Source organism: Nelumbo nucifera, chromosome 3 (genome assembly GCF_055504915.1).
Source record: "Nelumbo nucifera cultivar China Antique chromosome 3, China Antique-T2T, whole genome shotgun sequence".
Lineage (NCBI taxonomy): Eukaryota > Viridiplantae > Streptophyta > Magnoliopsida > Proteales > Nelumbonaceae > Nelumbo > Nelumbo nucifera.
In genome coordinates this window covers 9,011,596-9,133,006 of record NC_142651.1, presented here as the reverse complement: position 1 = coordinate 9,133,006, position 121,411 = coordinate 9,011,596, and the positions used below count along the sequence as shown (strand labels likewise).

Below are 121,411 nucleotides of genomic sequence, written 5' to 3'. Positions count from 1 at the left end.
TTAGTTCAAAAGATTCAAACTTAAAAAAATTACAATGGTATTATTAAAAAATAAATTAAAAATTAAATTTATAATATAAAATATTTTAGACTAAGAAATTAATATGGGAATTTTCCCACTTTTTGTATTAAAAAATTATATTTAAAATATAAAATACTAATGTATATATATATGGTCAAGTCGGTTTGGTTTCGGTCAATTTATAAATGTCCAAACCAAAACTAACCCAACTTGGTTGGGTTGGGAAATTGTTGAACTAAAGATCGGAAATACTAAAAAATGGACCAATTCGGGTCGAATTGGATCGGCTTGATTGGCTTCATTGGTTTGATGAACAATCCTACTTGAAATTAATTATTATTATTTTTGTATTGTAAAAAATTATTAAAATAGTATATAAATTATAAATAATTATTATTTATTTAAAATATTAAAATATAAAACAATTGTATAATTTTATGTATTTTTTATTATTTATCTTTTGCTTAACAAAGCCTGTACATCACACAGGTTAGCATTAAATACAAATGGATCTAGCATTAGTGTGATGGTTTGCAATAGTGAAGGTGCGGTATTGGGCTTCACTTACCAAGTCCTTTAAGCAATGGCTCATTTAAATTTTGAAAGATTCAGGTTACTGATCACTTGATATTTAGGCCTCATTCCATTTTTGATAAGCAATTTATCCAGGCATTTTACCTGTGTAACATTGGCTTATTTTTTATTACCATTTTTGCCCTCATCTCAACCATCTAATCATATTCTGTTTGTAGAGGTATTTTACTTCTCACTAATTTTAGCTTCTTTCACTCCCGGTAGGAAATTAACTAAACCATTGGAAGAAGGGTAAGTCTCTAGGGTAAATGACAAACAAAGTGAAAGTTTATTTACCATGGGACCCATACAGTTCTTCAAACCAACATGAGAAAGTTCTATGGACCAACTCCCTCTATCCACCCACCAGAATTGCACCCCTAAAGGGTGTAATATACATGCAAGAAGATATTGCCAATGTATAGTGGATTCCATGCTGTCAACAGCATATCCGGGCTCTTATTTTGGGTTGGTTATAGGTTGGATGTTTTAAATGTGGGGAATTAACGGATCATTAACCCATTGTTAATGAACTTAGATATTCATGGATTGGGCGTGCGGATTGGGTCCATGATAACCACTTAAGAGAGAGAGAGATTATTAGGAAGTTGACTGGTAGAAGAATAGATAAACAGTTGGATGAAATCACTTTTAGTTGTGGGTTGTAGTATTTCATCCATCAAGACAAAGTATGGTCATGTTTAATTTGTGTCATTGTGTGATGTGAGTTTTGTTCAAAGACATTTCTGCTTATGAGACTCAATTAGTCCTCACAAAATTTATATTCACACCATCCTCACACTCTTTTTTCAGTTATGCATTAGAAATATCTTCGTACTTATATTTCATATAGATATTCCCAATGCACAGCACAGCAGGGCCTGTAATGGCGGTGTGACGACCAAATCAGAAATCTCTGCTTAATTTTTATATGCACTGGGAATATCTTACATCGATCGCTTGCATTAATTTTTAATCGGTTAAAACCATGCAAAAGGTATGCAAAAGGTGAAACTTTGGCAAGTCTTGATTGGACATTTGAGATTTTGGGTTTCACGTGAGGATACCAACTTTTAAACCTTCCAACCAAAATCAGTTAAAACCAAGTTTTTTTGCTGATAAGGCGATTTCAATAGCACATGAAAAATAATAACATTCACGTTGTATTATACACTCTAACTCTCTTAGTTACGGGTGTGAACGGATTAAATTCAAATCAAAGTAAGTAATATCTAAATTTGAAACTGATTAGAAAATTTGATATTTAAATTCGATTGGATATTTGATGGATATTAAGAATTAATGTTTGAATTCGAATTCGATTGCATATTTGAATATTTGATTCGATTTGAATTCAATCAGTTAATTATTTTAAATAATTAATAAATATTTTATATATAAAGTATATAAATATATAAATTATTTATATAATTTAATTATTATGTATATATAACTTATATAAAATATTTTATATATTATATATAAGAATTAAATAGTTGATCGAATTTAAATATTTATCAAATCGAATCAGGACATATCCAAATTCAATTTAATTATATTGAATCTTGAATTCGAAATTGGATTTTCGAGTACCATTGACACCCTTACTCTCAGGGGTGTGTAAGAGAGAAATCTTTATTTATATATATTTTTTATAAAACAAAAAATATAATATATAACTATTTATCGAAATTTTCCCTTAGAAAATTTGACATCTATTCATCTTTGATTGAGCCCCAGTCTGCCGATTGATATGCTACATGTTTACTCATGATTGATTACATAACATAGCTTATTAGGCATAGTACTGTGGCGAGCACAGTGGAGAATGATCAAAGTTTGACTAGGATGAAAAAAACATAAAAGTGAAATGTATATACTCTTTTTCTTGTTAGGAGAGAGAAAAGAACTTTGTGAGAAAATATGAGAAAAAAGCAAAATTTGGAAAAACAGATAAGAAGAGTAATATTTACAAATAAATCTAGCCAAACAGTACAGTATTTGCAAGGCATCTATTTGGAAAAGTATCCGGTATGCATGAAATTTTATAAATTTATTCATGGGCAAATTGCTGTCCCCTGAAGTTTGGTAATTGCAACCACCTTATCTGAACTTTCTAACATAGTTGAAAGTAGACTACTTTTGTTAAAATCATTCAAAAATAATCATGAAAATGTCCAAAATACCCATAGAGTTACTTTTGACCAAAATGTTTATTTTCCAATTTTTTTTCATATGAATTGCTAGCCCAAACCCTTCCAATCTTTCTGAAATTAATTTATTTTCCAAATATTCCTTTCATATCAATCACTGAAAGGTAAACCTGCAACTTTAAATTCTCTTGTTTTTTGTTGTTTATAAAGTTTGTATTATTGTTTTCTATAAAAACTAGCCTTAATAGTAACTGCATGGGTATTTTCAACATTTTTGTGCCTCTTATCAGAGGATTCTAACAAAGGGGGTCTACTTGCAACTGTGTCATAAAGTTCTGAGGAATTGATTGCAATTACCAAACTTCATGGGAGGTTTCAGCAATGATCAAAAACTTCAAAAGAGGTTTCAGCAATTTACCCTGATGAAGCAAATCTCTTAGGCCCCGTTCGCTTTTTGGTAAGTTACTTACCCGGGTAAATGCAATTACTTGGGTAAGTTTTTCTTAGGAAACATTTACCCGGGTAAGTGCATTTACCCATGTTCATTTATTTCCCAAGTAAATAAGGTAATGACCATTTTAGCCATAAAAATCCATTATTAAAATGACATTTTTACCCCATTCAAGTGTTGGCAACTTTCCCCACAAACAGGAAACTTATTTACTTACCTAGGAGATGGATATCACTTACCCGAATAAGTGATACCCAGGAAAATAAACTTTCCCTGATTCTCACATAAATATAAATATAAAGAAAGAACATGAGATTCTTGGTCAATAGAAATCAAAATCCCATTAACCAACTCCCCTCTCAAAATCTAAAAAAACAATGCCCATCTCAAAATCCTATAACCATATATATTATAATGCTGAAAAGACTGATTAAATGCAGAAGAAGAGAAAATCGTTGCATGATGCGTGCATATGGGTATGTTGGAGAGTTCGGTAGCTCTATACCTCGAACTAATACCAACATTCATTCAGTCCCCTTTTTATATCTTGAAAATATCTAACATTGTTTAGTGATTGCACTTCCAACCCATTGTTGCATGATGCGTGCATGTGGTTGTGTTGGAGAGTTCGGTAGCTCTATACCAATTCAGTCCCCTTTTATATCTTGAAAATATATAAAAGATAAGCAATCTTATCTTTTTCTTAATATAGCCAAAAGATAAGATTCATGCATATATATATCCTTTAGATATTTGCATGTGTGGGAAGAACATAATTGCATGAGTGCATTTACTAAACATGTTCTATCAAGGCTTCTAATATTGAATATTTTCTTGATTTTGGTTTTCCCAACCCAAAGTTTTGCAACATATTAAAAACATCAATAAAAGTAATATTTAAAAAAATTTAAAAATAGGTTAACTTTTTAAAAATAATATCAATAAAGGGCAAAAACATTGTTCATCATCTTCTTTTTGCCATTTGTTCACCAACACCGTTGTCCATTGCTGCCTTTGCCTCCGACAACGTTGCCGGAGGTGGCCAGAGGCAGAGGTGGCGGCGGCAGTGTTGGTGGTCATTCCTCTGCCCAGTGCCACCGCCGCCGCCACCTCCAGCAACGTTGTCGGAGGTGAAGGCGGAGATGGGCGGAGGCGGTGGCGGGCGATAGCGGACGGCAATGCTGGTGAACAAATGGCAAGAAGAAGATGATGAACAATGTTTTTGCCCTTTATTGATATTATTTTTAAAAAGTTAACCTATTTTTGATTTTTTTTAAATATTACTTTTATTGATATTAAACCCCAAAAGTTGCCCTTATATGCTATTACCCCTTTTTTATTTTACAATTACCCAACATTAAAGGGCAATTTTGGTATAAGCTTTTGTTGTGTCCAACATGGATTAAGAGTCTCATGTTGGCAACAACCACATAAGCTTCCGATGGCATGGCAGGGGTTTTTATAATTTGAAATGTAGAGCCAATTGTCAGAGTTTTGTTGGTTTCTGGACCAACTTATAGCCTAATTTTAAATATACAACCAACTCTGACTATAATTTTTCCTAATTTAAAACTAATTCAAAAGCTAATCTATTTTCTTATCTAGATGGTGGGTCAATGATCCAACTTTTCAAAAAAGCCCATGATGTTATAATTGAATAATAAATTTGCAAAAAAAAAGATAGAACACAAAAAATAAAAGTATACAGAATTTTGTTGAAAACATTTCTAATGTTATATATTCGTCATATTAAATGGAAATAATTGTTAAAATAAAAGCTATTTTTATTTATGGTAGAAATAGAATACAAAATTTAAAGAAAATATTTTCACGTGCAACACATGTCCTAGTTACTAGTATGCACAAAAGAAACAATCTAAAGAAAAAAAGAAACAGAATAGGATTGTAATGTTCTCCACAAACTCCCAAACTTTAAAAGGACAAGTGGAAAAAAAAAACGCTTTTAAAAGCGTCTAATTTGGTTTTCTTTATGTAGAAGTAAACTAAACCAGTAAGCTTATGCAATCTTGGCAACCATCAAAGATATACATTATCATAGTAAGATATATTTTAAACCATTTCCCATCAACCTCATAAAGACCCGGTAAGTAATTCTTAAAGCGTGGCGGTCTGTCTATTAAAGCTGTTTTCCGTTTGATATCAATAAAAAGGTTGTTTATATAGGTGGTGTTTGGTAGTCTTTTTGGTGGGAAATTCAAAAGACAAAAAAAAAGATCTTTTCTTGTTTGGTACGCGTAGACTGAAAGACCCAAAGATGAGCGCGTGAAAAGATAATAACAAAAATAAGAAAGTTTCAAATAAAGTTTCCATGCTGAAAATACCCTTCCCAGCTGTTATTAAGAGCCTGGTCTTGCCAATATGTCAAATAGACTATGATGCTTCCCAAACAGTATTGGTCTTTAAAGATGAGATATTAAAAGTTGGATGTGTCTTCTCATCCACTGGGCTGTTGAAAGATCTGCCTATAAAGATTTGCCAAACACCACTTTAGATACTTCCATAATATCATGTATTTACTAAGGGAAAAATTCCAAATTAGTACCATGTGCTTTGGGCCTAGTGTCACTTTGGTCCCTAAATTTTAAAATGCGTCAATTTAGGCCTCGTTTGATAACACTTTTCAGAGGTCTGGTGTCTGAAAAACTTGTTTTCTAGGCACCAAATAAGGCCTAAATTGATCTGAAATTGAGGTGTCTGAAAATCGATTTGAAATTTTAAGTTAATAGCTTGGCACTTATGTGTTTAGACGTAATTGAGAGGTGCGTAAAAGACATAAATGCCCTAAAAAAATTTTAATATTACATGTTTTTGCCTTTCATGTAACTTGAATCGAACCCTCACTGTGACCTACAAAACTCCACCACCACCACTGCCGCTGCACTCTCTCTGTCTCTTTCTCATGTATTCCTGCCACCACCGCTGCAACTTGCAGCGGCAATGGTTCCTTCTCTCTTGCTCTTGCTCTCTCTCTCTCTCTCTCCCTCCTATCTTCTCGCCACCACCACCGCCGTTGCAACTGTTCGTTGTCTCTCTCTTGCTCTCTCTCTCCCTCCTATCTTCTCGCCACCGCCGCTGCAACGACGGTTTGGTGAGTAGAAATAATAATAATATTATTAATTATTAATTATTTTAATATTTTTATTAAACATTTTATTCTTTTTATTAATTATTAATATTTAATAATCAATTTTTATTAAACATTACTAATTATTAATTATTTTTATTAAATAGTAATTTTTAATTATTTCATTAATTTTTAAAAAATATTTTATTTTTATTTGTGTAAATTATTAATTATGAATTATTTTAAGATTTTTATAGTCATTAATTTTTTTAATTGTTTCATTTATTAATTATTAATTTTTTATTTTTTATTTGTATTGTTTCAATGTTATTTTGAGGTTGAAAATTATTTTTTATGAGATAATGCAAATTAAACTCAACCTTTACAAATAGTATTGATGAAGGATGATTTGATCCAACCTATGAAACGACGACACGTGGACGCTGACTCAGCGTAAGCAACAACTCAACATTGTGTTCCGGTACGGCTAAGTGATAGGCTCATAAAGCAGCCCGCTACGCGATGGCAAGGTAAAGGAGAGGCTCGCTACAACGCGAGCTCCAGGTTCCCCGAGCTACCAATAAGGGAATACTCCAAGAATATTTCAGCTCGCGAGCTAGGGAAACCAACTCGCTCTAGCACCTGGGCAGAAGACAACCCCAAAGACCAACCTTGATGAGGGTCACCTCGAAGTACCCCAAAGAACTTGCTACAAAGTAGCTCGCGCCAAGGATAGCTCGCTACGAGGTAACTTGCGACTGAGTGATGCGACGCTCTCAGGAAGCTTCCATCTGACAAGACCGTACCGAACAGACTGCGCTACGTCTCTCGAATGGCGGCGCAGTCCTTGTTCTTTCGACAGTCTGTACCCACGTCTCTCGACAGATGGAGGCGTGCCTGCCCCTTTGGGACGTGTCACTCAACCAAGCGGATAGTACATTGTAACGATCACCTGCGCAGACCTGGCAGGTAACGGCTGCGGCAGGAGCCTAGTGGCGGTTATGCCCAATCTCGCAAGAATGCTCCTATAAAAGCCCCCAGGGCAGAGGATAAAGTCTCTCTGGAGACCTCCAACCTCTCGAATATAGTGATAAGCGCGACCTCCACTCTTAGCTTTCATTTGCCCTCTTTACTTCCATACACAGTACTAACTTAAGCATCGGAGTATTCCCACCGGGCAAACCCCCGAGAATCCTTCCTTTCATCTTCTCAGGTGCCGCTCGTTGCCAGCAAGGAGCCTGTCAGCCGCCAGCTAGGAGTGCTCGGATTGCGCCACATCATTTGGCGCTGTCTGTGGGAATCACTTCAAAAAGCCTTTCCCTCCAAACTCTATCAGTTCCTTCTTCTTCCTTGAAACAATCCAACACTCATGGCTTCTTCTAGCAACGTCGGACGAAGCACGGAAATGGATAACTCCAGGGAACAGCCCCAGTCTCCTACTGTTTGTATCGGACAGTTCACCGTCCCCCTCTCAGTGGACGGAATCCCCAGCTTGAACGTGCCTCTCACAATGGCATCTATCATCGCCCCACTCCCCGCTACAGTCGGAACGATGTTCACCGAACCCTCAGTCGTGCCCCCAACGGCCAGCCCGAACCAACTGGAGGATCTAATGCAGTGCATGAAGGCCATGCAGGCCCAAATGCAACAGTTCCAACAACTTCAGCTCTATCAACAGCACATGCTGCACCAGGTCTCCCAGTACCAGTATCAGCAGCAGTTCCCCCAGCTGCCCCAACCCCAGCTTCAACAGCCTCAACTCCAGCCTCAGCACCTGGCCTCGCAGCAAGCCAAATCTCGCCGCCAGAGCGAGCACTCCGGCCGAGGAGAGGCCCCCCAAAATCTCTCGAAAAACCAGGCCTCCCCCCACGGCAAACGGGAGAGACCGGCTACCCCGATCTCGCCGCGGGTGGACAGGTCGGGAGGGCCCCGGCCCGACAGGTCAACGTCGCCTCGACAGTCGAAGTTCGGAACCCCGATCCTTGAAAACCGGTTCGAGATCCTGGCAACAAATTCTAGGTAGGTCCCCTCTGTCCCTAGCCATCACCAGCAGACCGGGCTACCCGCGGCCCAAACCATTCTAGACAGCGCAGAGGTGAGCAGCACGAACGCCAACCTCACCAAGAAGCAGAGACGCCGCCACCGAGCTCGTCGATCTGTCACCCACGATTTGCCCAAGCCCATGGGCAAAGAACGGGTAGGCTTGGCCGAAGCTAAGGCTCCCCTCCTCTCAATTTCGTCCCCCCTGTCTTCCGAACTCTTGGCAGTCCCGATGCCCAAGGATTTCAAGCTTCCCCCTCTTGACAAGTATGACGGGTCATTCGACCCGAATGATCATGTAGATGCCTTTCAGTCACAGATGCACCTGGCGCGAGCTAGTGAGTCATGCATGTGTGTGGCCTTCTCCACTACTTTCAGGGGAGCAGCCCGCACGTGGTACCGGAACTTGGCACCCGGGTCGATAAGAAGTTGGGTGCACTTCGCACAAGCCTTCACGTCCCACTTTGTCACCAGCAAGCGGTGCCCACGGACTGAAGAAAGCATCTTCAACGTAGCCCAAAGAGAGGGAGAGTCCATCTGAAGTTATATCAAGCGGTTCAACGACGCTTGTATGCAGATACCACGCCTGGACCCCGCCGTACGCCTAGCAGCGGCCAAGAAGGGCGTAAAGCACAAAGAGTTCAAGTGGCACATGGTCGTCAACTAACCCGTGACCATAACCGAGTTTCTAAAGCTCGCGGATAAGTTCATAGCCATTGAAGAGGAGATCAACCAGAAGGGTGAGGGCGCACCCAAAAAAAGAAAGAGAGAAGGGGAACCTTCCAGTCAAGAGGACACCCGAAGAAAAAAGGAGATAGTTCGGGGAGCAAAGTCGGGTCGGTTGTTCCGAGCTCCCGCACCAGACCGAGCTGACTACACCCCACTAAATGCAAAGCGGGCCAAAATCCCGATGGCAATCAAGGACGCCCCGTACGTGAAGTGGCCGCCCTGTCTGAGGGGGAATCCCAGTGAAAGAAATAAGTCTGTATTGCAGTTTTCATAAAGACCACGGGCACAGCACCGAGAGTTGTAAAAACCTCCGCGACGAGATAGAAGAGCTCATCCGTCGCGGATATTTGAGAAACTTTGTACAAAATAATAATAATAATAACAATAGTAATAGAACATGTCGGCAAGGGGAGCACAACAAAGATGCTCCCGAGTACAACAGCAGGCCGGCCGAACAACCGTAGAGGCAGCCTCCAAAGGAGAGGCCAGTTCGCGGAACCATCCACATGATAGTGGGAGGTTCAATCGTTGCAGGGTGCACCTTAGCGGCAGCTCGGACATCGGTTCGCGAGGTCACCCGGGAGGAGCAGAACCCCCCAAAGCAGCCAAGAACGGAAGAGCCAATTTTCTTCACAGAAGACGATGCGCGAGGGGTCCATTACCTCCACAACGATGCGCTTGTAATAAAGTTGAGAATCAACGACTTCGAGGTTAGGCGCATACTCATCGACTCGGGCAGCTCGGCCGACATACTCTTCAAAGCCGCGTTTGACCAGCTCCAGTTGCAGAAATCGGCACATGACCTTTGGTAGGCTTCAGCGGAGAGGAGGTCCGGCCCCTTGGGAAAATAACAATACCTGTAGAGATCGGCACATGACCTTGTGTAGTTAGATTCGAACACAACTTTCTAGTGGTCGCGACCCCCTCTCCCTACAATGCCATAATAGGTTGACCGATCACCCATGTCCTATGGGCGGTGGTCTCCACTTACCACTTGGCTATGAAGTTCCCAACAGACTTCGGTGTGGGAGTAGCGCGGGGCAACCAGCTCGAGTCCCGCAAGTGCTACGTTGCCGCCCTAAAAGGGAAAACCAAGGTGGCCGATGACCTCGAACTAGAACGACCCACGGAGCAAGGCGAAGAGCGAGCCGCGCCCACGGAAGAAATAATCGCGGTCCCGACCTCAACAGCAGACCCAGCTCGGACGCTTCAGATCGGCGCTTTCGTCCAGGAGCCCCTACGATCCGAACTGGTAAGTTTTTTACTTCAAAATTTAGATATTTTTGCATGGTCCATGACAGAAATGTCCGGTATAGACCCCAAACTCATAACTCACAAGCTGAACATTGATCCTGTAGTTAGGCCCGTTAGACAGAAGAAGCGCAACCTAGCCCCGGAACGGTGGAAAGCGGTCGATGAGGAAGTCGAGAAGCTCCTCGCAGCGGACTTCATAAGAGAAGTCCAATACCCGAGCTGGGTAGCCAACCCCGTCCTGGTAAAGAAGGCCAACGGCAAGTGGCGCATGTGCGTCGACTACACCGACCTGAACCGGGCTTGCCCAAAAGACTGCTTCCCGCTCCCCAGAATCGACCGTTTGGTGGACGCGAACTCAGGGCATGAGTTGGTAAGTTTCTTGGATGCCTACTCGGGCTATAACCAGATCAAGATGGACCCGGCGGACGAAGAAAAGACTGCCTTCATCACTGAATTCGGTCTGTATTGTTACAAGGTTATGCCCTTCAGGTTGAAAAACACAGGGGCAACCTTTCAAAGGCTTGTAAATAAATTGTTTGCGCCGTTAATCGGCAGAAAAGTAGAATGCTATGTAGATGATATGGTCGTCAAAACCCAATTCTCACATGAATTAATACAAGACTTGCATTCTGTTTTTGGAATTTTGCGTAAGTTCAATATGAAATTGAATCCAAACAAGTGTGTATTCGGTGTAACCTCGGGTAAGTTCCTAGGATACATTGTTAACCGGCGAGGCATTGAAGCCAACCCGGATAAGGTTAAGGCCATCTTAGACATGAAACCGCCCCGGAAGCCGAAGGAGGTTCAGAGGTTGAATGGCCGCATAGCCGCTCTAAGCCGTTTCATGTCTAAATCGGCAGACCGCTGTTTGTCGTTCTTTAAGGCAATAAAGAGCAAAGGGTTCAAATGGACCCAAGATTGCCAGCTCGCGTTCGACGAGCTCAAGGAATACCTTACTAGCGTGTCGACCCTAACCCGGCCCGACGAGGGCGACATTTTAGAACTCTACCTCTCGGCAAGCGATGAGGTGGTCAGTTCGGTACTAATAAAGGAAATAGATCGGGTCCAACGACCCATCTATTATGTTAATAAAGTATTGCAGGGAGCAGAAACGAGATACCTAGAGATGGAAAAGCTGGCATACGCATTGATAATTGCAGCTTGGAAGCTCCACCCGTACTTCCAAGCTCATACTGTTATCGTTCTTACCGACAAACCTCTGAGGCAAGTATTGCTTAAGCCCGAGGTCTCCGGTCGGTTGACGAAGTGGGCCATTGAGCTCAGTGAATACGACCTCCAGTACAAGCCGCGAACTACCATGAAGGCCCAAGCCTTAGCAGATTTCATAGTCGAATGCACATTCAGCTCCGAAGTTCCCAGGCCGGTTAAGCACGAGGCTCCCACCTCAGGTGAGCCTGAAGCTCCCAAGTCGGTCAAGTCCGAACCCCATGAAGTAGTAGCCAGTGTGGCACCTCTCCTAGCTCGGCCAGTCGCGAGCTGGGATGAGGAGCCCTGGATCCTTCACGTAGATGGCTCCTCGAACCAACAGGGCAGTGGTGCCGGAATAGTTCTGCACGGCCCGAGCGGCATGAAACTGGAATACGTGCTACGCTTTGAGTTCGAGGCGTCTAACAATGAAACAGAATATGAGGCGTTGATAGCCGGACTAGCCTTAGCCAGAGAAGTAAAAGCCAAGCACATCGTTATCTGCAGCGACTCCCAGCTCGTGGTCAACCAGGTCATGGGCGAGTATGAACCTCGCGAGCCGACCATGGTCGCCTATTTAGCCAAAGTCAGAGAGGCCCTGCTCAACTTCCAGTCACACTTCATCAAACAGATCCCTAGGTTGGAGAACGCCGAGGCCGATGCCTTGTCCAAGTTAGCCAGCACTAGCGACATCACCATGAGAACCGTGTACATAGAGGACCTGTCTTGGCCTAGCATTCTCGGGGGGGCAGAGGAGGTTGCTTCCGTCGTTCAAGCAGAGCCGAGCTGAATTGACCCACTCATGAGCTTCTTGTTACACGGGACCCTCCCTGCAGAGCGCAATGCAGCCAAAAGGGTGCAACGTCAAGCAGCTAAATACGTCATGATAGACGAGCGGCTATACAGGAGATCCTACACACTCCCCTACCTGCGTTGCCTGCGACCTTCCAAAGCCGAACTTGTACTCCGCAACACCCATGAGGGTCTGTGTGGCGGACACTTGGGGGGCAGGGCCCTCGCCTAGAAAGCGCTTCAACAATGGTACTATTGGCCAACGATGAAGGCAGATGCCATCGAACTCGTTAGAAAATGTGATAAATGCCAGAGACATGCCAATGTTCACCAACAACCCACTGCCGACCTCAAATACCTCACCAGTCCGTGGTCCTTTGCACAGTGGAGCATTGATCTACTCGGACCATTCCCACCAGCAACGGGTGGAAGGAAGTTCTTAGTGGTAGCAATGTACTATTTTACCAAGTGGGTATAAGCCGAACCCCTCGTACCAATAATAGCCCGAAATGTCCAAAACTTCTTTTGGAAGAACATCGTATGCCGCTTCGGATTACCTCGAGTATTGATCTCCGACAACGACAAACAGTTCGAGGACATCAAATTTCAAGACTGGTGCCGAGACATGGGGATCCAACAGAACTTTACTTTAGTCGCGCACCCTCAGGTAAACGGCCAGGCAGAAGTTACGAACAGAGCCATCCTCCGCGGACTAAAGGCACGGCTGGATCGAACTAAAGGATTGTGGGCAGATGAACTACCCAGTGTCCTATGGGCCTATCGGACCACGGAGAAAACTGCCACAGGAGAAACACCCTTCAATCTCACCTACGGCACCGAAGCAGTGATCCCCGCAGAGATCGATGTACCTATGTTGCGCCTAGAAGCATACAGTGATCAAACAAACAAGGATGAGCTACGCACCAACCTCGACCTACTCGACGAAGTAAGGGATCTCGCATACATTAGGACCGCAGCCTACCAACAGAGAGTAGCTCGGTACTACAACGCCAGGGTCAAGAAGCGGAACCTCCGCGTTGGCGACCTGGCCCTTCGTAAAGTTATGGTACCTGAACCCGGCACTGTCAAACTCGGGTCCAATTGAGAAGGTCCTTACCGAGTAAAACGAGTGCTCGGGGAAGGAACATACGAGCTCGAGACCCTCGAAGGGAAACAAGTACCTCGAGCATGGAATATTGTCAATTTGAGGCAATATTATCTGTAAGAAGCGAGTAGGCCATGAGCTACTCCCAAAGCCTAAGGGCCAGAATACCGAGCTAACATGACCTCGGCGCAAGAAGACCCCAATCGCCACTTCGGCTTGGGAGAATCCAAGAGCGGACTACGGGTCCCTCTCGAAGCCTAAGGGCCACAATACCGAGCTAACATGACCTCGGCGCAAGAAGACCCCAATCGCCACTTCGACTTGGGAGAATCCAAGAGCGGACTATGGGTCCCTCCCTAAGCCTAAGGGCCAACACACCGAGCTAACAAAGATCCCGGCGTGAAGAAAGACAGCTACCTCAATAGCGAAGGCAAAGTATGAAATATTAAAGGCGTAAGCAGCTCGGGTTTAAACCCCACGAAGCATAGCTCGTCTCGATACGTCGGTCGACCTAAGGGATAACCAACCAATGCTTAGCTCGGGCGTATGTAACCAATAGGGAGAACGCCTACCGAAGAGCTCTACTTTGGGTAGGTAATTTCAATAACCCAAATGATGAAATCGCTTTAGCAAAATAAAAGGAGTTCATCATACTCAAAAGAGGGGAGAGACTTTCATTGTCAAAAAAAAAACAAACAAACAAAAACAACAACAAACAAATGCGGTAAAGGAAAATAACAAATGCAGCAACCGAGCTAAACTGATCGGGAAAGGTTTGATCATCATGGGGCACAACCGCCCAACCGAAAAAAACTGGTGAAAGACCGGGTTTAGGGCACCCGGAAACCACAGAAGCCCAGAGAAACGCCACCTCAAGGATCCGCCTCCTCATCCTCCGGAGAGTCAAGCTCCTCTTCATCCGCTTGGTCTGCTGTCTCGGGGGACAGGCCCTTCATCAATAGCCCGAGGAGTGGGGGGCAATTGATGAAGGATGATTTGACCCGACCTATGAAACGGTGACACGTGGACGTTGACTCAGCGTAAGCGACAGCTCAACATTGTGTTCCGGTACGACTAAGTGATAGGCTCATAAAGCAGCCCGCTACGCGGTGGCAAGGTAAAGGAGAGGCTCGCTACAACGCAAGCTCCAGGTTCCCCGAGCTACCAATAAGGGAATACTCCAAGAATATTTCAGCTCGCGAGCTACGGAAACCAACTCGCTCTAGCACCTGGGCAGAAGACTGCCCCAAAGACCAACTTTGATGAGGGTCACCTCGAAGTACCCCAAAGAACTTGCTACAAAGTAGCTCGCGCCAAGGATAGCTCGCTACGAGGTAACTTGCGACTGAGTGATGCGACGCTCTCAGGAAGCTTCCATCTGACAAGACCGTACCGAACAGACTGCGCTACGTCTCTCGACTGGCGGCGCAGTCCTCGTTCTTTCGACAGTCTGTACCCACGTCTCTCGACAGATGGAGGCGTGCCTGCCCCTTTGGGACGTGTCACTCAACCAAGCGAATAGTACATTGTGACGATCACCTGCGCAGACCTGGCAGGTAACGGCTGCGGCAGGAGCCCAGTGGCGGTTATGCCCGATCTCGCAAGAACGCTCCTATAAAAGCCCCTAGGGTAGAGGAGAAAGTCTCTCTGGAGACCTCCAACCTCTCGAATATAGTGATAAGCGCGACCTCCACTCTTAGCTTTCATTTGCCCTCTTTACTTCCATACACAGTACTAACTTAAGCATCGGAGTATTCCCACCGGGCAAACCCCCAGGAATCTTTCCTTTCATCTTCTCAGGTGCCGCTCGTTGCCTGCAAGAGGAGTGCCCAGATCTTGCCACATCAAGTATATTCTAGGGGTAAAATAGTAAAATTAGTAAATTTTAGATGGTAAAGGATTGAATGAATTCAAAGCCTCTAAAAAATAGAAAAGCATCTATGCATCTTTTGAGATTTCAGACATTTTTAATATCTTTTTAACTTTTGTATCTGAATTTTCAGATTTTATCAAAGGCCATAATCCATCAGTTATCTAAACACGTGATGACATATGCCACTTAAGAAGATGAAACAAAACCAGAGAAGACAGAGGAGAACCAATGGAGCTCTTATCAATCGAGAAAGAGCTTCACTGATGTCTCTTACGAGGGGGTTAAGTCGCAAGAACTTCTTGCCATCACCCACATCTGCCCCAACCTCATCCACTTCTCACCAGCCGCTTGCATCTTCGGTCCCAGGTATATTTCGTCGGGGACAAAGCCTTGTCGGCTCTTGCATCTCACTGTTGTCCCTACCTCACCCTCCTCCACCTCGTTGATCCATCCTCCCTTTCCGATGCCTGTCCCCACCCAGATGATGATGGATTCACCACAAAAAATGCGAGCATCAGTCCAGTACGGCTTCTTTAGGTTTGCATCCCTTCCCTTGTTTGAAAAACTGACCCTTGACATTTGCTGCAATGTCATGCATGTGAGGCCTGCGTTGGAGGTACTGAATTCGAACTTGGCTAGCTAGCATGCTCCGAAAATGCTGTGTGACACGATGTGTCAGGTAGGCACGTTAGGCCTGGGTTGGCACCATCCACAGCCTACACCTGGGGTCAAAGATGGAAACTGTGAGAATGTGGGTGAAGTTGGGACAGGTGTGGGTAATGGCAATCGAAGGGACATGGTGCCAATCCGGGAAGGAAGAAGTAGATGGCCGAGAATTATTAGGTGGGAATAAGTGGTAACAGAATGATTATGGGGATAATCCGTCTATATTCCTCCCGGAGTTCAGGTTTCTAATCACCTTCCACCAATGATTTGTATTTGCACACGGTTTCCAAATAAATATAAAAAAAAATATGAAAAAAACAGGTCCAATGCAGATTTCTTATTTTTATTGTAGAGTAATAAACATTCAAAATGTCAATAATCCATATTTTATATACACCAATGCCGCCCGTGAAATGGCATCAATCCAACCTAATACCAACCTTAACGGTACTTTGAGTCTACAAAATCTGATCTTGGGCTGAACCATCATTCTCCAAGAAAAATAAGACTTTTATGTAGTTTTACATTGTTTTAAATTAACAATAAATAAATAAATAAAATGATCATCACACAAGCAATACTCTTCACATGGTTTTGAATGATCTGTTTTATGCTTATTGGGTCTATGGCAACGACCATAGCGAAATGGTTGCATCAGATTCAGCCTCAAACTGGTTAATGAGGGGAGCGATGATGAATTGATACATTTCATGGAATGGAGTACGTGTTATTCACATCCCAGAGACGATCCATGGTGTGCCATCTTCCTCCTTCCTAGAAGGTGGAAGCAGGGGAAAATCTTTTCTCTTCACCCACGCCTGCCCCAACCGAAGGCAAAGACTTTCCCCTGCATTCTCACTACGCGTTATACATCACAAAGATGACCCATGGTGCCAATCCAGGAACCATCGTGCTCTTGAAGGAACAGATGGTTCATAAAGAAAATTAGATGATATCTGATGGGCATTTGTGTTTTTTAACAATGGTCTGAACGGTTGGTTAACAACATGGACTAAATTGGCATATTTTGGAAATTTAGGTACTAAATTAACATGTTTTAAAGTTTGGGAACCAAAATAACACTATACTCAAAGCACATGGTACTAATATGGAATTTTCCCTTTACTAAACTCTATAAGGTTCAACTATGATACTAGAAAAACTTACAATCAATTAGTATGATACTAGAAAAACTTACAACCATGCCCATTCGATATTTTCACTCATTTTAAAGGGTCACATGACCATTCCCAAGTAGTTGTCAATTAAGTAAAGGGGTTGTAAACTATAGGAAGTGTCAATAGCAATGGCAGATCTCGGACCTTTGATAAATGGGGCACACCTCTGGCCGCACCTTTTAGGCATTTTAAAATCATGAAAAAAAAATGTTATTTATGATGTCAAATTTTATTTGAATGGGAGCAATTATAAAAAGATTAAATTTCTTTATATGTATATAAAACATTTTCAAATTTCAGTGGGGGCAATTGCCCACATTGTCTTCTACATAAATCCCCGTTGGGAGTGTTTCAGTAAAACACATTATAGAGTAGGTTTTAGTGAATACATAAAACTATAGGGAGTTTCTCGGTAAATGACTATAAAGTTGACTCAAAATTATTCACGTTGCATGGTTCAGTAGTTCAACCATCAATATATTTCTAGAAAATTCTGGGCTAAATGTTAAACAAAACTAGTTATGTGATTTTCTTGGATTAAGCGGTTCACTAGGTTAATAGAATTTTCAAACCATGAATGACCCTACAAAAATAGAGAATCAAAACGTTGATAACTATTTAAAAAAAAAAAAAACGTTGAGAAACATTTTTAAACGTAGTTTTTAAACACGAATTGGTGATCGAATCGGTCAGGGATCCGGTTACCGGTTCGAACGATCAGACCATTTGACTCGAACGATCGGCCCGTTCTGACAAAAAAAATTAAATAATTGGAAAACGGTCAAAACCGTTTGAACGGTTCGAATAGTTAACTAATCGGTTCAGCGGTTTGCTGACCATAATCAATGGTTTTGGGGGAAAAGCGGTTTTGGAGGAAAACGAAACCGGTCAAGTGACTGGTTCCTAGTTTTTCCGGTCCGATCCAATTTTGAAAACAATATTTTTAAACCAATTAGGCAATGTTTTAAAAAAGGGTAATTTTTTTAAACTATCCTCATGGTTTAGCTAATTGATTAACCCTTATTGTTTGAAAATTGACTAACACTACCCTTACTGTTTCTGACAATTGGCTGGCTCTTCCCTTACCGTTAACGTTCATTAATGCTCCATCACAATCTATGCACATGTGACCCCACGTGACCTATACAATTTTTTTAAAACCCAATATTACCCTCATACCTCCCCCTCTGCCTCTATCATCCCCACCCACTCTCTCTCTCTTCTAAGACCTCCCCCTCTGCCTCTATCTCTCTCCGGTCTCTCTCTCCATTCTCAAACCTCCCCTTCTGTCTCTCGTCTATCTCCCTTCTCTCTTCCTCTATTTCTCTCTTACTCTCAGATTAGTACTAATTCAAAATACGTCTTTTCATTTCTTGTTAATCTTTGGTTATTTGTCGTGTTCAGATCTGTCGCTACAACAATGAGTTGCTAGTTGCAACAGTGGGTGGTGATGATGAAACAGTAAAAAGAGAGAGGATACGGAGGAGAGAAGGAGAAGAAAAAAAAAGTGTGAGAGAATAACAGAGATCGAAGAGAAAAGTGTTGTCGCTGCTTCGGGTGCCGCCCCTCTGTTTTCGTTCGAAGAGGGATCATCGCCGCCGCTGGAGCGAGAAGGGGGTGCCGCTAGTTCGTTGCTGTGTGCAGTTGCGTCTTCACTCTTCAGTGTTTGAAGAGGGGTGTTGTTGGTTCGCCGCCCCTTTGTTTTCGTTCAAAGAGGGGTCATCGCCGCCGCCGGAGCGAGAAGGGGGTGCCGCTGGTTCGCCGTTGTGTGCAGATGCGTCTTCACTTTTCAGTGTTCGAAGAAGGGTGTCGTTGGTTCGCCGCCTCTCTGTCTCTTTCTTCCCTGTCTTTTTTCCCACCCCTTCCCTCATTTATTTTTGCATTTTTAGATCATTGTTCACCATCGTCTTCAAACTCCCAAACTCGAGCTAGACGTCACAGCGACGACAAACCATAGATTCTGCAGAATCCGATGTTATGAAAGGGTTTTTTAGGTGCAAAAATTACAGGGATGTAAGTGCTGAAATCACTGAGTTCAGTTCAGTGTTTCTTTTCCTTTTTTTCTGTTTTATTTTGAAAATTTGAAGAAGAATAAAGATAAAATAATTTTTTTTGCCTTTATGTTCACAAGGGAAGAGTTAGTCAATTGTTAAAAATAATAAGGGTAGTGTTAGTCAATTTTCAAATAGTAATGATACATTTAGTCAATTAGTTAAATCATAAGGGTAGTTTAAGAAATTTACCCTTTAAAAAATGACTCGGAATTAGAGCCATTCTAGCCACCGATTTTATGGGTCGATAGTTTGACCATTCGGTTTGATTATTTGAACGGATGACCTATTTTGACAAAAAAAAATAAAAAATAATTAAACTAAAAAAGGGGTAAAAAACCATTGAATGGGTTGAACGAGTCAACAAATTGTTGACCAATTCAACGGTTTTGCCCAGAAACCGGGTTTAAGGTAAAATTAAACCAGTTGTCTGAATAGTTCATGAGCCGAATGATCCCATCCAAGTCAACGATGATTCAAAAACCAAGCAATTAGGTGACTATTTTCTGGTTTTATGGTTTTCCCTAATAAATAATTGAGTTGGACGAGTTCTTTCTGTTCTGAACCTATTCAGACCCAAGTCCATTAATATATAAATGTTTCCTAGTTTTCTCGTAAGTTTTGTTATATTTATGTCCAGTTAAATTTCATAAAGATGATTTTGGTTCTAAAACATATCTTATTAACACATAAATAATTACTATTTTCCGTCATTTTTATTAAGGTCTATGCACAGGAAGAACTTTAAAGCTCACCCATGAATTCTAAAATTTTGGTAAATATTGGTTATCATGATTATCATATTAGTTGATTGGTCGTAAAATTTTTCGCTGTTATTTCTCGTATAATAGTTGAAACCAAAGTATAATAAGGTCTAATCCCTGGCCGGCCTATAATCGCCCCTCGTCTTTTTGGGTAATCAGTCCATTGTCTTGGGCTGTGTCAAAATTTACTCACTTTCTATTATTTCTTAGTTCCAATCAAAGAATCAAACCAAACAAGAGAACATTCGGGATTTCCCATTCATTTTGTATCCGCCCAGCACATTTCTTTTATGAATTGAGGGATGTACAGCCATAATTCACGATAGGTAGAGAGTAGATAGGAAAAGTGAGTAGAAAATCTGGATTCACAAGAGAACGAGCATCAAATTTATTGGTTCATTCATAAAAATAAATCCAGCAGTAAGTAGGAAGTTAGACCATGAGTGATTGGAAACCAGATCTACAACCAACAAGCCTCCCAACAATGTTCCATGAAGATATTCCCGATATGCAGCTGTAGTGGCTTGATAGGAGCAGATCGGAACGTCAATCGTTCTATCCTTGGTTCCTTACTGGTTAGGACTTACAACTGAAATTTTTTACAAAGGGTAAAATACAAAAACCTCTCCTAAAGTTTCTGACAATCATAAAAATCTCTCATATAGTTTCATTTTAACAAATACCTCCCCTGAACTTTTAAGAAACTCAACAAAAACCTCCTTTTTATCATTGTCCCAAATAGAAAACATTAGATTGATGCACTAGTTTTTTCTAAATACCTGTTTTACCCTTTTATAAATTATTTTACATACAAAATTACTGAAATAATCCCATTTTAACTCAATAAAAACCTCTTTTAACAATCATTTCAGCAATTTTACATACAAAATTACTGAAATATATTTTTTGTAGAGTTAAAATGGGATTATTCCAGTAATTTTGTATGTAAAATAATTTATAAAAGGGTAAAATGAATATTTGTAAAAAACTGGTGCATCAATTTAAAATTTTTTTGTCCTAGGCAATGACAGAGAGGGAGGTTTTTGTTGAATTTCTCAAAAGTTTAGGGGAGGTATTTATTAAAATAAAACTGTAAGGGAGACTTCAGGAGAGGTTTTTATATTTTACATTTTTACCCTTTTATAAATTACAACAAAATTGTGCGGGAATTTTCTTACAGAGCATGTATATAGATAGAGTTATACACTCTCTAGTCCCTACCCCTGTAAGAAAAGAAAAACTGATGGAGATTACTTGTTCTCAAAGGCTCTGCCAAATTGTGAGTTATAATCTCCAAGGAAAAAAATTGAAGAATAAGAGAAAAGACCAGATCGTTCTAAGGTTTCTAAACTGTTTCCTTTCCTTTTCAGTTGATCTGTTCAGCGGTTCAAAGATGCCGGATCTCTGATCAACTATGCAGACTATCAGTTGTTCTTAAACGCTGTCCCGATTCCGATCCTCCTGTCATTCGAGTTTCAAGTAATGATCTCGTTTCCTGGGGTTTATTCGATTTTACGTCTTTTTTTTTTTTCAATTTCAATCCGCTTCCACTTTTTTGAATTCTGAGCAAAATATATATATATATATATATATATATATATATAAAAGCTTGTTTCTCCATGAAAATCAACGTCTATGAATTCTTTAAGTTCCTTAGTTCACTTAGTTCATGAAGTTGGTATAAATGCCACCGAGACAAGGAAGACTTTGAGAGGGTTTAAGTAATCGCACATTTTATTAGTGGTGCGTGCCACCAATACCAAAAAAAAAAAGTAACCGCACTTTTTGGAAGAGTTCTGCAATGCAATTATTGAGAAGGTTTACAAAAAGAAATATGGTGAAATAGAAGAGAGAGTAATTTCTTCGAGTACAGTAGACGAAGAAGGTGGTAATGTGCGTGTAGTTTGTAGATCACTAATTGGTGTAAGATAAGAGAAACACTTACAAAAATGAGAAAATCTTACAGAGCATAACTATAATGCCGCTGGTTTCTTTACCAGTTTCAGATACTGGAATTGGCAGCTGCTTGCAAGAGTTTCAGGGCCTGATTTACAGAAGGAATCACGCTTCAGCTGAGAAATGGGGTATGTTAGAAATGATTCGGTATGGAGATTGTTAATCACTATCAAGTATGTTTTTATCTGATACCACTTGTTCACCTAGAGATTGAAATCACTTTCTCTTAATCAACGTTGATCTCAATGCACTGTACCATCTGATGATCACAAGGATAGTGAGTAGTAACTGCAAGTGAGGGTTGCTCATATGCTAATTAGTCGTTTTTATAACTAACACATGAACATTCTATGGAATTTGGGCGCACTTTATGAACTATTGCACAATAGCGTAATGGAATCTTTTATCTTATTGGTGTTAACCAAGATAATTGAATAAGCGAAATATCTATGGCATTTGATGTGGCCCAAAAAGAACTATTGGATTATGTAAAATCTAAAACATGACAGTTTGTTAAACACCCTCTCTTCCTTGCTTGAGAGTGATCAAGTTCATTGTGTTTATAAATTGTAAGTTTTACGGATAAAGTTTACATAACAGTGTGAAAACAAATAAGTCATGAAAAACAGGTAATGATCAAGTTTTGTTTTGTGATGGATGTTTCTGTATGCTCGTAATTGGTTGGTGCAGAATGATGGGTGTGTCCAGTAGATTATCATAATTCATTTCCATTGTATGATTTATCCATTTATATGGAAATACCGGCCTTAATTATATTAACAGTATAACATCCATTGATATTTATGATACTTGTCATCGTATGTTAAAATTGATTTTTGAGCTAGTACCCTGTCCATGAGATTACTAACTGATTCAATGTTACGAGCATGCCATACCATATTCAATTGTGAAGAATATTCATGATAGTTGTATTAAACAAAAGTAGTTTTGATCTGTAGAGACATCTTCAAGAGGTAAGATGGGGATTATCTGTAGTTCCTTTCATTTACTTCGGAAAGAAATTTACCTAAAGGAGCATTGCTAAGCTTAATTCTTGTTTTGTCATGCAGATGGAATGCTTTTCATAACCACTACAAGTAAGTTATTTTCTTTAATGTGAATATTATTTTTATCTAGTATGCAGTTATAGCATACAATTATATCAATTAGCACAGAAAGTGCCACAAACAAGAGGCAGCAGGTCCACTATGTGCTATATGGTGCTAAAGTGAACAGCTATTTAAGCCTAGTCAGATTGGTTACAAAATTAGTCCTAAACTTGTTTGTGATGGTGACCAGAAGTTTAGAATTAACCAAACCAAAGTCAATAGCTGAAGACCAAACTAGTGGCTGTTTCAATCCATTTTAATGAAAAAGGAAGAAAAAAGGTTGTCTGAAAAGTTATAGACATCTTAGTGACAGGAGTTTCTGTTTCTCAATCCATCTTCAGTTTTCACCACCATTATCTGGTTACTTTCAGGCATTAGTGACAATGAGATATTTCATTACCATTTAAATTTCAAGGAAAGTGCTGCTGCAAGAAGGCTGACAAGGTTACCTTCAACAACGAAGAATGGTTTGAAATTTAGGTGTGCATTTTGCAATAAACCTTTCGAAATTTAGGCTGCCTTATCTCCAACTTGTCACAGAGCTCCTTTTTCTTTTTCTTTTTCTTTTTCTTTTTCTTTATCTTTTTTTTTTTTTTTCTCTTTTTGTTCTTTAGTGGGACTGAAGTATCTCTGTCCACTTGGGAATGCATTGATGACTTGGTAGAAGGGATTACTTGCTTCTTCCAAAAGGTTTGGCATGCTGCACCCCTGATGTTATCTGAGAAATCACTGTGTAAATAAAACAACAATGGCTACCATGTGCACACAAACCTCCCATCTAATTAGGCAATTCCATGACTAGTTTAGATATTTGACATATCAATAGTGATGCGTGGATTGCCTGTACCAAAAAGGTGTCAAATCCTGACCTCAACAGGTTCTGGTGCAATGCTTCTGATTTCTTTGTTTCTTTTATTTTTTATTTTCTGAATGACTTGATCCAATTATCCAATAACCATAATACATTGTGTGTTTTATTGTATTTTTCTCATGGTGGCAAGCGCAATATTTTTACGTTTGAAAAAGCAGAAAAAAAATCCATTTAGCTTTTCATGTCTGCAAAAAGTTATTTTGAACCAAAAACCTGGTGATCAGCCAAACACCAAAATGGCACTTTTTCAAAAATAAATCCCATTTCAAAAAGTGGCTTTTTCAAATGCCCATTAGGCCAAAAAGAACTCCCAAATGTAGCCTTGGTAAAATTAATTTGATGCGCCATTCATATCTCCAAATATAGTATTACATTATAAAAGGCTATCTAATTATGCTTCTAATCCTATAAATTCTATTTTTAGATTTGTTTAACCCAAAGAATTATTATCCTTGTTAGGTTATGTCACATGCAAATGTATTTCTCTCTTTGAAAGGCTAATAAATGCCATTCTCTTTTTAAATTATTTTTCTACTCACTCCACTTGGCTCATATTGTCGTTTTTGCAGATGCTCATCTTAAAAGTTCCTGTAAGTTTACTACTACTCTTGGTGTAACTAATAGTTGTTCATGCATATATACATTTATAATACATTCCGAAGGAAACTTTCTAACTAAGATGTGGGAAAATGCTTTATACCTGTCTTGGAAATGGACATACATGGATGATGCTATTTTGAATATGAATAACATTATTTTGGAAAGGAATGCTAGTATCAAAGGCCTTGTCTGTCAAGTAGATGTCAAATCACAAGAGGAGAGACATAATAAACAGGGGTTTTAGTGCAAATACAGTAAGCAGAGTGTTATGTCCTGTGCTTCTGTGATTTGAGAGGCCCATGACGATCAAGCCTGTAAGCTTGCACCATCTGTCTTGGAAGAAAAGTTGTGATTCTTGTTTTAAAACAATTTTTTGATTGTTCCTGTATGAATGCAACTTCATACTCCTTGAAAACAGTTCCAATCAGGATGACAATTAGAAAGGGCTAGTTGAGGGCAACGTTTGACAAAGGCATTTTTTTCTTCTTAATAAAGACTTTGCAATTTCTTATTGATGCTAATGAGTTTGGAAAAGTTTTGGGCTTAACCTGAAGCCATTGAAACCAGAATTGCGAACCTTGACTCTGAGATGATAACTATGTGTTTCTGGAGAAGACTGTTGCCAAGTGGTCTGGTGCATAGCAAGCACATCAACATCCATAACATGGCATGTGGACATGGACCTAAAATAGTTTATATTGTATAACATATAGGAAAAATTAATAACATTAAAAGGAAAGCTGAAAATATCAATGTTTTGTGCATTGTTGAATGTGTCTTTTCTCGTGATAGTTTATCTAAGAGAACATAGTTTTGGTGTTTCTCTCTCAAATTTAGCTTGAAGAGACACTAGCATGTAAAAAGTGTGCCACAAATTTAGCTGATATAGTATGGAACTAATAATTAGGAATTAATATATTAAACGGACGCTTCTAAATACATGGTTCCTCATTTTAACTAGTATAGTATTTTATTCTATACTTTTATTAGCTCCAAAAGAACTTGTTTGTTTTATCAACAAAAGGTATAACTGATATTATTTAACAATTATTCTTGTCTTGCACTAGTATATTTTAACAACTCCTACTATATGGCTCTCTTTGATTTGATAGAAAATAATAGAGAAACAGAAAGTTGTGGAAATGTTCATAACAAATTTTGTGAAATTCCTTAAGAGCTTCCCCTCAACTTTCTGTTTCTCACTTATTTTCTATCAAACCAAATATAGTCTAAGGTATTTTGTAAAAATTCGAAATTTCATTGAGTTTGGTATGATATTATAGATACTGGAAAAGAAAATTTAGAAAACTAAAACTCTAAAAGTAAATACATGAGATTAGCATACCAGATGATATTGTCATTATCTCAATCTATCTCCTGATTATTTGATAACTGAATAAACATATCCTCATTTTTCTGTACCTAAAGAGTGTATAAAGGATGCTAAAAATCTTTCTAGTATTTAATTCTGAAAAAGTATTGTGAAACAGTTGGCTTTTGATTGCTTATAATTTGAATTATCCTTTTCATTCCTATACCATACTAAAAGTTCCAGCACATGATTTTTCTGCACATGGAATTATTTTAGGTTTAATTCCATTTCTTATTAGTTTTGGGTCAAACTACAACTGATACATAATAAATTCACCATATTTTATCTTTCCAGAAAGTTGCAGTTGAATTGGTGGTGGAACGAATGACTGGATCAAGAGAGAATTTTCTTTTGGCAAAGGATGACAACCTTTTACCTTGTCCTATGTCAAATATTGAATGTCTGGCTTTAGGCTTCCAAGATTATGTTCTTAAGCATGGAAATATGTTTGATAAACAATGCCCAGCTTGCTTGTCAAGAAGGTATATTTCTGAGTTTTAGATCACTATTCTAGCTTGCTCTCTCTCTCTCTCTCTCTCACTTCCAAGAATCTCTGGTCCATTGGATGACCATTCACCTCTCCAGACACAAAGTCTAGAAATAGCAATTTTGTCAACTGTGTTGAACTCTTAAAATTTGAACCACAAACATTAAACCGTCCAACTTTTTGGGAGCTATCTGTTTAATGCCATTCTCTTTTTGGATCCTTACTAATAGCATTAGTGTAGTGCATTTGCAATCCTTTTTGTGGTTCTTAATAATTTTTGTCAATATGGTTATCAGTTACATTTGGAATCTTGTTATTATCATGCTTGGATATGTATCTGTTAGTTTCAAAAAGTTGTATACAGTATTACCTATTGTTCACTTAGATCTACAGTATTAAGCTAAAACTTCTTTGATCAGAGAACATTTGAAGGTTGGAAGTGGAGTGGCATGCAGCTCTGACAGTCTTGCAAGTACAGGGCAGTTGATGGAAGCTGTGGTTATATTTAGGGAATTACCTGATGCATCAAGTCTTTCCTGCTTGAGGGAATGCAGTACAACAAAGGTTAATTTTGTGCTGCTGGAATTTCTTTTATTGTATTTTGGTCTGTTTACATATTTATGATTTAATTCATCCTTGATGTCTTCTTTTATCTAGCACAGAATTCTCGAAACATTATTATTAAAAGGTAAAGTACCATTTAGTAGATCAAAGTGATTTGCACCCCCCCCCCCCCAAAAAAAAAAAAAAAGAAAAGTGCACACACAATTTTGAGTGATTTAGCAAAGCCACTAGCCAAATTTAGGCTATTCTTTCTTTATTTAAACAAAGTATATCAAGAGATGAAAATCAAATAGGTTTACTGTTATTATTTTACATAGGCAACCCACAGCACAGGGACAATGATAATGGTGATGAAGATGATGATAAATATAAAAATAAATTAAAGTGGCTAAATTGGATGAGGTATAATTGAAGGCACCAACTTAATTGGATATATGTCAGAAATAGACAAAAAGACAAAGAATCAGCAACAGTTCAGTGGAGAAGGTAGATCCTCTATTTTCTTGACTTCAAACACAAAAATTGGATATGCAAATTGATGCAGGAGCTGAAGAGTCAAAATTGGAATTTTATGAAATTTTATGTATTTCTATATTTTATGGACAGTAGGGGTGTTTTTGTCATTTGAAATTTTCTGCAGGGTCCAATGGTAGGGTTTAATTTGTCTAGTTATAGTTTGTTTATGTTTAAAATTTCAGAGTCATTGCATAAGTAGGCTTAGATTTATTGAGTCTTCTTTGTATTGAAATAGGGTATGACAACTTAGTTTGAGTCCTACTAGGATTATTGAGTCTAACAGTTTGACTCCTAAGACTATTATGAGTCTAACAGTTTAACTCCTAGGATTATCATGAGTTTAGAGTCTATAAATATGCATGGAAGTTTTACACAAAAGGCAATGAATTTTAGTGAGTTTTCTTCAGCTTATGCTAACTATGGTGAGTGATTCTAGGCACCCTGTGAGTGATTCCAGGTATTTTCTCTCTTATTTCTACACCTATTTTCTCTCTTATTCCTTCAAGAAGCCATTACAGCCATCAACAAACATAAAATTCTGATCAACAAACATTCAACATTCTCTAAGGACTAGAACTGAGCTGGTCCTACATCACAAATAGAAGCTTGTTAAGTTACATCTTACATGCAGGTAAGAGTTATTTCCAGCTCTCTCTCTCTCTTACTCTTTAAAGATGTGAACTTCCTTATCTTTTTTCCCTCTTTTTCTTCTCTATTTCAGATCTGAATATTTTTCTCTCATAATTACCAGGTACACCTCAGTAAGACTTTTATCCTAACCATTCTGCATAAGTGATACTTGTCCAAACTGAGCATATGTATATTTAAGCCCCAATAAAGTCCAAAAATTGGGTGGATCTACTTGGAAATGCACCATCTAAAGCAATATTAGTATAAATTATTGGACAATCAGACTTTGCAGAAGCAGGTACTTAGTAGAAGCAGCTTATGAATGGGATAAATCCCCCAACTTAACTAGTGTAATGACAGTTTCTTTGTACTGGACAAGCAGTATCCAAAATTTTTGCATGAAACAATGTAACCAAATTGCATCAGAAATGTGTTTTATCCATACCCTGAGATAGGAAAAGTGCACAGAGCAGTATTGGGCTGTTCGCATCCATGTTAATAAATTTTAATTGCTGTTTTTGATAAAAAATGTTGAAAGGCATGAAAAGGAAAACAGGAAGAAAATAAGAAGTATTCATTGAAACACGAAGTTTGTAGCTCAGGTCTACTCATTTTTAATTTATAAAAGGAGAATCAGAAATAGTTCTGGCTATGGGGCAAATCAGGATCCTTCACAACCAATTCTTCTTCAAGCAGCTTGACAATCATGGAGATAGAAACTCGCCTCTTTAACCAGGAGAGGAGTGGAGTTGGACCTAGAAATCATGGAGATAGAAATTCGCCTCTGTATCCATGGCAATCTGTCCAATCAACTGTGGATGAGGTTCCTTTGGTTGGAACTTTTGGAATGAAGGAATGCTTCCCAGCTATGCTGAAGCTTTCTTCGATGGCACTTGGAAGGATTGAACAGAAGAGGAAAAGCCATATGGGAGATATTTGGAACATTTTGGGGGAGGGAGAGGGAGAAATGCTCACAGTTTTTAGAACAAGAACTGCCCAATTGAAGTGAGAAAGGGAAGCAGTGGGGAAGAAATGCTTTCAATTTTTAGAACAATTTGTAGTTTAGGTGATAGAAAGGAAGGCAGTGAGCATTCTATGCTCTTGGCTATCAGTTCATCAATGTTTTTTAATGGGAATACCATAAGATTGATTTTTTGACAATTAAAGCCTCTTCAATTGTGATTCCTGATATATATACTTCTAGTATTTCTGTGCAATCCCTTTCTACAGTGCCTTGGTGTACATGGGTGTTGATCTTTCTATAATCACTTTTTCCATGTGATAAGGAAATTCAATATTTTCCTGATTCAAGAAAAATAAAAAATAATTGTCAAGTTAAAAAACATGCCTGAGTATGACCACTAACAAATATAGGAATATCTTAATATCTTTTCTTAAATTCAACTTACTAAGAGGATCTAAAACTTAATGTTCTTCTAGAGTAGGGTACTTGACAATAAAGTTTCAACTAATCTTGCAGAAACAATGTTGTGAAAATGCATCAGAAATGTGTTTTTATTAATTCTGAATATAAATTCTTTATCATAACTATCAAAAAATATATAAATTCTTTATCATTCCAATAATTTCCCTCTTTTAACACATTTCATTCTTAATGATTTTTAAAGAAAAAGAGGGGAAAAATCTGGGTAAGATGGAATATGGTATGTATGGTATGGTTGCTTAGGTGGCCATCAGTAAAGTTCTGAGAATCAGGTTTGATGATTATTTTGTTGTTGGGGGGGGGCTAGTACGAGTTTTAGTAGGTTAGCTCTACTTGAACACATCTTATCTACTCAGAGGGAGTAAGAATGATTGTAATTTGTTTGTCATTATGTTTAATTCCATGCATGTACTCAGATTCTGGATACAATTGATTCCTTGTTTAATTTATGTGGTCAATTTGGATTACCTGATGGGGGAAATATTTTTGTCCAGGTTATATATTTTCAAGACTTCTTGCCAAGTGTGATCCCTCAGTCACCTTTAAATGCTTTGAGAAGTATTGACTGGGAAAATTATGGTTTGACCATAAAAACATATGTTGTGGGGGAAAGCGGCCATGCAGTGATAGAATGGGAGAATTTACCACCATCTACCCATATTGACATTGTACTTCACTGTTACCATAAGAAATATCCTTCTTTACAATGAAAACATCACTAATGTTGTATCTTTTCTCAACAACTACCATAAGATGTTCTGAGTTTGCACTCGTGTGAAAATGAGCTCAGCCATTCCTTGACATTTCTCTAAGGTCAAAATACCACGAACATGGCAAAAGACTCAAGTTGACAGAAATCTTGCCAAGAAAGCAGTAAAGCTCGCCTTGGATAATTTGAAGGAAAGATATAAAGGAACTCTCCTTAGTGCACATGCCGTCAAGGTAAATCTCATTTGGAGGTACCCATTGAAGTATCAGTTATGTAACTTTCCTCTTTGGTTTGCCCTTACCAGCCTCTGAATGAAAATTGAACTTCAATCGCAGTGCTCAAAGCCACTGTTGATTTCTGAATTGAATGCCTATCCTGAATACAAACAAAAAAGGACAGGGTGTTGATGATGATCATTTTTTTTTTGAATATGAAAGAGATCTAATCAATCTACCATTGAGGCTCTTACTGTGCAGATGACAATCAAGTAATATTAATCTCTTACAGGCAACACACTATATACCTTTTGACACATTGTTTTTTGCAATTTGTCAAAAGTTGATTTGGAGGTCTACATTGTTTTGTCCATATTGTAATCAAGTTGTTGCATTTTTTTAATGCAATATTTCTTTTGTCCATGTTCTTAGGATTTTGACAACTTAACCAGTTTATGGATAACCAATTTGTTGAGGTTAGTCAATGTATAAGAAAACTATGGACTGAGAATGAAATGCAAGATGTTGAAAAGGGGTTCATCTCTATATCTACTGTAGAAAAGAATGGTAAAAGTATACTATTGATCAAATCATTGAAATCAAAAGTAGATATACAAAGATTAAGTTCCACTAGTACATATAAATAATGAGGTTACTTGAAAGTTGCAACTTGCATTAGTCTGACATTTTTCATGTTTATACAACAAGAAAATCATTTTAGCATTTGTGGTGTGGGCATTAGAAGTTCCTAAAACTATGTTTCTTTTTTTTCCGTTTTTTTTTTCGGGGATTGACATAGAGTTTCACTTGATTGACCTTTATCTGCAGATTTGCAGTTATGCCCTGGATCTTGCAAGAACAATATCCAATCTGATATTATTATCCAATGATAAGGAGTTTCAAGGAGAATGTCTATCTCTTCTTGGATTGCAGCCTCAACAGATGGGCGAAGGAAAGGAAGTTGAGGATTGCATTCAGGAAAAGATTATTGCTGTTATAGAAATTAATGATAGAAAGTCACGGAAAAGCAGAAATGCTCCAGATTTCCTTTTTGAAGCAGAGAACATTCATGAACCAGAGGATGAAGAGTTTCAAGGCGAGGAAGGTGTGAGTATCTTGGATCTATAATCAAATCTTTGCTCATAATTCATTTCTTTTACAAAAGTAAGCCTTATACAATAATACCAAATTGACATTCCAAAGCCCATTATGAAGACCTCCTTGCACTTACACATCCCCAGTTACAAGGTGTTTTTTTTCTCCATTTCCAACGATAGATGCTATTTTATGCATCAGAAGTAGAGCAAATTCAATCAATCTCGAAGATCTTCATATAAATGAAGTACACCAAAGCCACATGCCCTTTCAATTCCATAAAGGGTGCGTTTGGTATCTGAGAAAGCTGTTTCCCGTTGGGAAGTTCCTTGTCATTCTATGAAATCGTTGAAGGGCTTTCCTACAACTTTCCTTTTGTCAATAATTTTCTTAGAAACCAAAAGCAGCCTGAATTACTTTTATGCGGTTATAAATGGTAGTGTTAAACTCTCATTTTTTTTCAGATTCTTAGTCTCGTTGATTTATCTCTTTTATATATGAAATCATGTTAATTACTCTTATCCTGGAGATGTCTCAGCTTCCTGGTTATGTCTTTATATCGGACGTGGAATTTGCGTTACCGTCCACGTTCTGATGGCATGCTTTTTCCCCCCTGGATTTTCATGTTAAGCATGTCACAACCATCGAATACTGAGTCCACATAATAATAATAAAAAAAAAAGGTAGAGGTTGAATTGGCAACAAAGAAGCTTTGTATTTTTCTGTTTGTCACTTCTAACTGCGTTTTGTGGATGAAAACATGGAGATACCGTAGCCGAATTTGCTTTATTCTCGTCACACTTGATACAAAAAACCTGCTCTATGGAGACAAGGTAAAAAAAAAAAAAAGAAAAAAAAAATTAAGAATATATTGGTTCTTTTGTTGAATATAATAATTTTGGAAGGCGATATAATTCTTTTTTTTTTTTACGTGTAACCAAATGAAGCCTTATTGTTAATGTGATAATTAATATAGGATTGGAACTTTCTAAGAAACTTTGGGAGAGTATGAGACGGTATTTCAAGGTATTGGTTCGTTACTAGAAGATTCGGAACCCGAATCTCTTTCATGTAATTGTTAATCTTATCATATTTGGCCTTCCAACGTTTTGTCCTTTACTTGCTTTTCAATGAATAAGATTAATTCCACCATCTGGGAGATGCAAATTAATTTAAAAAAAAAAAAAAAACAAATAGAAAAGAAATAGATTCCAAAGATTAATCCATCAGTGATAGTGAAAATTGCATACGTATATGTCGTTAAAAAGGACTTTTTATTACTTAATTTTAATATAAAATTAAATATATCATGCAGTCACTGTAACGGAGATTGGTGGAATATCACTTTTATTGCACCGACTCTAATGTGTTGGGAGTTGGGACTCATGAGGTCTTAAACTGACTTTTGATTTTTTGGATACAAAAGCGGAAGGTTATAAGCTGAATTTTTTACCAGTGAGTAAGATACTTAAATTCGGACGGACTGGATGCTCGAACAGGTGGTCCAATGAGCATTTTTTTATATTTTTTTATTATGATATTTGACAACGTGATAGTCTTGAACTTCTGGTTTCCCACGAACTACTGAAAATATAAAAGGAAAAAGGACGCTGCTGAGTATAAGTCGGGTTGGTTTTGAGGTCAGACGAAGCCCATTTTGGATATAGGCTGGGCCTGAGCTGGAATTTAGCCCATTAAGTATTGTTGAGTTTGGGTGGCGGGAGGCTGATGTGAAACAACAAATGAACAAAGCAAATTTATAGTGGTTATAAATCATATTCATATAGCATGTATTTTTTGTGTAGAGATGGCATGCTGTAATTAAAAACGCCGTTGGGTTTGTAGGGGCCGCCAGCCCAGCCCAAGTTGCAGCCCTTGTACTTGACTTAATATGTGCAGTTAGATTGGTTTCCGGGCTGATCAAGAGAATGAATGATCTGGATTGTCATTCTGCATGCCCGCTCGTTTGTTGTTTGCCAGTTTCTGGTATGTGATCAGGATTCCATTTGCGAAGGCCAATCGTCCAAGAGAATGGGATTGATCAGACTATTTTGACCATCGAGGCAGATCTGTTTTCAGGAGTGAATAACTGGGAAAAGACAAGGACGACACACATGTACAAATAAAACGAAATGCTAACAATTAACAAACGTATTTAGTGAAGAGAACATTAATTCCAATCCATATAAAAAAGGAAAAGAAAAACTAAAAGCAAATTGCCTGCTACACAATATATTACTTGAAAAGTTTGAAAAGGAAGAGAGTCTATGTAAGGGTGTGTCATCAAACTGAAACATAAAGATGTAGGATTAACACCGTTGCTCAAGCTGCAGAGGGTGCAGGGATATAGGCCATCTCGGGTTCGGGCATGGTAGCCATGAGGGATGCTCTGGAGAAGGTGTCTCCCTTGGGAACGGCGTCGTCCGACTTGAAATCCAGTGACTCATCGTTGTACATATCCCACCATTTAGCCACTAACATCTTAATATCCTCTCTGTCCATGTTTGCTTCTTTTCCGGTATACCTCCATGGCTTGGATCCCTATTTTCACAACACTCAACAGAATTATTATACAAATAGAATGGAATTAATCAAGTAGAATTTAGCCCATTAAGCTTTAGAATTAAAATTTGGAGAACGAGGAAATGTAGTGCTCTGATGGGTGCTCACCGCTGCACAGTAGTGGACCACCTTGACTTTGTCGAGGTCAACGTTCTCTGGGTGGCGCCAGAGCATGGCCAGGACCAGATTGTACACCAGAGGAATAGGCTTGTAAATGTGTTGGAAGAACATGTTGAGGAAATCCTGACATGAAAAAACAAAATGTTAATTAATCAAGTAGACTGATTGATTGAACGAATGAATGAATGAGAGACGTTCCATTTCATTACTCTGGTACTCACTTGCTCAGCAAACGGCGTTGGAGGTGTGATCTGCAGAGTCTCAAGAAGGGTTTCATAGGTCAAAGGAGAAGGCTCGAATACGAACATCCCAGCGTTGAAGTAGAGAGGAGGTGGAGAGCCCATCTCAGCGGGCCATGTCACCTTGTCGGGGCACTGTTGGCAGTATCCAATGGAGTACTGGGGTGAGTGACTCCATGTCTTCTCGCAAAAACAGTCCATCACAGCGTAGAAGAAGCCGTCTGGTCTGTCAAACAGGTGGTCTATGTTGTCATACACCTGAATATCTGCATCCAGATATACCATCTTGCTGTACTCCTCAAACTGCATTTTTAAACAATTAATTTACCACTTCATATTTAATCACTCACCCCAAACAAAATCATAGTGAATGAGTGATTTAATTTACGTTTTCAACATACATCCCATATACGTAGCTTGGAGTAGTTGATGACATAGTAAGCCATGGCGAACTGGATTTGGTTCTCAGGCGGGTAGATGGGCTCGATCTCACGGACAATGCAACCTTGAGACCTCAAGATCTGACGGTGTTCTTCGGGGACATCTGGCAAGATGGCCACCACCAGCGGGTACGCACTCTTCACCTTGCGAAGACCCTTGGCCAATCCAACAACTCCCTTGACGTAGTCCCCGTTACCGGCCAGGAACGTCACGTAGGCCCTCTTTGAGTAGGCCCTACTGTTAAGGGTCGCAACCTTCCCACCGGTGCCTCTGAAGGTGTCGACTGGCACTTCTGGGGCCATAATTCACAGTTCAACGCCGGTGAAGTGATCGATCGATCGATCAATCCCAGGGAATGCTAGGTATAGGCTGGTGGGTAGCTAGTTAGGGAGGGAGGAGGAGTTTTGGGAGAGTAAATCGGCAACGCTGAGGATGCGAACCTACTCGCCGTTTCTTCCTGAGCTCTAACCATGGCATCCCCGATGCTCCTTAAATAAACGTTAAATGAAGGCTAAATGCATGCGAAATGAAACCCAAATGAAGTTCATCAGTCTCTTTCATATTGAGTTTTTATATATTTAGCTACGGGGAGGGGGTGGCATATTGGGTTGATGCAACGAATGAATGTCGTTTAACTGACCATCGATCTAGCCTTATCATGAGAATAGATGGACGAGATTTGATGCAGTAGTCGTCGTCGTGGTGGTGATCTTGTGTTGTTGTCGAGGACGTCATTGTAGAAATTTTTGCTTATTTATTTTTCTATTTCGGCCCTTTTCCCTGTGTACACTTGTATATACAAAGCTATGGGAAGAAGGGAGGCGTCAAAATGGGCATCACTTTCTATGAGGGAAAGGCTAAGAAGCAACGTAGCATCTCGCATCCATAAGTGGGACCAATCGGCTGATGTGGCGCTTTATGGTAATACTAAAATAATAAACCTGACCAATCGGCTCATTGTGTATAGACGTATGTCGACGACGACGATGACTACTACTAGTAGTTCGAGTCGGCTTGCACTCATTTGGCTTTAATTCAAATTTTCAAATAAAATATTAACCCACTAATCAAATAATTTGGTTCCTCAGAAAATATGACTCCGTAATCGTACTTAGGCGTGCAACTCGGGCGGGGTGGGTAGGGTTAGGGTTGAAGGTAAACCAGGCTCAACCCCAAAGGTGAAAATCTTGGGCTTGGGTCTGATTTAACAAGTCCAAGGTTCTCCTATAGAGCATATAGTATTGTATTGTATTGTATTGTATTGTATTGAGAAGGTTTTGGTACATTTATTTAAAGGTGCTTTTAGGAACTTATTTATTTTCTTTATTAAATAATATAAAAATATTTATAAAAATTAAAATTAAGAATAAAATAAAAATGCATTATATAAAGCACCTACACAAAGGTAGGGTTTAGATTTGGGCTGGGCCAGATCAGGTTAATTGGGCTTGGTGGGTTGGTTGAGTTTGAAAGAATTTATATATATTTGTATAGTGTAATTATCTTTTATTGCACTTTATGACCCAATTTAAGACTATAATTAATAAAAAAATATGTATTAATGTTATTTACAAATATATATATATATAAGTATTACATATATAATTAGAAAAAAAGATATTTCTATATAAATATAATACACATATATATTCTTTTAGCAGATTCAGATTCGGCCAGATTGGGTCAAACTTGAGCTATCTGAGGCTTCAACTCAAGTCCAATCTAAATTTACTTTGGATTTTAAGTTTTTTAGTTCAATATCCCATAACCCAAAAACTCAAACCCAACCCATACATAACAGATGATGCTCTAGAAGAGGATTTTTTTTTTTTCCCATTTGCTCTCTCACTCTCTGTTGAAGTTGTATATATCATGCTTGGAAAATGAAATCAAAAATACAAACTGTGAAAAACCTTCAAGCAGCAGGTTGAGGCCATGCAGCTGGAAGATAGAAAGATAGGGCGAAAGATTCTCCATTTATATCAAAAGAAGACAACATCAAAGCGGTGCAATTAATAGTGACATTAACAAATTTACAAGCATGCCACCTGTTATTTTAGGCGTGTCTATGCCTTTCACGTGCGACTATTAATGGATTACTTTACTTGCCTTGAAGACCTTTCCTTTCATCCCTTTGTTTTAGTACCGATGAGAAGAGAAGAGAGAAGATTTCAGTGAAAGTCGCCGGAACTTCAGTTCGCTGTGAGTGTGACCAACGTAGAAAGGACCAAAGGATCACAGTAGGTGAGATAGTGCTTTGTTTGTCTATTTATTTTTTTTGTAGGGGAGCGAATGAAATACATTTTTATTTTTTTTTATTTGATTAGTTTTACCCTTATCGTTTTTAAAGTATTCTTAAATTTTCTGATAATTGACTATCCTCACCATTACCGCTTTAATCTGTGCACATGTAACATCATGTGAAATATAAATTTTATTTAAAACCTAACATTACCCTTTTGTGGGTAAGAAGGCTGAGTATACTGTGTTCCACGACAGACTATGTCATCATCTTCTTCATTCGAAAAACTATGTTGTGTTCTAAGACACATGAAACCAACATTTTAAAAAACGATGCGGAAATAGAACTGTTTTGATCATCGATTTCTGGGTTGATGGTTTAACCGTCCGATTTGAATGGACGGTCTATTCTGACAAATAAATTAAAAATAAAAAGAAAAAAAAACAGTAAAAAATTATTGAACGGGTTGACGATTCGACCACCAAGGTCAACGAATTATTAACTTTTTTAATGATTTTTAATCAAAACTGGATTTGAAATAAAACAGAACCGATCACCTAAACAATTCATAGGCCAAATGTTCTAACCATCCCGATCAATGACAATTTGCATGAAACACCCACTGAAGAAGTTCCCGTATTGATCTTCTTCAGTCCCGAATTGAGCCTTATCTTCCACATAAAATCTGCTGACCCTGGGAACACCACCTCTGTTATAACCCTTTTTTTCGTAGGTTCACTTCAATTATTCAAACTCAAACCCGACTTGCTCTTCATCTTCCTTCTATCTTCCATCATGTTTTGACATCTGGAATTCTCTCCTATTTTGCAACAATTTATACCGCTGCCATTGTAGATCTGGCTCGAATCCTAACTTTTTGTTTGCAATCAAACTCTTGATCAACACAAACCACACAGACTCTGAATCTTATAGACACCTACAATGTCGTCTGTGGCTCCAGCTCGCCGCCTCAGCCTCCCATGCTAGCAAATGTTTCAGATGTGATCAATATTTCTGCAAAAAATAAAGATCATATAATTCTCTGAATATTCTCACTAAATTTGGTAAAAGAAAATCCAATTTGCAGATACATATACTGTTCGTTTCATATAAGTCGAGATTTCAGGTTTTGGAATCTCTTCTCATGAACTTGTATAAACTAAAAAGTGAAGCTGGAGCTCCCCACGTGTGGCCTCCATTCTTCTGCTATGTTTCAAGATTTAACTTATTTTTTAACACCAAAAAAGTTGATGAAATTCTCAAAAAACCCAAGTGACCTAACGAAGGAAAGTAGGAAACAGTCTCAACAATTAAGAAAGATTGTGTATTTGAAGGTGGTTAGTTAGGGTCCGGATATAGTAAGCATGTTAGGTAAGCACAATGAGTGGACACGTAATAGCTATATGTCCTAGTTAACGTGCCTTTCATTCAGATATTTTTGTTCCATTAGAAATTATCTATTATTTTATTATCTTTGTTAAAATAATTAAAAATAAAAACAATGAAAAAAAAAACGTAAATGAGTCTCAACTCTCAACACATTTAGGTTTTCATTTTTCATTATTTTTTATTTTTAATTATTTTGATAAAAATAATAAAATAATAGATAATAACACATTAACTAGGACATGTATCATACAACTATTATGTGCTCACTTATTATGCTTACCTAATATGCCTACGACATCCACCGTGCCTACGACATCCACCGCAATGTTGTGGCGGATAAGACAATCGATTCCCATGAGTCCATGACCTCCAAAGTCCTTGAGGGGACTGTCTTATCCACACCTACCTGTTCCACACTTACACTGCTTGAACGAACTGTCGACCTAGACCCAGTTTAATAAAACAAGATTTTTTAAAATTATAATAAAATAATAATGACCTAGATATAGTTTCACAAGCGAGCATGAATATTCTTAGGGAAGTAGCTCTGTAGCTGATAATCGCCAATTGACTTATCGTTCTTGTTTTATAGGCTCACATGAGTCTTTGAAAGGGGGTATTCCTGTTATTTCTGTACGAGTCTTTCCCCTTCAGACCAAGATTGATCGAGCAAATTAGTTCTTCTTCATCTTTACGGTTTTTGAAGATTTTCGTCAGTTGGGTTTTATTTTAAAAATTTGAAGAATAGTAAAGAGCAAATTCAATATTTTGTTTTTTTCTGTTAGTACTTAATGCGATGATAATTGTCAAAAACCTTGAGGATACTTTAAGACAACATATAAATAATAAGGCTATGTTTAGTTTGAAGGAAAAAGTAGGGAAAAGAAATGAAATGAAGGGAAACCTTTACAAATCTTGTATAAATTTCCCTGCATTTCCCTTCATTTCCCTATTCTTTCCTTTAAACCAAACATAACATAAGGGTAGAGTTAGTCAATTTTCTAAATCTTAGGGGTACTTTAAGAAATCTCCCATTTCTTTTTAGTGTGAAACAAAACAGTCGATGGCAATAAAACATTACGTCTTTTTTGACAAAAATAAACAAACGATAGAAACAAAGACTCCCCAAAGACTAACTCGGCTACACGTCTACATGTTACAACGCGGACTGCACTTCCATCCGCGTTGTAACACGTAGATGGTTTAAGTGACGTACAAAAAAAGTAAAAGACAATAATGTTAACTTCCGTTATTTATTTTCTCTACATTTTTTTAACTTAAAAAATAAAACAAAAGCTTTAAGTTTATTCATGGATTTTGAACTGTTGTTGACTTGGACAGTAAGACCATTCAGCCTGAGAACCATCTAGACAACCGGTTATGTTTTACCTCAAACCCAGTTCCTAGCCAAAAATCCTTGAATCGGTCAACGACCTGTTGACCAAGGCGGTTGAACCGTCAACCTGTTCAACGATTTTTTGTCATTTTTTATTTTAATTATTTAATTATTTTTTTTAATTTTTATGTCAAAACAGGCCATTCGTTCGAATCGGACAATCGAACCATCAACTCGAAAACTGATGGCCAAAACTGTTTCGCTTTCGGGACATTTTTTAATTGTTAACCCTTTCTCATTTTCATATGAGGGAATGACCATTTCCCTCCTCCCTTGGGAATGAAACCCATCCTAATTGATTCCAATTCCTATCTAAACTAATCAAACCATAGGAATAGACCATTCCAAAACCAATTCAATCTATGAACCAAATGGTCCCCAAGTTTCTTCATGTGAATACAGTTGAGCCCACTTATATTTCTACATGTCTAAGTTTGAGGTTATGAAAGGTTATGAATGAATTACAAGGTTACATATAATTGGTGTAATAACTTTTTTTAATTTAGCTTTACATTGAGTAATACGGTCTGTACCGTATGAGTTTATTACAGTACACACTATTTCATTTGTATTTCTACAAGTTTAAGCTTAACGAGCCTAAGATTTAAGTTATAAGTAGATTACAAAATTATATCAAATTGGTGTAATAACGTATCACCTTTTGTCAAAATGGCTTTATATTAATTAATACAGTATAAGTTTCTTTATTAGGATACATAATAATCCACTTGTACTTTTGTCAAGTTAGACCAATTCATCAACAACAAAGCTTGGCAGCTAAGCTTAAAATATTTCTTTTATTTTTTTTGGGTTGAAAAAATGTTGAGAAAATAAACAATGAATTTCGTACGTCATTTAAAACCACCTACGTGTTACAACGCAGATGGAAGTATAACTCACGTTGTAACATGTAGGTATGTAGCCCATCCAAGCCTAGATTTTCTATTCACTTTCTATTCATCGTGAATTGCAGCTATACATCTCTCAATTTATAAAAGATATCTAATTCACGGTGGGTAGAGAATAAGTAGGAAAAGTGAGTAGGAAATCTCAAGTGAGCCCATCCAGTCACAAACAAGAGCTGGAGTTCAACCTGAACCAGAGGAGGCCGCTACTTGCCAGCAGAGAAGAGGTGCACAAGCAGACCAGACTATCCCGAACCACAGTTGATTAAATGGCACGAAGACTTCTGTCTAGGGGTGATTATGGGCCAGGCCAAGCTTTGCACTTATGATAAGGACAATAGCTTAGGCCTGGGCCCGGCCTGGCCCGGGGTTTCAGGCCTGAAAAATAAGCCCTAGCCCAAGTCTATATGGGCCTGAGCCGTGCCAGGCCTAATTCCGAACCAATATCACTCATATATAAAATATTACGTCTATATATTTAATGACATAACATGCATATAAACTTATTTTATACATTATATAATATAAAATATTACATATAATATAAATTGTACATGTCATATTATAATATTTATATACAAAATATATAATATAATAAGTATACATGTATATACAAAATGTGTAAGTTTAAATATATACTGATCGGGCCGGACTTAAAATATTAAACCCAAGCCAAGTCCTAAAATTTGCGAGCCTAATGTGGGCTTGGGCCCGAGCCGGGCCTGAACATAAAACTCAGGCCCAAGCCCAGAATTTCCGAACCGGATTTGTGTGATTCAGGCCGGGTCGGACTGAAATGATCACCCCTACTTCCGTCTTGATACTCCGAGGAGGAAGTGATTTGCAAGTTATGGCGATACTATAGGTCTGTTGACTTTACGAAATGGCACCGTCATTACGAAGGAAGAGCTCAGAAATTAATTGATGTGTCTCAACTATTCATGATCACTCTCTCAAGACAACAGTTGCACAGGCGAAGAATGTTAGAAAATATTAATCATGAAGAATCTATCTTAGCAGCAGGTGCATGCCATTTGAGGGTATTGGGTTGGCTGTCGTTAAATATTCTCGAAATTTACTTCACATACATGATGGGGAAGATGTATATCATCCACAGGTTGCCATGAAAACAAGTCTGTTGTGCTATAGAACCGTCCCAAGATAGAGTCAGATGTGATTATGTGAATGTAATTCAATTACTTGTTAAATTGCTTGAAAGATCCAATTATGTTGTTCAGTGGGTCAACAAATTGAGAGTTTGGGTTGATGGAACAAACTCATAAAAAGAAAACAAAAAGATCCTCACACGCTTCTGTCTCATATATTGCGTCTTCTTCTAGTGTCAAGGTGATTTCGAGTATTGAAAAACTCAAGCAAGTAATAAAAATTTCAATACCTACTTGGACGAGAAATCAAAGGCACAGCTACTGCACTGTTTTGTAAGCTAAAATTCTGGCATTAGACGATATTTTCCGAGCCTAAGCATAACCCAGTTGAGTTGACTCCTCCCTAACCGGCCGGCAATTTCTTCTATGGCCTCTCTTTTACTTTACATTCAAAGGAGTCCAACACTTAAAACAAAGAGAGCAATATATCTGATGAAGCACAATCTGGCCAATCTTAGCTGTCAATGATCTTGTGTCTGAACTGAGTAACAGGGACCTGAAATGGAAGGAGAAGAGAAGCTCCGGGGAGAACCCGGCGTAAAGGCTCCGAAGCTCAAGTTAGAATACTTCAAAGGCAAGATAAACCAGATAGCGCAAAGTTAGCATACCTCGTTCCTGGTGGGTAGGAGCCTTTTATAACCACCTCGCGCACTCACTTCCAGGCTTCCGTCAGATCGGGTATGATTACTTCTGAACTCCTGCCAGTTCGGATGTCATTTCCTCTGGCCGGACAGAACCGCCACTGTTCCTTTTGTCGGAGCCGTCTCTGCGGCTGGTGACGACGGTTGCAGGTGGCGGTGGCAGGAAGCCATTTGAAGTGCGGCTGTCAGGCGTCAGATCCCAAATCAGTCAGGTGCATCGCCCTTAGATACGGACGTCCTTGGTGTCGGATACGTTTGGTCAGCCTGGTGTTTCGGAAGCGAAGTGTTGGAGTGGCGAGCGAGGTGTCTTGAGTTCGGTTTGGAGCGTCCCGAGCTGCCTTCGGCCAGCTCGGGTCAGCTTTGTGAGGCTTGGGGCCCAGTACAGTTCGTGCTCAGGGAACTCGGGTTCTCCGTAGGAAGCTCTGAGTTCTTAATAGGGAGCTCGGACTCTTGGTAGGGAGCTCGGGCTCTTGGCGGGGAGCTCGGACTCCTAGTAGGGAGCTCGGGTTCTTAAGCGAGCTCGGACCCCTAGTAGGGAGCTTGGGCTCTTAACAGGGAGCTCGGACTCCCAGTAGGGAGCTCGGGCTCCTGGCGGGGAGCTCGGGCCCTTGGTGGGGAGTTCGGGCTCCTAGTAGGGCGGTCTGGAGTTCAGGCTCAGTAGCGAGCTTGGACTTTGCTTTTGGCGCTTGCTTTGGGCGCTCTATTGTCCCGAGTTGCTTGTTTCTGCCACGTGTTGGGTAACTACGAGGTCGGGCCAAATTTCCCTTCATCAATTGCCCCCCACTCCCTGCGACAAGGGTCTCGTCTTGGCGCGGGGAGTTTGCAAGGTAGCAGGGGGGTTTTGGTCCGTGTTGCGCGCATGCTCTAATTTTATTTTCAAAAAAGGGCGCGCGTTTGGGAGTCGTGACAACAGTTGTTCGGGAGTTGCGCTGTAGACGCTTTTATTGCGAGGAGACGTGCGCCGACACCCTGTCAGTTTCGAGGTGCGTGCTGACACCCGTCCTCTGACAGGACGTGCGCAACGCTCTGTCAGTTTCGGAAAGACGTGCGCTGATTGGTCTCGAAAAACGTGCGGTTTAGTGCGGCTGTGGGCTGTTGGATTGGCTTCGATCTGGGCCGTCGCTTTCTGGACGCTGTTGATATAAATAGTGCGCGGGGGGGGGGGGGCCTCCTTGCTACTGTTGTACATCTTGAGCTCGCGTCCTAGGTTCCTTGCTTGTTCGAGCATTCGTGGTCTGCTGCAGTCTTCTTCCCGGGTGAGTGCTTTTGGAACCCCGTTCCGTTTCCCGATGTCTAGTTTGGAGGGTTCAGACTGTTCAAGCGGGTCCGATGTAGGTTCTACGAACCAGTTTGCGTCCCCCGGTAGTTCAAGTGAGCCTGACGTAGGTCCTGAGGAAGGGGTCGGGCCTATGGCCCGAGGTGCTTCGGGTAGGTCGGCGTCCACCTCCCGTCGTGGCCGGATTGTAGATCAGTTCGGCCCTTCGACTATGACGCCTGAGGAACTTCAAACCCTCGTAGAATACTACGACTTGCTCGGGGAGCACGGTTACTTCATCCCTACGGGCAGCTTCCCTTGGGAACACGGTCCTGATGAGATCGTGATTTTCCGGGAACAGCTCACCGCGGGGCTGCGACTGCCCTTTCACCCTCTCCTTGTCGAGGTCCTAAACCACTTCGGTGTGACGGTCGGCCAGCTTCACCCGAACTCTATTAGGAACTTAGTGGGGACGATCTCTTTATTTTGCGACGAGAACTTTCCTCTGGATCTGGAGATTTTCTCTTCCATCTTAATGCTGAAAAAGCAAGCGGGTCCCCTTCCTGGGCGTAGGCGGGCATACTACCTGTCCCCTCGCCCGGGCTTCAAGCTCTTACACGGACTCCCTAATAAGGTCCCGACGTGGAAGCGAGACTACTTCGGGGTGCGAAGTGTGCTGGGGTGGCCGTTTCAGACCGGCTGGGGGATGGCCGCTCCCGATTCCGGCATCACACTTAATAAGGAGACGGCGAAGGGCCTCCGGCAATGGGCGCGGCTTGGGCTGGATTGTCAATGGTATCTGACGGAGGCCAAGCTTATTGCTGCGGGCCTGAGTTCGGGTAGGTTCTTTCCCTAGTGATCCTGTCTTGCTCTTCTTTTACGTGTCTTGCTGATGCCGAACTCCTTTTCGCAGGTACGATGGACTTTCGAGGGACCCGAGGTGGGCACTTGTTCCAAGGCATGAAGAGGAGAAAACGGGTGGCTAAGCGAGCTCGCGTCGAGCCATCCCAGGGGGCGGAGCCCGAGGTGCTGGACTATCCGGCAGAGGAGCCCGAGATGGTTCCTCCTATGCAGGAGCCGGCGCGGGGGCTCCTTATGCCGAAACCACACACACGGGGGCTCCCGCCTACTCCGAGTCTGCCCATACGCGAGCTGGGCCGTCGGGCTCGGAGGTCCCGAGGGACTTCAGGAGCGTGCTGTCGCCTGTTCATGCTCTTCAACGGAGTAAGGAGGCGATGTTTCCCGAGGAAGTTGTGGCGTGGACCGAGCTCCCTCTGCACCAAGTGGCTTGCCGTGCTGTTACTCATGCCATGGTGGTAAGTGCTCCCTTCTTTAGAGTTCGGCCTTTATTCTTTTATTCGTTCCTTTGATCTCGTTTTTCTTTTGATAGGTGAACTCTTCCATTCACGCCTTGGCGAACCAGGTGGAGAGATGCTCGAGGCAGGCGCGAGCTGCCGAGGAGGCTGCTCGAACTGCCGAGGAGAATGCTCATGCTGCTGAGGAGAATGCTCGTGCTGCTGAGGCTACTGCTCGCCTTGTGCGGTCTAGGCAGGCGAGGTCTCAGAGGGATGCCGAGGCCATGGGAGTGGTGGTGAAGCGTATGGCAGAAATAAAGTTGGACCTGGAGCACCAGGTCGAGTATCTTCAAGAGGATATCCGGGAGAGGACTCAGATCTTCTCTCAAGGCATCGAAGACGCGAAGAAGAAAGCTGTCAGCGATTACATTGCTTCGCCGGATTTCGATGATCTGATGGTAGACTCCTACAGGAGGGGTTTCAAGCTAAGCCGGTGGATGATCCGGAATATGTACCCCGAGCTTGACACTAGCGCCATATCCACTTTGCGCATTACTCAAGAAATGGCTAATGCTGCGGATGCCGAACCGGACTCCGAGGGGGAGGCAGGTCCTTCGGGTGTTGTCGAAGCGGCTTCTGATAACGATGAAGTAGCCCCTGGCTTGTGAAATGAAATGTACACTTTTTTTTTTTGAATGTACACATCTATTCTGAAATGAAAAGGCTTTTTGTTCATGTACTGGTTGTGTCTTCGAGCTATATTTTTTGCCAAACTGACCACTTCGGTCCATCAGTTCGTTTTATGAAATGGCTTCGGCGTACTTGCCTTGGTGGCCTATAGGTAGTACCTTCTTAAGTTGACAACGTTCCGTGCTCGGGGTACTTGTTTTCCTTCTAGGGTTCCAAGCTCGTATGCTCCCCCACCGAGTGTTTTCATTACTCTGTAGGGTCCTTCACAGTTTGGTCCAAGTTTCCCTACGCCGGGTTCGGGCACCATGACCTTACGGAGAACCAGGTCGCCGACGCGGAAGTTCCTCTTCTTTACTCGCGCGTTGTAGTACCGAGCTACCTTTTGTTGGTAGGCCGCAGTTCGGATGTGCGCAAGATCTCTCACTTCGTCCAGTAGGTCGAGGTTGGTGCGTAACTCGCCCTCGTTTGTCCATTCGTCGTACGCTTCTAGTCGAAACGTAGGCACTTCGATTTCCGCCGGGATCACTGCTTCGGTGCCGTAGGTGAGGTTAAAGGGGGTCTCACCTATGGCGGTTTTTTCCGTGGTTCGGTGTGCCCATAGAACACTTGGTAGTTCGTCTGCCCACAAACCTTTGGCTCGGTCCAATCGCGCTTTCGGTCCGCGGAGGATGGCTCTATTCATTACTTCTGTTTGGCCATTTGCCTGCGGGTGTGCGACCGATGTGAAGTTCTGACTAATTCCCATACTTCGGCACCATTCTTGGAACTTGATCTCTTCGAACTGTTTGCTGTTGTCGGAGATCAGTACCCGAGGTAGCCCGAAGCGACGTACGATGTTCTTCCAAAAGAAGTTTTGTATGTTTCGGGCTGTAACTATTGCCAAGGGTTCGGCTTCTATCCACTTTGTGAAATAATCTACTACCACCACTAGGAATTTTCTCCCGCCTGTCGCTGGTGGGAATGGCCCCAGGAGGTCGATGCCCCATTGGGCGAAGGGCCATGGACTGGTGAGGTATTTGAGGTCGGCAGCGGGCTGATGGTGGATGCTGGCATGCTTCTAACACTTGTCGCATTTTCTGACGAGCTCGATTGCCTCTGTCTTCATCGTTGGCCAGTAGTATCCTTGTCGAAGTGCCTTTTGGGCGAGGGCTCTGCCCCCAGGTGTCCGCTGCACAAGCCTTCATGGATGTCGCGGAGTACCAGCTCGGCTTCGGCTGGGCGCAACCATCGCAGATAGGGGAAAGTGTAGGATCGTCGGTACAACCGTTCGTCTATCATGACGTATTTGGCTGCTTGGCGCTGCACCCTCTTGGCTGCGTTGCGGTCCGCGGGGAGGGTTCCGTCTAACAGGAAGTTCGCGAGTGGGTCGATCCAGCTCGGCTCTGCTTCGGTGACGGGAGCGACCTCTTCTGCCCCACCGAGAATGCTGGGCCGAGGCAAGTCCTCTACGTACACGGTTCTCCTGGCATTGTGGCTCGTGCCAGCCAGTCGGGAAAGGGTGTCGGCCTCAACGTTCTCTGACCTCGGGATTTGCTTGATGAAGTGCGACTGTAGTTGAGCAGAGCTTCCTTTACTTTTGCCAAGTACGCAATCATAGTGAGCTCGCGTGCTTCGTACTCGCTTGTAACTTGGTTGACTACGAGCTGGGAATCACTGCAGATAACCATGTGCTTTGCTCCGACCATGCGCGCTAGGTTTAGCCCGGCTATCAGTGCCTCGTACTCCGCCTCGTTGTTGGATGCCACGAACTCAAAGCGTAGTGCGTATTCCAGTTTTGTTCCGCTCGGGCCGCGTAGCACTATTCCAGCCCCGCTGCCTTGTTGGTTCGAGGAGCCATCTACGTGAAGGATCCAGGGCTCCTCATCCCAGTTCGTGCTTGGTCTAACCAGGAGGGAAGCCACGCTGGCTGCTACTTCATGGGGTTCGGACTCGTTTGGCTTGGGAGCTCCGAGTTCGCCCGAACTGGGAATCTCGGGCTCGACCGGCTCAGGGGCTTCGAGGCTAAACGTGCACTCTGCGATAAAATCTGCCAAGGCTTGGGCCTTAATGGTAGTTCTTGGCTTGTACTGGAGATCGTACTCGCTGAGTTCGATGGCCCACTTCGTCAGCCGGCCGGAAACCTCAGGTTTGAGTAAAACTTGTCTCAAAGGTTTGTCGGTCAGGACGATGACGGTGTGGGCCTGGAAGTACGGGCGTAGTTTCCGTGCTGCTACCACCAGAGCATACGCTAGCTTTTCTATCTGCGGGTACCTTGTCTCTGCTCCCTGCAAGATTTTACTAACATAATATATGGGTCGTTGGACCCGGTCTGCTTCCTTTACTAGTACCGAACTGACCACCTCGTCGCTAGCCGAGAGGTACAGTTCTAAAACTTCGCCTTCCTCGGGCAGAGCTAAGGTTGGCACACTGGCGAGGTAGCCTTTTAGCTCGTCAAACGCGAGCTGACAGTCTTGGGTTCATTCGAACCCTTTGCCTTTGATTGCTTTGAAGAAGGGTAGGCAGCGATCTGCCGACTTGGACATGAAGCGGCTTAGAGAGGCTATGCGGCCGTTTAGCCTCTGGACTTCTTTTATTTTCCGAGGTGGTCTCATATCTAGGATGGCTTTTATTTTGTCCAGGTTGGCCTCGATGCCGCATCGATTGACAACGTAGCCCAGGAATTTGCCCGAGGTGACGCCAAAGACCCATTTGTTGGGGTTCAGTTTCATGTTATACTGACGCAGGATTTGGAAGACGGAATCTAAGTCTTGTATTAATTCTTGTGAAAACTGTGTTTTGACGACCATGTCGTCTACATAGCACTCTATCTTCGTGCCGATCAGGGGCTGAAACAGCCTATTTACAAGTCTTTGGAAGGTCGCCCCGGCGTTTTTTAACCCGAAGGGCATGACCTTGTAACAGTATAGACTGAACTCGGTTATGAAGCTGGTTTTTTCTTCGTCGGATTGGTCCATCCGGATTTTGTTGTAGCCTGAGTAGGCATCCAGGAAGCTTAGCAATTCATGTCCCGAGGTCGCGTCCACTAGGCGGTCGATCCTAGGAAGGGGGAAGCAGTCTTTCGGGCAAGCTCGGTTCAGGTCGGTGTAGTCGACGCACATGCGCCACTTGCCGTTCGCCTTTTTCACCAGTACCGGGTTGGCCACCCAGCTCGGGTAATGGACTTCCCTTATGAAGTCTGCCGCGAGGATCTTCTCGACTTCCTCGTCGACCGCTTTCCTGCGCTCTGGGGCTAAGTTCCGTTTCTTCTGTCTAACGGGTCTGACTAAAGGGTCAGTATTAAGTTTGTGAGTTATAAGACCAGGGTCAATACCGGGCATATCGGCCGCGGACCATGCAAAAATATCTAAATTTTGGAGTAAAAAACTTACCAGTTCGGTCCGTAGGGGTTCTTTGACAGAAGTACCGATCTGGAGTGCGCGAGCTGGGTCCGTAGGCGAGGCCGGGATCGCGACTATTTCTTCTGTGGGCGAGGCTCGTTCTTCGCCTTGCTCCACGGGTCGCTCCAGGTCGAGGTCGCCGGCCGCCTTGTTCGGCAGGCCTGCCGCTAGTTTCGGGGGCGTCCTTTAAGTGCTCGCCTGGCTGATCTGCTTTATTGCTATTGTTGTTGTGATGTACAAAGTTTCTTAAATATCCGCGACGGATGAGCCCCTCTATCTCGTCTCGGAGGTTATTGCACTGCTCGGTATTGTGGCCATGGTCCCTATGGAAACTACAATACAAATTCTTGTTTCTTTCGTTCGGATTTCCCTTTAGGCGAGGTGGCCATTTCACGTAGGGGGCGTCCTTGATCGTCATTAGGATCTCGATCCGCCTCGTGTTCAGTGGCGTGTAATCCGTCCGAACTGGCAGGGGAGCTCGGAACGACTGATTCGGTTTTGGGTCCCGGGCCGGGTTTTTTCGGTCGGCCGAGCTAGAGGGCTCGCCGTCCCTCTTTCTTTTCTCGTTTCCGCCCTCGGTTCTTTGGTTGATTTCCTCCTCAGTCCTCATGAACTTGTCCGCGAGCTTGAGGAACTCGGCCACGGTCGTGGGCTGGTTAGCTACCATGTGTCACTTGAATTCCTTGTGCGTCACCCCTCTTTTTGCTGCGGCGAGCTGCACCGCGGGGTCTAACCGAGGTATCTGTAAGCATGCCTCATTGAATCGTTTGATGTAGCCTCGTATGGGTTCCCCTTCCCTTTAGACTATCCCGAAGATGCTTTCCTCTGCTCTGGGGCACCGTTTGCTGGTGACAAAGTGTGCAGTGAAGACCTGCACGAACTGAGCCCAACACTTTATCGATCTGGGGGCCAGGTTCCTGTACCAAGTGCGGGCTACCCCCTTGAGGGTGGTGGTGAAGGGCACGCACATGCATGATTCGCTGGCTCTGGCGATGTGCATTTGGGACTGGAAAGCGTCCACGTGGTCGTTGGGGTCGAAGGATCTGTCGTACTTGTCTAGGGGCGGGAGCTTGAAATCTCTGGGCAAGGGGACTGCCAGGAGTTCTGATGCGAGGGGGGAAGGAACTGAGAGAATCGGGGTAACTCCTACCTCGTCCGAGCTCGTCTCGCCTTTGCCTCTGAGCTCTGATAGGACGCGGGTGGCGGTTCGTCGACTTCGACGGCGCCTTCGCTGCTGAGTGGGCCTTGTACTGGCGCTGCTGGCCTCCGTGTTGCCGAGCGCGATGGGCCCGGAATGCTGGTAGTCCACTGCTGCCAGTGCGCCGAATCGGTTTTCCACCAGTGGGGACTCCGGTTTGGAGCCCCGAGGCGCCGATCTCGCGGGCGAGGTTCCCGATCCGCCTGCGAGCCGCGAGGCGGGGATGACTTTTCTTTCTCTCCAGCCTGGGGACGAGGCCTGGCTGTTTGGGGGATTCTGGGGCCTAGAGGCCTTTCCTTGGAGGCGCCCATCCTGCGGAGAGGCCTTGACTGGCTTCGGGGCAGGGTGGCAAGGTGGAAGTAGTGGTTGGTTCGGTGTCAGTTGGGGGAACTGTTGTTGATAGTGGTACTGGGAGAGGTTGTGCAACACTTGGTGCTGGTGAAGCTGGTGTTGCTGGAACTGTTGCATCTGGGCTTGCATTGCCCGCATGCATTGCATTAGGTCGTCCAACCGATTTTGGCTAGCTGCCAGGGGGACGGCGGTTGGTTCAGTGAAGGTAGCCTCGATGGGAAGAGGGAAGGGGATGTTTGCGGCCGGTAGGCTTGCAGGCGCCACTGCTTGTGGCGTAGTCAGATTGGGGATTCCATCCACCGAGAGGGGGATGGTGAACTGCCCAACACACACCACGGGAACTTGGGGCTGTTCCCCGGTGGTGTTTGTCTCTGTGCCGCATCCGGCGTTGCTGGATGAGGCCATGAGTTGAACTTTTTAAAGAAGAAGAAAAGGGTATGAAAGTTTTGGAGGGAGGCCTTTTGAAGCGTTCCCACAGACGGCGCCAATTGATGAAGCACAATCTGGCCGGTCTTAGCTGTCAATGATCTTGCCTCTGAACTGAGTAACAGGGATCTGAAACGGAAGGAGAAGAGAAGCTCCGGGGAGAACCCGGCGTAAAGGCTCCGAAGCTCAAGTTAGAATACTTCAAAGGCAAGATAAACCAGATAGCGCAAAGTTAGCATACCTCGTTCCTGGTGGGTAGGAGCCTTTTATAACCACCTCGCGCACTCACTTCCAGGCTTCCGTCAGATCGGGCATGATTACTTCTGAACTCCTGCCAGTTCGGATGTCATTTCCTCTGGCCGGAGAGAACCGCCACTGTTCCTTTTGTCGGAGCCGTCTCTGCGGCTGGTGACGACGGTTGCAGGTGGCGATGGCAGGAAGCCGTTTGAAGTGCGGCTGTCAGGCGTCAAATCCCAAATCAGTCAGGTGCATCGCCCTTAGATACGGACGTCCTTGGTGTCGGATATGTTTGGTCAGCCTGGTGTTTCGGAAGCGAAGTGTTGGAGTGGCGAGCGAGGTGTCTTGAGTTCGGTTTGGAGCGTCCCGAGCTGCCTTGGGCCAGCTCGGGTCAGCTTTGTGAGGCTTGGGGCCCAGTACAGTTCGTGCTCAGGGAACTCGGGTTCTCCATAGGAAGCTCCGAGTTCTTAATAGGGAGCTCGGACTCTTGGTAGGGAGCTCGGGCTCTTGGCGGGGAGCTCGGGCTCTTTTCGGGGAGCTCGGACTCCTAGTAGGGAGCTCGGGTTCTTAAGCGAGCTCGGACCCCTAGTAGGGAGCTCGAGCTCTTAACAGGGAGCTCGGACTCCCAGTAGGGAGCTCGGGCTCTTGGTAGGGAGCTCGGGCTCCTGGCGGGGAGCTCGGGCCCTTGGTGGGGAGCTTGGGCTCCTAGTAGGGCGGTCTGGAGTTCGGGCTCAGTAGCGAGCTTGGACTTTGCTTTTGGCACTTGCTTCAGGCACTCTATTGTCCCGAGTTGCTTGTTTCTACCACGTACTGGGTAACTGCGAGGTCGGGCCAAATTTCCCTTCATCAATATCCATCGACTTCAGAGTTCAGACGTTATCCAGCAGCTGCAAAAGCCGAGCCGCCGTTCTGAGCTCTCGAATTACAAGCACTTAATTAGCTTATTTCTGAGTACGTACATCTTCATAGTTGTAATTAATCGTAGATGTCGCCAATCATTCGTTCTTTTCGATTTCATCATGAACCGCGTATTCAGAGTTGACATCACAGTGAACCACTCAGTATTAACGGTGAGCATTTCAGTGCCAATTAGAGGTCGTCACGTTTAAGTTTCATTTTCATTATTTTACCAAAAGGAAAATGGGGTTATAGAGAAAAGGAATTCTGGGAGCTGTCGCGTCTCTCAATATGACCTTCAAAACAAATTTCAGGGGTTCGAGGTTAGAAATCAAGGAACCAGGTGACCACCATGCATGCACTACGGGCTCAGTAACATCCACATGTATACATGAGAGGCAGAAAAATTTAACGGTGCTATATATATACCAAAATATTATTCATTAAATCCCTAGTTAGTCCCTTCCCAGAAAATACCTACATGTACAGCAGTCAGCACCACCACCAGTTTGAGAGATCATGGGACTATCGACAGGAATGAATGTTACTGCCACACATACAATATTTGTATCATTTTCCAGTTGATTTCTCTCCACACATACCCTGGTTCTCAGGTTTCGTGGCTTCATTGATGCATCATGGTCGTTAATGCGTCATGGCTTCGTTTTGAACTCATTTCCACTCTTCTTTGGTCAAAGTCTGGAATCCATCTGGTCTAAATCCTCGTCTATTTGGTCAAACTCATTGATGCATTTATGGCCGTTAAATAGACTGTACTCTCTCCTAAGAAATCTGAAATTACAGCTAGCGGTGATAATGAGCCGAATTTTTTATGAGTTGTTCGAGCTTGGTTCTCGTGAAAAACTCGGTTCGGCTCGGTTTCAATCAGATTTATCGACCTCAAATCTAATTTACTAGCTCAATTATTAAACGAGCCGAACTCGAACCTACTAGAACTCGACTCGTGAGGCTTACAAGCCAACTCATATATATATATTAAAATTATAAAAAATAATATATATAATAAAAATTTTATAATTTTTAAATATCAAATAAAAAATATTTTTATATTTACTTTTTATAAAATATTTTTTCTCAAAATCGAGCTCGAATTTATAAATTTTTCATAAATAACGGTATTCCAAGCCACGCCTTGAAAATCAAGAAGGTGTGGTTTGGAGCAACACCGAATTTGGCGTTTTCTCAGATTGCAGCTCATTGCTGCCAATGAAGACGTGATGTGGCGGTGACATGGACTACTTCCTATAATGGGTACTAGTGCTGAAAACAGACATAAAGCACTGGTACCAAACAAAAAGCATCACCGTTGCTCTAAGAAACGTCTTACTTGACAGCAATGTTTCCAAACAGGGAAAACACACACACAATTTTCTCAGAAAACAATGCTTCCAACCCATACATCAGTAGCACCGTTTTTTTGTGCTTATATGCAACATCAATGCCAAACATATACTTGATCTCCAGACTCCAATCTCCCATTGCCACAAAGAAAAGGCATTATTTATACTAATCTATACTAGGAACCTTAATGCTACAAACATCAATCAAAATTACATCCTGTTATGTAGTGGATTCAACGGTGAAAAAAAAAATCTCTCTTTAAGTCTTCCAAAAGCATATTTGGAGACGAAAACCATTTTACTCACACATTAGATTACCATGTACATGTATGCCTGGATTTGACTTTTGAGGGTATCTTATAACAAATGCTTAGGCTGTGTTTGGTTGCAATGCAAATTTATTTGCATTACTACAAATGCATAGGAATGTAAAAGTAAAAAATCCAAATTCTTATTTAATTTTGTTTTGGATTTTACTTTATTCTGCTTCATGTATTAATTTACTTCATCTGTACTGAAATCAAACAAAATAAGCTAAATTTTGAAACAAAAATAGGTCAGAATAAAATTATAAACGAGCTCAAATCTAATTTACTAGCTCGATTATTAAACGAGCCGAACTCGAACCTACTAGAACTCGACTCGTGAGGCTTACAAGCCAACTCATATATATATATTAAAATTATAAAAAATAATATATATAATAAAAATTTTATAATTTTTAAATATCAAATAAAAAATATTTTTATATTTACTTTTTATAAAATATTTTTTCTCAAAATCGAGCTCGAATTTATAAATTTTTTACTCGAACCGAACTCAAACTCAAAGTTCTGGCTTGAACCGAACTCAAACTCAAACTCAAACTCGAGCCTCGTACAAATCCACCCCTAATTACGGCCATCTCCTAATATACTAGTAACACAGTAACCCCCCCCCCTTGTTTTTTTTTTGCGCTGAGTCTACATCTTTTGCCGTGGCGGTGTGGCAGATCGGTAGAACCCTTCCGTTTGCCGATAGTATGGTTGCATTGCGATGTGGTTTATTTTGATGTTATGGCCGTACGGGGCCTTTGGACATCTTTTATACCTTGAGATCCCTCTCTCATCGCGGTTATTTTGTATTTATTGTCTGGACAGGGTTTGGAGTCTTCGACGGAAGACCCTTGCAAACAATTGGTGTTGTGCATATCCTAGCTAGAAGATACGTCTGCATGTCTAATTCCTTAAGGTGCGTTTTCCTTTCGTTTTATTTCTCAACCAACCAGTTGGTCTCCTAGTTTAAACTCTCTCTCGTGTAATTGCAACTTCTCGCGAGTATCCTCTTTGATCTGGAAAAAAACAGAGCACAGCACTGCTGGGATACAGCTAAAAGGATTAGCTAAAGCAGTATATTCAAACCCAAGGCAAAAGCTTATAAGTATATCCAATCATCCATCCACCTATTACAACATTTATACCAAAAGTCCTACAGAAAAAAAAGATCTTCGATCTTAAGTCATTAGTACAACCACATGACCACTTTTCTCAGAATGAAAACAAAAACAAAGAACTAGATAATATTTACGCCTGAATCCAGAAAAGCCCTTCCATCGATCAGCAATCCTCTATTTCTTCAGGCCTGAAAATGAGAACGAGAAGTGGTTGGACAGAGCAGACAATTTTGGATTGAACAACCAACAACAGATAGAAACACAATGTCTCAAAAACCTAAGCCATATATTCTCAATTTGGTTGATAAGATGAACATTAACATCCCTAATGTGTCCTGAATTTAATCCTTTCCGTTTGGCTTTTCTGTTCATATTTTAACTAAAACCTCATGTTAACACAAGAAATGTGTTCAAACACTAACCTTGTTGGCAATGTTGTTGGAAAGCCACTCCAACCCCTCATAAAGGCCCTCACCAGAGGTTGCACAAGTGCTCTGGATGTACCTGAAAAAAGTATCACCAGAAAACATTAGATCCAACAATAGGATTTTCTTCTAATAAACTAAAAAGAGATTACAGTATTCAAGATAAATTACTGCAGGGAGAGGAGTAGAAAATTTACCAGTGGCGTTGACGGAGAGAGTGAAGACCAAGCTTATCAGTAATCTCCGCAGCATTCATTGCATTGGGAAGATCTTGTTTGTTAGCAAATACAAGCAAGACAGCATCTCGCAACTCATCCTGAAACAATATATACGAGTCAGTCCATTTTTCATGTCCTCTGCATCAATCTCTTTTGTCCTATGCAGCCAACATAAAGCAGAATTTTAAGAGCTACAAAGAATGTATCTAACAGAAACTGTGCAGCAAAAGAAAGATGTTTTGGGAAGAGAAACAGCAAACCAGAGGCAAATGGTAAATCTGGAAATTGGACTCAGAACTAAGTTGGTTTATAGTCATGGTAACAAAACAAACAATCCATCAAGATTATGATGTTAGCAATATGTGCTACTTGCCTAGGAAATACAAAGGACCGACTTTGGAATAGGCACAACATTGTTGCAGCATTTTTTTCAAATTCTACCAACTGCCAATTACATGTTACCAATCCTTGCACTAAAACCTTGGCCAAAATGCAACTTGTCAACAGCATGAACCATGCTGATGACTGGAAAAAAAATGCACAAGAAACTTTTTCTGATAGTATGTTCATTTCATGCTATTCATTTTGATTATTGTGCCACTAAACAATGCAATCTTTTGTGAAATGCAAAATTATATTGTATTTCAATTGATTGGCTTCTATGATATAGTTAAAATAAAAAAAAAATAATGAGAAACATCATTAAGAAATTCGATGAGATTGCATTTCACAAATATACAACAAAGAAGACCAGGTCAAGCAGACAAGGCCAACGAAACAATGTAACAAGATGCATTAATAAAACAGAAATAAGAAACTTTTACTGTTTCAGAGGCTAGACCATTTGCACTTAATAATTTGAGAAAAACATCTATAAAGAAAACAACATCACATATCTCAGATTTTTTTTATAAGAAACGGTATCTTTCATTAGATAAAACCAGAAGAACTGTCACCTTCTAAAGTGAAAGGTGACCCCTGAACAAAAAATAACTTAAACACTGCCCAAAACAAAACCCCCCGATTCGCCCCTTGTTTTGCTAGGTTGTCAACTAAAGCATTTGCTGACCTCCTAGATCAATAAACTTGTGCACCCAGCTCCCTTGTGAGGCTCAATAATTCCCTTATGGACTAATGGTAACTTAAAAGTAAGGTCATAAAGGAATAGAGCAAATGATGTTGGGGTTATGAAGAGGTTAAAACTTCTAACAAAAAAAACAGGCAAAATTATGTTTGCTTTTTAAATATCTTTTCAAAAACATGCTATGAGAAACAAAAGTATGAATAAAACCAGTATGTACCTCATTCAGCATCCTATGTAACTCATCCCTCGCCTCAACAACTCGATCTCTGTCATTGCTATCCACCACAAAAATAAGACCCTGAGTGTTTTGGAAATAGTGCCTCCACAATGGACGGATCTGTATAAATAAAAATAAGAACATCAATTAGTTATCATATAGCCATAAAACCTCAGCTATAACCTCTTTAAAGTGATGAACAGTTTAAAAAAATTTAACTACTCTAATTAACAGGAACTTAAGATGCAAAGAGAGTTTGTGTGGGGGAGGACTATAAGCAAAGAATAAAAACTCCTACCTTGTCCTGGCCACCAACATCCCAAACAGTGAAGCTAATGTTCTTGTATTCCACTGTTTCCACATTGAATCCTGCAAAAGATATCCACTTGCATTACTAGAATGACCCGCAATTATTAAGATGATATTAGAAAATGATCAGAAAATGCAGTGTGTAAAGGAAAAATTGATCCACTGGGTTAGTGTGTTCCATTTGCTCTACTTGGGTATGATAGAAAATGCAAAGACAATAGGGTTAGCTCTAATTTCATTCTTGGGGATCTTTGGAATCCACAATATCTCTAAAAGACAATAGGCAAGGGAATCTGACAAATAAAAGATCCAAAGCATAGTTATCAAGGTATATAGGTGATTCTAGACAACAAAAGAGTGCTTGGTTGCCTAACTGCCACCTAGGAGTAACATAGGCAAATAAACTTGACAAAAAAAAAATACTCAAGTTCTAGATTGGTTTCATATTTTTATATATAGGCCATCAAGCATACAAACTAAATAACAATGAATTTCATATCAAAACAAGGGAAATCATCTTATCGAAAAGAAAATAGCACTTAAATCTATAAAGTTCAATATTCAAAAGACAATATTGCAATATAAAGAATTATTGTAGATTTTTTTATCAGCATGAAAATTATGAAACAGAAATGAAGAAACAGAGGAGGATAGAGAAAGATAGAGTAATTGCAAGAAAAAAACAGAAAAGAACAGGAAATTAAATGGCCCTCATCTGTGCAGAAATCTCCTTGTAATTGGGTGATTGGTTTCTTGATATATGCCAAACCAAGGAAACAATGGTAGAAATTATATTGGCAAGGATGGTGCACTGGATCAAAACTTCACCAATTTTTTCATTTGTATCCTATGATGCCAAATTGGCAAGATATTGCCAACTCACCTACTACTAAACCTAAAGCAAGGACCTTTTAGGTGTTGCTTGCCCAATCCCATGTCAAGATGAATTTTGATGGCTGCAGCCATGGCAACCCAGGGAGTTCAGATTTTGAAGGAGTATCTTTAGACGTGGAGATGGGACAGTCATGGCCTGTCACTGGGAAAGAATTTCAGTACAAATACATCATAGTGGAACTGTGGAAGGAGATTCCAAGGTTGTGGTGGGATGGTAAAGAAGTAAAACACTGGGTACATAGAGGGAAATCAGATAAGCGGCTGAAAAAATGGTCACATTCCAGTAGGATCTTAGGTGTGCAAACAGCATGGTTGACACCATAACTAGACAAGGTGTGAATAGAGGGAATCTATTTTGGTGGAGGTTCCAGGAGGAGCCTAATGTAAGAATTGCTGGGGTAGATAGCATATGCTAGCCTAGTAGCCTACAACAATTCCTCTCACCATGTAAATTTGTAAATTCTGTTTAAAAATATTGATAAAATTCCTTGATTGTTACTCATCCAAAAATAATCTGTAAGAAGTCTTCAAAAGAAAAACAGTGAGATTCAGGTTCTGTAAATGCATCTAGAGAATGGAAATTATGTATTGTAGAAGAGACTTTGACTATTAACAAATAACAATGGCCTTATCAGCACAGTTCAACAACCAGATCTGTACAAACATCAATGAATCCACATTTCAACAGAAGACTGGCAACAAAATCATGCAAAAAAACATGACCTAAAAGCAAGCCATCTGCAACTACAAATTGACGAAATCATACAGGCAAATTGAAAATTTATCAATTTGAAACGAAACCAGAAAATAAATAGAAAAAATAAAATTAGCTCCAATCCTGTAATCAATACTTACCAATTGTAGGAATTGTCGTGACAATCTCGCCAAGCTTGAGCTTGTATAAGATGGTAGTCTTACCAGCAGCATCAAGACCGACCATCAGAATACGCATCTCTTTCTTGGCAAAAAGCCGGCTGAATAGCTTCGTGAAAGTTAGCCCCATGCTCTTTGCGACTGTGTGGCCCTTCTAAGGCTGAGGCAAGAAAAAGGAAATAAAATCAGTCAATGAAACATAAACAGATATCATAACATCACTCACAAACCTTACAAACCATTTTCACCATGCCGAACATATATGCAAAAGAAAAACCAAAGAGGCCTTACACGTCCCGCTAAAAGTCCCAAATCAAATCTGATAAAGCTCAAAGAAAGCCGAAATGATACAGTAAATCAAAATTTTCCACGGAGATGTGATTCATTCTAAACCGATCTGAAGGTGAAGGATTGATCCTAGTGAAAGAAAGAGGAATAAAACCCTAAAACCGTCACTATACAGAAGATAGAGGACTTCACTAAGCACCATTAGGAACTCAGATCCTGTTCCAACGCGCTTGGATGAAGAAAACAACACAACCAGATGCATCCAACAGATCCAAAATATTTCCAGATATCATGCGGGAATTTCCCATTTTAACAAAATACAACAAAATCTAAGCCTTCAACCGCAAAAAAACCATCACAAGAACCATGAATCCAACTTCGAATAACTCAAATCAGAAGAGAGGTCATCTGAAACCACTTATTAGTAAATGTAATCTGAACATGCACGAAGTACTCAAAACAAATTCAAATTTTTCCGATAAATCAATACCTTGAGATCAGCAAACCAAAGAGAATAAGAAGCTTACTAATGTGAAGATAGGCAAAAGCTAGCAAAATCGATTTACCTCTCGGAAGCTGTGTAGATGGATCGAATTGGCGAGGGCGACGGCGACGGCGACGGCGAGAAGACTAACAAAAACGCGCAAATGGTTTAAGAAATAAAAGGATTTACAAAGGACAAAGGTAAATACAAAAAGAAGATTGATTAGAGCACATCGTATTTTTGATAAAAGTGGTTCAACCCTTGTGAAAAGACAAAAGCAGCCCTGGGGTGTTTCCGTCTTTTCGTTCAAAAAAAAAACTTTTCTCGCATTCTCCAAATTTAAAAAAACGAAAAAAAATTAGGATGTAACATGCTCGATGGTTCGTATGGTTTCCGTAAACGGTGCCATGTCATTGCCTTATCATCATGTTGATTCTTTAAGTATAGTATTGATAAAACTTGGTCTTTTTAACGGTTAAGTGCTTATTCATTGTTTCGCTGATGTTAGGGGATGTTTGGTGGCCGTTTTTCTGAAAAATGGTGCCACTTTGGATCCACATAGTTGTTTCAATAAACGCTCATATATATGATTGTTTGGTTCATGTGTTTTTTGAAAAACGCTTGAACTATGGGCATGCTTTGTAAATCGGGATTCACCGATGCATGAAATGTCAAATTTGGCGTTTTATGCATTGGTGAACCGTTGCCCCTAACGGTTGACTGATTGGCGATTATATGTATCCTATGTGGTGCTTACCTGTCAACACATACTTGAAAAACGGTAATGAAAATTACCTTACCAAACAGCCTAGTGTTGTTCACTGCCTACGTGGCAGAAATACTCCCAAACAAAATCAAAGCGTTTTTTTTTTTTTTTTTGTTTGTGTGAAAAACATGTCTTGGAAGTATGGACGTTTTTTCTTGAAAATCGGTCCCAAAAAGTGCCCATGCTTCCGAACACCATCATAGTGTTTAGTGGCATCTAGTTATCAATCAATCCTAGAAAAACGTTATCAACCACTTTTTTCTAATTTTGAATGTAAATTAATTACAAAATACCAAGTAAATATTTAATGCAAAAAAATAAAATACAAAAAAAGTAAATATTTAACACCAAAAATAAAATACAAAAAACAAGTAAATATTTAACACCAAAAATAAAATAGGAAAACAATGAACCCCATTTTTTGTACTAAAATATCCATGGATTTTTATTTAAATAACGAGAATGCCACCGCTTTGATATTTTTATTTTGGGAAAATCCATGACGCAGAAAAGATAAGATATGGAAAGAGTTTTTACTAATCAAAACCCATCCATGAATTTTGATAAATAACACATTATTTGCTCCCACGTTTGTGATTTCAGTTTATTAGTCAGTTATTTTTCCCACATCTCTTTTCCATATCACAATCTAACCCTTTTATTTTACCCGCATGATCAAATTATGCATGAGTTTGCATGGAAAACTCTATATTTACTTATTTAGTATTGTGTTGTTTGTTCAGTGGATGGATCATCTATGCTCCGTTTGGTGCATTTTTTCATGCGGTCTATCAGTTATTTAGAAACCTGACATATCGCATAGTGGTCTTTTTTCTATTTGATTTGCAAGAAATCTACCTTTCAAAAGGCATTGCTTTGAAAAGATGCACAAAGTCCGCTTTAGACTATTTTCAAGAAGCTCCAAATGAAGCTTTTTGAGTTTTTTTTTTTTTTTTCAACTCGCCTTCATGCGAGAAAAAGACATGCTTTAACCAAACAATATTCACGTTGTTAAGATCTTGATTCAAAAACTCACTGTCTTTTAACTATCAAAACTTCCAAATATCTTTCGAAAAAGACTTATCAAACGGCCCCTTAATATTAAATCAGAGCTGTTGGATTAAAATTTTGATTTTTTTTTCATTAGACGTACGTACTCTAGTTCACTTGTTGGATTTTAATTTCATTAAAGATTAAATCCAATGGGTTTGATTGGTCAATTACATTAAAAAATATACCTATACACATGTCTTGGGAAATAGCTTTTTCTCTTACTAAAACCAGCTTTTAACTTGTTCCACATTGGAAAATTACAATAATTGTTTTGGTTTTTTTAATAGGAATTGATTTACTCTCCTCAGATATAAAGAGGAGACTATGGAGACTTGCTACCACGTAACACGTGCACACACATGCGTGCGGCGCAATGAGGCACTTTAGAGGCGCACTTTGCTTGTACCCGCGTTGCTCACAAATGGCGGCTTTAACTTTTAACGCTAAGTTGACCATTCAAAGTGCCTTTTCTAAACCAGCACCTTCATCTGTTCCATGACTCTTCATAAATTATTTAAGGAGCGTGAATCAAGCATTTGTACACACAATTTCGAAAATAACTTTATCTCTCTCTCAATCCTATCTGCTACTGTCTCACAAAAGGTTTCTTTGAAAACTCTCTAACTTTACTGGTTGCATATTCTCGCCCAAGATTCTTCAAAAATTATTTAAAGACAATGTCTTCAAACACGCCTCATAGCTTCTCCTCCAAGTTTCAGTGACCCCATTTCCCAACAACTTTGGCTACCACTGGGATTGGACAAATCGCTTAACCTGTGCTGTGTGATATCACTACATAACTGCAATTCATTAATTTAGATAGGTGACCAATCTTAAAATGTTAATTGGGGTACATCTTGGTTCACTTCTTTGGGCCTCATTCTCTTAATTCTTACTCATTCTAAGCATGAATGAATGACATTAGAATGTTTGGTTACAAAGTTCTTGCCAAGGGCCACATTCCTTTTAAAATGAAAAATCAGTCCCATGGCACAAAAATTGATTAGCCTACAACATGAAAATAATCATTCCCCATCTTGCTCTTTTCATTCTTTGAGGAAACTTTACCTATAAAACTGATGTCATAGATGCTTACTTTTGCGAAAGCGCTTGTATAAAAGTACTTTTACATGAAAACACTTTTATGAAAACATTTTTACGAAAGCACTTTTATGGAAGTACTTTTACAAAAACACTTTTATGAAAATACTTTTATAAAAGCATTTTTACAGAAGTACTCTTACAAAAACACTTTTACGAAAGTACTTTTATAAAAGCACTTTTACGAAAGTATTTTTATGAAAGCACTTTTACAAAAGTATTTTTATGAAAGTACTTTTATAAAATCACTTTTGTAGTACTTTTACAAAAGCACTTTTATAAAATTACTTCTATAAAAGCACTTTTATAGAAATACTTTTATGAAAACACTTTTACAAAAGTACTTTTATAAAAGCACTTTTATGGAAGTACTTTTACGAAAGCACTTTTACGAAAGCACTTTTACAAAAGTACTTTTATAAGATCACTTTTACAAAAGTATTTTTATGAAAGTACTTTTATAAAATCACTTTTGCAGAAGTACTTTTTACAAAAGCACTTTTATAAAAGTACTTCTCTAAAAGCACTTTTATAGAAATACTTTTATGCAAGTACATTTACAAAATTACTTTTATAAAATCACTTTTATGGAAGTATTTTTACGAAAGCACTTTTACAAAAGTACTTTATAAGATCATTTTTATGGAAGCATTTTTACGAAAGTTCTTTTGTAGAAACACCTTTACAAAAGCACTTTTATGAAAGCACTTTACGAAAGTATAAAAGCACTTTTATGAAAGTACTTTTATAAAAGCACTTTTACAAAAATACTTTTATAAAAACATTTTTACGGAAGTACTTTTATAAAAGCACTTTTACGAAAGCATTTCTACAAAACATCTATGCCAATTGGTGAACATTGATTATTGGAGACCTAGGCTGGTGGTTTGTAATTACCGACACTTTTTTTGAAGAAGAAGAATGAAAATGAGCAACATAAGACACTTGTTAGTCTGAAAAAAAATCATTTTTAAGAAAAAAGTGTTTGGTTTATAACAATATTTTCTCATTCTGCCTACTTTTACCAATTCTTTTCCATTTTAGAATTTCATCTTGTGTAAGAATGAGAAAGAATGAGAATTGAACAAAATATAGCCCAAATTTCTGATAAACTAGGAAATCACCCAGAATTGATTGGCTGCTTGAGCTTCCACCCTGCATTTCAGTTTGGCTACGACAGACCCAATCAAAATTGGCCACCTCATCATGTTTTCAATCTCTTGTTATATGTAAATTGTGACGTGGCCAGCTTAATTGGACCAAGGTTTAGCTGAACGCTTTACCTGTTCAGCTTAATTGGGCCATACATTTAATTAAATGACCTGGAACCTCATTATTAATTTCACATCCCGCTGAATAATTAAAACGTTCCGCTAATCCGAATTTGCTTAATTGACCCGTCATAGATTAAACCCACAATGTAAAAATTATATTAGACCCATACATCATCAGAACCGCCCCAACGTTGACTAAGGAATGAAAGGGCCTTGACCCGCATTTTGAAGAAGAAGCCCAGATTAGTCAAACGAGACTATCTTTGTTAGAGGGGCTTGGGCCGTTCCATTCGCTTGGCCTGCAGAAGTAGCCCAGATTAGTCAAACGGGCTCATGGGAAGTCCGGATTTACTACTCACACCAATCTTCTGTATCCGCACATTCACAACATCCCATACTTACATGATGTCATTGATGGAGAGATGTTTTCGATACACGGCTGCAAAATGCTGTGAGGAGCAATTACGTTCCTGGATTTTCCCACTTTTGTTCCGGTGTTGAGTCTCTCAGGCGAAGAAAGACTCCAATGGCTCGGCCGAATGTTGGGGAAGATGGGAAGTAGTGCCCGTTTGGAAAGAATTCGACTTCGGTCAAGACAACGCTCATTCGAGCAGTTTTTATAGCCTTACATTGGGAATATCCCCTTGTTTATGTACTTTATTTCATGGAAGATATTTACGATGCAAGATTGAACGAAGCTGTCTGGTGGGTGTGAGAACGGGCTTGCCCTGATCGAAGTCGATCCCGTTTGGGAGGGCTTTGATGAAGTGGCTTCTAGTGCTCTATGAACTAAGAAACCTGAAACATTGTGATGATGTAGTTGTCAAAATTTTGAAAAGCTAAAATTATCCTTTACAAAAACCACAAAATCTCCTTTTCAAGGCATGAGGCGTAGATTGAGGCATAAAAAGGTATAAGCCTCAAGTATCAATGATTATTTAGTGATTTAACGCAATATATATATATATACCTTATGCATTTTTATATTCAAAATATATGGAAAAGGCATTTCAATAATTGTGGGCCAAATAAATAAAAAGAATAAAATGAAAAACCAGTAAGGAAAATCAAGTTCTATTAAATTCTCTTAGTGTTTTAGGAGAGTTCAATGCAAAAAAGGCTAATCAAATTAGTTTCTCACTATCTCTTGGATATACCAGGTGGGATTTTTTTTTTAATTATTCTAAGTATAGCATCTCAAGTTTGTTATTTTTTTTTCATTTCTTTTCCAAATGGATTTTTTATTGACTTTTTTTTTGCATAGATCAAATTAACTAAGTTGTTCTCTTTCTTCTAAACTATTGAATGACCATAAATTTAATATCCAATTATATGGATTATTCTTCATATTTTTCTTTTATTCTAAATTGTTTATTTGAATTATTTGAGAGTTTTGCATTTTGAAACATGAAATGTAAAATGTTTATAATTGTTATTGATTAGTTATTATTTTATTTAATGATTAAATGTCAAAAGTTATTACTAATAAACTTTTATTTTATGGATATTTATGTCTTCTATCATTCTAACTTTTGGTATATTATATGTTATTTTTATTGATTTATAAGCTTTAACTAATTTCATTCTTAAGCTTCGAAGCTTACGCCTTACAATGCCTAAAGGCTTATACTCACCTTTTTGGGCCATTAGGCCTCAATTACGCCTTTAGCCTTTTAAAACTTTGATTACTATGGCCCACTAAAAGATTTTTGTGTAATTTTATAGATGTGTATTTTTTGCAAGTTGGACATCATGAATCACCATTATGGCATTTTTAAAATAAGGTAGGATATGGACTAAAGCAGGCAATTAGGAAGATGATTCGTTCCCTTTCAGTATTTTCTCACTCTATGAATGTTATAAATAGTTTTTATGATCCCGTCAAGGATGAAGCCTATAACCTTACGGAATACTTTGACATTATATGAATAAAAAAAAAAATATTAGTAGGACCTTAATCTAAGAGCTCATGAATTAGCATATTACACTTGTAAATATAATCGTATAGTTTGTGAGCACATAGTCTCTGAAACTCCTATAATTATTCTGTGAATCATTAAAGTTTTCCCCAAGGGCTGGATCTGTTCAAAACAAAAAAATATTTCCAACATGATCTATGTTTACACATTATAGGCATGGTGGATTCAAGTTTCATGGTGAGATATGCGAACACAATAATTGTTGGAATGTTGTTGGGATAGCTTTTGTTGTGAATACATCCTACCTCAACAAATATTAAAATGCAGAAAGTGGAAACAGTATTTGCTACAAATAACATGCGTACCATAAGAGCAACACGTTAGTGGTCACTGATCACCCATCCAAAAATACAGACTTTGGTAATCTATACAATTATAAATGCATAGATTCCTTGCGTATCTACAGCTGAAGGATTGAGAAATTTTCGTCAACTTATTTTCTATCAGATCAAACAAGTTCCACTTTCAACCTATGCCGATGTAAAATGTGGAATCCATAATGGTAATTTCCTGTTTTGTTTAAGGTGATTGTGTTTGCCAAATAACTTGTGTTATTAGGAAATTACTTTTGCTAAATAGCCTATGCTATTGGGAAATTACTTTTATAAGTGGGAAAAAACTGTTAATATTTGTTTTAAAAAAGCCGTAAGTAATTGTTTGGGCGGGCTTTCACGTAGCTTCTTTCTTTGTGAGGTGCGCCCCATACAGAGAGCCCATAAGATCTGTTTGGTAAATTCAAACAGCCCATATATACTGTCGTTCAGACAAAAAAACTAGCTTTTGGATGAAGTTTCTTTTAATAGCTTCTTCAATGGAGCATTCGTGTATCTTGTTTCTGCTTGATCAAATGCAGTTTTTTTGCTACTTGTCCATGTTGCGGAAAACCCAAGAAAAACAGATTTGAATGACATTTAAAATGAAAAGATAAACATAGATAAAGACAAACAAGCAAAGAAAACACACAGATTTACGTGGTTCGATTTATAGCCTATGTCTAATGGCGAAGAACAAGCAGAAATACACTATGTAATCAGCAATGAGAAGAAATGTAGAATTGTGCACTCACAACCCCTCTCACAGAAAACCCTAAACCTCAAATACACCCAAATGTCTCACTCTTCTCTCACAAGACAAAGACTAAATATACAAGAGACCCCGCCCCCTAAAATACATAACTCTTCTAATTTGGTTCGGACCTATGCTGAATATGAATCAGGTTCCACCACAAACCACTATGAAACGGGTTGCCACAAAGAATTCAAGAGACAAACATAACAATTCAAAATGTTGTTTACATCACTTTTTGTGACTTCTAAAAAGCAATAAAATCAATTTTCCCCGCTAAGACTCCTTTGTAAACGCATCCTAATAAAAGAGTATGAAGCAAAACCCAGAAGATTGAAGGGAAAGTATGGATGATCTCTTTGGGTAATCAAGACCAACAAGGGGATTGGAGGAACCTCTCAAGATAGCACAAGACTGATCAGAACGAGACAGATCCAAGGACAATGCGAGAGCAGATATTTTGTCTCTCATTGAACTAAGCATATCAGTTTCTATGGGCTGTCAGCCACAAGGGGATTTACTTGCATTCAGGATGACTTCCGCATAGTTACAATAGCGTCAATTGGACGTTAATTCATATTTCATAAGGCTATAGAGGGCAAAATCTTTGATCTCAAGGGTGAACCCCTCATTCCATTGGGTTTTCTGTATCTGCCAACTCTATAACAGACAGTATAGTAAGGACAGAAGGAATTGGGATCTTCTCTGTCCCCCCTGTCGCTCTCAGTGTCCTCATTTTTATTACTGAGCTTCCCATTATCAAGTTGATTATGTTTATATATTTCTTACATGTACTCCTTTTTTGTGCAGGGGTGCCGCTTGTGGATCTGTGGTAGCTCCTGCTTTTCTTTATCTTTTCTTTTTTTCAGGGGGAATCTGGACTTGTTTTTTCCTGCACTTGTACTTTTACTAAAATGCCTTTTATTTTGCTGCTGATGAAAAAAGTTAGTAAATTCACTGTTTTTTTTCCTGCTCTGGAATTTCTAATAAAACAGATAACTTATTTTTAGTATTGGATATACCATCTATACAGGCCCAAGAAAAGAAGTATGAAACTAAGAGTTGATTGCCAAGCCCTGAGAAGATTGATCCATAGAGAAGAAGGCAAACAATTAGTTGTTTTAGAAGATCATAGTTTGGGTACAAGCTTGCACTGTTGCACAGCCTCATCAGGTGCCATGTAGAAATATTTCCTGTATGTTGCTAATTTGGTTATGCAAATTTCAGTCAATTATGAGTTTTTCTCCTTGCCACTGCAAAATCTATATGCTACATATGAATAGCAAGCAATAATGCACAAGGAATCACATTAAAGAACTCGCAAAGCAGGAAAAAGCAAAGGCTGATTTGTAGATCATATTGGAGAGTTTTGGGATTTGACATTGAAGAAAGAAGTACTCCATATGTAGGCTATCTATATCTTATGCAGATAAAGGAATGTTCATTGAATTTATCGGTTCTGCATTATTGGGATCTATATTCGGTTGTCCTTAGCAGACTGCAAGTCTGTAACAAGGGCTGCACCCCAACCATCCCCAATAACTGACTGAGGACATTCTAACAGAGGATGGTGCATATGCACACCAATAACATGGGTTGGCACTAAACTACTCTTTCCCCAGGTCCCAACAAATAACATCTCGAAAGTTACAAAGCATAGACCCCAAAGATGGGGGATTAGACCCCAATACAGCTCCTACAATTTGCATCATCCCTAGCCAAAATGCTTGCCATGGTATTGGTCCATCTTTGGATCCATCTGAAAGTAACAATAATGCTTTTGGCCAGAGATCTAGCTTCCCTTGTGGCATGCTGAAATGCCTCCTTGCATCCATCAATCCATCATACCACCACACTAGAGTCCCTTTTCTCCACAAGATTACCGAACCCAATGGAGCATCCCAGCCTCGACTCTTTACAGTAAACATTAAAACTCAGTCCTAACAGAACCCTCATGACTTATCAATCATGTTTTACTATCCGAATGCAACCTTGATTATTTATAAAAGCTCCACCAATCCTGATCCAAATCCTTAGTATTAAGTCAAACACTATCTTCTTGAGTCCATTATCTTGTGATTATGGTTGGAGAATTTGCCTTTTTAGAGCCCGGGTTAGCATACATAGGACTAAAGCAGAATTTTGTAGGGTTCATTCAACATCAATTTTTGTTCTTTTGGGCTCTCAAAGAAAAGGCAAATAATGACTTGAGAAGCACTACTGGATTTTTATAGAAATTGTTTTCATGCACATTAAGATATGCTTTGCCATATCCTGCCAGGCTTCCAATCAGTAGACAAAACTTCATTAAGAAAAACACATCAACCCTTTCATCAATTTAGTAAAACAGGCATGTATTATTACTATATTCTGTAGTGATGGTGAAATCCAATATATGTTGCAATCTAAATATTATACATCTGGCAAACATAACATTTGTATACTATCAAATAATGGTGAAATCCACCCTAGCAAGGAAGCTGCTTTATGCTCTGTACTGTAGAAGTCTAGCAAATAACAATGCCCTGTATACTCCCTCTAAATGGGAATCACTGTAGTCTCCTAGTGATAAGAATTACCATAGACTTGTCACCTAAATATATACTTTGTGAGTAACGACAAATGGTGTAAAGGGGTTGGAATTCACAACCGCACATGAAAACACCGTCATATCCTACGCTTGGCTCAACAAGAATCATAATCAGATTGAATCCGGTTGCTTGATGGCTTGCCAATCTGCAGACAGTCAATTTGGGGGACAGTGGGAGTACTCAACTCACCAAAGGTCTGCCAACAGAAGGGGTTATACATGTGATAACGTTCTTGAATTGGTTGTAGCTCTATGTTGGATAGAGTAACGTCTATGCATGGTAAGCTATCGCTGCATGCAAAGTGTACAGGTTTTACTGTGTATGTCCCTTTTATTTTCTCATAGGTGATGCCTGACAGTGCAACTGCTGATGATTGGTTCTTGCATGTGCTCTTGTCGCAGTAGAATTGATCAATTACAATGGGAAGTTGAACTTCAGAAACCTGAATGTTTGAGAAGAGTACTCCTTGTACAGAACCAGACCCACCCTGTGGAGGACAAAATTGAAATAAGGTCTAGCACTGACAACAACTTGGAAGTTGTAATAAGAAACTCAAAACTTCTTAGTCCCAAGTGGCTTAAAACTGTAACAGTTCTTGATCAGATTTTCAGAGTTGTTTTAAGTTCCCAAATGAGAGCATTCAGTACTTGGGTGAGTTCTGTTTGACGAAATTTAGTTATCCTATCAACTTAAACTGAGGATTTGGATTTGAATCTGTCAATTTCAAGTAGTTAATTATTAATAAGTTTAGTCCCAACACAGAAGAGTTGCTTAGATATAGGAGGCAATTAGTTGAGGAATTAAGGTGGGTTTACCTGCCATGTCTTGATTCTGACACCGGTCATGGTGTTGTGCATCATGATATCTCGGACAGTAATGTTTGTCACACAGGCTTTTGTGTTGTCCCTTCCTAGCCCTCCAATGCTGATTCCATGTCCAGGCCCACAGTTCACATTATGTATGTATACATTTGAGCATCCAGTCTGTATGGATACACAGTCATCACCTGCACGAGTAACAGAGGCTTAAATAAGCAGAGATTTGGAAGAAGGAAAAAGAATGTATTGGTGAAGAAGGAAAAAGAATGTATTGGAGCATCCGTTCGCCTTTTTCACCAGTACCGGGTTGGCCACCCAGCTCGGGTAATGGACTTCCCTTATGAAGTCTGCCGCGAGGAGCTTCTCGACTTCCTCGTCGACCGCTTTCCTGCGCTCTGGGGCTAAGTTCCGTTTCTTCTGTCTAACGGGTCTGACTAAAGGGTCAGTATTAAGTTTGTGAGTTATAAGACCAGGGTCAATACCGGGCATATCGGCCGCGGACCATGCAAAAATATCTAAATTTTGGAGTAAAAAACTTACCAGTTCGGTCCGTAGGGGTTCTTTGACAGAAGTACCGATCTGGAGTGCGCGAGATGGGTCCGTAGGCGAGGCCGGGATCGCGACTATTTCTTCTGTGGGCGAGGCTCGTTCTTCGCCTTGCTCCACGGGTCGCTCCAGGTCGAGGTCGCCGGCCGCCTTGTTCGGTAGGCCTGCCGCTAGTTTCGGGGGCGTCCTTTAAGTGCTCGCCTGGCTGATCTGCTTTATTGCTATTGTTGTTGTGATGTACAAAGTTTCTTAAATATCCGCGACGGATGAGCCCCTCTATCTCGTCTCGGAGGTTATTGCACTGCTCGGTATTGTGGCCATGGTCCCTATGGAAACTACAATACAAATTCTTGTTTCTTTCGTTCGGATTTCCCTTTAGGCGAGGTGGCCATTTCACGTAGGGGGCGTCCTTGATCGTCATTAGGATCTCGATCCGCCTCGTGTTCAGTGGCGTGTAATCCGTCCGAACTGGCAGGGGAGCTCGGAACGACTGATTCGGTTTTGGGTCCCGGGCCGGGTTTTTTCGGTCGGCCGAGCTAGAGGGCTCGCCGTCCCTCTTTCTTTTCTCGTTTCCGCCCTCGGTTCTTTGGTTGATTTCCTCCTCAGTCCTCATGAACTTGTCCGCGAGCTTGAGGAACTCGGCCACGGTCGTGGGCTGGTTAGCTACCATGTGTCACTTGAATTCCTTGTGCGTCACCCCTCTTTTTGCTGCGGCGAGCTGCACCGCGGGGTCTAACCGAGGTATCTGTAAGCATGCCTCATTGAATCGTTTGATGTAGCCTCGTATGGGTTCCCCTTCCCTTTAGACTATCCCGAAGATGCTTTCCTCTGCTCTGGGGCACCGTTTGCTGGTGACAAAGTGTGCAGTGAAGACCTGCACGAACTGAGCCCAACACTTTATCGATCTGGGGGCCAGGTTCCTGTACCAAGTGCGGGCTACCCCCTTGAGGGTGGTGGTGAAGGGCACGCACATGCATGATTCGCTGGCTCTGGCGATGTGCATTTGGGACTGGAAAGCGTCCACGTGGTCGTTGGGGTCGAAGGATCTGTCGTACTTGTCTAGGGGCGGGAGCTTGAAATCTCTGGGCAAGGGGACTGCCAGGAGTTCTGATGCGAGGGGGGAAGGAACTGAGAGAATCGGGGTAACTCCTACCTCGTCCGAGCTCGTCTCGCCTTTGCCTCTGAGCTCTGATAGGACGCGGGTGGCGGTTCGTCGACTTCGACGGCGCCTTCGCTGCTGAGTGGGCCTTGTACTGGCGCTGCTGGCCTCCGTGTTGCCGAGCGCGATGGGCCCGGAATGCTGGTAGTCCACTGCTGCCAGTGCGCCGAATCGGTTTTCCACCAGTGGGGACTCCGGTTTGGAGCCCCGAGGCGCCGATCTCGCGGGCGAGGTTCCCGATCCGCCTGCGAGCCGCGAGGCGGGGATGACTTTTCTTTCTCTCCGGCCTGGGGACGAGGCCTGGCTGTTTGGGGGATTCTGGGGCCTAGAGGCCTTTCCTTGGAGGCGCCCATCCTGCGGAGAGGCCTTGACTGGCTTCGGGGCAGGGTGGCAAGGTGGAAGTAGTGGTTGGTTCGGTGTCAGTTGGGGGAACTGTTGTTGATAGTGGTACTGGGAGAGGTTGTGCAACACTTGGTGCTGGTGAAGCTGGTGTTGCTGGAACTGTTGCATCTGGGCTTGCATTGCTCGCATGCATTGCATTAGGTCGTCCAACCGATTTTGGCTAGCTGCCAGGGGGACGGCGGATGGTTCAGTGAAAGTAGCCTCGATGGGAAGAGGGAAGGGGATGTTTGCGGCCGGTAGGCTTGCAGGCGCCACTGCTTGTGGCGTAGTCAGATTGGGGATTCCATCCACCGAGAGGGGGATGGTGAACTGCCCAACACACACCACGGGAACTTGGGGCTGTTCTCCGGTGGTGTTTGTCTCTGTGCCGCATCCGGCGTTGCTGGATGAGGCCATTAGTTGAACTTTTTAAAGAAGAAGAAAAGGGTATGAAAGTTTTGGAGGGAGGCCTTTTGAAGCGTTCCCACAGACGGCGCCAATTGATGAAGCACAATCTGGCCGGTCTTAGCTGTCAATGATCTTGCCTCTGAACTGAGTAACAGGGACCTGAAACGGAAGGAGAAGAGAAGCTCCGGGGAGAACCCGGCGTAAAGGCTCCGAAGCTCAAGTTAGAATACTTCAAAGGCAAGATAAACCAGATAGCGCAAAGTTAGCATACCTCGTTCCTGGTGGGTAGGAGCCTTTTATAACCACCTCGCGCACTCACTTCCAGGCTTCCGTCAGATCGGGCATGATTACTTCTGAACTCCTGCCAGTTCGGATGTCATTTCCTCTGGCCGGACAGAACCGCCACTGTTCCTTTTGTCGGAGCCATCTCTGCGGCTGGTGACGACGGTTGCTGGTGGCAATGGCAGGAAGCCGTTTGAAGTGCGGCTGTCAGGCGTCAAATCCCAAATCAGTCAGGTGCATCGCCCTTAGATACGGACGTCCTTGGTGTCGGATATGTTTGGTCAGCCTGGTGTTTCGGAAGCGAAGTGTTGGAGTGGCGAGCGAGGTGTCTTGAGTTCGGTTTGGAGCGTCCCGAGCTGCCTTGGGCCAGCTCGGGTCAGCTTTGTGAGGCTTGGGGCCCAGTACAGTTCGTGCTCAGGGAACTCGGGTTCTCCATAGGAAGCTCCGAGTTCTTAATAGGGAGCTCGGACTCTTGGTAGGGAGCTCGGGCTCTTGGCGGGGAGCTCGGGCTCTTTTCGGGGAGCTCGGACTCCTAGTAGGGAGCTCGGGTTCTTAAGCGAGCTCGGACCCCTAGTAGGGAGCTCGAGCTCTTAACAGGGAGCTCGGACTCCCAGTAGGGAGCTCGGGCTCTTGGTAGGGAGCTCGGGCTCCTGGCAGGGAGCTCGGGCCCTTGGTGGGGAGCTCGGGCTCCTAGTAGGGCGGTCTGGAGTTCGGGCTCAGTAGCGAGCTTGGACTTTGCTTTTGGCACTTGCTTCAGGCGCTCTATTGTCCCGAGTTGCTTGTTTCTGCCACGTACTGGGTAACTGCGAGGTCGGGCCAAATTTCCCTTCATCAATATCCATCGACTTCAGAGTTCAGATGTTATCCAGCAGCTGCAAAAGCCGAGCCGCCGTTCTGAGCTCTCGAATTACAAGCACTTAATTAGCTTATTTCTGAGTACGTACATCTTCATAGTTGTAATTAATCGTAGATGTCGCCAATCATTCGTTCTTTTCGATTTCATCATGAACCGCGTATTCCAGAGTTGAGATCACAGTGAACCACTCAGTATTAACGGTGAGCATTTCAGTGCCAATTAGAGGTCGTCACGTTTAAGTTTCATTTTCATTATTTTACCAAAAGGAAAATGGGGTTATAGAGAAAAGGAATTCTGGGAGCTGTCGCGTCTCTCAATATGACCTTCAAAACAAATTTCAGGGGTTCGAGGTTAGAAATCAAGGAACCAGGTGACCACCATGCATGCACTACGGGCTCAGTAACATCCACATGTATACATGAGAGGCAGAAAAATTTAACGGTGCTATATATATACCAAAATATTATTCATTAAATCCCTAGTTAGTCCCTTCCCAGAAAATACCTACATGTACAGCAGTCAGCACCACCACCAGTTTGAGAGATCATGGGACTATCGACAGGAATGAACGTTACTGCCACACATACAATATTTGTATCATTTTCCAGTTGATTTCTCTCCATGCACGGCCGCGTGTGATCTTTAGAGGTGTGGTGTTGCAGAGACTTCACAAATCACAATTCTCATTGCTAGCTGCTGCTGATGGCAGTGGCGGAGACGGCGGTGATAGTAGTTGCCGGTGGTGCCTTGGATGATTGGAATGGGTAAGGTTTTTTATTTTTTATTTTTTTGTCAGAACGGGCCGATTATTCGATTCGGGAACGGACCCTTGATGGATTTAGTTTTTAACTTGGTTTTAAAAATCTTGAATATAACGAATATGAGATTAATGAGATTAATGAATTTTTCAAGTGGGAGTTAATTTTTTATTTTAAATACATAAATATGAGATTAATGAGTTTGGGTGGGTTGGATAGGATCAAGGCGGATTTGGGTTAAACCCACCCATTTAATTTTATATTACAAGTCATTAATGGATTGGCGGATTAGATGGATTGGATTGAAGGTCAACCCAAATCAAATCCAACCCAACCTACCCTATTGCCATTACTAACGACATGGCTGGAATTATACCCACCCGGGGCTTCCCTCTTTTAAAGTCACGAAGAGCCCCAAAGTAGGAAGAGATTGGAGGCGATGGGAACAAAGAATAAAGAAAGAACAAGAAAGATATTTGACATCCTCTCTTTCTTGACCCCCTCGGTAGTTTCGATCCTTCTTTCTTATGGAGATTATCCTTAGCTCGCCATGTGCATTATTTTGTAGCAAAGGGGTAGCATACACGCTTCTCTTCATCAATATTTATATTCAATATGCCAATGGTGTCATCTCCCTTTTCTTTCTTCTTTTTGCTTGCGACCGTAAAAATACAGTTTCTACTTTCTTTTTTATTAGTTAAAAAAAAACAAACGAATCTATTATATATATATTAAAAAGAAGGTCTTCAGGCTACAATGTTCCACCATTCAAACAAGTGGCATTTTTTGAGAAGTTATTGTTGAAGCTTACAATCCATTTACCACCATTCAAACAAGTGGTTTTCTCATTTTTTTGAAATTAGACACGGGGCAATTTCTGAGAAATTCCTGCTACAGTTCATAGCGCACTACCAGACTATAGCCCCCCACAATTTAAACATGTGGCATTTTCATTTTTCTGGAAAGATAGACATGTGGCATTTTTTAAAAAGTTGCTGCTAAAGCCCACACAGCCCACTACCACCATTCAGACATGTGGCATCCTATTAATTCAAGAAATAGGATTCAAAAAATGGGTAGTTTCACTCTTAAACATTCTCAATAGACAGTTATTTATTAGCTTAACACATGTTTATCCATAGCCTATTAAATATAAATGGTGGGACCCATTAAAAGATTATCACAAACCCACGTTTGTTTTTAAATGATTTTTTTCAAAAAGAAAATAATTTATTAATTACAAACTTGATTTAACTTTTAGGAAGCAACCTAATTTAATTATTAAAAATAAATAACTCAAAATAGATTTATTAGATAAATAATAAATGCCAAATAAAATATGTTATTGTTTACTAATAAGTTCTCATTTAATATCTTAAATCAAATTAAAAGATGCAAGACCCATATTAATTTTTTTAATTTAATTTTTGAAAATTAAATAGTAAACTTCAAACTAAATTATACACATTTAGTTACCCTGTACTTAGTACGGGGTCATTCTCTAGTGTGCAAATAAAAAGGAAATAAGAAACATGAATGGCCAAAGAAAAGAAATTTGTACTCTTGACATTATTTTTAATTCTCCTTCATCTTTTACCAAAAATGTAAAGCCTAGGTATTTAAATATTTTTATGGATAAAAGACTTAAAGATACCTTGTAACTCTTTTACCTTTTATTTTCTTTTAAATTTTTGAAAAAGAACCAAAAATATGATAAATCCTAATAAGGTTTGAGGTATCACAGATCATCACTTCTCCCCCTCCAACCTTTGACAAGAGATGGTAAGATAAGTTTTAACATGGATTTTGAGATTGATCAATGAGACCCAACCATTTAAATTCTGATTCAACAGTAGAGGTCGATTGCAGTGATATGCTCTCCCCATCCTCCTGCTACCCACTCCCATGTTAATCCCCATCAATCCACCAGGCCACCAAAAAGATAATGCATCTGTTCAATTTTTCTGGGAAAAATGGAGGCTGCAACAACATCCTCTGATTCCAGGATTATAGTAGTTAAAAATAAATACAATTTTGGCATTATAGGATATGGTTGTGTATATTAATGGGGAGGAGAAACTTTTAGCTAGGGACTGAGATTTAAGTTAATTTTAATTTATCTAATAAAAAGAAAGGTAGGTTTTTCACTTTTCCCTGACATAGGGTAGGTAACAAACATATGAACAAACAATAAGGTTTCATTACTCTCATATGTTAAAAGGGCAAAATATAAATTCTTTTCATTACGCTCATATGTTAAAAGAGCAAAATATAAATTCACATTTAAAGTTCCACTAATCTAGCGGGGTTAATATTTAAGTCAATTGATGAAAACTTAGGATATGTTTATGCCTTTTTACCCTATTTTTTATCTATAATTCATAAAAATAGAAAACAAAATCGTATGCTAATCAACAAAAGCCTTAATACTTCGAAGATTGGATCATAGGACCAGACGACCATATTTGAAGCTCAGGAGTCGGGGATAATTTAGTTATAATTAATTCCAATTCTAATCTTCAAACTGGATCTTCACTCTAAAAGATAAGAATCTCCTAATGGTTCATGTTTAGTGGGCAACCAAACCAATTTTTTCACTGTCCTGGATTTTTTTCCCCTTTTTCGAAGCCAATTCTGGATCATCTTAATTGCTGGTCTAGAAGAAACCTCTGTTCCGATTGGATGGAAACCCCTAAACACGATGCATGTCATCGTCTGTCAACCATTACAGTGATCTGATGGTTACCACTTACAATTAATAATGTGAGTCTGTGTATTCTTTTTTTTTTTTTTTGGTAACGGAGTCTGTATTCACTATTCAGTATTGACACAGGAAAATTTGGTCCACGTATTACAGTTTCAAACCTTTGACGAACATTATATGCCCAGATCCAGATAATCTTTCTTTCCGCCAAACATTCCTGTCGCAGAAGAGCAAGAAAAAACACCCTTGCACTTCTGCCCAGTCATTTTAGGCGGTTCTATGCTCTTACCACAACAGCTTAATCAATTAAGATTTGTTTCAACCACCACAAGTAACAAGAAGAAACAGTCTGGGGAAGAAGTCTAACGATCAAATTATGTCCATGTGCGCTCTTGTTTTTTAATTTTTTATTATTGCTAAGACCCATCGGACCTCATACCAATTTCAAAGAAATTTAAAAGAAAAAGTCATTGGTAAAGAATCCATGGAAAATGGACCATGCGTAAGCAGAAGTTCCAAGTAATTCATATCATAACAAGCTAATTATTAACATGCATATCATATCCCATTTTTAGACATGTCAATTATACGCATACTCGTTAATCAAGCATCAGCTACCTTCTCAACTGGTGCAGCCTCACCATTTGCCCCCAACTTAGCTCGCTTAGCTTCATAATCTTTCACAGCCGCCTTGATTGCATCCTCCGCAAGCATGCTGCAATGTAGTTTCACTGGGGGAAGCGAAAGATGTTTTGCAATCTCCCTGCAATATCATTGAAAGTACAAGCATCATGACACAAGAAACACCATAAAGGTAAAAAAGGAACTGGAATAATAAGCACCCACCCATACTGTGAACAGAAAATAATTAAACGACCAAGAACAAAAACAAAAACAAAAAAAAAAAAGAATAAAGACACAGCTTGGATAGTTAGCCCAGTTAGCCGAGGATGTTGGACCCATTGCACGCAGTTACTTTTTGGGTGATGGCAGTATAGAACTGAAATGAAGATAAACAACGATTGTTTCAAAGCAATCCAGTGGATGGGAATAAGACCCGTAACTTCATGTGGAAGACTGACACATCAGAACAAATGTTATAATCCTGGACAAGACCAGCTGCCATTAGTGATGAGACCCATATTTCAACAAGCTCAGATGGTATTCGTGGGTTGGGGCTAGCTAGCATCGGCATGTTGACATGACTCTAGCCCAACAAATCCAACAATGTTGGATTGACAAGTAATAGTTTCTCTGCTTCGGCTTTTATAATAAGATTTGGAAAGAACCTGATAAACTTTCTAAAATCCAATAAGGCAATAACAAATGTCAGCTAGGGTTTTCACAACAGATACCAGAATATAAGAGTCAGATAGCTAATGTTAAAGTCCATAATCATGTGACCCCGGGTAGAAATGTGATGTCAATAGAACACAGAGAAGAAGGGAATAACGGTGAAGATGTTTGCCTTGGAGTAAAGTGCTACACATTTCTATAAAGGAAACAATAATTCGTTCCAATGTTAAACATGGAGGCATGACACTAGGCATTCCACTATCCTAAACTGTGAAGCATAAAATAGAACACGAGGCATAGAACATTTGCCAAAAACAGAAAAATCGGGAAATTAGAAAAAAAAATTATAATTGCATTTGCAGTTTCTTATAATAAAACAAATCACATTCAAATATAAAATTGATTATTAGGCATATAACATCCGTAAAGCTTAAAATATCAACTTGTCTACAGTTGAGTTCTTGACCCCAAAATCAAGAAGCAGTGATGCCCTCTGCAATCAGACTATGTTTAATTGTTTTGTTATTACATTTTATGTAATGTATAATAAAAGGCTGTAAGTGGAATCTATATCAATTACATATCTCCTGTATAAAATGAAATAGAAGCATATGTATCATACAAACGTATGTCTTCTATACCTACATACAGGAGGCATATGCCTCAACTCAAGTATGCGAGCACCTTTTTTCTATGCCTCAAAGACTTGCATGGAGAGATCTCTCCAACGCTTTTAAGAACATTAAATCAGTCAACAATCTTTAAGTCCACTAAGATAGGTCCATGCAAGGAAAATACCCCCTCCCTCAAAAGGATGGCATCTCAATAATCTCAAAGAATTATTCCAGACAACCAATGCTAGCAACCAGAACTGAGAAAAAACAACTCCAATATTTCACTGAGATCCATACAAAATCAACATTAGCCACTGTTTTTCCCATTTCAATCTGACAAATTTAGAATTCTTACTAGCGGAGGGGCCCCTGCATTGCAGGGGCTAGTGGAATTGTGGAAGTCGAATGTAAATTAAAACTATTTGCTTGAAAAAAGGTGAGGGAAAATTTTAATAATTTCAATAAAATATTAAAATGATAAAAATACCTTAGTTTTTATCACTATTTTTGTAGTAACATAGTAAATTATTAAATTATTATATTAAAAATATCTTAATTTCAACAAAATATTAAACTAATAGATTTAGTAATTTCAAGTATTGCCATGCCGGCCCAAAGTGGCAAAAAAGTCCAAACAGAGGAACTGAGAAGTGAGGTCTGAGAGTCGGTGATTCTTGAGAAACTTTCTAAGAGAAAGAAAGAGAAAGTGACAACTGACGAGTAAAAAGGCCAGAGGGTAAAGGATTTGAGGGTTTTAGGTTTTAAAGCAAAATTATGACTTTAGACAAGTACTTGTATATAAAACTGTAAAACATATAGTATATATAATCGATTCAGGACAGCCAAAACTAATCCCAAACCGATATTAATCATAGAACCAGAACTGTTTTATACAGTTCAGATGTTTCGGGTCTGTCGAGTAGGCCTGACCAAGGTACAAAATTTCGCAATGTATCGGGCCGTATCGGCCGATACGTATCGTTCCGACAAGAGACTGACATGCGAAGCGTGTAAAAATCATCCGTTCCCTTTCTTTTTGCATGTACCACACCGATACAGGCCCATACGGGCTGTTTCAGCTCTGTATCAGCCGATACGGGACCGAGTCTGATACAGCCCAATACACTTGATTTTTTTGGGTGCCCTTCATTTATTAATCTCTTTAATTACTTCTATATTTAATTCTAACTTTTCTTTCATTAATTAGTCAATTACTCCTTTAAATTTAAATTTGAATCTTAGCGCCTAACTCAAATTCTCTTATTAATCCCACTAAATAATGATACTCTCTCATTAATTCCGCTGATTAATGATCCTATCTCATTAATTTCATTTTGTTAGTATATAAACTACAAACATTAAATAATGGCAAGATTCAAACCATAGTCACTAGGTTTTAACAACCATAAGTCACCACTAGGCCACACCCATTTGTTTGTTATGGTCATATGCATTATTTTTTTTGAGTAAATTTTCTCTTTTATTAATGGATATTTATTATTAATAAATGCTGGAATTAATTAGTAAAATTTATATACTAACAAATATTAATATAAATTGATGTACACAGATAACATTTATATTGGTTATTTGAAAATTGATGTATACATTCATATTTTAGTTTTCTTTTTGTTTTCTCACATTTTATTTATTCCAACATTTTCAACAGTTATTAATTGTAATTATTTACAATTAAATGATTGTAAATATGGATTTTTACATTTAAATAACTTATTAACAATCATTTAAAACTTATAATTATTGTTAGTAATATATTTTTAGGATATATTTGAATTTCCTAACATATTTATACCTATCTTAATCTTTCGTCCGTATCTATATGTATCCCAATACGTCTCTTAAAATTGTCTTTCCGATACACCTTGCATTTCCGATAATTTGAACCTTGGGCTGACCCATTGACAGTCATATTTGAATGACAACAACCAAAATTAATTATACATTTAAAAAATATAATCAATAAGAAGGAAAGAGAGCTTAAAGTTGATACCTCTGGCACCGATAAATTAAGAAATGAGTAGTGAAGCACCACTTGAATTTATCTAATAGCAAGACTCCAAGTAAAAATACTCAATCCAGAAATCCAAAACTTTTCCACTCCTTCGAGAGATGTACACTGAAATTTATCCAAACTCCTTCACCCACTCTCACTTGTCGATTTCATCCTTGCCATTTCTAACTCCAGCAGCACTATCGGGTTTGATGCCAATTTCGTCCACCCCATTTCCAAGTCCTCTATTTTTTTTACCAGGCTTCTTGATTTGGACTCGGTCGGCCCTCGCTGGTGTACCATTTTTATGATTTTATCCTCTCCAGCCCCGACTCCGTTGTCCCGCCCTGCATTCCGATTTTATCAACATTTTAAACACTCCCAACAATAACTTTCCTGCCAACCTCATTTCCAACATCTCCAACTCTCTCTACCCAAACTTGCTTCTTAAATTCCTACTTCGTCCCCATCATTTGGGACCACTTTAGCCCACACAGGCTTTCGCTTCCATCCTCACTAATTCGAACTTCGTTAGCACTAATCCGCTTGGCAGTACCGTCCCCGATGCTTCAAAATCCAACTTGTTGGGCGCTGACGCCTCCAATCTTTTGGACTCCATCCAGCCATACACGCATGCCAATTTCAGTACCTTTACCGATTGGAGATTGTCACTGGCAAGAGTGCACTTTCCTGTACTGTCACCATCGTGTGGAACACCCCCGATGTACATTGGCTCTCTTCTACAATGACCTAGGAGCCGTTGTTGGGAGTCTACAGTTCCAATGAGAAAGAGAGAGAACTGGGGAGAAGTAGGGCAGGAAGAGAGACAGGGGAGGGGAGTGGTAGAACAGGAAAGACAAACTGAGAGAAGAGGGTAGGAGAGTCGCACGTTGGAACAGAATATCACGTGTGTAAACAATGAATGACCTTGCACACACACTTTATGGTCACTCGTGGGGATGCCATTTATTGAACGCCCAGGCTGCCACGAATCCATGTTTTGTGTGTGTCTGTGTATATATTGATGTTTTAGAACTCTATTTTTAAGTGCATAACAGAAGACAATGCCCATATTTATCTACCGATTCTTAACAGTGCAACTATATGAGGACCTTAATAGTAACAATGCAAGACTAGACCTGTTTTATGAAAGAAACAAGAAGATTTATCAATAGAAAAGATGCAGAAATAAAATTAACAAGTAAACCCGGAAAAAAAAATGATGAAAGACAAGACTAAGTAAAGATGGAACCGCAGCACCCAAAAAATACAAAGCAGTGGTTACAATGTCTGCAGGAAACTAATCTCATAATCCATCTAAACAATATCTTCACTCTAGATGCCAGATATAGATCAAAGTGGCAATGTCTCCTCACCAACTTCTCTCATCCACAAATCTACCCAACAATAACCGGTAAATCACTCTACATGAAAAAAGCCAATTCATGTCATCAGTCTGAGAGAAGCCAATAACAACCTTAGACAAGACTAGGCAATGCCTAATAAACCAATAGAGGTCATCACTCTAAGAGAACCCAAGAAAAGACCTGTCCCTGCCTCAAGGAAACTAGGGGGTCTTGGCATTCACAACATCACAAAGAGACTAATTTTGATAGCATTTCCAGCCAATCATAGCTTAGACCCCAATTATTCCCTATATACTACTGAAAATGGAAATTTTTGCCTCAATATAAGGATTGTCTAGGGAATAAGAAGCATATGAATTACAGAAACCAGGTCATGCTCAGTTAGTGGTGGAATAGATCGTTATCCAATGCCAGGCTATATGAAATCAAATGGACATAAAATCCTGGCATTTTTTTTTTATGATCTTCCCTTCAGAAAATTCAATGAAATCTAACAAAAGCAACCAACTCCTAGATGACCCTCAGAAAGTAGCAAAAGAATTATTGAATTATGGTAATCAATGAGAGAAAACCCACCACAAGACAAGAGTTGAGTAGAAACAATGGTTTTCCTCGTATCTTCAACAAGACTGTCTCCAATTTAATTAGTATTCTGCAGTCTTTTTTTCTTGAGAGGAAGGTCATGTAAAATTTTATTAAAGAAACTCACACTAACATAGTACTACAAGGCCTTTGGGTGAAAAGGCCAACACCTCTATAGTACCCTCCACTCCAAGGGAAACAGCAAAACACAAATCCCAAAGATTCTTGGAGTTCAGCAACAAAGCAGAACTCTGGTGCTGAAACTCTTTTATAACTGATAAATCATCACATCAAGCAAAGAACAAAAAACAAACAAATGCACCACCATATACATAAATACATTCTCATGGTTCCATTGTGAAACCCTTATTTTCTCAAAGGGTTATAATATGTATCAGATTGAGAAGAACAAGAAATGATACACATTGGACTTCTCAAGGTTTTAAAGAAAACCAAGAAATCAATTTTAAACCCCAGTTCTCACTTAAAACTCAAACAACACTAATTCTTTTTTAACATCCAGGTTCTAAACCTCCTAAAACACTCATAAACTGCTTGTCAGATTGTTAACATTAAATTAACCAAGCCACAAGTCAAAATGCATGGTTCAACATTGAACTTAATACATATATGTATGTATAAAAGAAAGCTCTCCCTATATTAACTCTATCATACACCTGTTATATAGCTTAGCCTAAGAATTGAACTCTTTATTCACTTACAAATGCCTAAAAGTAACAATTCTCTTATTAGAATTGGGTTTTAAGCCTTAGTCTAGGATATTGGTCTTTCATGTCATTGGTAATAAAATACAATTTGCAATTGGACCTTGCAGGTACTAAGCAAAAATATTTAATAATGATTCTTCACTAGATTTCAATGGGACATAATCACCGTCTTTCATTTGTTTATTAAATGTAATGAGGATTTATTGGAAAAGTGGGCCTAGAATGTTGAAGATAGAAGTAACTTCTGCTCTTTACTTTCTTGTTTGGTTAGAAGTCACACACTTCCTCCCTATAAGCTGAAACATGTAGAAACAATTTTCCTATTTGCAGACATGAAATGCCAGAACAGTCCCTCAGAGAAGACTGATGCAAGCAAAGTAAAATCATGGGTTGCACTCTAATCTAGAAATGGTGAAATTGATGGAATCAACTTTTGACTAGGATTTTGTGCTTTTAAAGCTCAAAAGCACAAAGCCCCAATTTTGGGCTTTGTGTTTTGGGGCTTAAAATTATTTTGGCTTCAGACCATAGTGTTATCAAAAGTAATTCTTAGCAAACGCTTACAAACTTTTTTGGCTCAAATTTGTTTTCCACAACCAAAAGTTTAAAAGCAAACGTTTATCCAACAGGGCTCAGGTCATTGGTTATGGAATTTTATTCCATCCTTAAGGAAGTAAGAGCGCACAATTAGAACATAATGAGGGGAACTAAGTGACTACCAAAACATACATAAAAGTATCACAGCTAGACATATGAATATTAAGCAGATATCAAACGCAACTCAAGGTCAGGAACTTCTACCACCAATGACCAAACACAGTACCATCAGACAGAACAACCAACAAACATAAATGTCAAATTAAATTTGAAACTTCCAATGGTACATAATACATGCTAAAACCAAATCATAAATATTGACTCATCACATTTTCAGGATAAGAATCCATCAAGTGAAGCGATTAAATAATTAGAGTTCATAGCATAAAAATAGGGGGGAAAAAGAACTAAAAGAGGGAAAACGAAAGGAGATGCCAGAAGAAGAGCTTACGTGTTTTTTATGGTTAAGACTTCCTCCATTTGTTTCCCCTTTACCCATTCAGTAGCTGAAAATGAGAATTCAACAGCAGATGTCATTGCAAGAACCATAAGGTTTGCACCATAACTTTACTAGAGAACGGAAGTAAAATGTCTATGCAAAAATTGCAATTTATCGAATAATATCGCTAGTGTCAAACTACTGCTCCTTGTGAGTCCTGATACAATCTTATCGGATAATATCAATCCTTAACCATAGACACACAAAGATCTGAAATTTTAAATAAAGATGCTATTGTAATCAAGGCGATGATGTCATTACACATTTCAATTGAATTTTGTTTATTCTCAACCAAATTTAATAGCCAATTCAAGTATAATGCGAAATAGAAACCCTAGAAAAGCAGGGAACCTAATTAGGAAAACCAAAACAAACAGTCATCTGAAAAGATCAGGCGAATAAATATAAAACAAAAATCCTAGGCAATTCCTAAAGTACAAAAATGGAAAAAGAAAAAAAAAACACTGTAGAGTTAAATCGTGCATAAGAAAACCTAACTAAACCCAAAAAGTAATACCAACCTACAGAAGAAGAAGCGATGGCGGAACCGCATCCGAAGGTCTTGAAGCAGGCATCGACAATCTTCCCAGTTTCTTCATCGACCTTTATTTGAAGCTTCATAACATCACCGCAAGCAGGAGCACCGACAAGGCCTGTCCCGACCGTAGGGTCGTTCTTGTCGAAGGATCCGACGTTGCGGGGATTATTGTAGTGATCGACGACCCTCTCATGGTAGAGACGCAGCAGAGTTTGTGGCAGCGTCTGGTTCCTCTGGTTCGAAAACCCTAGAAATCTCTTACAACCAAGCCTCAGCATTTTATTATCCACCCAAATTAAAATCTGTATTTTGTTTATTCTCTAGTTCTCTGGAAGCAGCAGTAGCAGTAGCAGCAGCTAAGATAACTTTAGAGAAGAAATTAAGAAAAGGCGGTGTTGTTGAGATGTATGATGCCCTTCGCCCCTTCCCTTTTTTTTACGACCGAGAAGAAAAAAGGAATCGAAGGACCTGCTGTGGAGAAAGGAGAGAGGAGACTGGAGTGGAGAGGATGATGTAAGGTGCAACAACCAGCCCAGGTGGCGATAAATCAATGGACAAATGTCCCATTGTACCGGAGCCTAAAGTCAAATAAATGTAGGATTTGGATTTTTATCATGGACCGGACGAGGTGCTACCGTGCTAGTGTTATCCCTTCCCTACGGTCGCACGCAGGGACGTAGCTCACCGTCACCGCCTAAACCAAATCTTCTTGGCTTAGTAATTTAGTATTACCGCGATGAATTGAAGAACGCTCCATTGGATGTCTTATTGTCTTACTCTATAGGCCTGTAATCGGATCGGACGTCCAAGACATGTCTTGGTTCCGACTTCAATCCGATTAAAAAGTAACACACCATCCGATGTATGAACATAGTAAGTAGATCCAAATCTGATGTCTCTACTCTATGCTTAGTCTCTCACATATGCAATTTTTTAGATATGCCTATTTAAATATAAATAGTCTCACATAACAATTGTATGTCAGTTTATATTGATCAATCCAATAATAATATCAAACACAGTTTATATCATTTATAATATATATATATATTTAGATATAATATTATATCATATATTCATATATATATATATATATATATATATATATATATATATATATACATGATATATAATTACCACACACATGTATGGTATTTGGTGGTAAATCTCATTTAAACAATATATTTAATACTATTGATGTATTTTTAAGATTTATGAATTATCTTAATGTATCCAAGTGTATCTCATTTTCTTATTACATCCATGTATCCAAAACATATTTCAGTGTCTCTTGAAATTACTTTTCCAATATGTTTTCTATTTGCCATAAGTTTGCCCAAAACAAACACAAGGAAAAATATTATAATGCAAAGGATAACTTTACCTCCAACAATGTCCACTTACCCCTTGGTGGGCTGGGGCCAACAGCCTATGCTGTTGAGAATCTTTTTGAGAATGCCAGAGTAGGGTAAAATAGTAATTACCTCTCATTTCCCTTTGACCAAAAGGATAGATATAGGCATGAATGGGTGAACGCATCCAGCCCCAAAACGCCCTCTACAGCGTAGGTTGCTGGCCTCCAACAGAAACAGTTACCCCCTCTACAGCATGGGTGAACGCATCCACCCCCTTAAGGCTCAGTTTGGAAAGAGTACAAATGCAAATATGTACAGTATAAATACATACAAAAATGTAAGGTTTTGCATTCTACATATTTGCATTTATAGTGCTTCCAAACTCAATCTAAGAGATCAAGGGACAGCTTCAAATCTATATAAAGCAATTTGCCTTCGGATCTAATAACATTCTATTTACTTTCTTCACCTCTAAGCCAACCTATCATGATTCAGTCCCGCATTTTGACCGCTAAATCCGAGACGTTAATTGTCTAGGATATTGAAGTGCAACTTGTATTTCTATTTTTTGAGCTTCCAACTCCCATTAATCTTGAGGGCTCAGTTTGTAAGGAGTACAAATACATATTTGTAGAGTGCAAAACTTATATTTTGTATTATTTTATATGTATTTGCATTGTACATATTTGTATTTATATTCCTTCCAAACGGAGCCAAGATTTCAGAAATGCCAACATATTTGTGTTTGTTTAGCTTCAATGTCATTGCTCCAGAAAATGGTGATATATCAGCATCATGTCGAAAAAATTGTGCTCTAGGAAACGCTTGTTTGTTTGAAACCATTTTTTCATAAATAACGGTATTCCAAGCCACGCCTTGAAAATCAAGAAGGTGTGGTTTGGAGCAACACCGAATTTGGCGTTTTCTCAGATTGCAGCTCATTGCTGCCAATGAAGACGTGATGTGGCGGTGACATGGACTACTTCCTATAATGGGTACTAGTGCTGAAAACAGACATAAAGCACTGGTACCAAACAAAAAGCATCACCGTTGCTCTAAGAAACGTCTTACTTGACAGCAATGTTTCCAAACAGGGAAAACACACACACAATTTTCTCAGAAAACAATGCTTCCAACCCATACATCAGTAGCACCGTTTTTTGTGCTTATATGCAACATCAATGCCAAACATATACTTGATCTCCAGACTCCAATCTCCCATTGCCACAAAGAAAAGGCATTATTTATACTAATCTATACTAGGAACCTTAATGCTACAAACATCAATCAAAATTACATCCTGTTATGTAGTGGATTCAACGGTGAAAAAAAAATCTCTCTTTAAGTCTTCCAAAAGCATATTTGGAGACGAAAACCATTTTACTCACACATTAGATTACCATGTACATGTATGCCTGGATTTGACTTTTGAGGGTATCTTATAACAAATGCTTAGGCTGTGTTTGGTTGCAATGCAAATTTATTTGCATTACTACAAATGCATAGGAATGTAAAAGTAAAAAATCCAAATTCTTATTTAATTTTGTTTTGGATTTTACTTTATTCTGCTTCATGTATTAATTTACTTCATCTGTACTGAAATCAAACAAAATAAGCTAAATTTTGAAACAAAAATAGGTCAGAATAAAATTATAAACGAGCTCAAATCTAATTTACTAGCTCGATTATTAAACGAGCCGAACTCGAACCTACTAGAACTCGACTCGTGAGGCTTACAAGCCAACTCATATATATATATTAAAATTATAAAAAATAATATATATAATAAAAATTTTATAATTTTTAAATATCAAATAAAAAATATTTTTATATTTACTTTTTATAAAATATTTTTTCTCAAAATCGAGCTCGAATTTATAAATTTTTTACTCGAACCGAACTCAAACTCAAAGTTCTGGCTTGAACCGAACTCAAACTCAAACTCAAACTCGAGCCTCGTACAAATCCACCCCTAATTACGGCCATCTCCTAATATACTAGTAACACAGTAACCCCCCCCCCTTGTTTTTTTTTTGCGCTGAGTCTACATCTTTTGCCGTGGCGGTGTGGCAGATCGGTAGAACCCTTCCGTTTGCCGATAGTATGGTTGCATTGCGATGTGGTTTATTTTGATGTTATGGCCGTACGGGGCCTTTGGACATCTTTTATACCTTGAGATCCCTCTCTCATCGCGGTTATTTTGTATTTATTGTCTGGACAGGGTTTGGAGTCTTCGACGGAAGACCCTTGCAAACAATTGGTGTTGTGCATATCCTAGCTAGAAGATACGTCTGCATGTCTAATTCCTTAAGGTGCGTTTTCCTTTCGTTTTATTTCTCAACCAACCAGTTGGTCTCCTAGTTTAAACTCTCTCTCGTGTAATTGCAACTTCTCGCGAGTATCCTCTTTGATCTGGAAAAAAACAGAGCACAGCACTGCTGGGATACAGCTAAAAGGATTAGCTAAAGCAGTATATTCAAACCCAAGGCAAAAGCTTATAAGTATATCCAATCATCCATCCACCTATTACAACATTTATACCAAAAGTCCTACAGAAAAAAAAGATCTTCGATCTTAAGTCATTAGTACAACCACATGACCACTTTTCTCAGAATGAAAACAAAAACAAAGAACTAGATAATATTTACGCCTGAATCCAGAAAAGCCCTTCCATCGATCAGCAATCCTCTATTTCTTCAGGCCTGAAAATGAGAACGAGAAGTGGTTGGACAGAGCAGACAATTTTGGATTGAACAACCAACAACAGATAGAAACACAATGTCTCAAAAACCTAAGCCATATATTCTCAATTTGGTTGATAAGATGAACATTAACATCCCTAATGTGTCCTGAATTTAATCCTTTCCGTTTGGCTTTTCTGTTCATATTTTAACTAAAACCTCATGTTAACACAAGAAATGTGTTCAAACACTAACCTTGTTGGCAATGTTGTTGGAAAGCCACTCCAACCCCTCATAAAGGCCCTCACCAGAGGTTGCACAAGTGCTCTGGATGTACCTGAAAAAAGTATCACCAGAAAACATTAGATCCAACAATAGGATTTTCTTCTAATAAACTAAAAAGAGATTACAGTATTCAAGATAAATTACTGCAGGGAGAGGAGTAGAAAATTTACCAGTGGCGTTGACGGAGAGAGTGAAGACCAAGCTTATCAGTAATCTCCGCAGCATTCATTGCATTGGGAAGATCTTGTTTGTTAGCAAATACAAGCAAGACAGCATCTCGCAACTCATCCTGAAACAATATATACGAGTCAGTCCATTTTTCATGTCCTCTGCATCAATCTCTTTTGTCCTATGCAGCCAACATAAAGCAGAATTTTAAGAGCTACAAAGAATGTATCTAACAGAAACTGTGCAGCAAAAGAAAGATGTTTTGGGAAGAGAAACAGCAAACCAGAGGCAAATGGTAAATCTGGAAATTGGACTCAGAACTAAGTTGGTTTATAGTCATGGTAACAAAACAAACAATCCATCAAGATTATGATGTTAGCAATATGTGCTACTTGCCTAGGAAATACAAAGGACCGACTTTGGAATAGGCACAACATTGTTGCAGCATTTTTTTCAAATTCTACCAACTGCCAATTACATGTTACCAATCCTTGCACTAAAACCTTGGCCAAAATGCAACTTGTCAACAGCATGAACCATGCTGATGACTGGAAAAAAAATGCACAAGAAACTTTTTCTGATAGTATGTTCATTTCATGCTATTCATTTTGATTATTGTGCCACTAAACAATGCAATCTTTTGTGAAATGCAAAATTATATTGTATTTCAATTGATTGGCTTCTATGATATAGTTAAAATAAAAAAAAAATAATGAGAAACATCATTAAGAAATTCGATGAGATTGCATTTCACAAATATACAACAAAGAAGACCAGGTCAAGCAGACAAGGCCAACGAAACAATGTAACAAGATGCATTAATAAAACAGAAATAAGAAACTTTTACTGTTTCAGAGGCTAGACCATTTGCACTTAATAATTTGAGAAAAACATCTATAAAGAAAACAACATCACATATCTCAGATTTTTTTTATAAGAAACGGTATCTTTCATTAGATAAAACCAGAAGAACTGTCACCTTCTAAAGTGAAAGGTGACCCCTGAACAAAAAATAACTTAAACACTGCCCAAAACAAAACCCCCCGATTCGCCCCTTGTTTTGCTAGGTTGTCAACTAAAGCATTTGCTGACCTCCTAGATCAATAAACTTGTGCACCCAGCTCCCTTGTGAGGCTCAATAATTCCCTTATGGACTAATGGTAACTTAAAAGTAAGGTCATAAAGGAATAGAGCAAATGATGTTGGGGTTATGAAGAGGTTAAAACTTCTAACAAAAAAAACAGGCAAAATTATGTTTGCTTTTTAAATATCTTTTCAAAAACATGCTATGAGAAACAAAAGTATGAATAAAACCAGTATGTACCTCATTCAGCATCCTATGTAACTCATCCCTCGCCTCAACAACTCGATCTCTGTCATTGCTATCCACCACAAAAATAAGACCCTGAGTGTTTTGGAAATAGTGCCTCCACAATGGACGGATCTGTATAAATAAAAATAAGAACATCAATTAGTTATCATATAGCCATAAAACCTCAGCTATAACCTCTTTAAAGTGATGAACAGTTTAAAAAAATTTAACTACTCTAATTAACAGGAACTTAAGATGCAAAGAGAGTTTGTGTGGGGGAGGACTATAAGCAAAGAATAAAAACTCCTACCTTGTCCTGGCCACCAACATCCCAAACAGTGAAGCTAATGTTCTTGTATTCCACTGTTTCCACATTGAATCCTGCAAAAGATATCCACTTGCATTACTAGAATGACCCGCAATTATTAAGATGATATTAGAAAATGATCAGAAAATGCAGTGTGTAAAGGAAAAATTGATCCACTGGGTTAGTGTGTTCCATTTGCTCTACTTGGGTATGATAGAAAATGCAAAGACAATAGGGTTAGCTCTAATTTCATTCTTGGGGATCTTTGGAATCCACAATATCTCTAAAAGACAATAGGCAAGGGAATCTGACAAATAAAAGATCCAAAGCATAGTTATCAAGGTATATAGGTGATTCTAGACAACAAAAGAGTGCTTGGTTGCCTAACTGCCACCTAGGAGTAACATAGGCAAATAAACTTGACAAAAAAAAAATACTCAAGTTCTAGATTGGTTTCATATTTTTATATATAGGCCATCAAGCATACAAACTAAATAACAATGAATTTCATATCAAAACAAGGGAAATCATCTTATCGAAAAGAAAATAGCACTTAAATCTATAAAGTTCAATATTCAAAAGACAATATTGCAATATAAAGAATTATTGTAGATTTTTTTATCAGCATGAAAATTATGAAACAGAAATGAAGAAACAGAGGAGGATAGAGAAAGATAGAGTAATTGCAAGAAAAAAACAGAAAAGAACAGGAAATTAAATGGCCCTCATCTGTGCAGAAATCTCCTTGTAATTGGGTGATTGGTTTCTTGATATATGCCAAACCAAGGAAACAATGGTAGAAATTATATTGGCAAGGATGGTGCACTGGATCAAAACTTCACCAATTTTTTCATTTGTATCCTATGATGCCAAATTGGCAAGATATTGCCAACTCACCTACTACTAAACCTAAAGCAAGGACCTTTTAGGTGTTGCTTGCCCAATCCCATGTCAAGATGAATTTTGATGGCTGCAGCCATGGCAACCCAGGGAGTTCAGATTTTGAAGGAGTATCTTTAGACGTGGAGATGGGACAGTCATGGCCTGTCACTGGGAAAGAATTTCAGTACAAATACATCATAGTGGAACTGTGGAAGGAGATTCCAAGGTTGTGGTGGGATGGTAAAGAAGTAAAACACTGGGTACATAGAGGGAAATCAGATAAGCGGCTGAAAAAATGGTCACATTCCAGTAGGATCTTAGGTGTGCAAACAGCATGGTTGACACCATAACTAGACAAGGTGTGAATAGAGGGAATCTATTTTGGTGGAGGTTCCAGGAGGAGCCTAATGTAAGAATTGCTGGGGTAGATAGCATATGCTAGCCTAGTAGCCTACAACAATTCCTCTCACCATGTAAATTTGTAAATTCTGTTTAAAAATATTGATAAAATTCCTTGATTGTTACTCATCCAAAAATAATCTGTAAGAAGTCTTCAAAAGAAAAACAGTGAGATTCAGGTTCTGTAAATGCATCTAGAGAATGGAAATTATGTATTGTAGAAGAGACTTTGACTATTAACAAATAACAATGGCCTTATCAGCACAGTTCAACAACCAGATCTGTACAAACATCAATGAATCCACATTTCAACAGAAGACTGGCAACAAAATCATGCAAAAAAACATGACCTAAAAGCAAGCCATCTGCAACTACAAATTGACGAAATCATACAGGCAAATTGAAAATTTATCAATTTGAAACGAAACCAGAAAATAAATAGAAAAAATAAAATTAGCTCCAATCCTGTAATCAATACTTACCAATTGTAGGAATTGTCGTGACAATCTCGCCAAGCTTGAGCTTGTATAAGATGGTAGTCTTACCAGCAGCATCAAGACCGACCATCAGAATACGCATCTCTTTCTTGGCAAAAAGCCGGCTGAATAGCTTCGTGAAAGTTAGCCCCATGCTCTTTGCGACTGTGTGGCCCTTCTAAGGCTGAGGCAAGAAAAAGGAAATAAAATCAGTCAATGAAACATAAACAGATATCATAACATCACTCACAAACCTTACAAACCATTTTCACCATGCCGAACATATATGCAAAAGAAAAACCAAAGAGGCCTTACACGTCCCGCTAAAAGTCCCAAATCAAATCTGATAAAGCTCAAAGAAAGCCGAAATGATACAGTAAATCAAAATTTTCCACGGAGATGTGATTCATTCTAAACCGATCTGAAGGTGAAGGATTGATCCTAGTGAAAGAAAGAGGAATAAAACCCTAAAACCGTCACTATACAGAAGATAGAGGACTTCACTAAGCACCATTAGGAACTCAGATCCTGTTCCAACGCGCTTGGATGAAGAAAACAACACAACCAGATGCATCCAACAGATCCAAAATATTTCCAGATATCATGCGGGAATTTCCCATTTTAACAAAATACAACAAAATCTAAGCCTTCAACCGCAAAAAAACCATCACAAGAACCATGAATCCAACTTCGAATAACTCAAATCAGAAGAGAGGTCATCTGAAACCACTTATTAGTAAATGTAATCTGAACATGCACGAAGTACTCAAAACAAATTCAAATTTTTCCGATAAATCAATACCTTGAGATCAGCAAACCAAAGAGAATAAGAAGCTTACTAATGTGAAGATAGGCAAAAGCTAGCAAAATCGATTTACCTCTCGGAAGCTGTGTAGATGGATCGAATTGGCGAGGGCGACGGCGACGGCGACGGCGAGAAGACTAACAAAAACGCGCAAATGGTTTAAGAAATAAAAGGATTTACAAAGGACAAAGGTAAATACAAAAAGAAGATTGATTAGAGCACATCGTATTTTTGATAAAAGTGGTTCAACCCTTGTGAAAAGACAAAAGCAGCCCTGGGGTGTTTCCGTCTTTTCGTTCAAAAAAAAAACTTTTCTCGCATTCTCCAAATTTAAAAAAACGAAAAAAAATTAGGATGTAACATGCTCGATGGTTCGTATGGTTTCCGTAAACGGTGCCATGTCATTGCCTTATCATCATGTTGATTCTTTAAGTATAGTATTGATAAAACTTGGTCTTTTTAACGGTTAAGTGCTTATTCATTGTTTCGCTGATGTTAGGGGATGTTTGGTGGCCGTTTTTCTGAAAAATGGTGCCACTTTGGATCCACATAGTTGTTTCAATAAACGCTCATATATATGATTGTTTGGTTCATGTGTTTTTTGAAAAACGCTTGAACTATGGGCATGCTTTGTAAATCGGGATTCACCGATGCATGAAATGTCAAATTTGGCGTTTTATGCATTGGTGAACCGTTGCCCCTAACGGTTGACTGATTGGCGATTATATGTATCCTATGTGGTGCTTACCTGTCAACACATACTTGAAAAACGGTAATGAAAATTACCTTACCAAACAGCCTAGTGTTGTTCACTGCCTACGTGGCAGAAATACTCCCAAACAAAATCAAAGCGTTTTTTTTTTTTTTTTGTTTGTGTGAAAAACATGTCTTGGAAGTATGGACGTTTTTTCTTGAAAATCGGTCCCAAAAAGTGCCCATGCTTCCGAACACCATCATAGTGTTTAGTGGCATCTAGTTATCAATCAATCCTAGAAAAACGTTATCAACCACTTTTTTCTAATTTTGAATGTAAATTAATTACAAAATACCAAGTAAATATTTAATGCAAAAAAATAAAATACAAAAAAAGTAAATATTTAACACCAAAAATAAAATACAAAAAACAAGTAAATATTTAACACCAAAAATAAAATAGGAAAACAATGAACCCCATTTTTTGTACTAAAATATCCATGGATTTTTATTTAAATAACGAGAATGCCACCGCTTTGATATTTTTATTTTGGGAAAATCCATGACGCAGAAAAGATAAGATATGGAAAGAGTTTTTACTAATCAAAACCCATCCATGAATTTTGATAAATAACACATTATTTGCTCCCACGTTTGTGATTTCAGTTTATTAGTCAGTTATTTTTCCCACATCTCTTTTCCATATCACAATCTAACCCTTTTATTTTACCCGCATGATCAAATTATGCATGAGTTTGCATGGAAAACTCTATATTTACTTATTTAGTATTGTGTTGTTTGTTCAGTGGATGGATCATCTATGCTCCGTTTGGTGCATTTTTTCATGCGGTCTATCAGTTATTTAGAAACCTGACATATCGCATAGTGGTCTTTTTTCTATTTGATTTGCAAGAAATCTACCTTTCAAAAGGCATTGCTTTGAAAAGATGCACAAAGTCCGCTTTAGACTATTTTCAAGAAGCTCCAAATGAAGCTTTTTGAGTTTTTTTTTTTTTTTTCAACTCGCCTTCATGCGAGAAAAAGACATGCTTTAACCAAACAATATTCACGTTGTTAAGATCTTGATTCAAAAACTCACTGTCTTTTAACTATCAAAACTTCCAAATATCTTTCGAAAAAGACTTATCAAACGGCCCCTTAATATTAAATCAGAGCTGTTGGATTAAAATTTTGATTTTTTTTTCATTAGACGTACGTACTCTAGTTCACTTGTTGGATTTTAATTTCATTAAAGATTAAATCCAATGGGTTTGATTGGTCAATTACATTAAAAAATATACCTATACACATGTCTTGGGAAATAGCTTTTTCTCTTACTAAAACCAGCTTTTAACTTGTTCCACATTGGAAAATTACAATAATTGTTTTGGTTTTTTTAATAGGAATTGATTTACTCTCCTCAGATATAAAGAGGAGACTATGGAGACTTGCTACCACGTAACACGTGCACACACATGCGTGCGGCGCAATGAGGCACTTTAGAGGCGCACTTTGCTTGTACCCGCGTTGCTCACAAATGGCGGCTTTAACTTTTAACGCTAAGTTGACCATTCAAAGTGCCTTTTCTAAACCAGCACCTTCATCTGTTCCATGACTCTTCATAAATTATTTAAGGAGCGTGAATCAAGCATTTGTACACACAATTTCGAAAATAACTTTATCTCTCTCTCAATCCTATCTGCTACTGTCTCACAAAAGGTTTCTTTGAAAACTCTCTAACTTTACTGGTTGCATATTCTCGCCCAAGATTCTTCAAAAATTATTTAAAGACAATGTCTTCAAACACGCCTCATAGCTTCTCCTCCAAGTTTCAGTGACCCCATTTCCCAACAACTTTGGCTACCACTGGGATTGGACAAATCGCTTAACCTGTGCTGTGTGATATCACTACATAACTGCAATTCATTAATTTAGATAGGTGACCAATCTTAAAATGTTAATTGGGGTACATCTTGGTTCACTTCTTTGGGCCTCATTCTCTTAATTCTTACTCATTCTAAGCATGAATGAATGACATTAGAATGTTTGGTTACAAAGTTCTTGCCAAGGGCCACATTCCTTTTAAAATGAAAAATCAGTCCCATGGCACAAAAATTGATTAGCCTACAACATGAAAATAATCATTCCCCATCTTGCTCTTTTCATTCTTTGAGGAAACTTTACCTATAAAACTGATGTCATAGATGCTTACTTTTGCGAAAGCGCTTGTATAAAAGTACTTTTACATGAAAACACTTTTATGAAAACATTTTTACGAAAGCACTTTTATGGAAGTACTTTTACAAAAACACTTTTATGAAAATACTTTTATAAAAGCATTTTTACAGAAGTACTCTTACAAAAACACTTTTACGAAAGTACTTTTATAAAAGCACTTTTACGAAAGTATTTTTATGAAAGCACTTTTACAAAAGTATTTTTATGAAAGTACTTTTATAAAATCACTTTTGTAGTACTTTTACAAAAGCACTTTTATAAAATTACTTCTATAAAAGCACTTTTATAGAAATACTTTTATGAAAACACTTTTACAAAAGTACTTTTATAAAAGCACTTTTATGGAAGTACTTTTACGAAAGCACTTTTACGAAAGCACTTTTACAAAAGTACTTTTATAAGATCACTTTTACAAAAGTATTTTTATGAAAGTACTTTTATAAAATCACTTTTGCAGAAGTACTTTTTACAAAAGCACTTTTATAAAAGTACTTCTCTAAAAGCACTTTTATAGAAATACTTTTATGCAAGTACATTTACAAAATTACTTTTATAAAATCACTTTTATGGAAGTATTTTTACGAAAGCACTTTTACAAAAGTACTTTATAAGATCATTTTTATGGAAGCATTTTTACGAAAGTTCTTTTGTAGAAACACCTTTACAAAAGCACTTTTATGAAAGCACTTTACGAAAGTATAAAAGCACTTTTATGAAAGTACTTTTATAAAAGCACTTTTACAAAAATACTTTTATAAAAACATTTTTACGGAAGTACTTTTATAAAAGCACTTTTACGAAAGCATTTCTACAAAACATCTATGCCAATTGGTGAACATTGATTATTGGAGACCTAGGCTGGTGGTTTGTAATTACCGACACTTTTTTTGAAGAAGAAGAATGAAAATGAGCAACATAAGACACTTGTTAGTCTGAAAAAAAATCATTTTTAAGAAAAAAGTGTTTGGTTTATAACAATATTTTCTCATTCTGCCTACTTTTACCAATTCTTTTCCATTTTAGAATTTCATCTTGTGTAAGAATGAGAAAGAATGAGAATTGAACAAAATATAGCCCAAATTTCTGATAAACTAGGAAATCACCCAGAATTGATTGGCTGCTTGAGCTTCCACCCTGCATTTCAGTTTGGCTACGACAGACCCAATCAAAATTGGCCACCTCATCATGTTTTCAATCTCTTGTTATATGTAAATTGTGACGTGGCCAGCTTAATTGGACCAAGGTTTAGCTGAACGCTTTACCTGTTCAGCTTAATTGGGCCATACATTTAATTAAATGACCTGGAACCTCATTATTAATTTCACATCCCGCTGAATAATTAAAACGTTCCGCTAATCCGAATTTGCTTAATTGACCCGTCATAGATTAAACCCACAATGTAAAAATTATATTAGACCCATACATCATCAGAACCGCCCCAACGTTGACTAAGGAATGAAAGGGCCTTGACCCGCATTTTGAAGAAGAAGCCCAGATTAGTCAAACGAGACTATCTTTGTTAGAGGGGCTTGGGCCGTTCCATTCGCTTGGCCTGCAGAAGTAGCCCAGATTAGTCAAACGGGCTCATGGGAAGTCCGGATTTACTACTCACACCAATCTTCTGTATCCGCACATTCACAACATCCCATACTTACATGATGTCATTGATGGAGAGATGTTTTCGATACACGGCTGCAAAATGCTGTGAGGAGCAATTACGTTCCTGGATTTTCCCACTTTTGTTCCGGTGTTGAGTCTCTCAGGCGAAGAAAGACTCCAATGGCTCGGCCGAATGTTGGGGAAGATGGGAAGTAGTGCCCGTTTGGAAAGAATTCGACTTCGGTCAAGACAACGCTCATTCGAGCAGTTTTTATAGCCTTACATTGGGAATATCCCCTTGTTTATGTACTTTATTTCATGGAAGATATTTACGATGCAAGATTGAACGAAGCTGTCTGGTGGGTGTGAGAACGGGCTTGCCCTGATCGAAGTCGATCCCGTTTGGGAGGGCTTTGATGAAGTGGCTTCTAGTGCTCTATGAACTAAGAAACCTGAAACATTGTGATGATGTAGTTGTCAAAATTTTGAAAAGCTAAAATTATCCTTTACAAAAACCACAAAATCTCCTTTTCAAGGCATGAGGCGTAGATTGAGGCATAAAAAGGTATAAGCCTCAAGTATCAATGATTATTTAGTGATTTAACGCAATATATATATATATACCTTATGCATTTTTATATTCAAAATATATGGAAAAGGCATTTCAATAATTGTGGGCCAAATAAATAAAAAGAATAAAATGAAAAACCAGTAAGGAAAATCAAGTTCTATTAAATTCTCTTAGTGTTTTAGGAGAGTTCAATGCAAAAAAGGCTAATCAAATTAGTTTCTCACTATCTCTTGGATATACCAGGTGGGATTTTTTTTTTAATTATTCTAAGTATAGCATCTCAAGTTTGTTATTTTTTTTTCATTTCTTTTCCAAATGGATTTTTTATTGACTTTTTTTTTGCATAGATCAAATTAACTAAGTTGTTCTCTTTCTTCTAAACTATTGAATGACCATAAATTTAATATCCAATTATATGGATTATTCTTCATATTTTTCTTTTATTCTAAATTGTTTATTTGAATTATTTGAGAGTTTTGCATTTTGAAACATGAAATGTAAAATGTTTATAATTGTTATTGATTAGTTATTATTTTATTTAATGATTAAATGTCAAAAGTTATTACTAATAAACTTTTATTTTATGGATATTTATGTCTTCTATCATTCTAACTTTTGGTATATTATATGTTATTTTTATTGATTTATAAGCTTTAACTAATTTCATTCTTAAGCTTCGAAGCTTACGCCTTACAATGCCTAAAGGCTTATACTCACCTTTTTGGGCCATTAGGCCTCAATTACGCCTTTAGCCTTTTAAAACTTTGATTACTATGGCCCACTAAAAGATTTTTGTGTAATTTTATAGATGTGTATTTTTTGCAAGTTGGACATCATGAATCACCATTATGGCATTTTTAAAATAAGGTAGGATATGGACTAAAGCAGGCAATTAGGAAGATGATTCGTTCCCTTTCAGTATTTTCTCACTCTATGAATGTTATAAATAGTTTTTATGATCCCGTCAAGGATGAAGCCTATAACCTTACGGAATACTTTGACATTATATGAATAAAAAAAAAAATATTAGTAGGACCTTAATCTAAGAGCTCATGAATTAGCATATTACACTTGTAAATATAATCGTATAGTTTGTGAGCACATAGTCTCTGAAACTCCTATAATTATTCTGTGAATCATTAAAGTTTTCCCCAAGGGCTGGATCTGTTCAAAACAAAAAAATATTTCCAACATGATCTATGTTTACACATTATAGGCATGGTGGATTCAAGTTTCATGGTGAGATATGCGAACACAATAATTGTTGGAATGTTGTTGGGATAGCTTTTGTTGTGAATACATCCTACCTCAACAAATATTAAAATGCAGAAAGTGGAAACAGTATTTGCTACAAATAACATGCGTACCATAAGAGCAACACGTTAGTGGTCACTGATCACCCATCCAAAAATACAGACTTTGGTAATCTATACAATTATAAATGCATAGATTCCTTGCGTATCTACAGCTGAAGGATTGAGAAATTTTCGTCAACTTATTTTCTATCAGATCAAACAAGTTCCACTTTCAACCTATGCCGATGTAAAATGTGGAATCCATAATGGTAATTTCCTGTTTTGTTTAAGGTGATTGTGTTTGCCAAATAACTTGTGTTATTAGGAAATTACTTTTGCTAAATAGCCTATGCTATTGGGAAATTACTTTTATAAGTGGGAAAAAACTGTTAATATTTGTTTTAAAAAAGCCGTAAGTAATTGTTTGGGCGGGCTTTCACGTAGCTTCTTTCTTTGTGAGGTGCGCCCCATACAGAGAGCCCATAAGATCTGTTTGGTAAATTCAAACAGCCCATATATACTGTCGTTCAGACAAAAAAACTAGCTTTTGGATGAAGTTTCTTTTAATAGCTTCTTCAATGGAGCATTCGTGTATCTTGTTTCTGCTTGATCAAATGCAGTTTTTTTGCTACTTGTCCATGTTGCGGAAAACCCAAGAAAAACAGATTTGAATGACATTTAAAATGAAAAGATAAACATAGATAAAGACAAACAAGCAAAGAAAACACACAGATTTACGTGGTTCGATTTATAGCCTATGTCTAATGGCGAAGAACAAGCAGAAATACACTATGTAATCAGCAATGAGAAGAAATGTAGAATTGTGCACTCACAACCCCTCTCACAGAAAACCCTAAACCTCAAATACACCCAAATGTCTCACTCTTCTCTCACAAGACAAAGACTAAATATACAAGAGACCCCGCCCCCTAAAATACATAACTCTTCTAATTTGGTTCGGACCTATGCTGAATATGAATCAGGTTCCACCACAAACCACTATGAAACGGGTTGCCACAAAGAATTCAAGAGACAAACATAACAATTCAAAATGTTGTTTACATCACTTTTTGTGACTTCTAAAAAGCAATAAAATCAATTTTCCCCGCTAAGACTCCTTTGTAAACGCATCCTAATAAAAGAGTATGAAGCAAAACCCAGAAGATTGAAGGGAAAGTATGGATGATCTCTTTGGGTAATCAAGACCAACAAGGGGATTGGAGGAACCTCTCAAGATAGCACAAGACTGATCAGAACGAGACAGATCCAAGGACAATGCGAGAGCAGATATTTTGTCTCTCATTGAACTAAGCATATCAGTTTCTATGGGCTGTCAGCCACAAGGGGATTTACTTGCATTCAGGATGACTTCCGCATAGTTACAATAGCGTCAATTGGACGTTAATTCATATTTCATAAGGCTATAGAGGGCAAAATCTTTGATCTCAAGGGTGAACCCCTCATTCCATTGGGTTTTCTGTATCTGCCAACTCTATAACAGACAGTATAGTAAGGACAGAAGGAATTGGGATCTTCTCTGTCCCCCCTGTCGCTCTCAGTGTCCTCATTTTTATTACTGAGCTTCCCATTATCAAGTTGATTATGTTTATATATTTCTTACATGTACTCCTTTTTTGTGCAGGGGTGCCGCTTGTGGATCTGTGGTAGCTCCTGCTTTTCTTTATCTTTTCTTTTTTTCAGGGGGAATCTGGACTTGTTTTTTCCTGCACTTGTACTTTTACTAAAATGCCTTTTATTTTGCTGCTGATGAAAAAAGTTAGTAAATTCACTGTTTTTTTTCCTGCTCTGGAATTTCTAATAAAACAGATAACTTATTTTTAGTATTGGATATACCATCTATACAGGCCCAAGAAAAGAAGTATGAAACTAAGAGTTGATTGCCAAGCCCTGAGAAGATTGATCCATAGAGAAGAAGGCAAACAATTAGTTGTTTTAGAAGATCATAGTTTGGGTACAAGCTTGCACTGTTGCACAGCCTCATCAGGTGCCATGTAGAAATATTTCCTGTATGTTGCTAATTTGGTTATGCAAATTTCAGTCAATTATGAGTTTTTCTCCTTGCCACTGCAAAATCTATATGCTACATATGAATAGCAAGCAATAATGCACAAGGAATCACATTAAAGAACTCGCAAAGCAGGAAAAAGCAAAGGCTGATTTGTAGATCATATTGGAGAGTTTTGGGATTTGACATTGAAGAAAGAAGTACTCCATATGTAGGCTATCTATATCTTATGCAGATAAAGGAATGTTCATTGAATTTATCGGTTCTGCATTATTGGGATCTATATTCGGTTGTCCTTAGCAGACTGCAAGTCTGTAACAAGGGCTGCACCCCAACCATCCCCAATAACTGACTGAGGACATTCTAACAGAGGATGGTGCATATGCACACCAATAACATGGGTTGGCACTAAACTACTCTTTCCCCAGGTCCCAACAAATAACATCTCGAAAGTTACAAAGCATAGACCCCAAAGATGGGGGATTAGACCCCAATACAGCTCCTACAATTTGCATCATCCCTAGCCAAAATGCTTGCCATGGTATTGGTCCATCTTTGGATCCATCTGAAAGTAACAATAATGCTTTTGGCCAGAGATCTAGCTTCCCTTGTGGCATGCTGAAATGCCTCCTTGCATCCATCAATCCATCATACCACCACACTAGAGTCCCTTTTCTCCACAAGATTACCGAACCCAATGGAGCATCCCAGCCTCGACTCTTTACAGTAAACATTAAAACTCAGTCCTAACAGAACCCTCATGACTTATCAATCATGTTTTACTATCCGAATGCAACCTTGATTATTTATAAAAGCTCCACCAATCCTGATCCAAATCCTTAGTATTAAGTCAAACACTATCTTCTTGAGTCCATTATCTTGTGATTATGGTTGGAGAATTTGCCTTTTTAGAGCCCGGGTTAGCATACATAGGACTAAAGCAGAATTTTGTAGGGTTCATTCAACATCAATTTTTGTTCTTTTGGGCTCTCAAAGAAAAGGCAAATAATGACTTGAGAAGCACTACTGGATTTTTATAGAAATTGTTTTCATGCACATTAAGATATGCTTTGCCATATCCTGCCAGGCTTCCAATCAGTAGACAAAACTTCATTAAGAAAAACACATCAACCCTTTCATCAATTTAGTAAAACAGGCATGTATTATTACTATATTCTGTAGTGATGGTGAAATCCAATATATGTTGCAATCTAAATATTATACATCTGGCAAACATAACATTTGTATACTATCAAATAATGGTGAAATCCACCCTAGCAAGGAAGCTGCTTTATGCTCTGTACTGTAGAAGTCTAGCAAATAACAATGCCCTGTATACTCCCTCTAAATGGGAATCACTGTAGTCTCCTAGTGATAAGAATTACCATAGACTTGTCACCTAAATATATACTTTGTGAGTAACGACAAATGGTGTAAAGGGGTTGGAATTCACAACCGCACATGAAAACACCGTCATATCCTACGCTTGGCTCAACAAGAATCATAATCAGATTGAATCCGGTTGCTTGATGGCTTGCCAATCTGCAGACAGTCAATTTGGGGGACAGTGGGAGTACTCAACTCACCAAAGGTCTGCCAACAGAAGGGGTTATACATGTGATAACGTTCTTGAATTGGTTGTAGCTCTATGTTGGATAGAGTAACGTCTATGCATGGTAAGCTATCGCTGCATGCAAAGTGTACAGGTTTTACTGTGTATGTCCCTTTTATTTTCTCATAGGTGATGCCTGACAGTGCAACTGCTGATGATTGGTTCTTGCATGTGCTCTTGTCGCAGTAGAATTGATCAATTACAATGGGAAGTTGAACTTCAGAAACCTGAATGTTTGAGAAGAGTACTCCTTGTACAGAACCAGACCCACCCTGTGGAGGACAAAATTGAAATAAGGTCTAGCACTGACAACAACTTGGAAGTTGTAATAAGAAACTCAAAACTTCTTAGTCCCAAGTGGCTTAAAACTGTAACAGTTCTTGATCAGATTTTCAGAGTTGTTTTAAGTTCCCAAATGAGAGCATTCAGTACTTGGGTGAGTTCTGTTTGACGAAATTTAGTTATCCTATCAACTTAAACTGAGGATTTGGATTTGAATCTGTCAATTTCAAGTAGTTAATTATTAATAAGTTTAGTCCCAACACAGAAGAGTTGCTTAGATATAGGAGGCAATTAGTTGAGGAATTAAGGTGGGTTTACCTGCCATGTCTTGATTCTGACACCGGTCATGGTGTTGTGCATCATGATATCTCGGACAGTAATGTTTGTCACACAGGCTTTTGTGTTGTCCCTTCCTAGCCCTCCAATGCTGATTCCATGTCCAGGCCCACAGTTCACATTATGTATGTATACATTTGAGCATCCAGTCTGTATGGATACACAGTCATCACCTGCACGAGTAACAGAGGCTTAAATAAGCAGAGATTTGGAAGAAGGAAAAAGAATGTATTGGTGCAGCCATCCATCGGATGTCCCCTGAGCTATCCAGTTACAGCAATGTCAAGGCTGGATAAAGTAGTGAATACAAAATTTACACTAAGAATCAAAGTGTCCTACACAATGTGGTACAGGTATCATAGGTTTCAGTTGATTCATTATTTTGTTTAAGGGTAAATTATATTTTTCTTTTGCTGCATTTTTTTAACCAGCAAAAGCTTCTAGTTCCAGACATAGCTACAGAAAAATTCACATGGATACTGAAGATATTGGCAGTGTCTCTGAGCACACATTTCAAGAGACTCAACTCACAGGTGAATCCTAGTTCTTTTCAATAATTCAATGGTTAGGTAGGGCGCCAGAGTTGTGCAACATTGTTACTGCTGTTTTATTTTCTTTTTCCTTGTGGTGCCAACTAGCCCAAAATGCCATTTGTCTCTCGCTAGGTTGTTGTTTTTTTTTTTTTTCCTGTTCATATTTTTTGGAAGAACCGAAGAAGGCAGAGGATCAAAAGGGTGGAGCCATAGAGGTACAAAGGTCCAGTTCTGGACAGCACAGGGAAAAAGAGGAGTATTACGTGGAATAAGAGCATTTCTGCTTGGTGGTCCCAGAACTCAATCTTTAATGGTGGATCCATGATTCAGGTATTATTGATCAAAAAATAATAATAATAATGGATCCATGATTCAGACTTCACATATGTCAAGAAAATAGTAGCCACAAAAAAGATTGGGCTGAGGATGTTATTGTGGAGGACAAATGTTTGCCATGTGTCATGATTCTAGTGGTCCTGACTTTGATGATGTGATTGTACAGAACACCAAGTGGGTAAGATTATGTGATCTCTGGGGTTTAGCGGGGCGGGGCACCAGTCCAAGAGACAAAATGCTTTTAGTTTTAGCTACTCCCAATTCATTAAAAGATAAGTTCTTAATTGAATTCTTCCAAGTCCCAACTTTGTTTCCTAAATCCTACATCCTAACTTTGGCCATGGTGGTGTGGTGTCAAGTATGAAATGGTCCAGGAAATTACCACAAGCGAGGTTGGTGCTGTGGATCAGCACATCTTTGGAGTTCTGCAGGTGGATTCCGTCGGTGTTGAGGCTGTCGCCGGGAGAGTTGGTGGTCATGTTGTAGACCTCGACTCCAACACAGTTATCAAATTTAAGATGACACTGGGGGCTGTTTTGAATTGTTATGCCTGTGACGGTCACATTATAACTGCCATAGAACCTTAGAGCCTGCTCACAGAAAGAACACATAAAATAAATCCATAACCCTCGCTAGCTACTTTCGTGAAAATTGGAAGAAGAAACATCGGTACAAAGTTTTAATACTTACTGTTGGTTTGATACTTGGCATTTTTCCTCCGAGTGTGCTGTTTATCTGCCATGATAATACATGGGTATCAATGAGACCCGCCTGTTACCTCTACGAAATCTGATGAGCTAAACAATAATTGTGCAGAGAGATGAAAAGGAGGAGAGGATTTGATTACCGGAATGCGGGAGTTGGCAGCTGTGGGTGGTTCGTCGGTAATTGGGATGATTAATCGTGTTTCACTGTCTATCGGTTCATCAAAGGGGGAATCCTGCCACCAGACTGAACCCCGGCCATCGATTATTCCTCCACCTTGGATCGTAATGCCCCGCAGTTTCGTGAACTCAAGCCATTGCAACAGTCCCGACCCCCAAGCACTGGAGATCGTGGGAGCGATTATTGTACCTTCCAACTGCAAGCCATCAGATTCCATTGTCAGCCTCAGCCTCAGCCTCTCCACTCTGTCCTCCTCGAAGCCACCGACTCAGCTAAGTGGACGGACATGGGTTATTGGGTTAATAGTTAAAAAACAAAAACACTACTCTCAATGACGAGTGGAGTGGATCCAAGTGTACGATTTTCTAGCACTATTCCATGCGTGATCGTGATCACACCATTTGTACTGTTGGCATGGCAGTGTGAGTGTGATGGAAGTGGGCCGGACATCTCACCAGTGACCACCTACAAAGGTAGGTCCAGCTTTTTTCTTCATTGCCATATAAGTGAGCGACCACCCAGACCTAGCCCCACTTCTATCACAGTTTGATATTGAACTCGACAGACGACAGCCCAAGCCCACAACTTCTTATTATTTTTTCTCTAAACTAAATCTAGATTAAAGAAGATTAATTATGAGATAATTCAAACGTTTCTATCTTATCAATAATTCCGTTAAATTTACCTGAAATACAATGTTGGATTCACAATAAGGCCCAGAGAAAGAAATGGGCCCGACGAGGAACACGTAATCCGCAGGCACCACCACTGTTGATGCCTCCACCTTACAAGCAGCTGCCCATGCGGCTTGGAATGCCTGCGTTGCACCGAAGCAAAACAACTTAAAAGATTGACAAACAACAACAACAATACCAACAAATACAAAGTGGTAAATAATAATATGTGGTGGTCCGTACGTATGAAATCGTATAAAATTATTGTTGGAATCTTGACCAAACAAATAGCCTTAATCGGAATAAAATTTTCGGTGGTCCCGCCCGATGGGATGGCCGTTGTCCTTTCTCTCTAGGAAGATCTCTTGTCTCTTATTTAGTGGTATTATTATCATTTCCGGCAATTGTATACGCCCTAGACAGTAGACCCTCGTCTATTTTGTAAAAAGTGACGGCAACCGTCACGACAATTACCTTTACCTGTTTTTTTTATATTTCACTTCCACTTCCTGTGACCAATAGCGACCTATTTGACCAAAATGCCCTCTAACTACCGAAAATACCTAAACCCCGCCAAAATTGAAGAAGACATTAAACATCGTTACTTTGACCAAATTACCCCTTCAGTTTTTAATGACTGATCCGATGATTTTAGACCACGACATTCTACCATACCCACAGAGCATTATGCGTCTGCGAGACTGCAACTGTGAAAGACGTTACGATGAGCATCGGCTCTTTGCTCCGTTCTTCTCAAGCTAGCTTCCATTAAATAACACGCCTTCAAAAACCCCTGTAGAACTGTAGAAGAATGTAACTGATCATCGAAATCTCCGTTTATGCGTCTAAACCAACAATTAGAACCCGCCTAACCCTTTATCGTTCTTCATTCAAAGTTCATCATACTCGTTAACCATAAATAACATCCAGCGGGTCGATGAAGACAATACTCAAGAGAGAAATAGAAGCATCACCTTCGTGTCGTAGGTCTCTCCGTCGCCCTTTGCGCCGAAATCCAACACATCAAACACCGCCGGCTGACTATCATTGTTTCCACTATTCCCCGGTGGTGGAATCGGAGCTTCCGCTCTCGGTCCTGGGAATACTGTTCCCGGCGACGGCGAAGGAGCTGGAGATTTTGGCTTCGACCCATTTCCACCTCCGCTGCTGCCGTGGTGGTGGCTACTACCGCTACCATGACTCTTTCCTTTCTTCTTAGACAGAGAGGCCGAGATGCCAGCTCTGCTCTGCCTCCAGTGCTTCCCTCTTCTGGCATTGCAAACTTCAAATGCAGAACACCAAACGAGAAAAGCTATGAGAAGGATCAAAGAGAGGCTTCGTAGACTGAACCCACTCATCTTTTTTTTTTTTTTTTCTTTCTGCTATGTGTTCTGTGGTGTGCTTGTCTCTCTCTGTCTGTCTTTGCAACACAGACAGAGATAGAGAGGATGAGAGGAGGGGAAATCAGGGGAAGGTAGAGAAGGAGAGGGAATGGCGCTTAAGATAGATAGCCAACAAAGAAGATGGTCGGGTTTAAATAGAGAGGGAAGGAGTGAGAACTTATGACCCAGACAGACCCACAATGCACACATAAGCAAGACAGTTTGATCAGGCAAACTATTTAATGTTTCATTCTTTTCTGTTTATCCCTTTTTTTTTCAAGTATTGATTATTACATTCTCTTTTCCTTCTTTTTTTTTTTGTGACAATTGGTTGGGATTAATTTATTTATCGCGCATAAGGGACCCATTAATGCCATTTGTCTTTTGTACATTGCACGTGACACGTCCAGTTGTTCATGCAAAAGGACGTTGTAATCAGTAATCAGTAAACTTGCTCTGAATCTGATACGAGTGGGGGCATCATTCAATCAGCCTTCTTCATTTGAAGCTACAGATGATCCATTAATTGAATCCCAATATAATTCACATATAAAAAAAGCCAATTTATTTATTTATTTATTTTTTGTATCCAGGGAAAAATGAAATTCATTTACTATTTGAGCTAACTCGACTAAGCTACGTACCAATAATTGTCTGGTTGCATTATCAGCGTCTCAGTCCATGCTTTGCTTGCCAATACGCCTAGTACCAATCAATCCATCTTGTATTTCTGTTCTTTTTCTGGTATTCCGAGAATTAATGTATGAATACATACAAAAAATAAAAGCAGTCCAGTTGTAATGTAAATTCTATATAACGAATATCGAATCAAAACCATTTTAATTAAGCATACGTATCATTAGGTGAGCTAATCATATAGGACCATGGATGAGATAATATATATTCCTAACTAACAAGTAACAACTGAAGCTATAAAAAAATTGCTGTAACGAAAGAGTTCTATAAGTATCTATTTTAATTAATATATGATTTGTTTGTTGGTGCTTAACTGCCTTTTGGACCTCTACACTTCTTTGCTGTATTTTTTCTTTCTGGGTTTATATTTCCTAGCTTGTTAATTTTTGTGGTGGAAACAGGAATGGATGGTGGGGCGCGTGGCGTTGTAGCGTTTGATGTAAGAGGCAGGGGATCACACGTGAGTGGTCTATATATAGCTTGTCAAGGGCAGTGATGGTAACAGCTCTTCAAGGTCACATGCAACGTTCACGGGTGTGAGTTTTTCTGTTTTTGTACTTTGTCTTCTTAAGCACCACCACCAAATGCCAGAAACCCAAAATTCCAAAAGCCGGGTTTTAAAGATTTTCAGCTTTTCACCCCCACCCCTTTCTCCTTTTTATTCAAATCACTACATCGAATTTCATGGTCACCCAAAAGGCCAAATTAACAAAATAAAAATAAAAATAAAGAAAGAAAAGATCATCCTCTAGAAGTTAACACCTGATCAACTGAATATTATACCAAGTCAGTTTTCAGGGAGTTGTAAATTGTAGAAATCAATAATTTAAACTTCCTATACTGGCATTAATTTACAGAAAAGGCTAAAATAGGAAGGCCAAGAGTCGAAGCAATACTAATCCATGGAGTAAAAGAAAAAGAAAAAGATGAAGGTGACATTTTTTTTTTCGACCACACACAAGCTTTAGTTCTTCAGACTTCAGGGATTGAACAAAGACGAGATATCTCATATCTGTAAAAAAAGATAAGAACTTTTTAGAACTTCAATATGGAAGAATGAAACAAGATACACGAATGCTTCATGTACTTTAAACATCGTCTAAATCATCTCCCATCGCCATCATATCTCAATTTCATAAGCCGTTCGATCGATAATTGATGGAATGTCTTAAGACTTTTAGACTTTATTATTGCTTCCAATCTTTCAATGGTTTTAAAACCATTATACATTGACCCGAGCGGTCAACCGGCTGACCCCGGAATTGATCACTTACCTGGTTCTGTTTGTCCAAAAAGTTGTTGAATTGAAACAGGGGTTTGAATGGTTGAACCATTAAATAGTTCGGCCTGAACAATGGTTTTGGGTCATTCTTTTAATTTTTTATTTTTATTTTTTTTTTAATTTTAAAATATCATTATCTGACCATTTGGTCAAACCGTTCAACTCAAAAAAAAAAAGGAAAAAAACTAGTGGCCAAAACAATTCCACGTAGGGTTTTAATCTTGCATGGACTCCATCTGACAATTGATGCCGTCTGGTGAAGATATGAAACATTGAAACCTATCTTTTGGAAAATGGTTATAAGGAAATGTCGCTCCAGATATGCATATTTGTTTGAAATTGTTTTTCCAAAAAAAATGGTGCTTTAAGTCACGTCTTAGAAATAGGAAAGGCATTATTTGGAACAATATCGAATTTGACATTTCCTAAAATTGTAACTCGTTAGGGACATGACGTGGAAGTGAATAATAAGTACAAGTGGTGAAAATGTTTATTAGAGCATTGATACCAAACAGAAAATGTTGTTATTCCTCCAGAAAACTTCCTACCTGACAGCAATGTTTCTAAAAAAAAAAACATCATTTTTATAGAAAAACGGTACTTCCAACACACACATCTCATGCCAAACATGAGAAAATGGTATTATATCTATAGCATCAATGCCAAACATATATTTGTTTGCTTTATGGATAACAAATACATGGCCTCAAAATTCAAAGATCATATACCATTATCTTCATGTTGCATCCAAAAAGGGGGCCAAAAGTGTATAATCCATTAATCAGTATCCTGTTAATTATGTGTAATGCTGAGAAATGATATATTCTCATTTGTAGCAATAAATGTGTTTAATCATGATTTAGTTTGTTTGCGCTGCAAATCTGAATTGGATATCTGCTTACGTTTTGCATCTGTATGTTCATAATCACTATAATTTGGATTCTTATTTTGTATCTTAAAAAGTGATGCTAAGGCTGTGTTTGGTCGCAATACAATAAATTTGCATTGATACAAAATTATAGCAATGCAAATGATTTGAGTGTAAATTTTAGTTTATTTTCGTTTCAAATTTTAGATGGTTTTGTTTGATTGCAGTACAAATAAAATAAATTAAGACATGAAACAGAATAAAGTAAAACCGAAAATAAAATTAAACAAAAATTTGCATTTTTCCTTTTACAATCCTACACATTTATACCATTACAAAAAAAATTGCAGTGCAACCAAACGCAACCTAAATCTCTATCACATTTCTCCTTCTTTAATTTTCTTTCATATAAAAGGAATCACATTATTTTACTTCCTACAAACAAATAAATAAGACAAAGTCAAATCAGAAACAAAATTAATTAAACCCGAATTTATACTCAAACCTATCTGCATAAATACAAAAGAAAAAGAAATTGCAGAAGCGGAAATATAATCACATTAAAAAATGAGTCAACCATACCCTTTCCAACGCATGCCTGACAAATAATATATAGAAAATTTCCGATTAGTACTCTTTACTATGGGTCTTGTATCAATTTGTTCCCTAACTTCATGACAATTCAGTATCGAACTTTCAAAACTCCACAATCCGATACCTGCCGTTAATAGACCGTCAACTATGATGGTAAAAAGACATAATTACCCCTCACGTTTTTGAAAACCGAATGGATGACTTTTTGAAATGACGAAAATGCCTTCTGCCCCCGTTGGTGCTGATAAGTGGAATATGACATCGGAAAAGCTGATACCGGTCGGAAATTATATCGGAGCCTTGCACAAGCTGAAATCAGCGAAGTAGTATGCAGGCATTAAACCTTCCTCTTCTTCTTTCGTCTTCTTCTCTCGTCCCCTCTCCATCGTTTTTCTCTCCAATCGCTTCTCCTCCCTTCAGAAGCGCCGTCCACCTGAGCTTTTTGATTCTTCTCTGCAAATAAATCAATAGAAGCTGTAGGCCGAGCCTCGTAAAGTTCAAGTAATAGCTGGAGCAGGACTCTCACCAGATGGTAATATATCATGATTCAGTTCTTCCTCCTTTTGAGCTTCTCTGAGCGATAGTACAAGTTTGAGTGTCCGCAATAGTACAAGTTTGAACTCCAAGAGCGATTTCCGGGAAGGCCCTGCTCTACCTATTCTCAACCAAATGATCGAAGATGTAAGTAACTAATCCTTTCTTCCTTATTAACCCTCCGCCATCCATCTCTGAGTCTTTCTTCCTTTAATTGTTAGATCAACAACAAATAGTGATTTTTTTTTTTTTTTATATTTGGGCTTTGTGAATATGAAGGGAAAGTATAATTGGGACGTTTGATTTCAAATTTGTGGACACAGACAAGGACAACTATTCAACTACCACAAGAGGCTGGTGAAGGTTGGGGGGTGTAATTGGGTACGACTGTACGACAACACCCTCTAAGAATGGGTCGGTGGTGGCTCCGCCAGTCCGCTGGACGCACCCGTCCGCAAGAATGTTGGGTATCACAGGATCGAGATCTGCCAGCTCCCTGTCGGCGACAGTATCACCCTCTACCGCTGCATCAGCTCATCTCAAGTCTCAACCTGAACCCCACTTCATTATTCATCAGAATAGAAAGGGTCGACCATAATAAAGAGCAATGGAGTTCTTTTTTCCTTATCTTTGTTCTTCTTTTCTTTTTTATTTCAGAGGGTATGTTTTTACTTAAAACATTTTATGAACTTTTTTGTGAAATCTTATACTTTTATATATATATATATAAAAGTAATTTTAAAAAATAATTATTTAATTATTTTAAAAAAAATTCCCTTCAATAAAAGTAATTTTAAAAAAATTTAATTATTTAATTCGCATATAAGATCACGTGATGGCACTGGCTGGGGGTCTATTAACAAAAATACTAGATTGTTACATTTTAAAATTGAAAATTAAATTATAACTAAAGACAAAATACAAGATATTAATCGAAAATTTTCCCTTAATATTTCACCTTCACCCTTTGACAAGAAATACTTACACGTCATCCATCCGCTTGCTTCGATTTGCGACCTTTCCCGAAAACCGTTACAGACCAAAAATGAAACAGAGAAACATAAGGCTTTTGTGCCACGGTTTCCGGCGCTGACCGGACAAATGGCTACTTATTTTATTAACCTTCACACCAACATATTTACTTAATAATATGCTTGGAGGGAGCTTCTTAGCTGTAGTTTAAGTAGATTCTTTTTAAACTGTAAATTACAGGTGCCAACCACAAGACTTCGGTGCATTGCATACTATGCACCACAGAATGCAGAGGTCCCTTCTTCTACACCTTAGTAGGTAGAATACCACAAATATTTATCAAATATCATTTAATCCACATATTTTTCTTTTACCTTTCTAAGTTTATAATTAATTTATTATTTCACATAAACCTGAACTTGGTTGCTCAATTGAATTCTATTGTGCGACCAGTGACCACCAACCACCATGAACATGATATAGACTTTTGGGAAGTTGGCCTTGACTACGACCTTCGTAGCCGTCCTTATGTGCTCACATGCACATGCTCGTGAACTTTGGGCCCCTCCCGTACTAAATGCAATAAAATGATTAGTTTTCCTTTTCTGTTCCCGCATCAACACTAAGATAATTCTATAACTATTCCTTCATATATATTAAAACAGATGTGCTACCTTCTATTCCATTACCAGGAATAGAAACAGTGTTCCCGCATCAACACTAAGATAATTCTATAACTATTTCACCAAAGGGATTTTATTTTTTTTATAAAGAACAAAATGTATCATTGTTCTTACTTGCTTAATGTTCAAGGGATCTCATTTCTGCGCTGCGGTTGCTGGTGGACCTGGTTGTGGTGGCGCTGGACATGTGATATTTCAGTTTGAAGTTTTTTTTTTTTTTTCCCGTTTTTTGGGCTAAGCAGTTGGAAGCTTTAAAAGTCCATGGGTGTAGTGATACTTAAATTGCGGATGGCAAGGGCTGTCATAAATTTGTCCTTATATTCCTGACGAATTAATGGGCCTAAAAGCCCTACCACTCACGGACCGACAAGTTTGTCCAAGTTTTTGAAATTATATTCTAGATTTTCTCTGTTACGTCCTCATGCTACGGTTGTGGTGGTCTGAACCTGCAGCCTGCAGGTCTGGTTTATTTATTGTTCTCAATCGATCCGGGTAGACTTCAAAAATCAAAAGCCCGGCCGGCAATTAATTGACCTGCTAGAAGCTTGTACTGGTTTAATCGGAATCATTTTTCGGAATTTGTTCTCTCATTAACTGAACCGGTGGATTTAAAGTTAAACCGACACAGACAAACAAAAGAAAAAATTTGGGATGGATTGGTACGTGTTTGGTCACGTGAAAAATTGCTACCCGTTGGTAGAACGAATGAAGGGTAAGGTCCTATAGCACATTCCAACCGTTTACTGCGTCTCAATGACAAGTACGGAACATGTTGTTAATACAGGCTGAAATGTGCATATAGGGTGATTTTAAAGCGCATTTTGTGAGGACAGATGTATACTCTCGTAGGTGAAGCTTGAAATTAGGAATGCAAACGGATTTGATCTAATTTGAATCAAGTATATTCAAATCCGATTCACAATTTTCATGTCAGATCCAATTGATTCAATTTGAATTTGAATCCTATCAGTAAGTTGGACCTTCGGATCTATCTGATCCGATTTTTTTCTTTAAAAATTAATAAATTGTTAAAAAATAAAATATACTAATTTAAATACAATAAAAACAAAAAAAAATGCAAGTATTATTTAATTATTTTCATTATATATATGTTTTATAAAAAGTAAATAACATAACAAATTTATAATATATATATATATATATAAATAAATAAATAATATATATGTATTATATATATTTATATTTATAAATATATAATATATTGAAATCAAATCTTCTCGAATCTAATAGAGATAATCTAAATCCGATTTCTAATCGAATCCTATTTTCTGATTTAATCCGAATTCGACCAAATAAGATCGGATCTCAATCGGATCAGATCATCCGATCCATTTGCACCCTTACCTGAAATGCAAGCTCGATGGGTTGATTATTTATTTATTTTAATCTAACGATTGGCTGATTATTCATTTATTTTAATCTAACGACTAGCTGGTTTTTGCAAAGAGAGGGAAACAGTACACGTGGTCACACTAAGCCACACGTGGCAAGGGCAAATAAGCCCATGCATCCCTGCAAAGTGCAAATGGGTGATACATGATGATACTTACAAGATTCTAGGGTCGTACGTGCGGACAGCGTACGTATAGATGTAGATGAAGTTAATATCAATATTTAGTGTAAATGCAACATCAGCATCAAGTCGGCAAGTTGTAATCCGATGGAAATTTATTAATTAACAATAAGACAGAGAATTAGTGTATGTATAAAAATGCCAATGCCAGACTTGCCAGTTTTGCAAAATAACATATGTAAGTGTGAAATCGTCTCTCCGTGCCTCCATGGGAAGCTGAAGCTGTGGATCCGTCCCATCTGGAAGCTTTTGTCTTTTTCTCTTCTTCTACGCCAATCCCATCTCCCACGACCACACCATGATCCCATCTAGGATTATGGCGACAATCCGCTCTCTGCTTCAACTTCCCGGTTCCCATCAGATCCTACTATAGAGCCCACGCATCTGATTGATGGATTTAATATGGATTTTTCTTGAAATAATTGTAAATCAAAAGAAGAGATTAAGATGGTTTAAAAAAAAAAAAAAACAGATGACGACGTAGAGACAAACATAGGAATCCAATTAAAGGGACACCTTGTTGTTTAATTTTTTACATTCTTCCAAGTTAAAATTCCACTCAAATCAATCAACATGAATTAAAATTAAAAGTAATGTCCCTTTCTCCAAGGATTTCACGTGAGAGTAAACCCAAGTATCCATCTTCTCTTCACCCCTAGTCTAGTGTTTCATTTCTTCAAGGAAGGCCTAAAGTAAGAAAAAATATTCAACGTTTACACAGGAAAGTGCTTTGGCAATTGTAATGCCGAACGTGACACTCTGTGTTGCTCTGCTCTGGTTATCAGAGCAATTTCTTGAACCGAAAGAAAAAATAAAAAATCCAACTTGCTTGCTATGGATGTCAATCCTTGCAACAGATTAAGGTAGGATAATTAATTAAGTGATTACCTTATTCTTAATTTCACTGCTCCTGTGCTATTTTCAAATTAAAAAACTAAAACAATAATGAACTAAGGAGGCAAATCTAAAATATGTCTCTCTCAACTCCACGAAGCTAATAGTACTGTTTTGTGTGATTAATGTGAACCATGTAAATTGAATCTATAACTGGTCACATGTGACAATGTAGCCTTTGCTTTGAATCCTCAAAATTAGACGTCAAACTGTTTTAATTTTTAATCTTAATATTTTTAATACTACGACCATAACCCTTTCAATGACAAATCTTTGGCTATTTTCATTTTCTGCACATGATACATTACCTCCTCATTCAGTTCCTTTTGCTTGACTTTTCTCTAAAAACTGTCGGTTGCAACTACCCCATGGCCAGAGGAACGTAATTCTCACTCTGAATAACCCCTTTCGATCTAATCAAACCCAACCCTAAATCCCCACTGTTCAAGTGAGGGGAGGATTAGATCTTTTCCTTGGCCTGATCAAGCGATGCAAAAGGATCGGATTGGATTCAAATTGAGGTATATTTGAGTCCAATTTGATGGTATAAATATAGTAGGTCCAATCCAATTTAAAGATCTGATTGGATCCCACAATATTGATAATCCAAATCCGAATTCAAATCTGTTAAAGGATCGATGTTGAATATCTAAACATGATTCGGTCTGATTTAATTTTTCAAATTTTTTTAAAAAAAAAAAAGATATAACAATTTATATAAAAACAAAAATAATATGAAAATTTATTGGATGCATCCCTAAATTTTTAATCACCTTTATTTATTTTTGCTCTATGGAACTACGCAACAAGGTAGCCCATCTCCAAGACCCATAAGTCAAATAACCCGCAAAACCTGTTGCAGGTAGGAGTACTCGATCTCAAGTATCCACCACAACCAGGTAAAATACCTTACGAACCAGCCATTTGGCACCTTGGGCAAATTTACCTGCCACCCGCTTTTCCCATACATTTGACCTTGTCAACAATATTGGGTTTTGTTGTCCAATATATGAGGGCTGAATATGAATATATTGAAGTCTCCACAGGTACCGAGTTACCGACCGTGCATGGTAATTAATTATCAACTAGTGAACCAAGTATAAGAAAGTCCGTCCCAAGTGTTGTAGTTGTACAAATTAAAGCCGCGCCAAATCTACATTTTCTTGCTTTCTAACACATGCAACACGCGGCTGGCTATCCCATTAGCTTGAAAGAAACCAAACGCATGCACGGAAACTGTCGGTTATCAGTGTAAGATGGTTGAAATGTTTCAGAAAGGCCAAGGACCAAAGGTTATAATCCACCAAGTAGCAACAATTTAACCTCTTGGCTCTAGCTCAGTACTGCAGTATCCACTATCCACCGCTAACTTGTCTCTTATCTTCTCCCTTGTCACTTGTGAATAAGCTTAGAGTGGACGAGGAGGATCCACTCCATCCAATAAGTGGGAATGCGACTCTGCACTCTCGTTCGTTCTCAATATGAGACCAATGTAGACACGACGTCAACGAGAAGGCAGCGAGAAGGCGCTCATTGGATCACCACTCTTCTCAAGTCTGAACATGCCGACTCCGGCTCGAATGAATTATTCATGTCCAAAAGGCAGATCTAGGAAGGTCCGTCCTCGGTCCTCCTCAAAGGTACTGCTGCAGTTGAAAACTTGACATTCGAGTACTACGTTTACGTAGTATTTTGTTATTTGGTACGCTGCGTGTATGGCAATGGACGATACCGCCGAGAGGTAGTCACTATTCACTAGTCACTAGTCAGTCGGAAATCCGAATGTGGAAAATATTCATCCGAGACTTTTTTTTTTTTCGTCCTCGTCGCAGGGCCAATTCATGTTGGCTTCGAAACTGCCAAATCCAAAGCCAGACCCAATTCAGTGACGCCAACAGGAATCAAAGCAAAACCGGGGGAAGATCTCAGGACAAGAATTACCGCCCTTACGTGTATTGCAGAGGCTACCTAGCCCTGAGTCCCTGACCCCTCCCTGTTCAGATGCCCAGTCAATCAGTCCTGCATCCAGACTTTGGAATTGGTATAATAATTTATTTTACGTGTAGTCCGCGATGGCCGGACCAATAATTACAACCGATCTTGAACCAGATAACATGGCAAAGATTGTAGGGTTTCATCATGCACGGGCTGATGGGCTGGTATCAGATTGGAGACGAATGTGCCAATAAGCTCGGTTTTGGCTTAATTGGAGATAGGAGGAAGTCTTTTACTATAAATGTGTCAGTGTTGGCTTCATTCTAGATCGAGTTACAGTAATGGGGCATAAGCTTGCAAATTCTTTCATTGAATTCAATATTTCCACTATGTATATTCACTTCACATGCTTCCATTTTCAATTGCAGCAATAAAAATCACTTCACATGTTTTTATTTTTATCCTTCCGTACTTATTATAATACTTATTTGCTTAATTATTTAACTATGCTGTTTATAGAAGTGCGAACGTACTCCTTCCAATTTGTGAATTTAGTGGTTAATTATTTAACTTCCCTCTCTTTCAAATCAAAGCGAGAATATTCCGTGAACCTCTTTCACCAATATTCACGCCTCGGTGGCTCCTATTTTAGGCTACAGATCTACTTCAAACAAGCGCAAGCCCTGTCTTTACTGGCTACAAAATCCAATCAGGAGAGAGTTTTGATACATCTGATAAATGTAAGGATCACCTATGACATAATTAGAAAATGTAGGGGTGTTTCTGGTCCAATTTGATGCGATTTGGAGAAGATTTCGTACCAAAAACCGGTTTAAGAGGAGCTCAGATTTCCTACCCTCAAATTCTTCCATACGGGAGATTGTATTTCCAATACAGGGAAGTGGTGTCTTGCGGGAAAGAGATGAGATGGTTTAAAACAAGGTTTTTAAAACCGAATCCGTAACCAACGATTCAGGGGTTCAGTTCTTGGGTTAAATGGTCCAACCGTTTGTATCAAACAGATGGCCTGTTCTGACAAAAGAAATAAAAAATGGCTAAAAACCACTGGTTCGACCATTTATGTCAGCGGTTTGCTGGACAAATCAATGGTTTTTGCCCAGAAAGATGGTTCTGAAATAAAATGGAACCGGTTATTCCCGATTTTTCTAGTCTAACTTTCTGATCCCATACAGCTTTGAAAACCATGGTTTAAAAGCCCCACTACATATTTGCCTCCCCCTTGAACTGGAAAAGGAAAATGTTTCCTTTTTAAATGTATTCCTTAAAAAGGATTCACCCATCAATTTTATTGTGATAATCAATGTTTTCGAATCGCTGTTGACCCAGACGGTTGGATCATTAGGTCTGAGAATCGTTGAAGTAATCGGTTCTATTTTACTCCAAACCCGATCTCTTACAAAAAATTGTTGAACTGATCATTGATCGGACCCAGAGGATTGAACCATTCGACCTGAGAACCGTCCAGGCAACCAGTTTTATGTTACCGCAAACCTGATCCCTGGCCAAAACCATTGAATTAATCAGCGACATACTGACTCGGATGACCAAACTGTCGATCCATTCAACAAAAAAATAGTCATTAGGCAGATATTTTACAACCCCAACAACCTGATGACTTGCAACGGAGCTCAATCAACCAGACCAGACTGGAAACTATGTTTGGTGATCAAGCAGGTTAGGGTTACACCATTTTCACTGGATTATGCGAAGTAAATAAGCTTGTTTCGAAGTAGGGCTACCCTTAAAACAATAAAATGAAAAAAAATAAAAGAGTTGATTGAATTGAAGCAGGAAAATCAATATTGTCTTAAATTTTTCTTTCGATTGGGGTTTTTTTACAGGGAATTCAAAGATGATGACTAGACTCAGAAGGAGCACCCAATACCATAATTGTGGAATTCAGATCAATATCTATGTATGCATCAGGAGATTAGGAGGACAAATTTGTTTTGTAAGTTGTAACGTTTTATCTCTCATTTGTTGTATAAATGTATAATTTCGAAGTAGGCTTATTCTTAGAAGTCTATAAAATTGTATTTGTACTCCTTCCAAACTGAGCGAAATTGCAAATGAATTGAGTGCAAAATCTAATTTTTTTTAGGTTCTTAACTCTGATCTACTATTGTTCTAGGTTTTACTTTGTTTTATTTATTTGCAATATAAAAAAAGTAAGATAAAAAGCATAAGTGAACCAGAATTTCCACTTTGTTCATTTTCACTACCTTGCATTTGCTAATGCGATTGAAATTGTTCAAAATTTCATTATACCCTAGCTAATATGCTTGAAGAGGTGCATTGGGATTTTGAACGTC

General features: G+C 39.1%; 6 protein-coding genes and 1 long non-coding RNA gene across 7 annotated transcripts; 1 reads left to right on the top strand and 6 right to left on the bottom strand.

The window, feature by feature from the left end:
* Positions 1-21,100: 21,100 nt before the first annotated feature.
* LOC104593179 (type 2 DNA topoisomerase 6 subunit B-like) lies at positions 21,101-31,641 on the top strand. The gene is made up of 12 exons (XM_010252923.3): positions 21,101-21,220; positions 21,312-21,420; positions 21,942-22,025; positions 22,968-22,994; positions 23,378-23,486; positions 23,621-23,696; positions 24,447-24,467; positions 26,144-26,331; positions 26,756-26,900; positions 29,985-30,181; positions 30,303-30,432; positions 31,243-31,641. The coding sequence occupies exons 1-12, from the start codon at positions 21,125-21,127 to the stop codon at positions 31,540-31,542; spliced, it is 1,482 nt and encodes a 493-aa protein (XP_010251225.2). The 5' UTR covers positions 21,101-21,124; the 3' UTR covers positions 31,543-31,641.
* A 1,985-nt stretch (positions 31,642-33,626) lies between these two features.
* On the bottom strand, positions 33,627-35,341 carry LOC104593178 (galactinol synthase 1-like). The gene is made up of 4 exons (XM_010252922.3): positions 34,832-35,341; positions 34,413-34,733; positions 34,180-34,314; positions 33,627-34,050 (listed from the first exon to the last, which is right to left on the bottom strand). The coding sequence occupies exons 1-4, from the start codon at positions 35,171-35,173 to the stop codon at positions 33,832-33,834; spliced, it is 1,017 nt and encodes a 338-aa protein (XP_010251224.1). The 5' UTR covers positions 35,174-35,341; the 3' UTR covers positions 33,627-33,831.
* Positions 35,342-55,059: 19,718 nt separating this feature from the next.
* LOC104591045 (ADP-ribosylation factor) lies at positions 55,060-60,144 on the bottom strand. The gene is made up of 7 exons (XM_010249844.2): positions 60,004-60,144; positions 59,132-59,309; positions 57,372-57,442; positions 57,074-57,193; positions 55,752-55,870; positions 55,552-55,633; positions 55,060-55,317 (listed from the first exon to the last, which is right to left on the bottom strand). The coding sequence occupies exons 2-7, from the start codon at positions 59,277-59,279 to the stop codon at positions 55,312-55,314; spliced, it is 546 nt and encodes a 181-aa protein (XP_010248146.1). The 5' UTR covers positions 59,280-59,309; positions 60,004-60,144; the 3' UTR covers positions 55,060-55,311.
* Positions 60,145-69,496: 9,352 nt separating this feature from the next.
* LOC148800945 (uncharacterized) lies at positions 69,497-70,756 on the bottom strand. The gene is made up of 2 exons (XR_016083710.1): positions 70,566-70,756; positions 69,497-70,237 (listed from the first exon to the last, which is right to left on the bottom strand). It is a non-coding gene; the product is annotated as an uncharacterized LOC148800945 (long non-coding RNA).
* Positions 70,757-78,165: 7,409 nt separating this feature from the next.
* On the bottom strand, positions 78,166-86,453 carry LOC104593177 (iron-sulfur cluster assembly protein 1-like). The gene is made up of 3 exons (XM_010252921.3): positions 85,878-86,453; positions 85,309-85,363; positions 78,166-78,425 (listed from the first exon to the last, which is right to left on the bottom strand). The coding sequence occupies exons 1-3, from the start codon at positions 86,170-86,172 to the stop codon at positions 78,266-78,268; spliced, it is 510 nt and encodes a 169-aa protein (XP_010251223.1). The 5' UTR covers positions 86,173-86,453; the 3' UTR covers positions 78,166-78,265.
* A 3,240-nt stretch (positions 86,454-89,693) lies between these two features.
* LOC148800944 (ADP-ribosylation factor) lies at positions 89,694-94,778 on the bottom strand. Its single transcript, XM_088901127.1, has 7 exons — positions 94,638-94,778; positions 93,766-93,943; positions 92,006-92,076; positions 91,708-91,827; positions 90,386-90,504; positions 90,186-90,267; positions 89,694-89,951 (listed from the first exon to the last, which is right to left on the bottom strand). The coding sequence occupies exons 2-7, from the start codon at positions 93,911-93,913 to the stop codon at positions 89,946-89,948; spliced, it is 546 nt and encodes a 181-aa protein (XP_088757253.1). The 5' UTR covers positions 93,914-93,943; positions 94,638-94,778; the 3' UTR covers positions 89,694-89,945.
* Positions 94,779-104,129: 9,351 nt separating this feature from the next.
* LOC104593176 (polygalacturonase At1g48100) lies at positions 104,130-109,240 on the bottom strand. The gene is made up of 7 exons (XM_088901492.1): positions 108,619-109,240; positions 107,656-107,787; positions 106,933-107,166; positions 106,776-106,820; positions 106,468-106,675; positions 105,199-105,389; positions 104,130-104,870 (listed from the first exon to the last, which is right to left on the bottom strand). The coding sequence occupies exons 1-7, from the start codon at positions 109,000-109,002 to the stop codon at positions 104,478-104,480; spliced, it is 1,587 nt and encodes a 528-aa protein (XP_088757618.1). The 5' UTR covers positions 109,003-109,240; the 3' UTR covers positions 104,130-104,477.
* Between the last annotated feature and the right edge of the window lie 12,171 nt (positions 109,241-121,411).

Coding starts and splice junctions, on each gene's coding strand:
- LOC104593178 (XM_010252922.3), bottom strand. CDS start 35,173: ATGGCCCCAGAAGTGCCAGTCGACACCTTCAGAGGCACCGGTGGGAAG. Junction 34,315..34,412: donor CAACGCCGTTTGCTGAGCAA/GTGAGTACCAGA, acceptor TTTTCATGTCAG/GATTTCCTCAACATGTTCTT. Junction 34,051..34,179: donor TGGTCCACTACTGTGCAGCG/GTGAGCACCCAT, acceptor TTGTGAAAATAG/GGATCCAAGCCATGGAGGTA.
- LOC148800944 (XM_088901127.1), bottom strand. CDS start 93,913: ATGGGGCTAACTTTCACGAAGCTATTCAGCCGGCTTTTTGCCAAGAAA. Junction 91,828..92,005: donor ATGTTGGTGGCCAGGACAAG/GTAGGAGTTTTT, acceptor TTATTTATACAG/ATCCGTCCATTGTGGAGGCA. Junction 90,268..90,385: donor TCTCTCCGTCAACGCCACTG/GTAAATTTTCTA, acceptor TACTTTTTTCAG/GTACATCCAGAGCACTTGTG.
- LOC104593176 (XM_088901492.1), bottom strand. CDS start 109,002: ATGAGTGGGTTCAGTCTACGAAGCCTCTCTTTGATCCTTCTCATAGCT. Junction 107,788..108,618: donor GAGAGACCTACGACACGAAG/GTGATGCTTCTA, acceptor GGTGCAACGCAG/GCATTCCAAGCCGCATGGGC. Junction 107,167..107,655: donor AATCCAACATTGTATTTCAG/GTAAATTTAACG, acceptor GATGGCTTGCAG/TTGGAAGGTACAATAATCGC.
- LOC104593177 (XM_010252921.3), bottom strand. CDS start 86,172: ATGCTGAGGCTTGGTTGTAAGAGATTTCTAGGGTTTTCGAACCAGAGG. Junction 85,364..85,877: donor CATCGCTTCTTCTTCTGTAG/GTTGGTATTACT, acceptor TCTCATTTTCAG/CTACTGAATGGGTAAAGGGG. Junction 78,426..85,308: donor GTCTTAACCATAAAAAACAC/GTAAGCTCTTCT, acceptor ATGATATTGCAG/GGAGATTGCAAAACATCTTT.
- LOC104591045 (XM_010249844.2), bottom strand. CDS start 59,279: ATGGGGCTAACTTTCACGAAGCTATTCAGCCGGCTTTTTGCCAAGAAA. Junction 57,443..59,131: donor CACGACAATTCCTACAATTG/GTAAGTATTGAT, acceptor TATCTTTTGCAG/GATTCAATGTGGAAACAGTG. Junction 55,871..57,073: donor TACATAGGATGCTGAATGAG/GTACATACTGGT, acceptor ATATTGTTTCAG/GATGAGTTGCGAGATGCTGT.
- LOC104593179 (XM_010252923.3), top strand. CDS start 21,125: ATGTATATAGATAGAGTTATACACTCTCTAGTCCCTACCCCTGTAAGA. Junction 23,487..23,620: donor AAGAATGGTTTGAAATTTAG/GTGTGCATTTTG, acceptor TTTGTTCTTTAG/TGGGACTGAAGTATCTCTGT. Junction 30,182..30,302: donor CTTCACTGTTACCATAAGAA/ATATCCTTCTTT, acceptor ACATTTCTCTAA/GGTCAAAATACCACGAACAT.